Here is a 122,821-nt window from a genome sequence, read left to right as displayed (position 1 = left end):
GAGTGTACCAACAAAGGGCCTTAAACGATGAACACCCTAAACGTATGGGACATGCATTGATTTTTGCTTTTACTATCAAGACACTTTAGCTATTTCTTCCTCTAGTACTGCTGCTTAAAATGTGGCTTTTTTACATCAAGGGAACATTTAAAACAGCAGAAAATTTAAAGGAATTAATATGGCACAGACAGCATTTGAATGGTCTCTTGGGAACTGGGCCAGGGGTGGCCAAGTTTGGTTCCTTCCAGGAGCCACAAACAGGCCAGGTTTTCAGGATCTGCAGGAGATAGATTTGCATGCAAGGACTGTCGTTGGCCACCCCTAACACTAGGCACTAAGTGACCACTAGTCACATGTGGACAAACCTGGTAGCAAATGTATTGTAATTCAACAAGGAGCCTGACTGTTGATAGTTTGGTCATTTCAGAGGAGACAATAACTTTTAAAGACCAATGGTTTGGCATTTGACCCTCTAGAGTTGGATATTCAAAAAGCCACTGAGCAGCAAACCTAACCGGCTGGATATTCAGCCACAGTTAACGTAACCTCACAAACCTTATATGTTAGATTTCATATAAGCCGCACTTAGGAGATCAAAATTAGCCGGTAAGAGCTGAACGTTGCACTGAACGGATACATGTGAAAGCGCTGACCCCGGTGACCTTTTTGTCCAGCCAAATCTGTGCGCGCACAGCGAGTTTTTTACAGGAAAATTTTAGCCAGAGCAGGAGGGGGGTGGAGGAAGGACATTTAACCTGTTAAAGGTTGCTTTTAAGCTTATAAATCATTTGATCGTAGCATCCAGTTGCATGCCGCAGTATATCCGCATTTCCGTACAGTGCCAGAACGGCGCGGCATCCGGACGTTCGCCAGAGAAAATTAGACTTTGTAACTAGAGGCGGATGTTGGCGATGAGCTCCGCCTGAGCCGGTGGCAGACAGTAAAGCTGGGGGGAGGGTCCTCTGAACTGTTGTTTCTTAAACCTGCTTTGGGGTTTGTAGTTGTGACGCCTAAGTACTACGATCGGACAGTGTTCTTTATCCCCCCCCCCAACTAAAAGGCCGTTTGCTTCCTCAGAGTGTTCACACATTTCAGCGTGAGGGTATTTCTGAATGAAAGAATAGTCTTCTTTCCTCCCCCGCCCCCCCAAAGACCTATAGTTAAGGTCTGGCATAAGTGCCAGCAGAGCACAAGTTGGGAATTTTCAGTCTACAGCATTCAGGACTGGGGGGGGGGGGGAGGAGGAGCGGAGGTCAAGTCAGGGGTGAGATGGGGAGGGCTGGAGGAACGCATGGGTGTCTATAGCTAGCCACGGTTCTTTAATACGGACCTTTTCATCCCAAGCTAGTTTCCCCTCTATTTAATTACAAAAAATGTCAAAGAAAATATGATTTTTTTCAAAGTTTATTTTTTGTAATTTGTGTGTGGAGGGGGGGGGGGGGGGTGGGTGGCCGAGGACAAAGAATATGCTCTTAAAAGCCCCATACTCCGTCATCTGGTTGTGGAATAGGAGTAGTAGGGCTGAAAATGGACAAGTGTTCTCCATCAACAGTAAAGCAGATATTCATAGAAATACTTTCTACTCATCTTTCACTTCCAGGAATACTGGCATCATCTATCACATCAGCCTAAATAAACCCCGATCTGTACCAAAAAACAGCTCTGGTAGGCATCCTTAAACTTAAAACTACAAAAGGGGCAGTGGTAAATGGAGATTTCTCTGAGGAGGGGGGTGTTACTATTATTTATTTATTTATTTAAAGCTTTTCTATACCGACTTTCATGATACAGATCAAATCAAATCGGTTTACAGGGAACAGAAGCATTATAACGTTAACCATAACCAGAAGTTACTATCGCTGTGCCTCAGGGATCGGTCCTTTTCAACATGTTTGTGAGCGACATAACTGAAGGGTTGTTGGGAAACGTTTGTCTTTTTGCAGATGACACCAAAATCTGTAACAGGGTGGACATCCAAGAATGTGTGGAAAACATGAGGAGGGATCTAGCGAAGCTCAAGGAATGGTCTAAGTTCTGGCAGTTAAGATGTAATGTTAAAAAATGTAGAGTAATGCATTTAGGATGCAAATACCCAAGGGAAAAGCACAATATTGGAGGTGAAATTTGTCTAAGCACAAAGGAAGTGCAGGATCTGGGGGATAATTGTATCTGATGATTTTAAGGTGGCCAAACAGGTGGATAAAGCAAAAGTAAACACCAGAAACTGCTTGGCTGCATAGGAAAAGGAATGGCGATATTGCCCCTGTATAGGTTCGTGGTGAGACCTCACTTGGAATACTGAGTACAGTTCCAGAGGCCGCACCTTCAAAAGGATAGAAACAGGATGGGGTCAGTCAAAAGGGAGGCTACTAAAATGGTCAGTGGTCTTCGTTCTAAAGCATATGGGGATAGACTTAAAGATCTAAACATGGATACCCTAGAGGAAAGGCAAGATAGGGGAGATATGATAGAGATATTCAAATATCTCAAAGGTTTCCATGCACAGGAGGCGAGCTTCTTTCAATGGAAAGGAGGCTCTAGAACGAGGAGACATGAGATGAGAGTGAAAGGGGTGGACTCAGGAGTAATCTTAGGAAATATTTCTTTAGAGAGAGGGTGGTGGATATGTGAAACAGCCTTCCAGTAGAGGTGGTGGAGACAAAAACAGTATCTGAATTCAAGAAAGCATGGGATAAATACAGGGGATCTCTAAGGAAGTGATGAGAATTATAATGTTAAATTAATTGGATGGTTGGACAGACTGGATGAGCCATACAGTCTTTTTCTGCCATTATGTTTCTCTGTTTCTTATTCAGGCTAGTAAATTCTTCTCTACTCGCGTCATTTGTAACTATATCAAAGTCTCCGTGTATGAGTGGATCAGAATGGATCTTATCATCATCATTTATTTATTACACACTCTTCCAGCAAGTGAGCTCAAAATAAGTTCACCTCCTTGTTCTGTAACTTATCAGTTTAGATAGAACCAAATTAGGAATATAAGAGCAATAGGGAGCCTTTTGCTCTTATATTTCTACTTTGGTTCTATATCGTTTAGGCCACTATAAAAATTATAAAATTGAGCTTGATTCTATAGTAAAGACTCCCAGACATAAACTTGGGGCGTCAAACTTACAGGGAAGTTCTCATCTAATGGAAATGAATTTTATTTGAAGCTATCTACTCACATGGCTTTGCGACTCAAATCTATTTCAAACTCTTATTGGGGACAGTTACCGTAATTGAGGACTTAAGTGTATATTTGTTTGTTACAGCCTAAGTGCCAAACTAAACTCTGTTTTCTTTTCCTGCGTTGCCCAGACCTGTCTTATCTAATAAAGGGCTTTGGTCGGGTGAAGTTAAGCTGTAATAAAAAGCCCTACTTTCCATATCACACTCTTTGGGAGCCTACATAGTGAGAACAGGTAGGCCGGATGACCACATAGCTTCATGTCCAGAGGGACAACCTCAGCCAATCCCAGATTTACCCCCATTGCATGCAGGGAGATAAATAGTCTTGATTTCCATATTGAGAGCCCCAAGAAAAGGAGGACTACATTTCCCTGTATGCAATGGGGGCGGGGTTTTAAACCTAGGAATGGCTCTAGCCCACATTAACTGGAACAGTTATCGTGGGCTAGAGCCAGATAGTGTTGAGACCCCTGAGACAGCCTTGCCCCCAACTAGGTAGACAGTCAGTTGTTTCCAAACGTGTTGATGTTCGGATTTAAACAAACACTTACTAAGAGACTTACTTTCTCTTAACTGTCATCAAATTTGAACCTAGGTGAAGACTTGAAGTTAGAGGCTAAGGAGTCTGTTTTCAAAGGCCTGTTTGAAAGATGATAGGTTGAATGTCTACATTTAGGGACTTATTTTCCCAAGGCACCTAATTTTAGCAGGCTAAAAAGTGAGTGGCTATTGAGGCAGAGTTAGGGCAGGGGAAACGTTTCTTAGTGCTGATGTTCAGCACTAGGCACCTATCGTAACATAGGTGCCTAAATATCAGCCAATAAAATTGCAGGCCTAAATTTAGGCTCCAAAGTTTAGGTGAATTTTCAGATGAAAACCTAGGACGCTAAGTTCCTCTGAAAATTCTTCTAAAATTAGGTGCCTTAAAAAATTTCCTTAGCCACCTAAGTTTTGAAATTTGACAGTTAAATTACCCCTGGTTGGATGGTGCAAAAACTCTTTATTCCTGGATTTTGTGTTTTGTTATGTTAAGACCCCCCCCTCAAAGTAGGGATTTCAAACACGAGTTTATTTCAGAGATTATAAAATATGACTTAGGATGAATTAAGATATTTGCTTATGAGCTGTAGGAGTAAGGGAGAACTGCTATCCAAAAGGTAAGAAATAGCAAGGAGACCTACCTTTGAGCCTGCACAGAGGTCATCCCATGAGAACTGAGGGGCGGACACTCATGCCCCCTTTCTCCTTCCAATTACACTTTAGAGGATGGCACCTAGGGCTGGCAGTTAGGCTTCTGGCAGCTATTGGGGCAGGTAACATCTGCGCCAGCGAACCAACTGCAAGCTTCTTCAGCAGGTTTATCCACCCAGAGAATCCCACTGCAGCTCTCATCAGAAGGGGCTGCTTGCAAAGAAGAGCGACAAGTTATTATAAAATAGTTGTAATTCTTTTATATTCCATTTTTCATACTTAGAAGGAGCAGAGGAGTGCAAAAGGAGAAAATTAAGGAGGCAGACACAAAAGAGAACTTTGCCAGTCCATTCAGGGATCAGATAAACAGATTTCTCTCCTGGATTTTGTCAGAACCTCAGGGAGAACACATGAGAAGAATGCACCAACCCAAACCTTCACATATAAAATCTGCAATTGGTCATTGCTAAATCTCCTGCAGTAATAACTTTCTTAGTAACCCGTGAGTCCATTCCAGATTGACATGGCTAATGCTTGAAATTGATCAATACTAGGTGCACAGATATCCATTGGCTATCTGCCTTGTAATTCACCTCTCCCAGTAATCACCCTCCATATTCTTTGCAACCTGTGATTGCAACTTATTTCCTTGTTTAACCATGTAGTTTGTAGACTCCTCGTCTCTCGATTTGTAGCTTCTACTGGCTCTATTGCCTACACAGTGTCATTACTGGACCTCCTCTTTGTTGGATAGTGGCAGCTGTGATCCAGCCTGGAACAGAAAAAAACTCAGCAATTTATTTATTTTTGTGGCTTTTATATACCGAACTTCGTAGAGAAACATCAGATCGGTTTACAATAGAACTTCAAAAATCAGCAACAAGAGCTTTACATGGAACTTATAAGAGAACAGTGAATAAAACTACAAAAATTAGAAATGAGGCTTAATATAGAAACTTAGCTAGTAGTTATTGATAAATATGGATAACATTGGGAGAAATGTTTGGATGCGGAAGCAGGAGGGAACGATTGCGGGGAGGGGGGAAAGAAGAATTGCACAGATGGAAAGCAATGAATCGTTATTGGAAGAAACACCCCCAGCATTGTGTTGGCCAAACAGGGCTGCATCGCACTGTTACATTTCCAGACGCCTAGCCCAAGTGACAACAGTGCACTGTCGTTTCTTCATTGTCGCCTTCAGAAATTAAAATTAAATTAAAAGCAAGAGAGGAAAACAAGAGACCATGAAGCCACTTGGTAGTTTCTCAAAGGGTTTATTTTGATAGATGTTCAAGAAAAATACATCTTTAGAAAAACACAAAAATCTTGACAACACAATCCACCAGGAGTATTATAATTCATACACATTCAAAAAAGAAAGAATATTTACATATAAAATATGATAGCACCATTTGTTTTCCTCAAACCTAAAAAAAAATAAAAAATTAAAAATCACCACAATCCAAAAAATATGTAAGAAAAAAACAAAAGAAAGTTTGTCAAAATCCTGCCATAAGTTAGAGAGAAAAGGAGGTGGAAGGAAGTGGGCACCCATGAAATCTATGCTGTCAAAGCTGGGAATAGGGCATTTAGAGCCACGTGTAGAACACACTTCTGTGGCCTACAGAGGGTCTTTGTTTCTATGAAAGGACTTTTGTAAGCCATTCTGTTTACTCATATATTGGCTTACCACCTGGACATATTAGGTAGTTCATAACCAAAATGAAGGCCCTATTCAGATTCTAAGGCTGTAACCTGGCCACTGCCAAACACTAGAGAATTTTTCCTCAGTGAATAGGCGCCTTAACTCCAAATGCCACGTTGAAATAGCAAGAGGGTAGTGTACGGCATGTGATCCTAGCTTCAATGCCTGGAAAACCCATTGGGACTACATTCTCACAAGTCATTTAACTGATCATTGGCAGTCACTGTCACATAACATAAATTCAGGTAAAGTGACAAAGGTACTTATATGGTTGCAGATAGGGGAGAAGTTACAGAAAGATGTTTAGAAAGGGTTGTTTCTAAAACCCGCCTTCTCATCTTTAAGGATCCTCAAAATTAAAAAATAAAGCATAGTATGAAGAGTTTCACATCTATGTTCCAAACTAGACTCCTATATGAATTGATTCACCAATGTCATATTACACGTCAACACAGCTATAGTAGATTCTGCTAAAAGTAGGACCACAGACATGTTTTGTGTATTGTGGTGATTAAAGAGTTTCATTTATCATGATCTATAATGTCAAAGACTCTAGGCTTACCAACCAGTGGAAGAGTTTGGTTTTCTTTGCATAAGCTTAGGTATGTTCCAGAGCATGACCAATCACTAGTGTAGTTTCCTCTAACGTGACACAGACACTATGAAGCTTAGCTCGCACTGCTTCTGGTTTTCTTTACATCTGGTACTGGGTTTTGTTTTGTTTTTTTTGGGGGGGGGAGGGGTTGTAGTTTTTAAGAATGGATTGCAGACAACTTTTGAACACAATTTCAGAAACTTTACATCGCTAACGCTGGGAACAGCTATGGCCATTCAGAAGGTCTTGCACTCTTACTGCTGTACTACTTTTATTACACTAACACACATCCATTATTATCTAACCCCGTCAGCTCCAACTGAAAGAAGATTTAAAATAAGTTTAGGAAAGCATTTTTTCAGGCAACACACAAAACTAAGCTGCGAAATGTGTTGCCGGAGGATAAGGTCAAGATTCATTGTATATAGCTGGGCTTACAAACAATTTGGAGAAGTTTCTGAAGGACAGGTCTACTAAAAATGGTTAGCCAGGCAGACATGGAGATTGCCACGTCTTATTTCTGGGAGTGAGGAATAAGGAAGGAACCTCCCTGTTAGCATCTGTTGAATACTCCAAGTGATCTGGAGACAGGGTGCTAGGCTCAATGGACCGTGGCCTGACCCAGCGTGGCCCTTCTTACGTATGCCGTGACAGAACTCATTCCGCTGGTAGTCGCTCAGTAAAAGATCCTAAGACTTTCACGTGATCTTTTCCCTTACTTCCTCTCTCCATCATACTATCCCTTCCTGTGCTGGATTGCTTTATAGAGTCAGCTCTGGGCTGTCAGGATATGCTGTCCTAGGAGTGAGCAATGGAGACTGAAATTTCAGGGCAGAAAAGAGGCAACATTCATTGGCTATGAAGGTTTGCTCGCTCCTGACATCTACCGCTGGTTGCTAAGACGAGGATGGAAAGGCAAAGTGTATAAAGGGAATGAGGTGTTTTGATATTTTGGATTTCTGCCTCTATGCGAGCCTTCCTTGACCCCAGTACAGAATAATGTCTCTCTAACTATGACAGCGTTTTCTTTCATCAGAAATGAGAGAGTTTTCTGTTTTTCCTTACCATGTTCTCTCCTTCACCCCCTCGCCTGACCATTCCTGTGGAGGTGGACCTGGTAGTGGTTTTTGGCGGGCGCTTGAACGAGGCAGTCTGACGACTGGCAGCAACGTGAACGCTCTTAATCTGAGCCGACATTATTACAATCAAGCGCACGCTCACTGCATTTTCCCCCAACCAGTCCCCCGACACCTGTGACACTGCAAGAGCCGCTCCGCTCGTCTGAGAAGAGAGAGGAGGTTTCTGTATCTTATAATGAAGATGTCCAAACAGACATCAGTATAAAAATCTACATAACGGAGGTTCACTTGGTTTTCCTGGGCTTCACAGGGCCCGAGTCAAGTTTATTTAAGCATAGGTTGGGGATATGGGGTTTTAGTTATTTGCTGAAGTCAAAACAGTAACTCTTTGCCGGAATGTTTCCTAAATTCGGGTGAACTGATCCCACTATGAACATCAAGCTGACAACCGAGAATTAAGGCAGCGAGTTAGGCAAATGTACCCTTTTCCCTGAGATACCTTCACAGATTCTGCAGAAGCACACGGTGGGCGCCCACAGACCAAACCACACACGAGACGCCACCTGCTTCAGGCTTTGCGGGAAACCTGTTTAGTAACATAACAGCGTTTTATTGTGCTTTACGGCAGCTTCCCCATTGCATCCTGCTTCATTTGTGCAAGACTGGGTTCGGGTCCAGGCATTTATTTTTCCCCTTTTCCTTATTGTGACAAACAAAATAAAAAAAAGAGAAACAGGCCCTAAATATCCAGCAAAAAAACTGTAGCACATTTCCTTATTTAAAATAAATATCAAATACAGGTGTGCAAAATAATTTGTATCGCATGTCACTTTAAATTGAACATCTGCAGCTACAAAATCACTTATTGCAGTACATGGGTGACTTCACAGCACCTCTGGGTCCTACCCATACCTTTCTTCTCACATCTATGTCCATCCAGAGCAACAAGCAACATAAATGTATTTTTGTATGTGCCAAATATTGAGGGCTCGGGAAGGGGTGAGGGATCCATTAACTCAGAGAAAGCTTAACTCATCGTGTAGCAAAAGACACCAAATGTGCTGCGAGCTTTGTCTGGGAAACCAAAGCTCCTGACGCCAGGCTCAGGGGGGCCACAGTTGGGACGAGGGAAGGAGACTGGGTATCGGACACTGGCATCCGCCAACCAGCCCGCGTCGCATCGATCTAGATCCAGGAACTTCCAGGCAGCAAAGAGCTGGCCCACCTTGGCGATTACACTTCCGTTCTCTTGACAGGCTGCCTTGGCCTCCTCGAAGTTTAACTTCTCAGGATGGTTCAGGTAGTACACCTTTCCTTCAGAAAAAGAGAGGAGATGGCAGGAGAAGGATTACCCTAATGAGCTGAATGCAAACCAACGTTTTCATTACAGAACAGTGCGTCTCCAGCTGTATAAAACCTACTTAGGATACAAGCAGCAATGGGCATAGGGATGCAAAATGAGACATTATTATTTACCTAATAATTTCCTTTTCTTTAGGACAGTCAGATGAATCCAGAACAAGTGGGTTATGCACCTCTACCAGCAGATGGAGACAGAGCAAACTGACGTCACAGTACACAAACCCCTGCATCAGCCTGCCAGTATTTTCTTCAAAAGCAAACTGTGGACAGACTAGCAAAAAACTTGATTAAAACAGATAAACATGTCAGTACTCAGCTAACAAGAAATGTATTAACACCAGTCTAGGGACTGGACCAACATTTCCAGTAATTGCTGTAACACATAGTCACACAAGAGAATCATAGTACAATCATTCGGCAGCCAAGGGAGGGAAGCTGTATTCATCCGACTGTCCTAAAGAAAAGGAAATTATCAGGTAAGTAGTAATTTCTCATTTCTTAGAGTCCAGTCAGATGAATCCAGAACCAGTGGGAAGTACCCAAGCTACTCCCGAATAGGGCGAGAGGCTGCCCGCAGTCCGTCAAAACCACATGTACAAAGGCTGCATCCTCCTGGGCCTGCACATCCAGATGATAGTACCTGGAAAAGGTGTGTAAAGAGGACCACGTCGCCCCTCAGCAAATGTCAGTGGGAGACAGCAACCTAACTTTCGCCCATGACACTGCCTAAACCCTAATCTGACTAGATAACGGCTTGCCAGCATCAACGTATGCTGCCATGACTACCTCCTTAATCTACCAGGCTATTGTAGCCTGTGAAGCCAGCTCTCCTTGTTTAGTATCGCCGTGAAGGACAAACAGGTGATCTGTTTTCCGAAAAAGCTCAGTAACCTCCAGATACCGGATAAATGTCTCTTGACATCCAAGGGTCACAACAGATGATACTCCCCTACGTCTCTCTCTCTCTCTCTGTCCAGAGATGGCAGGGAGATGGACTGATTCAAGTGAAATTTAGTGACCACCTACAGTAAAAAAGAAGGAACAATATGCAGCTGTATCGCCCTTGGAACCACCCAGAGGAAGGGCTCCCAACAAGACAAGGCCTGCAGCTTGGAAATTCTCCACACAGAACAAACTGCCACAAGAAACACTGAATCCGCACCCCTTCTTGGCTGTCGGGGATGAAAGGATTGAGACCAACCAAAAGGTTGAGTTCTTTGAAGAGTCAGGCCTCTATAGGGATAAAAATGCCTGGATTCTGTAATACGACCTCTCATGTTAAAGGAGAGTGGCGTCTGCATCTTATCCTCTGGCAAACAAGGGACCGGAGATTTGCTTCACTTACTGGCCAATTTTTCCAACTCCCAAATAATAGCGAGGAAGGCAATTTGGTAAGGTTAGTCTTGGAGGTCACATCGGCCGACCAATTTCTCAGCCATATCTGAACCCTGGCCGCTACTATGGAAGACACTCCTCTTGCTGAAGAGCAGACCAAATTACAGCCTACATCTGCCAAAAAGGCAGCAGCTGGCTCCATAACTGCCTGGAGTTCACCCCAGAGTCATTGGCCTCCTGGGAGAGAAGCAAACAAGAGTGAGCCACCAGAGAACAACAAGAAGCTATCTGCAAGGTCATTGCCACTGCTTCAAATGCTTGCTTGAAGACAGTCTCAATCCTTCTATCGTGAGCATCCTTCAAGACCGCTCCTCCTTCCAAGGGAATAGTCGCCCACTTGGATACTGCACTCACAAGTGCATCTACCTTCGGAAAACGTAAACACTCTCTTGCCACTAGATCCAGAGAGTACAAGCCTTCCAAAGCCTGACCCCCTTTGAAATTAGCCTCTGGAGCACCCTACTCAAGATCAATTAATTCTTGAATGGCTTCCATCACGGGGGGAGAGGGCATATGCTGTCACCGCCACGCTTGGCTTCCTGCACCTGCTACCTTTCAGCCACTTAAGCAGCTAAGTCTACACCGGCTGAGAAGACCAGCTACTGGACCAAGGCACTCATCTGAGGGACCACGGAAATCACCTCAGGAATTCTCAACTGTGAGAGGGACCTTTTGGCATCACTGCAGGAGAGCGGGGCGAATGTAATATCCTTAATTCTCCTTTTTCAAAATGAAGCAATCCCCAATAGGGAGATGCACGTCCACCATCTGCCGGAGATGGAGAATACTGGCAGGCTGATGTCACTGCAGAGGTATATGTACTGTGACGTCAGTGTGCTCAGTCTCCATCTGCTGGTAGAGGTGCATAACCGACTTGTTCTGGATTCATCTGACTGGACACTAAGAAACGAGAATTTGCTGCAAGTGGGATTCAGCTAAACATGGATTCCAGGTGTCTATACAGTCTAACTACTATGTGGCTCTGCATGATTAGGGTGAGAAAGAATGAGGTCCTCCATGTGATGCTGTCATTAGTGTCCCAAACCAAGTGTTACAAAGAGAAGGAATCTCAAATAGAACACAATTATCTTTCCTTCATTAAACAGGTGGCACCTTTCAGTAGGCTTAGAGTGAAAAGGACTAAGGCTTGCTCTTATACAGGGATTCCTCAGATCTTGGTAAACCATTAGGAGAACAGAGGTATCGCTTTGGCCTGGATTTCCTGAGAACAAACAAAAAAAATGAGCTTGGTCTGTTGACAAGAGGCAATGCAGAGCACTGGCTAAATCAATGGCAGTCACTACCAACCCTCGAGGGCCTCACAGGTTGGGTTTTCAGGATATGCCTGGAACGGAATTTACTGAGCCTAGCCTGAAGGCCGCAGGCCAACCTCTCTGTGAACTCATATTGACTGTTTTGCACTGTGAAATGCTAAAACATGCTTATGAACAGGCAAGAATCCGAGAACTTTAGTTGTGCCAGTAGTTCCACGGTGAGAAAGTAAACAATTAAGGGATACCAAAAGTCTGAGAGAGGGAGGATCTACAGAGCACTCACACAGCTGTGTTTGGAACAGATAAGAACATTGCTCCTCTCCAAGCATCTCCCAGTTTTTAGTACTCCAGTGTTAGCCCCCTGGGCAGAATGCCAGAGTGTACAATCTGAACCCAGAACAATCCCTAATGAATATGCATTCGGCTGTATGCAAATTCATCTCATGCATATTCATTAGGAATAGCCTGACCTGTGTGCCAGGATCTCCCTGCCGTGTAACTTTACTACTGCAATGGATGGCTTGTAAGTAATAAAATTTAAAAAATCTAGAATAGTGAGCGTGGTTTTAAGGGTAAAAGGGCAGCTTATTTAACTAGGGGGGTATAGGAAGTCCTGGGCAAACTGGGATCAAACTGATAATTGTGTCGGCGCGTGCCTCTACTAAAATCCCCCCACTCACATGGTTGAGGCAGCATTTGTGCCCACATGCGTGCATCTGTATAAAATTGTGCGCACATGTACACGCATACAGCCTCTCTTATACCATGCGTAGGTTATAAAATGCCACACCCGCGTGCCGGTATCAAAGTTAACGTTCCTGATTGCAAACATTCAAAGATTTGCACTGTCCATTCATTTTGATGGTAATTTTGAAAGGCATTAACTACTATTGCAGCAATTTTTAAAAGCCATTTCCGTGCATAGTGCACTTACACATGAATATCCTAGGGACAATTCAATGGCATACATTATAGCAATTTTCAAAAGCCCACTTATACGGGTAAAGTGCATTTATACATGTAAAACCCAATTTCAAGCGTGGAAATGCTTTTTAAAATCAGGACCTTTATGAAAAGCTGAAATCTGTGACTACTGATAATTTCCTAAATCAATCCAACTTATTAAGACTCGCCTCCCATTCTGTGACTATGAGAAAAGCCCTTAGTGAATCAGGTCCTAAATCTGGATTGTTAATACAACACAGTGTCAGGTCTGAACCTTGTCAAGACCGATGCCGACTGCCCAATATTTAGAGATCTGAGCCTGGGTCTGAACCAGGCTGAACAGGAGTTCACCGCTCCATTCATATCAAGGATATGCCCTGCATACACAGATTATTCAATCTGTACAAAAAAAAAAAAAAAGAGAGAAAAAGGTGCAGGAGAAATCCTGGAATCAAGTGGGAACTCATTCATTTAAGGTCCTATTCCCAGCTACTGATATCGTGACCTATGAAATGCAAGGCATTGGCCAGGATTTCCGAAACCCGTTTGTATCTAAATTCTCCGAATATGACAGTACATTGTTACCCTCTGCTCACAAGGCCGGCGTACACAGTAAGCAGTTTTGCATTGGCTAACATTTTACAGGCCTGTGACGCCAGTGCTTTAGGGACTGTAGTGCATTCCTGCAGATCGTTGCCGTCAGGCAGGGCTTAGGACCCGGGGATTAACATGAAACGCTTCCACTGGGTTCAAAGGTTAAGTTTTTAAACTAACTGGGCAGACCGGCTGTGCCAAATTATTTTAATCTACCGCCATGTGCTATGTTGCCATATCACATTCATTACAACCCAGCCACGCTCTGGTGACCTGCAGGCTTGGGACGAAAAAAGAAAAAAAATGATGAACCGCCAAGATGCATGTGGTCCCATTACACCCCCGGCCGGTCTTGGCTTGTGACAGTGGACATCAGCTCCCCAGCCCTTACCTTTCAGAGAGGAGGAGAAGCAGAAGGCATCAAAGCGATGGAGGTACTTGTGACGCTCCCCGTAGCTCCTCAGGCCCGGCGCGAGGTCCCTCCCGCCGCAGGGGCCGCGAGGCAGCGCGATGGGATACTGCACGGTGCCGTCCAGCAGCCAGCCCGCGTTGCACCAGTCCAGTCCCTCCTCCCAGGCTTTGAAGAGCTGATCGAAGGAGGCCAGCACCGCGTCCTGCTCCTCGCAGGCCTTTCTGGCATCGTGGAAGTTCAGCCGGTAGCGACCGCCGTGCGGCTGGTACGGAAACACCACACCTGGGGGGGAGCGAACGAGAAGGAGATGCAGTCACCCGTCCAGGAACCGGCGCTCTGCAGCGCAGCCACACGCGGCGCCGAAATATCGCCAAGCGTGGCACGGCTTGAACACCTTCAGCGAAGGAAATAGTCGCGTGTGGCAACGTGAGCATGCTGTGATTTTGCTGAGAGAAGAGAGGGGCTAGATGGGTAATCTCGTGCCTCCCTCCCTTGCAGGTAATCCCTAACCCCCCCCCGGCTCTCATTCCTAATCCTAGGGGTGCTCTAAAGCAGAAATGTGAAAGCACCGGCCGAATGCCAGCGTAACCTTTTTTTTCTTTAACTGTTTTAGTCAAAAATGCTTGCAAGGAGTGACATCCTGTGGCCAGAGAAAAAAACACCCTAAAGGAACAGATTTAAGCTTCAGGCAAAAACAGGGCCATAGAGTCCACGGTTCGGTCAGTTCGCTTGCAAATCTTTTGTCAATGGACTGAAGTTCCTGCAACTTCTGGAAGGGGGTGGAAAACAACCACAGAGTAAAAAAAAAACAAAAACAAAAAAAAACCCCCAACTCTATGCAAGCTTCTTCCGTGAAGCAGTTCTGGGCACAACATTTTCTGTTCAGTTCCCAGGTTCATCTTCCTGAAGACGCGGTGAATTAAAACCCGAGCTTTGCTTCAGCTCTAGGGCTCACCCTGCACTATAACGCAGGTTAGGTAAATATGTCTGTCTTTGTACTTTTTAAACTTAAAATTCAAGAAGATATACATTCAGATCTAAAGCCAGGTTGAAATTCGCCCCTGGAGAAAAGAACACTTATTTAATAAAAAGATGCACATTCTTAGGAAAAAAATCCTACAATTCTGCACTTTACCATTGCTTCCCCTTAGGGATACGGGGTCAATTTAACCAGCTTTTGAGTTCTGACAGCTGAAGAAAAGCTTTAAAAATACAACATGGAAAGGCCTGAATAATCTTAAACAAATTCCATCCAAATTCATAACAAACACCCCCCACCCCCAATGAGTTAGTTGTACATATCTTCAGTAGAATGTCCTTAACATGCATTTTCTACAAACTCAGCAAAGCGACTAATTAAAAATGTTCCCGTTAAGCTTGAAGGATGATAAATTAAAAAAAAAAAAATTGTTAAGTAGCCTTGGCAGCTGTAAGACTCAACCTGGCGATTTCTTGTAGGGTCACCTGCTAGCTCCGAGTCATCAGGCCAGAACCGAATTTGCCCACACAGATGTCCACTTTCCTTAGAGAACCTGTAACAAGAACGTTTACAAAGCCCAAGCAATGGAGCAAAACCGGGACCGGTTCAGCCTGGTTCTGTTGCCAGGCTGTCACCGCGTCACGCTGGCGCTAGTAGTGCAACGCTCACCTCTCAGTTCCAATTCCACTATCCCACTTTCATCTTCCAGTCCATCAATCACTTCACACTTGTACTTCCCGTAGTCCTCCAGTCGCAGGTCGCCGATTACCAGGGAAGCCTCGCGCGCCACGCTTTGCCGCAGCTGCACACGGCCCCGGAACTCGCCGAAGCTGCGATGCCTCGGACCAATGGCCACCAGTACATCCCTCTCCTTTGTGTTGTCCTTGTGCAGCTTGGACCACTTGATCCGGATCCTGCGGAGGGAATTCAGCTCCGGCTCATAGCGATAGCGGCAGGGAAGGGTAACATTGCCCCCACGGTAGGCAAAGAGAGCATCCTCTGGCGTGCTAACCACAAGTTTAACACCATTGAAATGAACAACTGCAAGAGAAAGGAGGAGAACAATTGGGGAAAATGGGCCAAGGATCGAGACAAGCACCCGAAGGTCGCAGCATTAGATTTGTATATTGCAATGAAATGCCAACTAACCAATCAAAAGCCATGGATGTGCAAAACGGCCATCTTGTCCGAGAACAATGAGATTGACTTTACGGAACTTCCGAATAGCGAGAGGTTCTTTGTCTGACCCTTTGTGCCACCCTGTCAGCTTTGCTTGGCGCTCTCTCCATGAACACTGCCCCCATTGGGAAAGCCCGACTGAGATGGGGCAATTCAAAAAAACAATTGCACCTACCGTCTCCATTGCCGTTTCCATTCCCAGTGCCGTTGCCATTCTGGACATGGTCGTAGTAGAAGCCATTGAAGAAGGGGAGGCTGTGGACGCCGCTGGCCAGCAGCTGCAGGACCACCACCACAACCAGCAGAGAATCCATGGAGTCACCAGTGTCTAAGGCAAGACAAAAATCGGGAGAGTTAGCAACAGATGACCGGCAATACTCACAGCACCGATGGCTGGGGATTTCCTGAGCTGCAGGAATACAAACTCAGAGCGATCCCTCTGCACAGCTGCTCGCTTCCTGGCACTTCTTTGTGGAGCTGAGTGCACTCAGCTCGGTTTTATGGTGGCCAAAGGATGCTGCATGAAACTATCCACAGGGTGGTGCCAGATCACAAATTAACAGCACGAGGCAGCGAGGGAGGCTTAGCTCTGTCCTAGGAGGCGTCCCAGGGTGACTTCATTTCTTTCCTAATTTTCAGTTGCCTCCCCCAAACTGGGACATTAAAAAAAAGCAAAGCCCATCACATCAGGATTACAGCAGGGCTGCTGAGCCGGCTGAATGCTATTGTTTCAGCCTTTAGGTAAAGCCATCCAACTCTTTCTAGTTCCGCAAAGACCGGTGAGTGTCGCTGACAGTGGCTGAGGAACAGTCCAATACTATTACCGACTGCACAGTATTTTTAAAAGAGTTTTAGGGCGGGACCTGACAACGAGCTGCCCTGAGCAGAGTTCCTGCGGTCAGCGTCTTTATAAAACTATGCAAGTTTGTAGAAATAAAAATCCACATTAGACAGGCCCTTAGGTAAGGCAGCAATGCTTGTGGATGTTTGCTTGGCTGCTTCTGTAGCCCTTTGCTTCCCCTTATCCTAAAGGACAATTAGGCCACGCCTTCTGCCTTGAAGAACATTAATAGTTAAAGCAATGGGCTGAGGACCAGGGTTCAAATCTCACCTCCCCCACCTCCCTGTGACCTTGGGCAGGTCACTCTTATCTCCTGCTGCCTCAGGTACCCACACTTTGACTGTGAGCTCTTTGGGGTAGGGACTTGTATCGTATTTGAATTCCAATAATGCTGTAAGCCACCTCGAACAATTGGAAAGCTCAAAATCCCAAAATTATAAGGGTTAATCTAAAGATTAGAACACAGCTGCCTTAAATGGGGGAGGGGGCAGTGGGTGAGAGAGTGTCAGTGTGGGGGGGGGGGGGGGAAGAGAGGAATGCAGACAACAAACAGAAGAGAGAGAGAAAGTGGCAGAGTAAGACAGGGAGACAGCATGACAGAGAGAGAGAGAGAAAGGAAAGAGGGAGGGAATAACAAGGAATGGAGGGAGAGGGAGATGGTCCAATGGCAATTGAAGCACAAACCCTATTAAGGGAATCAGACACCCCTAGCTGCCCAGTAGCAGTAATTATCTCAGTGCAAAGAAAATCAAAGGAACCAGTTGCATATACCAAGAGGAAAACTGATTCTGATAATAAAACTGCTTATTTAACTCGGGTACTCTTCCCTGGGCAGGCTTTTATCAGATCAGGACTGTTGATTGTGATAATACACAAAACCTGTACCAAAACGACTGGATACTTTATCCCAATTTATGAGGGGGGGCTCATATTAGCACAGTTGGTAACTGCCAACCCTACCCAGGTCCCACCCTGAGGTGTATGCCTGGATTAGAGATGGGGCGCACAACAACGTTCAGCTTCGTATCGCTCATCTTTACAACCAGTAGCGAGAGCAGGATGTCTGCTATTACCCCAGACAGCCTTACAAGTCATTCTGAGCAATTCCATCCCCTCATCCCCACTGGGTCAAGCTGAAGCAAAATGCTCCCAACCTGCCACATGAAACAGATATGTAATGGAAACTAGAAATCCAGGACGGGTAAGAGTTAACTTATAGCATGAAAGGCCTTGGTAGGGATGCATCAGAGTGAGCTGATAAATGAGGGTGAGATTATGTTTTTAATTACCAGCATAACTCTCTGCTTCAACGGTAGGGGAGAAGAAAAACTGATACTTCACGCATATCCAGCATAGCTCTCTGCTTCAACGGCAGGGGAGAAGAAAAACAACCAATAAGGGCTGAATAACAGTCTGGGTAAAACAAATAAGCATGGGTGTAGCTTGCTTATTGCGGCGGTTACTACCCCTAACTAATCAAGCTAGATATTTCACTTGGATGCAGCTCCATCACTGCTCTCTACATTAACGGTGGGGGTGAAAGGGAAATAGAACCAAAGAGCTAAGAGAAACAGATAAGTATGAGAAAAAAAATGTGTGAAGCTTGCTGGGCAGACTGGATGGGCCGTTTGGTCTTCTTCTGCCGTCATTTCTATGTTTATGTAGATGGATATGCAACTGATCAATAACCACGTAAACCTGGCTCCTCCTCCTCTCAGTCCTTTGGGAATTTTCACTGATTTTGAGTGTCAGACTTGTACTGACAGACCACTCCAGAGGTGGCTGCACGTATGCTTCTGATGTAAAACCTGTTGGAATGAAAGGTACTAGACACTACTATTGTACTAATATTTATTTCTACTAGACATGCACCCATAGGAGACTGTTCCTGCTCCTTAGAGCTTACAATCTAGTCAAGACAAACAAGAGCCTATGGGAAGCGTATTTATTGTAGAGAAGTGATTAAGATTTAAAAGCAGCCTCAAAAAAGGTGAATTTTGAAACTGGATTTGAATACTGCCGGGGAGGGAGCATGATGCACCAACTCAAGAAATCTAGAGAAATTGAAAAGAGTTATTAATACAATTAAAAGGTGAATTTTCAAAAGATGCGCACATAAAAAGAAAAATAGCATGTGCCCAGTATATGCTATTTTAAAAACCGCAACATGCGCACGAAAATCAGGGACTGCGAGTAAATCTTTGTGTGTAAAAAAAAAAAAAAGGAGGTGGGATGGGGCATTCTGGGGAGGGGGCCAGCATTTACAGGTGCAAGTTGCATTTTTACAACCTGCCAGACTGATGTACATAAGTCTTTTACTTGTGTATATTTACTCCTGCTCCATATCAGATGTAAGGGATCATAAACATCTTAAAAGTGAAAACATTGGGGGGGGGGGGGGGTATTCAGACTGAAGAGCCAGGAGAGTCTTCACGAGCTGCAGGTGGACAGGGTGAACTGGTAGACTAATTAGTAAAACTGGTAATCTCATTGCCATGCGCATGTTATAAAATCCCCTGACTTAACGCGTGTAAAAGCAGACTTGCACGTGCGTGAGTGGATAAAAGCATCTAAATAACGCAAATAAAATCTATTCGCATATCCCTGTAACGTTTTAAGTACAAATACGCGGTTATATCATTTGCACACACTTATCTGGCTAAATTCTGACTTATTCAGATAAGTACAAGTAGCGCCTTTGCCGCTCCTTAGACGGACATATTTGAACTTATTCAGATAAGTAGTGCTTTTTTTTTTTTAGACTTCTCTGGGTATCTTTCATATATGGATAAAATTTGAAAAGTGTTAATTAGAAGGATAAGTAGCAGTTTTCAGACTTACCCGGCTAAGTGCCACTACTTAGCTGTATAAATCAGAACTTATCCGAACAAGTACCACAATGTTTTCATATAAGTCCGAACTTATGCGGCTCGCGGTTTTTACACGTGCAAGCATTTGTGCACAGATATGTGCTTGTATTTTATAACCTGCGCACATCACTTCCATGCAGGTTATAAAATATAGTAGCAACTTTGTGTGAGCTCATATACACGTGTAAATGGGCGCACGCGAGCAGTTTTAAAAATTATCCTCCCTGTCAAAAGGAAAAAAAGTTAATTTCCCAGAATAAAATGTGCTACATTGTTAAGCATCGCTGCTGAATAATACTCATTACTAACAATTGTACTTTAAAGTCAGTTCCTAGTGCTTGTTTTAAGCACTGCGGACTTATTTCAATTTAAACTTGAATTTAATTTATTATTTAGAATTCTTTCATTTTCTGTTATATTATTCTACATTTTTTATTATTATTTTACCAAAGAATGTTTATTATTTTTGTATTTATAGTGTCTGTTTTATTTGTGTACTGAGCCAGTAGAATTATACACTATTAGTTCATATTTCAATTTGAATTGTACATTGCATTGAATTACAAGCATAAGAAATGGTGATAGATCAAGTGAATAAACTAAAAACTAATCTCAGTTCTTACCAATGTAAGACTACGCTCATACACTTCTTAATATGAGAGACCACGGAAGCATTTTGGACATTTATTAACGACTCTTTGTGAAGGTTTATTTTATTATTGTGCTATCGGACTCGCACTTGCATTCTTAAAGATCCCTTGCAGGCCACAGAGAAGCTGAAGGCCTGAAGCCCGGAAGTCTGCTCCATCTCCCCCATGCCCCGTGGCTGACATTTGGTTATCGCATGAAGTAGACATGCAAGAGCTCTTCACACACAATGCAAATCACTCCCCAGGGGCAATGCTGGTGTGGGGAACGGTGGGAAGACGAGGCAAGCGGGACAGGTCCCTCATTGGAGCTTCTAACAAACATGACATTAAAAATGCTGTGCTCTATTTCAGAGCTGACCACTGAAGTCTTCAGAGGGAGACCTTAGGTCAGTCCTAGATCAAAGAGCCCCTACCGATGCATTTTGATGCCTTCAGCGAGGATTTAATTTCCTGTTTTTTGTATTCATTTTCTCTTTATCAATTTCAATAATATTAAAAGACAAACTTGGGCAAGAAAGTAGGGTAAAACATACAAATACCAGTATTACATAGCGATATACCACTTCACCCTTTCTATTAAGTCCCCAAAAGAAAGAAAAGAGGGAGAAATCCTCAGATATAATGGGAAAACATTATCCTAAAATGTAAGGCGAAAAAGGGTAAACATTTTTTTTAAAAAAAGAGCATGACTGATGGGGAAAATACTAAATTATAGCTGCAAATCAGGAATCAAATATTATTGGTCAAAAGATTACAACACCGTCACTCAATGTCCAGCAAAATTTCTTAAGTACACCGGGTAAAATAATATGCATTCAAAAACACACCGAAGGATACCAGGAAAAAAACAAACAAACAAACATTCACCGCCTAGGAAAATTATTTCCTGGTGCATCTGCAAGAACAATTTGATGTTGAAGAGGTCCATACTCGGACACCAGTCCAGACAGCAGCTATCCAGCTAACTTTGGAGGTACCTTAATGTTGTAAAATACCACCCTGCTTCCAACATTCCCTACCTAGCTACGTAACCTACTTAGAACAATGCTACTTCAGAGTCGGGAGCAGTTACGGAGGATTGGAAATGGGTGGATGTGGCACCCCTTCATAGACGTCTCCGTGGTGAGAAATTTAGTGGAATCGCTGCTAAACAGAGGATATGCAGCATGAGCTATTGAAGCAATTTGAGACTCCAAACAAAGAGCCAAGTCCAATTTAACGCCTAATGTTTTTGCTTCAGATACTGGGTGAATCAGTGGGTCATCAAGTACAGGGGACACTGCAGTCTCTAGCTTGACTATCTCTGTCTTCTGAGTATTTAAAATTAAACTTAACTCTCCTGTAGTCAAGATGCAATGGCAGCAAAACAATTATTCAACAGGTTGATCGCTAAAAAGAGTTCGACCCTAAAAGATACAAGCAGCTGGATATTGTCTGAGTCAATATGACTGATAATACCAAACAACCTATTAAGCCTACCTCATGGTTGCATAAATATGTAAAAAAAAAATCAGTGGCGACAGAAGAACCCTGTGGCACACCACAACCAACTTTCCTAGCCAATGACATGGAATCATTTAATGTGAACCAACTGAACTCTCCTAGGCAAAATTAAAGAGGCAACTCAACTCAAGACCCTCCGCTCTCCTCCTCATGCCCCCACCCCTCACCCCCAAGAGACCTACTGGTTTGCATCTTTGTAATGGTATGGTATGGTCCACCAGATCAAAGGCACCTGATAAATCAAGAAGTATCAGAAGAACCGATTCGCCTCTATCCACAAGAGAAAGTGTGACATCCAAAACAGCGATCAGTACCGACTCCGTACTACAGCCTGCATGAAATCCTGACGGACTACAATCCAACACATCTACTCCATCTGAAAACGGTGAGATTTGCAATGTTACTCCTTTCTCAAGACCCTTAGCTATTTATTTATTTAAAAGCCCGCACTGTACAATAAAGCTTAGAAACATAGAAATGTGATGGCAGAAAAAAAAAAAGAATGGCCTATCCACTCAAATAATTTATCCTTACAATTCCCATTCTGCCTTTAGAGACCTCCTGTGTTTATCCCAGGCTTTCTTGAGTTCAGATACTATTTTTCTCTCCCTTGTCTCTACTGGTTGGCCATTCCATGCATCCACTGCCCTCTCTGTAAAATTTCCTACGATTTCTCCGGAGTCTAGCCCCTTTCATCCTCATCCCATGACCCCTCATTCTAAAGCCTCCATCCTCCTGTGCATGGAAACCTTAGAGGTATTTATATGTCTCTATCTTATCTCCCCTATCTCATCTTTCCTCTCTCACCTTAGACCTTTACATCTGTCTCCATATGTTTCAGAATGAAGACCACTGACCATTTTAGTAGCCACTCTCTGCACCAGCCCCATCCTGTTTATGTCCTTTTGAAGGTGCGGCCTCCAGAACTGTACACAGTATTCCAAGTGAGGTCTCACCAGGGACCTATACAGGGGCAATATCACCACCACAGGACGGGAGAGGAAGGGCTGGAATAGGGAGAAGCGCACTTTTCCTTTGCTCTGTCCCTTCCAGCCTCATCTCTTCCTTCTTGTTCTCTGCACTGGAAGGGGGAGGGTTTGGAGCAGGAAGCAGGCCATTCTCTGCTGAGTGAGATTCTGCAGAACTGGGAGGCAACACATTTTTAGTTGACTGCTGCTCTCCCCCCAACCCAGAATTTTGCCACCCTAGGACAGGTCTCGTATGCCTATTGGCAAATCCAGGCCTGCTCCTCCTGGGCCTTGCCTGAGGTGTGGTGCTACGTTCCTGTTCCTGCTCCAGTCTTGCCTTGCCTTCTTACAGTCCTGTTTCTTGCCTTTCCCTGCCTGTCTGTGCTTTGTCTCTTCCAGCCCTTGCTCCTGCCTCTTGGACGATACTCTGGTTACCTGACCCTGGCCTGGATTCTGACTTTGCCTGCTCTCTGCCTGCCCTGACTTTGGCCTGGTTATTGATGCTGCCTGACAGTGCTCTATGGGACCCTTGCCTAATTCCTGCTGACCTCAGAACCCAAGGACTCAACCTGTAGGGGAAGCGTCTGGTAGAAGCGAAGCCTGGTCCTTGTCCCTGCGTGAGCGTGACCGCCTGCTGTTGGCGGAGGCCTAGCTCGTTTGCCAGTAACTATCTTGCCACAGCCCAGAGGACTCATATTCCGTGTCATTGGCAACAACTTTCTGGATAATCCTCCCGCAATGTCACTCACAAAAATGTCCAAGGACCAATCCTTGAGGCATAACATTAGTAACCGCCCCCTCCTTGGGGTGATCTCCCATTTACCATTACCCCTTGTTGCCTTCCATTCACCCAGTTTCTAACCCAGTCAACCACTCCTGGGCCCATACCAAGGGCATTCAATTTATTTTAAGTCACCTCTGCGGAACTGTATCAAAGGTCTTACTGAAATCCAAGTACACTACATCTAGCGCTCTCCCTTGAACCAAGTCTCTGGTCACCCAATCAAAGAAATTGATCAGATTTGTCTGACAAGATCTACCTCTAGCAAAAACCATGTTTCCTCGGATCTCGCAATCCATTGTTTTGCAGAAACCGCACTATCTAAGCTTGGTGAAGTAATTGTGCCCGTTTTCAGAGACAAATGCATTTAAATCTATGATGTACTCACAGCCTGATTTGTTGCAAGTTACTATACTTGGCTCTGCCCACAAAGGCTGTACATAGGCTCCAGATAATTCAAGATGGGGCAGCTCTAATTCTTTTGAGTCAACCTAGGAGAGCCAAGTGCCTCTGCTGCACTCTGCAGACTATGCCGGCTACCAGCTGAAGTACGGATTAAATTTAAGCTCCTCACCCTGACATTTTGAACCCTTAGGGTTAAAAGCCCTGCACTACATAGCTTTAGGGCAGCTTACAAGGGTACCAGCTTGGAAGGCAGCTTACATCTAGCCAGGGTGGCTTACTTTGTATTACAGCAGTGCATCAAGTAGGATGTTACCATCTGAGCTCTGGGATGCTCTCTGCTGCATCCCCAGTATTGTAGAAAATCCTTCCGACATAAATGTTAACATTTAGGGGGAAAAAAAAGATCAAATCTGGGCTTCTCATGTCCGATTCTTAATCTTGCTGGTGGCTATGGTATGTTGATAACTGTGGCTGTATTATAATGAGAGGACGGGAGAGCTTGTCTGACATTACGCTGATGGCAGTGGATTATGGGGTTTTTATGTTGAAGTTTATGATTGCTATGTAAGGCTGTAAAATGCTTTGGGCGATTTCTGAAGCAGGAAGTTGTTCTAGAAATGTTCTAGAAATAAATAATACTGGACAGCGTACCGTGATACCATAAACTATTGAATCGCCTGTGTTGCTGCTGTGTACGTGAATCTTACCTTGAAAAACAATGGCTCTGGGAGAGAAGCAGTACTTAGAAATCAGAAGTCAACGAGCTTTTCTTTTGAATGCCTTCCAAATGACTCCTCTACACTGGGAAGCTGGGTCGACTATCAAATAATAGAAAAACATATTGTATAGTAACTGATAGTCCCTACAGACAGCAGGCTCCTCCACTCTATTTGCGTTTTGTCCTAGCTGAAAACTGATGCACCTGCCTCCAGCTTGGCACATCTAGACAGCCAGACCACACCTGTGTTTCGCTGACAAAGGAATATGGAAATCATGAGAGGTCTAGATAAAATCATGAGAGGTCTAGAACGGGTAGATGTGAATCGGTTATTTACTCTTTCAGATAGTAGAAGGACTAGGGGACACTCCATGAAGTTAGCATGGGGCACATTTAAAACTAATCGGAGAAAGTTCTTTTTTACTCAACGCACAATTAAACTCTGGAATTTGTTGCCGGAGAATGTGGTTCGTGCAGTTAGTATAGCTGTGTTTAAAAAAGGATTGGATAAGTTCTTGGAGGAGAAGTCCATTACCTGCTATTAAGTTCACTTAGAGAATAGCCACTGCCATTAGCAATGGTTACATGGAATAGTCTTAGTTTTTGGGTACTTGCCAGGTTCTTATGGCCTGGATTGGCCACTGTTGGAAACAGGATGCTGGGCTTGATGGACCCTTGGTCTGACCCAGTATGGCATTTTCTTATGTTCTTATGGAATTCTTATGGAATTCTTATGGAATTTAAAAATAAATTTCTTTTGAATGCTTTTTCAATTTTTGGTTGTTAACAACAAATGGAGATCTTCAGGGATCATGTCTGCTGGATCTCACTGCAAACACTGAGCGTGGTCTATTATTATGTGTTTTCTTCAATGGTATTTTTTTTTATTGTATAAGCAACAGTTTATAACCACAACTTGGAAACAAGAAGTTAGTTATCCAAATGGGGCCCCGAGTAAGATAATTAGGTCTAGGTGATCAAAAATAAATGTGCGAAGTTTTGTTTGTAGATGGCAGAGCAGCCCAGTGATTAAGTTTCTGCAGGGAGCCCCTAGACCACACCTGGTTTTTGGCTATCCCCCTGCTAATGAATTTTTGGTACCAGCAATGCCAATGTGAAATGGTAGAATCCAGACTATAAAGATTGCCATCTCAATCAGATCAAGACAAACAGGCGCATTCAGTTTTGGTTCTGCCCCATTGCATGCAGAGAAATGCAACCCTGCTTTTCTTTGCAAAAAATCCCCCGAATAACAATGCCACAGAAGCATTGGGGGGCAAACCAAACCGGGATCAGCCTGTGCATGTTGACCGGGGTGAGGTGGCAACCCTAACCACAATGTCAGTTCCAAAACCTAGGAATGGTACTGAAGAGAAAAAAAACCCTCTCTCGCCACAGAAATCCAGTCACTTGGCAGCACCCAGCTGTATCTAAACAAAAGGAATTAACCAGGATTTGCAGGACTGGCAATTTTAGTATTCATCTTGGCACTGGGAACAAAAGGCAGGCTTCCCAGGCACAGGGCCTAGTCCTTCCGCTGCTCTCCAGCAGAGGGCGATGTGTACCAAGGTGTGCGCTCCTCTGACCCCCTCAGCTGGAAAAGGAATTTGACATCTGTGCCCTTGTTTATACAAGGTTGGCAATCTTCTTTCAAATTATCAGTCCGGGGAATGTTGATGCTGGAGGCATATGGGGGAGACAAAAAAAAAAAAAACACTCCCAGGACAGCAAGCCAGTTGCATTCTGCCCTCCAGACTGAGCTTTTCTGGACACAAGCAATATATCTTTACAAGAAAAATTCCTACTCTGGCTCCTTCCCCCGTCCTAGCTGGCAGCCCGGACCACCAAAAGGGAAATCTGAGGAATGGCTTCGCTTCCTGTATCATCAGTCAAAAAAAAAAGATTCACTTATAACTTTTTGTTAATGACTTTTACTTGAACATTTGAATATTGTCTCTTTCATCTCCTCCCCCTCCACAGGAAATTCTTCCTAATAAGTGCCTATGATAAATCATCAGCCAAATTATTTAACCCTTGTTAACCTTTATCTACCTCGCTACTTAACTGTGTTTGTTGATGACTACTTTCAGTAATCTCCAGTTATAATATCTTAAAATCTTTCCTGTCTTCCAAGCCCATGGTTTTTTGCTCCCTGTTGTAATGTAACTTTATCTTTGTTCCATTGTAAACCGGTTCGATAAGACTTGGTCTTGAGCAGCGGTATAAATCAAGAGACCCTAAATAAATAAATATCTAAGTGGCCTAACACGGCAGCCTCCCTACTGAGTTTTCTATTGGAATTTATTGAATTAAGAGAACTCTCAGGGGGGAGAATGGGAACATCTACAGCCAAAACCGAAAAAAAAACCCCAAACCCCAGGAAAGCTCTGGCGAATTGCATGGAGAGGGGACCGCGTGAAACTGCTCTGCGCCTCTGCCGTGCATTTTCAGTGATGTGTATTGATCAGGGCAGACAGACAGCCTTATCTTTCAAACCAACCTCCGCAGACAGACAGACAGGCAGGCAGTCATGAAAAGAAAAAAAAATCAATCTCATCAACCGGCAGAGAGGGAGCGCCTGCCCCGCTATCGAAGCCCAATCAGCCCGGGGAGCAGAGAAACCTGCACAGGCAGGAGAGAAAGTAGCGAGAGGCGAAAAGTCACGCACGGGCTCCGCGCGCGTCCAACTCTTCCAGCTCTGTCTGGTGCCAGCTGCGTCTCCCTAGGCTGAAAGCACCGGGACCCGAAGTGGTGACGGGCACCCCCCCCCCCCGCGTGTCCGTGGGGCCAGGCCCGGGAGGGAGGCGATGCATGCATTGCACCTTAGCAATCACCTTGCCTCCTCCCGCAAGCTCTCAGCCCTGCCCGGCTCCTCTCCTGCTTGGTTTTTTTTACAGCTTTATTACTATTTTTATTATTTCTGAGTCATTTATTGCGCTTTCTGAGGTGTTTGAGTTTAATTCACGCTGCATAATCGATGGAAGGGATCTAAAAACAAAGAATTCAAGCATGTACAAAAAATAAATAACAAAACCCTTTTATTTGCTGAAGCTGTAAGTAGCTCGCTCGCTTGCCATGCGGGTGCAGACTCTGGCATTAGGTTGCGTTTCTCTTACCTGGGAAAGGTTTCCCTCTGGCCCCGGAGCTCTCCCGCACTCTTCCAGCACAGGGCGTCGGAGGCTCCTGCCCCAATTACTCCTCGGGAAACTTTTCTTTTTTTTTCCCAGCCCCCGAAAGCTGAGCCCAGATCCAGCCTCTTAAAGGGGCCCCACCCCCCCTCTTTGGAGAGGAAGGGCGCGGGCTCCTCCTCCTCGTGGTTGAATGAATGGAGAGGGGGAAGAGCACCGTCCCCAGCCGCTCGCCCCTTCCCTCCTGCGGGGCACCGGCAGAGCCTCACGGAGGGGGGAGGGGGCGATTCCCCCCTCCCTTCCGGGCATTGCTTGAGGCTGCGGAGGTTTTTTCCCCCCCGTGCGAGTGGGAACCGAATGGGAACGAATGGCCCCGGGCAGCTGGAGTTTCAGGCGGAAATGAGGGAGAAAGAGAAGGCACAAAAGGGGCCGAGTCAGCCCAAAAAGACCGACCCCGGCCCCCAAAAGGAGTAAACTGGGATGCACCCAAAGTCTTCGAGTCCAGCTTTGTGGGTCTGGCAGCTGCCCTGTGCTTATGGAGATTATTGGCAGCCAGGGCAGATGGGGCCATTCAGGGCGGCTGCTGGTTTTCTGCTGCCCTGGGTGAATTTGGGTGCTCCCCCTGCTCTTTCTGTTTTTAATGCTTAATATGTATTGGGGGTTTTTTCCAGTCAGGGCCAGTGCAAGGGTATTGGGTGCCCTAAGTGAAGCTTTCAGCTTTCTGCTCCCACCCTCTCCACATACCATTAAAATTATGCACTAATAATAAAGACATCCAAAGAACAGATATCACCACAGCATTTGCCAACCAGAAAAGCCTGCAAAAGAGACACAGACCCCCCTATGGTATTAGGACTGCTGTAATGAGTGCTGGGAATGGGTTTGGACCTCAAAAAGCCAGGAGTAAACTGAATTACAATACAATGACCATCCAAAAACAGCGCTAACTGCCCGCGCTCAAACAGGAATAGCCCTACCTATAAAAAGGCAGCACTGCAAATATTACACCAGGACCTAAAACACCAATACACCTCCTATTAGCAAAACAGAACGAGCCAGGCTGCTGCGGATCCCTCCACAGAAACTACTTGCTAGCAGAATCCCTCACCTCAGTATTGCCGCCAAGTACAGAATAAAGAGATCTTAAAGTATAAATAGAAACATGCAGACAAAAAATTAACTGGAAATCACAAGAAGCCAGGCTCTATAAGCAGTGCAACAATGGAAAAACAGAACCATCACCATTCCTCATAAAATATCAAACAATAAAATCAAGAAATATAAAACATCAATCATTATAGTAAAACCATACTAACAAAAAGAATAAACATTTCAAAACAACTGACAGAAAAAAGTCCAATAATTGCAAATTAAAAAACAATTCCCAAACATCAATAAAATATTTCAGAACAGCCGATACATCAAATTGTACCCAAGAATGAAAACTAATAAAGATACATAAACATTCCTTGCTTTCCATACCTAGGAAATTTTGATTTCCAATCAGCCTGAGATTGTTATGGATTAGTTGGGGGTGAGGAAGAGCACACAAACTTTCTCCTTTCTTATATAATACACACATTCTTTGTTTCAAATATGAACACTCCTACTGTCTCTTACACATTCATGATCACATACACACACATATTCTCTCTCATACATGCTTTCCATCACACACACACACACACACACTCTACCTCTTTCTCACTCACACCTGCTCTCACACACACCCTCTCAGTCACACCTGCTCTCACACACACATTCCCTCTCTCATTCACACCTGCTCTCCCTCACATATATTCTAACAGACACACTGCCTCTTTCACTCACACATGCTCTCACACATACAATTCCTTCTCTCTCACACACACATACTTTTACACACACTCTCATCCACTTTTACTCACCCTCCTTCTCCCTTTCACAAATTCTCTCATATACACATACATCCTCTCTCTCACACTCACACATGTTTTTTGTCACACACACACCTTCTCTGTCACACCTGCTCTCATACACACACATTCTCTCTCACACACACACTCCCTCTCGCACATACTCTTACTTTCTCCCTCTCACAAACACCCCTCTCACTCATGCCAAGGCCTCTCTCTTTTTTCTTCCATCGCCGAAAGCTCTGGGGCCTCTCTCACACTTTTCTTTCTTCTGCTGGGGCCTCTCACACTTTTCTTTCTTCTGCTAGGGCCTCTTCCTCTCTCCTCTAATTCTGTCACCAGTGGGATAGGCCCCATGCCAGCCTTGCTCCCTCTTCTGCTGCCAGCAGAATTAATTCCACAGACAGCCAGTGTCAGGTCTCTCCCACTTCTTTTCTTCCACTGCTGGCAGAATGGGATCTATTAATACCCCTGGCCAGACCTCTCTCTCTTGTCTGTTTTTCTGTGGCCAGTGGTATAGGCTCCATCAATGGCCCACCAGGCCTCTCATCCTCTTCACGTCTGTTGCCAACAGCCCCATATAGGGCCTCTCCCTCTCTGTTGCTGCCACTCTCCTGGATGTGCCACTCTGTGCAGTTGTACAGTTTGCACATCTGGTAGCACCAGGTTGAGTCCATTAAGGCAAAGGAAGACTAAGGTGACACCCTCATAGCCACAAAGATTGTCTGTGGCAGAGCTGGGATTTGAACCCAGAAGTTCTTGGCTCCAACAACAAAAATAATTCAAATTTCCCTTTTTGTTCCCTGATTTTTATTTCATTCTTGAGGAGTTATTAGAGTTTCAAGTTTCCAAAAGCTCGTTCTCCTTTTTAGCTGTTTATGAACTGTTATGGAACTCCTGTGAATTGTTATGACTAGATGCCAGTTGTTTTGTGATTGTCTTTATTTGTATTATTTTGTGACTGTTTTATTTGTACATCGCCTAAAGTACTGACATAGGCGATTCAAAAATCCTGATAAAGATAAAGATAGTTGTTCTGAATTGAAACAAATTAGGGCAATTCTTTACTTTACCTTCATCAAAAACCTTTGCAATGTCACAATGATAAAATGTGAAGCATGAGTACAGCACGGACAGCAGATGAGTGAAATTTGTGGGCCAGTGTTTTAGGAACAGGACTTTGGTTATGTAAGGTGCGTCGTGTATTTTATTCCCGAAAAGCATGGAAATATTAAAAAAGTAATTGAACAAAGTAAAGGAAACCTAGGAATAAGATCAAAAATGGCAAGCAAAAGATATTCTGAGAAATTTAGATAGTAGTGCAGCTTTAAAATCATGAACTGCAGCAAGTCAGAAAGTGTAAAATATTATTTTTTTCCTAACGATAGGTGTCAGAGCACTTTGCAGAGGTGTTAGCTAATTACTATTGCAGCGTGGACTGTTTGCCAGGTCATTTATGAATGGAACACAGATGCTAATGCATGCCCTCCCTCCCTCTCGCTCTGCCTGTCTTTGTGTTCTGTGGGCAAAAGGGAGGGTAGCTGCCCCCAGCCCTGCATAGACGGGGTCCCTGCTGCAGGAGCATACAGGGCCCTGCCCCAATGACTCTACTGGCCAGAGGCCTGAATCTCAGGTAACAAAAAACAGCCCGCTGTTAAATCTGAGGGTAAGCTCTCTGGGGCAGGTACCTGCAGCAGAAGAGCATGCACTTCTCTGCACATCCCGACTTCAGGCCAGTCCTTGGCTTCTGCCCCAGGTTGTGGTGTGGCTAAGGTCAACCCAGGAAACAGTGACCAGCAGGAAGGAGGGGGTGGGGGTGATGCAAGGGCAAGACATGGAGGCCAAGGATCGCAGTAACAAAATTAATTTTAGCATCCCAGTATCGAAGGACGACAGGGTTTTAAAGCACTCCAGCAAGTGATTGGTGTTTCATGCGGGCAAAGCAGCGCAGTCCGAGGACGCCTGTAAAAACTACCATACTTGAAATGGGAATTAACGTTTATTCCACCTCTGACCCAAGAGCCAAATTCCCCATATCAGCAGGCCGACCTTTAATGAGGCTTCCTAAATTCCTGGGAAATAGCTATTATTGCCTGCTCATGCAGGGTGGAATAGGGTGACTACCTGTTGTAAATACGAAAGGGTTGCTGCTGAATGCAATAATTGTACACGTTCTTCTTTGAACATATGTGCTGCTTTGTTACACTACGTTAATAACAATTCTTGAAAATTGTCGGCTGTTTTACAACTGCCTCGTTCTGTGTCATTGCTCTTCTGTGTTTGACTTTTATTGCTGGCTTTTTGTTTGTTTGTTTTTTACTATCAATAAAATATGGTTTGAACAAGGAGCAGCAGTGGGATTAGAACTGTGATTTCTCATCTGCCTCTCTAACCAGTGATAAAGTATTTGGCACCTGGGGCGAAGATTTCCTTTGGCAACTCCCCTCCCAAGGTGCATTCCTCCCCCCCCCCCACCCCAAGTAATCTCCAGTTCCCCTCTGCCTCACACAAGCTCCCTCTCTCTCTCGCACACCCATGCCCCTTCACACAGACTACCCCTCTCTCTTGCAAAAACACACACCCTCACACAGGCTCTCTCTCTCGCACACACACACACACAGGCTCTCTCTCTCGCATACACACACACACTACACACACAAAACCCATCATACAGACTCTCTATCACACACACACATATCCCTGCACACAGACTCCTTCCATTTCTCTCTCTCTCGCACACACACACACACACACAGGCTCTCTCTCTCGCATACACACACACACTACACACACAAAACCCATCATACAGACTCTCTTTCACACACACACATATCCCTGCACACAGACTCCTTCCATTTCTCTCTCTCTCGCACACACACACACACACACAGGCTCTCTCTCTCGCATACACACACACACTACACACACAAAACCCATCATACAGACTCTCTATCACACACACACATATCCCTGCACACAGACTCCTTCCATTTCTCTCTCTCACACATACATACCGCTTCACCCAGGCTCCCTCTCTCTCACACACACACACACACTACACACACAAAACCCATCATACAGACTCTCTTTCACACACACACATATCCCTGCACACAGACTCCTTCCATTTCTCTCTCTCTCACACATACATACCGCTTCACACAGGCTCCCTCTCTCACACCCATACACGCACCCTCACACCCATACACACACACAAACGTTCCCAGCCTCGTACTCACATACATACACACACACACCCATACACACATGCAAGCTCCCAATCTCTTACATACACCGCATATTACATACACCTTCACTCCCATATACACACACACACAAGTTCCTCAATCACAGATGCTCGTGTGTGGTCATTCTGGGCCTTCTCCATTTTCAGCTACAAGTGGGATGGACTCTGCCTGCAGCTATCTGGGCTCTCTCTTCCTTGTCTTCCATCGTGAGTAGGATGGGCTCTGCTCACAGTTCGCTCAACCTCCTTCATCTTCAGGATAGGCTCCACTCGCAGCCTGCCAGATGTCTCCGCTCCTAGGCCTCAAGTGAGATGGGCTCCACTTGCAGTCTGCTGGGCCTCCTTCATCTTCTGCCGTGAACGGGATGCGTTCCGCTCATGGTCTGCTGGGCCTGCGGGATGGGCTCCGCTCGCGACCTGCCAGAAGTTGCCGCTTTGCCAGTGGCCTCAGGTCGGAGTCTCTTGATGGCACACTCTCCCCGGCTGTCACCCAGGGCAGACCACCCCCTTGCTCACCCCCCTTCGTATGCCACTGGCTCTAACCACTAGGCTACTCCTCCTTTCCACATCAAATACCTGTGCCAAGAGCATCACACTTTATTATATCAGGGCCTTATATTGTAAGCCATCTGGCGTCAGGGAAAATGTTCTGTACTAGAATTTGCAATTCAACTTAAACTAAACTTAAAAAACCCAAGGTAAGTTATTTTGCTAGCATGTGGTTTCTGCACAGGGATCTGAACGGTAGCAGTCTGGCTTGTTCTGTTTTCCCAACAGGAAGTATATTGGTGTTCTAGGTCGTTTGCAGTGTTGTCTTTTCTTAGAGCTGTTGCTGTTTTGAGTTCTGGGAGTTAATGCTGTTTTGGTATGGCAGGTTTGCTGTGTATGTTCTGAGTGACTTTTTGGCAAGGTTTCGTGTTACTTCACAAAGTCTCTCAGAACTGAGTAAGTCTGCGTCACTGTTACTAAGATGACAACAGAATCTGAATGTTTTTTCTATGGTGCGTATAGTAAGGGGAAACATCCTAATTCAGCCCAGTCACCCATTTGAAAGACTTATCTTCATCCAGTGCAGCATGGATTTCTTTTAATTTATAAATATTTGGTGTTCGTTTTTATTGTAGCCTTCTAGCCCCCAAATTCACAGCTGACACATGCATTGGACACCGACATGATTTGTATTATGCAGATATGATCTTCTCGGAGAGGCCCGATTGATGTTCCTTCTTTGATCTGTGCTCGGCTCTTTCTGACTGGGGAGTCTGCTTTTTCAACAGCAGCTCCAACTTTAGGGAATTCCTTTCCTCTGGAATTAGGACCCAGGGACTGTACAAAAACATTCAGAGGCCTTCTGGAACCTTCTTGTTTAAAAAGCCTTCTTATTATTGGCAGGTTAAACATCACTGTTTTGAAGGTCCCCCTTTCAGCTCAGGACCTACGACAAGCTAATATATGTTTTGTTTATAGAGTTTTATATGTTTTGCTATGTACAACATTTTGAAATTATGAATGTTTCATTATGTATGTCGCTTAAGTGACTGATAACTTTTAGTAAATGTACATATAGATAGACAGCAAGATATAGATATGAAACAAAGTTTAAAAATATGACGCCCAATTGTATATTTTTAGAAGATTTTTTTCTGGGAGGGATGGTGATGAGATCATAACGATGGTTGAGTTTAATTATCAAAATCTCAGAGGGCGGGCCTATGGGCATGGAATCTCTTTTAGTGGGAGGGGATGCAAGGCTGGAAGTTGATTTGGGGTGCTTACTATTCCCTTCCAGTAGCACGGGGTGTTTGACCGCACGCTTGTGCCAGCCCACGTGGGTCGGAAGGTGGAACCCGCTTCATGCTGCCCTCGCAGGGGCCTCTGTGTGTAGGCCAGAAGGAGAAGGCAGCGAGCAGCCGGCCCTCCCAGAAGAGGAAAGCTGCAGCATTGGGCCATCAGCATCAGATTAATGGGGTGAGAGAGATGGAGGAGGATGCTGGGGGTAGGGAGGAGAGAGAGAGAGAGAGCGAGAGGGTGGTGGTCGATATGGAAACAAATCAAATAAAAGGAGACCCTTCCAGAAAAGTGTTCCCAGGGCTCCTTAAGTGGTTAAAGTGGCCCTATTTTTATCACCCAAATCAGCTAGTGACACGGTGGCCAGGAATTACTTGACTCTAAACTACTCTCATTGTCCTTTCCTGCTGCCTGTTTCCATCCTCACACGCAGGCTTCCTGCCACCCTGCTCTTTCTGCCTGCCTCTTATCTCTATGCTCTGCTGCATTTACACAAAGCTGCCTGCTCTCCCCTCCCTTTCTTTTGCTGGTATCTCCACACCCTGCCTCTCCCCCCCCCCCCCCCCCCCACTCCCACCCCTCCTGGCTCTGTCTCCTTCCATCTAGGACTGCAGCTGGTTAAAACCAGGGCTGAACCAGTCTGCCCAGAAAAAGGCAGAGCCAGCTGGCCAAAGCTGCACCTCAACAAGTTTAGAATTTCGAGGTCTTCCAGTGGTCACGGGCATCAGCTACCGAGAAGGTGCAGTGACCCAGGTGAGCCACGGCCTAACACAAACTCTGAAAGAGCCCCCTGGAGTCAGACAGAATTTCCCTTAAATGTCCTTCCCGAAAGCTGGCGCTTTCTTTCAAGCTTGTGTTAGTCCCAGCATCTCTCTCGTAGTCACTGCATGGATTTTATTAGGAAAATAAGATCATTCCTCTCCACCCTCATCCCTTGCCATAAATAGTTTGTTTTGGAGGTAGAGTTGTCATGCTAGGGAGAGCTAGAGGAGAAACGGGGGCTACCGACCCGACGCCCCTGGGGTTTTCGGTGGAGGGGGGCCTGCAGGACTGGATATTGGAGGAGATCTCTTCATGCCTTCCCCTCGCATCAACCTCTGGACGAGTTCCATCTTTCACCGATTAAGCCGGCTACGGTGATCCTAGAGGCATTGTGGGAATTAATGGCTGGGCTTGGGCCTGCAATAAGAAAATTGATTTGTTAACCAACAGTCCGGACCCGATGGTTAAGAAACATGAAGACGTTTTACAGGGTGCACAATCTTCTATCCAAACTATGGGATCTGATATCAAGAAAACCCAAGACTTTAATGTGGCTACGATTAAAGATAGGAATTTACTATCCAGAAGAATTGAACTGTTAGAAAATTGGAATCGACCCTTTGAATCTCGGGCTGGTGAATTTTCCTAAAATAATGGGGAGACCTGCCTTATATTACCTTCAAAAGATACTTTCGTGAAGGTCTGCTTATTCCAGCGGGTCGGGTTCCCTCAATTATCAGTCTTTTTCCTGGCAATGCCGGTTCGTAAGGCCTCTTGTTCATCAGGCCGACCTGAGGGCTCTGCAGAATTATTTCATCTTTACCAATTTTCTAGAGCAGCCTGGGACTGCAGTGAGACAACGTGGGACATTGTTGGCATCTTTTGTAACAGAGCAGGATATCAGTAAGGCCAGGCATGTGAATTCTCAATTTCGCGGTCAACCAGTCGGAATGGTTCCTGATATTTCAGAGATAACACAGGAGAGAAAAAGAGGTTTTCTTGCATTGAGACAGGAAACGGTTTCTACAGCTGCCTCGTTTGTTTTTTTTATGGCATCCCTGTAAATGCATCATTTAATATTTTATTTCTCCGGGTTGTAATGTTCAATACTTTTGGCACCTGAGTGGTTCCTGAACAAGGTTGTTTTTGCTTTGTATGACTGAAACTTATAAACAGTTAGAAAAAACTACTACAATATAAATTCTAACCATTATTATACCAGTAATTTTATAAAACCACTAAGAATATGCCTGAGCAAACAATATAGACTTAACCTTCTTCCTAAGGCTCTCATTTACTAAGTATTTTTCTCATAGGCACAAAATGGGGAAAAAAAAACCAAACCCTTGCCCTCATTCTGAGAAAATCTCGCTCTTCTTGAATTTCTGCTGGCAGACTGCTCCATAATAAAGACCAGGCAATAAAAGAAAATCTGCGTTCTAGTTATATTCATAAAGTATTGGTGAAATGAAGGAACATTAATACAATTCTGATTTGAGAAGCGCAAAGTTCGAACCGGTTTACAGAAAAATTAACTTTTTTGGCCAGACAATTTTCTAAACAAATTAAACAGCCCTATGCATTAGTGCTAGAATTGTAAACCATGTCCTCTCCCGGACAAGTAGCCGGTGAAGCATGTTCATCCGTGTTATAATATGTCCATTCCTCTCTAACCCTCCCCCCGTCAGTCAGAGACATACCAGACATACACACAGAGGGTTTCAGATCTTTGAACACTGAGTCAAGTCCTCAGTGTACAAAAGTGCATTTATCCAATTGGATTAAAGATGAAGATATAAGGCTGTAGCTACTAGTGCAAGAGAGACGTTGTGTGTTTTACCTGTTTGTTTTTATTTGATACAGATTATTACCTGGGCAGGCCTCGGAATGCTCCAAATCCCCCTCCCCCCTCCAGCTGTTCCAGCTGTGCGTGAACGCTTTTGCTGGGACCTGCCTCCTGCGCAGCTGCCATCGGCTCTGAAGCAGCCCGGATAATGTCGGCACCCCCCATGTTACCCAGCTCGGCCCCTGTTTCCCATTTGCCTGGTCCCCAGACACCCCCTGCAAACTTTCAAGGGCTTCTTGCCCTGCCATGCTGGGTGGCTGTGGATACTGCACAGCCTGCTTGCTGCTCAGTTTTGCGCTGTCGCCCTCCGCTCCGGTCATTCAGATTTGCACTCAGGTTCGGGGTTTCCTTTCTTTTTAATGTGTCGCATGACAGCGAGGGAGACAATCTTAAGCGTGGAAGGAGGGAATGAATTAGAAGCAAGCAATCCCATCGACTCCCCCTCCATCCCTGCCCCGTTTTACACAGAGACCCAGGGCAGGGTGGAGATGGCCGCCAGTTCCCAACAAGTTTCAGTTCTGGGATCTGTTTTTAGAAATAAGTGAGCAGGGGACCTGCAACTTTAACCCAATGGTGAGAAAGCGCCAAGCCATCGCCAAGCCTGCAATGTAATGAGAGAGGAAGAAGGGCTGGGCAACTCTTCAAGAATGACTTCGGTTACAGAAAAATTATTTAAAAAAAAGTCCCTTCTGGGAAGTCAAAATAGCAATGATAATCTTTACAGTAATAATATTAATGCTCTTTTTTCTTCAGCCTGTTTAGAAATGAATTGTGGGGACCCAGTTATTGTCAGCTGCTTCTCGTTCACAGACTTTGCAAATGAAAGAAAAACTATCTGCAGAAGCAGACTTACAAGTACCCTTTGTAAGTGGATCCCTGTCTGTTTATAGAGTTGGCTTCTGCCTTCTTCCCACATAGGGTTCTGTTCCAAAAGAGACATTTTGTCATTCTGCGACTCTGGAAAAAATCTTGACTGAATAAGCTTTCAACTAGCTTTCAAAATCCCATTCACAGAACATAAGAACATAAGAACATGCTATACTGGGTCAGACCAAGGGTCCATCAAGCCCAGCATCCTGTTTCCAACAGTGGCCAATCCAGGCCATAAGAACCTGGCAATTACCCAAAAACTAAGTCTATTCCATGTTACCATTGCTAATGGCAGTGGCTATTCTCTAGGTGAACTTAATAGCAGGTAATGGACTTCTCCTCCAAGAACTTATCCAATCCTTTTTTAAACACAGCTATACTAACTGCACTAACCACATCCTCTGGCAACAAATTCCAGAGTTTAATTGTGCGTTGAGTGAAAAAGAACTTTCTCCGATTAGTTTTAAATGTGCCACATGCTAACTTCATGGAGTGCCCCCTAGACTTTCTATTATCCGAAAGAGTAAATAACCGATTCACATCTACCCGTTCTAGACCTCTCATGATTTTAAACACCTCTATCATATCCCCCCTCAGTCGTCTCTTCTCCAAGCTGAAAAGTCCTAACCTTTTTAGTCTTTCCTCATAGGGGAGCTGTTCCATTCCCACATTCTCACGCTCATTCATTTAGGTTCCCCGCCGATTTCTCTCCCCTTCCCTCCATACCCTCCCTTCCCCATTCCCTGTCCCGGTCCCCCTCCCCCCCCTCCAAATTAGGAACTTCATTGCGGTTCTACGGAACTTAAGTTAATTTCAATTTTTACTTAATGTATGAATGTTTTATTTTAGTCTACTCTCCTTTATGTTGGCTTTATCTTTCTTTTAAACTTATTTTAATCTATGTGCATTATGTTTGGTTTTTGTAAACCGTTTTGATTACATTTATATTTGTAAAAGTGGTATATAAACACTAGGGATGTGAATCGTTTTTATAACTAATTGAAATATCGTACGATAGTTCTTAATTCGTTATATATCGGGTAAATCGTGAAGCGAACACTTTTTCCCCCGAATTTTCGTGAAAATCGTTTTTCAGGTTAGTGTCGTTAGCGCGCACTAACAAAAAAACGTTTATTTTTGTTATTTTTTGATACTTTTTGTTATTTTTTGTTAGTGCGCGCTAACTCCCATTAGTGCGCACTAAGATGAAAAATGATTTTTTACTACCAAAAAAAAAAAAAATGCGGATTCGCGGGAAAACAAGATTTTCCCACTGCCACACAAACCCGAAAGCGCAAACAATCGGGCACCCAATGCACATCCCTAATAAACACATATAAATAAATAAATAAATAAATCCCCAACATTTCTCTTTTGGCCTGGGACGTTGCACTATTAGGAGCAGGGTGCAATGTTTCGAGTCCCTCAGAGTCTTTACTGAGGTATTTTTGGCTCTTACTCCTCGGATCCTTTCTAGACGCTCCATACAGCAACCACATGACGAGGCAGAGGAGACCACTGATGCTCACATTTGATCTTTAACCTTTCAGGAACAACAGTAACTGTAAAATGGAAAGCGATGAGGAGAGGCATCGGGTCTAAATCACAGAGGCTTAGTCAGGCTGAGTCCAAGTGTCAGCGAAGCAGGTAGATTGTGAACTTCTCCCGCACAAGTGTTGAGGATCTATTTTGTTTTCAAAAACTTTTGAAAACAAAGTTATTTTCCCAGCCTTTTGGGTAATATGATCTATGGATGAAGCAAACCGTTGAGTTACCATTAAAAGTACGAAATCTGGAAGTAATAACTGACCCTGAGCTAAACATGAAACAACACATCTCACCGAAAATAAAAGAAGGATACGCGAAACTAATGATCCTGAGAAGACTAAAACCTCTACTAACGCTAAACAATTTTCGCACAGTCCTACAGGCAATGATATTCGCAAGCACAGATTATTGTAACTCCCTGCTTTTAGGACTACCACAATCTACGATTCGGCCTCTGCAAATATTACAAAATTCAGCTGCTAGAATTTTGTCTGGCAAAAAAAAGAACGATCACATTACAGGAACACTCGTCGATTTACACTGGCTCCCAATTGAACAAGGAATACAATATAAGAAACTATGTATAATTCATAAACTAATCCACAATGAAAAAGCTGACTGGCTTAACACCGCACTGCGCATACATGTCCCGCAAAGAAACCTGAGATCTGCTAATAAGGCTCTACTAACTGTTCCCTCTGTCAAAACAGCCTGCCTCACGCAAGTTAGGGAGAGAGCATCATCACGGGCTGGCTGGCCCCATGCTATGGAACTCCATGCCACTCGAAATAAGACTGCAGAGAAATTTGAAAATATTCAAAACCAATCTGAAAACCTGGCTATTTAAACAAGCTTTTTACAGAGATAAAGATAAGGAGAAAAACAGTTGAAGGATAAGGACGCACCAAACTAGAAGTTATTACTTGTAACCTGCAAATGCATTTTAATGTTAAATTAAAACCACCTAATATGTTCCTAACAAACAAGCTTAACTTACACACATAGTTTTTTATACTAAATTGTTACTGTTCTATGATGGCACATGGTTAATCTGTAATCTATACCACTCATATTTTTTCATTATCGTGCCTTTTTGCAAACTGTTGTGATGGTTATCCAACTCAATGACGGTATAGAAGAGTTTAAAATAAAATAAATAAATAAACATGATGGGGACCCTAAGGAGGATCTCGGTTAAGTGAATGTTGCTGTCATAATCTAATAATAATAATCTCACAGAAAATAAATGTCCACCCCCTGATGACCGAGGCTAGATACAAGACAGGACATGACGGCCATCCTGATCAGCTGCCAGAGGGTAGGATAACACCTGTGGGGCACTTTTTAAACAGCCCGGGTAGTTTGTAGGGATGGTGCATTCGTTTCTAATGCATTAAAAAAAATGCAACAAGTGAGGTGAAAATAGCGGAATACAAAAATGCTCCTAAATTTTGGGGTATTTCCATATTTGCGGCTGTTTTCAACAAGAAGAAGAACAAAAAAAAAATGCAGGTGTCTGGCAACCCTTCCTGGACCTCCAAGGGCCAATAAACTAATCTGGTCTGCTCAGGCCCTCCACATTTAAACGCATCAGAGCCGGGTTGCTCTCACCTCAGCCTCCGCTTACCTCTTCTAGGATCCTGGTTCCAAAAGGGCAGGAGAGCTACCTGCCCCCCCCTCCCCCCCCGGTCCTGGTGATTTAAAAATTGCGCCATCCACCTCAAGGGTGCTGCCGAAGCGCAATGCTGGGTCAATCACAGGACGATGCTGTGACCGGCCTCACTCGCCCAACGCACCGTGGGGTTCCTTTGTGGCTGAGACGCCGCCATTGTGTTCCAGAGAGCGTCACGCCGCGCCCAGGCCTGGATTTGTTGATAGTCACACTAGGCCTGTGCCTAGGGCAGCAGAAACCTGGGAAGGCAGCAGGCAGGGAACAGGAGAGCCTGCAGCAGACACATCAAGGGGGGATCATTTTCGGGAGACTAGGAGGGGCTGAATATAGATCTTTGGAGGGTGGAAAAAGAGGCTGGGGGATTGGCTAGGGGGCATAGATCTGTGTGAGGGAGAAGGGATTGTATATATACACACACACACAAAATCCCTATATTATATATATTGAGGGGGATGCAAGGAGGAACAGGACTGGACCATGGTAGGGGCATTTCCTTCCTCTCCTCCCCATCCCCAGCAATTGAAATCCTCCCTCCCTCCCTCCCTCTTGGTTTCCATCCCCCAGATCCTGGAACCTCCCTTTCTTCCTTCCTTCCTCTCCCTTCTCTCCAGATCCTGAAACCCACTCCCCAACCCTTCCTCCTCCCCTTCCTCAATCCAGGATCCTTCCTCTTTCCATCCTCTCACCCATCACAGACTCCTAATCTTCCCCATCTCCCATCTTCCCTATTCCAAGTCCTCTTTCCTTTTCACGCTCCTTCCCTTTTCTCCTCACCCCATTCCTGATCCCCTCCCTGCTCCTCCCCATCCCTTTCTCTCCCTGTACTGATATGAGATCACTTTTCTTCACCCGATAACAATAATATAAAATTATACTAATCATAGCCTAAGACTCCTTTATTTTTATAATGTAATATAAAAGATGGAAATGTTTGCCAATTTGCTTCTGAATTTTTAAATTGTAGCCATGGGAAACTAGGGGGACTCGGCGTTAGACCTTCTGCTCCCTGTTGACCAATCTTAGGGAGGGGAGGGGGTTGATAAAGGGCGACAGCACCCCGGGGCCTAGGGGCGCCAAAACCCTAAATCTGTCACTGGCCGCGCCTCTCCTTAGGCAACGTGTTTGCGCAACTGAGACGCAACTCTACGCCCTGCAGCGGGAAGGCAGGAGTGGCGTGCCCCGATGATGTCAGCGCCGGCCAGGGATTTAAACCCAGCTTGTGCCCCAGCATCGAGCTCCCTGCCGGGTGCTTGTCGCTTCTCCTGCCTTTGCCTCAGTCCTGATCCTGTCTCCCCTTCCCGTTTGCTCTCTAGTGCCCGACCACTGCCTGGACACTGATGCCGCCCGACCAGCGCCTGCCCTGACCACTGCCTGGACCACATCTCTGATGTCTGCCGCCTGCCCTGACCTCGGCCTGGTTACAGACCCTGCCTATACGCTCTTCTCTGGACTCTCGCCGAAGTCCAGCCGTCCTCAGAAGCCAAGGGCTCAATCTCCGGCTAACCCCACCTACTCTCTTTGCTTCTCCCACGCTGTTCTTTGGTTTTTCCCTTTCACCTATTCCAAACTTCAGGTGCAAGGGTGCAGAAAAGGTTATTTTCTTCCCTACTCACATCGCTGTGCTTTGTTTTCTAGGAAACAGGATCTATGGCAGGACCCGATTTGCAGTTGTTTGTGCTCTTTTCCTTCATCTGATGAGTCCTCCATTGTTCTAAGGAGAAGGAAAAAGCTGCATGGACAGAGGCACTTCCTTCCTGGTGGAGCTGGGGCCCAGGTTTTGGGATGGTCACTTTCCTTCCTGTTCCTGACCTTCTTCCCGGGAATCGATGGACTCCATTAGAGTACAAGAGTGAGGGGGAGCAAGGTCGGCCTTTAAACTCTTAACGAGGGGAGAATTCACAACCTTGATTTCCTGACTTTGAGCAGGTGGTAAAATTATATTCAGCTCCAGGCTCCCAAGAGAGCTTTAAGAAAATAAAGTCCATTCCTGTGAGCTCGACCAGAACCTATGCGGGGCTTTCTAATAGAAAGTGGAAAAAACCAAAACAAAACAGAATTAGGAAGAAGAATCCTACTGCGCGTGTGAAAGGGAGACAAGGCGACCCCCGCACTCTTATGTCATGCCAATGGCACAAGCCTTTTCACAACTGCAGACTTTACTTGGGTGAAAGGAGTTTTTATCCTGGGTTACAATTAACAGAATTTAATCTATTACAATTAAGATAATATGTACAAGGGGGCTCTTATTACACCAAGCCAGTGTCCCTGAGTCCTCTCTATTTTCTCAGGACAGCAGAGAGAAAAATGACCAGACCTGGACTGGAATCAAGATGCTGGGCCTCACCCTACTTCTACTTATTATATAGCAAGGCGATTCACCCTACTTCTACTTATTATATAGCAAGGCGATTCACCCTACTTCTATTTATTATATAGCAAGGCGATTCACTCTACTTCTATTTATTATATAGCAAGGCGATTCACCCTACTTCTACTTATTATATAGCAAGGCGATTCACTCTACTTCTATTTATTATATAGCAAGGCGATTCACCCTACTTCTATTTATTATATAGCAAGGCGATTCACCCTACTTCTACTTATTATATAGCAAGGCGATTCACCCTACTTCTATTTATTATATAGCAAGGCGATTCACTCTACTTCTATTTATTATATAGCAAGGTGATTCACCCTACTTCTACTTATTATATAGCAAGGCGATTCACTCTACTTCTATTTATTATATAGCAAGGCGATTCACCCTACTTCTACTTATTATATAGCAAGGCGATTCACTCTACTTCTACTTATTATATAGCAAGGCGATTCACCCTACTTCTACTTATTATATAGCAAGGCGATTCACTCTACTTCTATTTATTATATAGCAAGGCGATTCACCCTACTTCTACTTATTATATAGCAAGGTGATTCACGTGGAACCCCTAATTCAGGCTTATGAAATCACAGCCTTCAAGCTTTCCAGTCTGTCTGCTTGCGGCCTTTATGAAGATTTTATTGAATGCCAGGTGATAGGTTCTCATCCCAATGATCTTTACAAACCCCTCTCTGCTCTTTGTTTATAGTTAGCATGAAACATATCACAAATCTCGTTCTAGATCAGCTTCTCTGAGGATGGACAAGGGATATGGAAGGTATCAAAACTTTCATGCTCTTTTCCCCTAATTATTTTGGTTCCCAAATAGGAGGCTAGCACTGAAAAATTGTACGTGGTAATGAGGTTGGATGTTGAGCTGTTTATTTAATAACATTGGCTTTGCTGGTCCTCCTCTAGAATATGTTAGGACGAGCAACATGGATTTTAGGAAGAAAATCGGAAGTGACGTCAGCCCTCTGAATTTTAACTTGTTCCAGCGAAAAGAAGCGCAGAGAAGATGGATACTGTAGAGGGGTGTCCGCCTTACAAAGAACACGGCCAGGGTTGGTGGCTGTTGAATTGACTTGCTCGCTGAGGCTATAGCTTCATCAAACTGTGTTACGGACGTCACATTCGAGAAAATATTGCTGAGCAATTGTTACAGAGACATTTAGACACATAGAAACCATTGAGATTCAAACTGAAATGAGATAAGTGGGTTACAATGATGAGGGTGAGCGCAGGCCGTTGACAGACTGTCATGATTTATGAGTATTTTCCCTTTTCTCTCACAATATTATTGATAAAATTTATTTCTGCTATGGTATAATTTACATAATTAAGGATTTGCCCGTTAGCTCACGCTTTCCTTTTTGTTCCCTAAAAGGTGAATTTTAAAAGCTGGACGGGTGCCAGAATCAGAAGGCTGGCAGGCACGTAGGACATGCGGGCGTCCCACCCGATTTTAAAAGCCGTCCTGATGCGCGAGTTATCTCGCATTGGAGAAGAAAGGGGTTGCAGCCTGGGCAGGGCCGAGAGACGTGCGCCCAAGTTGCTACCCATCTGGCAGCGCGCCCGGATCCGGTGCTGCGTAACTTTACTTCTGCTACGGAGGAGGCGCAGGTCTCAATAAAAATATTTCCAGGCATCTAGGAAGTGTTTGAGGGGCCTGGGTTAACTGGGGGGGGTGCAGGCTAACGAACCAGGGGAAGGTTTGAAGGCCCCACCTGAACACTGGGCTAACTGGTGAACGAACTGGTGAAACTGGTCTTCCGTTATAAAACACCCTCACTTGCGCATTCGTAAGCCAACTTACGCTGCTGGGTGCGCACAGGCTTAACATTAGGCACACGTATACGCGCGCCTACACCATTTTATAATGCGCGCAGTTATAACATTGCTGCGTTATCTGGACACGCGCCGACACACACACATGTATAGGTGTGCCCACTTGAAAGTTACCGTCCCTGTGATCATATTCACACATCATCTTTTTCATTTAGTTTAGTGGCTTTTGCTGTGGAGTTTTTAGGAAGAAAAAAAATAAAGCTAAATTAAAAATTCCTATTCCACCGAATGTTCTCAAAATGGATCTTTTTCATAGGATTAACAGTGGTAAAAGCAACAACTGGCAACACACCTACATGTGCTGAGGCCATTACCTGGCGTAAGTGGTTTTAAATGGAAGGAACTGGATGAACAAGTAAAGACGAAAATCTAACAAAGCCACATACTGCAAATGGGGAGGAAGTTAAAAATAAGGATGATCTCACCTCTCCCCGATGACCTGGAGCCAGCTGGTAAGCTTACGTAGCGAAAACGTGTAATTTCTCATTCTACCGTCCCGATGTTCTGAAGTGCCATGGGTTTAATTAATTCACAGGTGATCAGCTGGTGCGCCTACGCAAGGCAACCCAAAGGAGTACAGCCCATTGAACAGCCGGCCTGCTAATCAAGCAGACGTTAGCTCTGTGCACCATACAAGCCCATACGTCCTCCAGAGTAACAACCAGTGAAAGCCAGTTACCTCTACAAGTCATTATCAGCTGGGATTAATGGAAAAAAAAAAAGTTAATATGTGCGCGCGTTTGTACGCCGTCTATAAAATATGGGCAGCTGGTGGTCATCCAGAAGTGCTCCCACTTCCCCTGAGTGAGGAGATCTTGAGAACTCTCGGTCAGCCTAGTTGTGAAGCCGAAAAATGATATCTCTTGTACATATTCTAGTCTATGTCATCTCAGTACTGATCTGCAACACCTGCTATCACAGCCACAACTTCTATATTAATGCACTCGAGGTCCCCACTTCCCACACTGAATCGCCCTTTTCTTGAGCTCTATACCACTTTGCCGTTACACTTCAGTTTTGCCACCAGCACTGCCTGCATTAGAACATAAGAAATTGCCCTGCTGGATCAAACTAAGGGTCCATCCAGCCCAGCATCCTGCGTCCAACAGTGGCCAATGCATGTCACAAATACCTGGTAAGTACCCAAACATTAAACAGATCCCAAGCTACTAATGCTGGTAACAAGCAGTGGCTATTCCTTATTGATAAATAGTAGTTAATGGACTTCTCCTCTAGGAACTTATCCAAACCCAGTTACACTAACTGCCGTAACCACATCCTCTGGCAATGAATTCCAGAGCTTAATTATGCGTTGAGTGAAAAATAATTTTCTCTGATTTGTTTTAAATGTGCTACTTGTTAACTTCATGGACTGTCCCCTAGTCTTTCTACTATACTCAACAACCTATTCACATTTACCCCTTCAAGTCCTTTCAGACTTGTTTTGTAGACCTCTATCACATCCCCCCTCAGCTGTCTCTTCTTTGAAACTGGATATCTGCAGATCACTCTTAACTACCTCAGTCCTGACCTGCCACTCATACCCTTACTGGACATTCATACTCCTATGCCAATGCCCCTCAATTCTGGCCCACTGTACCTTCTGCTAATCTAGTGCTAAAGTTTAAATCCTAACCCATAGGTCTGAAGACTTTAACCCAGTGCACCATACACAGGGCCAGTGCATGAATAGTTGGCACCCTAGGGGATCCCTTGGTCGTTCACCCCCCAGCTTAACTACTGGCGGCAGCTCCAGTATAGTGCTCCCTCCAACTGGCAGCAATGACTCCAGCTTAAGGATCCCGTCTTTGGTGCTCTGGTAGAGCACATGGATCCCATGCTGGCAGGATGTTGCCACCATCGAAATCTTGGCCTTCTAGGCAACTGCCTAGTTTGCCTAATGGAAGCAGTGGCCCTAGCCTTGCACCCTTCTAAATGTAATAATCAGCAGTGATGGTGATTTCCGGCTGGGAAACCTCTACCTTCACTTTTATATTACTTCGCTATAAGAATTGATGCAAAACGTATGCCATGAAAAGTTTGGGTGGTTAGGCCGAAAGGTACACGATAGTCATTGCTTTCCTGTGAACGTTTCTCAGTGTAATTGCCATAAATCTAGAAGGAAAATGATATTTAAAAAACAAAAAACGTATTTTGGTGCTCACCACAAGAGGAATGGGGAAAGTCGGAATCAGTATCTGGGTGATGAGAAAGTGGCCAGCGGCAATGGAAATCCTAAAGGGAGCACATTCTTAGGCCCTGAAGTAATCCTGGCTTGGAATTTCCTGGCGATGAAAAGGGGGATGAAGGGGGGGAACGACATCCTCCTGACCTTCCATGTGCAAACTCCTGATCACAGTGGCAACCGCTCGCTCCCTGGCGCTGACAGGATCTGATTAGCAGGAGCCTCCGTCAGGGGACCAGTTGTGTTATGTGACCCCGGGGGTACAGGATGCTCGCTGCACGTTTCCTGACTCTTCGGCAAAAAACATTTTAAGCTTTCTGTGTTTTTTTTTTTTTTTTACCAGCTTGATCTCTCCCCCACTTCTAGGCCCGCAGAAAAAAAAGCACAATACGCGCCATTAGAAGGTCTGTAATCATGAATCCGATGAGGCCATTTTCCAAAATAAAGGCTCCGTTAGCAATACTACGTACTTGTAATACACAGCCGTACAGGTAATTACGCGCTTGAGAGAAAATGAGGGATGCCGGAGGATTACACACACACATGGGAATATGGAGGCGTAAGATAAAGCTGAGAAGTGCGATTCCCCTCGCTCCAGCAGTATAATTTCGGTACTAAAGTATGCCAAGTGTACGAAACAGGATTTTTCTTCTTAATGCAAGCAAGGGTATTATCAGCCTGGTTAACTTAGAAAGCGCAGGATCCCTCGGGTTAGGAGACCACCCGTGACCACGCTGGAATTAAAACAAACCCTTTCAGAGCAAGAAACACGAACCCGGCCACTCGGATACTGCAGGAGAGCTTTCTTTGATATTGTTGCTTCAACTAGGGGTTTTTGTGCAGGCTCATTTCCCACAGGATTGTTCTGGAATGTCCTTACTTTAAGGATGGAATTGCTCCAACCTACCTCCTCTCTTAAAAGAAAGAAAGAAAGTGCCTTTTGTGAAAAAGTGGATTAAGTAGCTAAGAAAAATCACCGCCTTGGGAAGTCCAGTCTAGAAGGAGAGACAGAAAGAGTGCCAGCATTAGCTGATACGGGACTCCGCAGGAATGAAAGAGGCAGATATATCAACAGGAGCGATAATGCCAATGTTAATTACTTTTATATTTTTAGGGCTCGAAGTTTCAGTAATCGGAAATATAAATGTTGTGAGGTTGGAAGCTCACGCTCAAACATGGACGCAGAATCATGATTGTTACGATGTATTGATCCCACCGACTTGGGACAGGCGAAGTGTTGGCTGCCGAAGGCGGTCGAGGAAATGGGGAGGGAAGCTATGACCTTTACTCTAAGAGGAGGGAATTTTCAAAGAAGTACACGGGTGTTGCACGCCTAAGAACAGCGTCTGCACGCGTAACAGGTCTGCGTGCGCGGCATTTTATAAACCTCAAGCGTACGCGCGTACTTGCAGTGCTGTGCGTAAATCTTAACAGGGGGTGGGTCTAGGGATGTCCCAGGGCAGGGTTCAGGAGTATGGGCCCAGGTTGTTGTTCTGTAAGTAGCAAAGGCGCATACATTACCAACATTTCCCTACGCTTTGACCCCTTGCTGATGGACTCACGCAATTGAAATTGCATGTTTGCTTGTCTGTAGTTTTTGGTTGGAGGTTCAGGGTGAAATGCTGGAGGGTCCGGGTGAAATGATTCCATGTACGCGCGCAAATATTTTCAGAAGCGGAGTGCATGCGTGCTTTACAAAACACAGGCCTCTGTGTTTATTTCTGGGTTATTACTTCGATTGTGGGCCCTCTGGGGATAGGGAAATACCTACAGTACCTGAATGTAATCCACTTTGAAGCGCTGAAAAGAGTGCCAAAAGCGGAATATAAATAAATAAAATAAAAATAAATATTATCTGCAAACTGTTACAATTATTATGCTCATAAAATATGCATGCATATTTTTATAAAATGTTTAGCAAAAGTGTGCGCGTTCCTGCCTTAGAAATACTCTCGTACTGAAATAGATGCGGGTACTTTCAGGGCAGAAATATGCGGCACAGCTTCCAGCACACACTTTATAAAACGCTAGCACAAATCTCCAGGTGGTTACGAACGTGTGCAAAAGGCGTTCTGTGGAGAGCTTTGAACGTTGGGCTGATGAGCGTAACGCCAGTGGTTTAAGCGTTACGTAAGAATGCAATGCCGCAGTTTTGAACTGGGAGAGAATTTCTCTATTTGGTTTGTAACCTGACTTCTTTCAGCTGACGTTCTCACGCTCCCAAACTGGGTGGCAAGGTTCTGAGAATAAAGAGGAGACGAGATCTGATCCAGTACACAGAGGGTTAAATTATCCCAGAAAAATGAGCAAGCTCAGGTGTGATTCTTTTTAAGATTCAGTGCCAAAAAAAAACCTCCCAACCCAGATATATTTTGGAACAATATTAGAGACTCAATTCATCCAAACTTTAGGCTTGAAAATTACTGACAGAAAGATATTCATCCACTTTAGCAAATAAAAAATATTCAAACCTTATGTTAAACATAAGTTAGGGGTCCTGCATATATTGGGGGGTAAAGTCAACCATTGCAAGGGTTTTTAGATTAGCCTCTACTCAGAACTGCAGGATATGTTATCAGCCTCATTATAATATGCATGAGCTTCATTCTCCTCTCTTTTTGGATATGCAAAGCTGCTCTCATGCTGCCGCCAGCATCTGGAACTGGGCGGAGGAAATGGTCTGAGCATCTCCAACTCTGCCGTCTGCGCCCACTGAGGGTGAGAAGCTGAAAAGCCTTGCCTGCATTTTAAATCACCAGCCTGCCTCACTGAAATGCTCTCACCCTATGCCACAAGGTGGAAGTTTCCAGAGATGGGTGTGTGCAGGGCTCGGTATAGTCTCTGAGGGATTGTTAATGGCTCCTCTCTACAAGGGTGGGCGCCTCTGGTCAAAATCTATATAGTGGACTCCATCGGGCACTACAGGGAAACCTTGTGCAGAAGTGCAAGGGAGAGGCAGCGGGGGCTGGGGGGCTCCTGGAGGTGGAAGGGCAGTTTGCTTTCCTTCTCCCCTGAGAGGGGGTTTTCTCACAACTCAATTGGAGGAATCCAGTTGCAGTCAACGGTCCTGGAAGGTTTCTGCAGGAGAGCGGCCGGTAATCTGCTCCAGCCAGCCGAGTATCCACACACGAGGTGGGAAAGACGATCTCCGTGCCCCGTTGGTGTCTCTGGAAGGGGATTCTGAAAATTCCCGTGGCGCCCCTCTCGGGTCTGGCCACTACATGCCCCTCCCCCCGTCCTTAGAACACACTTGGTACGGTCCCTCCCACCCGGAGGTTCTGATTGGATGCCTCAGTGCTATTTAGCCCGGCCATTTTAAAACTCAGGGGCTTCAGTTTGAAGAGGCAGGCAGAGAGCAAAGATGTATTTTTCCCACACTCGGGTAGGGCCTCCTTGCCTTGCCTTGCCTTAAGGAGTTTTCTTTCAGAGGGGATACCTCATCATCGCGCACTCCCTGCCAGAGGATCCTTCTTACTGAAAGATAGATTTGTTCAGCCTGATTACCTATAGGGGCAAAACAGCTCTCACCAGGGGGCCAAGGACCTGTGAGCCTTCCCTAAACCCTAGGGAGGAAGCACCAGTGAGGGGTCCTGCTGCGAGAGACGGTGAAGGCTAGAGGAGTCCTGTTTTTGGAAGGGACTGAGGCTCATCCTGCTTCTTTGGGGAAAGCCATCCTCGCTGGCCATACTCAAGGGACAGGGGCTGAAGACCCTGAATGTGGCAAGCACCTGTGACAGCTTGAACACCAGTTCAGGAAGATGTATGAAGCCTTTTTGGACATTGAGTTAGGGGAGAGGGTTTTTGGATCTCCCTTCCCCACTGGGATTGCGGTGCAGGAGGAATAGCCTGATCCCCTGGTTTTCCCACAAGAGACATCGCCGAAGTAACAGCTGAGGATAAAGGAAGTAAAAATCAGAGAAGGAGACCCCATCCGGATCTCTGCACAACAGGGAACCAGGACAGGCTGGGTGTCCAAGAGAGACATAACGAGTTTTGCAGTTAAAAGGGAAACCTCTCAGAAGGATTTCACAGCGCAGCCGCTGGGAAAGTTTGTACACATAAAATCACCATGGGCTCTGCCCAGAGCTCTGTAATAAGGACACCCACCTACCCGTAAGATGGTACCAACCATCAGTTTTTACAGTCAGTTTTTGGACAAATGGACTTTATTTAATCTTATGACTCAGTAAAGTATTATTTTACACCCAGTCCTGGTCTTAGCGACCTTCTTTCATCGTCTGGGCCATAAGCGAGACCCTCCCCTCAGGGATTAGGGGTCAGCGTGGGAGTGAACGGTTAGCCGGGGCAGCCCCAGGAGATATAAATAAGATTGTGGGCCCTCGGGACTTAACGCACCCCCAGTAAGGGTTCCATATTTATCTTAAGGAAGTGTGATTTGTGACGTTTGGATTGTCGCTCACCACAACTCTTTTACGTATGTAACCCCCCCGTCCGGGGGTCTCCTGCAATGCAGGGGGCACACTGCTGTCCCCGGGGCCGCTTTTCCCTTCCCTCTGTCTTCCTCCTTTCTCGCACCCCGGTCCGCTGAAGGCCCCAGGCTCGCTGTGGGGCTTTTCTTTCCCCACAGTCCTTGCTTCCGGACGCCTCTGATCCTTAAGGAAGACGCTGGACTCGCAGTTGGCGGGTTCCCCAAAACCTCTCTGCAGCCAGAAGCGCTGGAAGTCCAGTTCACAACGGCATTCTCCCATTCACCTTCTCACCCAAATAAAAAAACAGTCCCGAGGTGCCCGGCTCCTCCCTTGTAACAGGTGCGTCAGGGTCCCTAAGGTGGCAAACACTACAGGTAAGACCCAACCCTCCAGGTGTTAGAGGTTCAGCTCCCAGCGGGGACCTCAGTGCTCAAAATCCTCCCTTCTCAAAGGGGGGGGCAGGAACTGAGGGCAACCAAATTCCTCCCCGAAACTACACCCCCACCACTGTCTCAGGGCGCCCCTCCCCCCCCCCCCTTAACTACCGGCAGCAGCCCCCAGCACAACGCTTCCTCCCAGGGCACAGGACGCCTCTGGGCCTCGTGCTGGCAGGATTTCACTGCCCCCAAAATGTTGGCACTCAAGGCGCCCGCTTGGAAGCGCCATCCCTGCAAAAATACCTCTCTCTTCTTCTCTGTCAGGTCACGGCTGTCCCACCCCCTTAGCTGAGCGGCAGGGGAAATCACAGCTCCTTATCCTGACCTCTCAGGGCAGAGGTGAAAAATGCTCCAAAAATAGCAAAACCCTCCAAAAAAACAAAAACAAAACAAACCCCAACTCCTCCAGCAACTCATCTTCCACTCCCATCCAGACCTGGGGGTTACTGGGCCAGGGCAGAGTCTCTTCCCCTGGATCAGGCTGGTGGGGGCACAAAAGGGGAAAAAGAACCCCCACATAACTGCAACTCAGAAAGTCAAACCAAACCCCCCCTGCTTTTATGGGAGCTGACTGACCAGTCCAGGCAAAGCCTCTGCGGACGTGCCTGCCGGGACGATCTGCAAAATACTGCATCCCAGCCAGGGCCGGTGGAAGCACCAGGCGAGCCAGGCCTGGGGCCGACCACTAGGGGGCGCGAGAGGTAGGAGTCGGGGCTGCGAAGGGGGGGGGGGAGGGGCAGAAGGTGCCTAGGGAGCCTAATCCCCTTCCATCAGCCTTGATCCTACCTAGGGCCAATTTAACTAGTGAGGGACCTGGGTGATCCCTCGCATCTATTACTGATAACTTTTTACTTTTGAACTCATTAAAAGTTATTTTTCTTCCGGAACACCCGTTGTGTTTTCAGTGGGAGACCACGTGACCGATGACAGCTTTGCAGTTTTTCTTTTTTATGTTCAAGTTTAACTGCTTATGAACGCCCCCTAGAACAATGATTTGAATGAGGCGGAATAAACATTTTTAAAGAGGCAAAATAGAAGCCATGCCTCACTCTACAGCCGCCAGCTGCATTTCATACCTCATTTGCAATTGAGGTTCGGCCTGCCTGAATGTGGCGTGCCAGCGTTCACCGGAGCTGCCAAGTGACAGCAATTATAAAGAGGGGGGTTTTCAGGGTGTGCCATGGTGCGGCACAGCCCCCGCTCCTTGCAGACGGATACACACGCACCCTGAAGCAATGGCACCCTCTTCCACCGCAACTCACACCTCCTTCACCACTGCCCTGCAGCTGCCGGCAATTCATCTCTTGCCCCACCAGCCCCCACCTGAGAGCGAGTCATGCCTCACCTCCCCATTGCCAAAGCAACTCATCTCTCCTCCTCTGAAGCAACGCATCCCTCCACCTGGAGCATCCGATCTGCCATTCCTCCTCTTGCTTGCCTCATCTTACTCTGTTGGGCTTTTAGTTCCCAACCCACTCTTCCTTCTCCCAACAGGTCCCATCTGCGTCCGCCCTGTCGAAGGCGCAAGGGCTTATGGACCAGCAGTAGTTTTGAATGCTGCCAGCTTTTAAGGGGCAAACTCAGATGGGAATCACTGCTATTGCTGAATTGAATTGCCTTATCTCTCGCACCATAGCGGCCCTCGCTAAGCTGATGACCCTGCAATACAGCACTGGATGAGCGTCATGGCCGTCCCAGCGGGAGATGACTTGGCAGGTCTGGCAAGTGCTACAAAGGGAACTCCTGCCTTAATCATGGGCCCAAGGTGCTCTGCATGGACGGGAGAAAGCGACATGGACAGCAGATAACCAGGACCCCTGGGTCAACAGAGTGCGTATCAGGGATATAAGCCAGGTTCCCCTCCCAAAATCCTGTGGTCATCCAAGGGACAGAGGAGAACAAGCCTGAATAAAGAAGTGGACGGCTGGGCTCCCATTAGTTCCCATCCTAAGGGGGTGCAGCCAGAGCCCGATTCAACGGTGCCATGAAGAGGTTGCCCCTCCAGGCCCATGACCTCCCTCAATCACATCCACTTGAGCCAAAGGCCTGGATGCCTGGGAGGCCAGCATGGATCCTTGGGGTGAGACTGCATCCACACCCAGCGGTTATCACCTACACGGGCAAAGATAGAACCTCCATACGGTTATAGCTACAATGGAAATGCTTCAGCATTATATCTCTGGCCATGCAGTTCCCAGCCTTTGCACTAACCCCCCCGTCCTGCATCTACTCTTGACATCTTCATTCAGCCACTACCGGAGCATAAACATCATTGGATTACCCGGGTTCCCGAAGGGGTTCGAGAGTCGGACATGGATTGGCCATGCAGAGCTCCTGCTGATGAGCTGAGGAATGCACCATGGATCGAGTCTGGAGATCCTGGACAAATCTGCTCTCTAGAGGAGCAGGCAGTAAGGTGTGAGATATGGGGGATACTCCTTAGCGTACTGTAGGTGCTCTCCCTGTTATGAGGGTCATTTTCAAAGAGCTCATGGAAGACTGGATATTTTGGAGCTGCAGACTTTACCCTGAATTTTCCCAGAGGGCTGCTGGGCATGAATCTGCTTTGAAAATTTGCAGGTTTTTCTGCTACACGCGTGTAACTGTGGGAGTAGCGTTTCGTGCAGACTTTTGAAAATCGAGAGCATGCGCTTAAATCCTTTCCCCACCCCCAGCTCCATCCCCTGCAGTGCCTCATATGTGTGTGAACTCGGGTTTTGTGCGTGTGTTTTGCATGAGGGCTCCCCTCCCCCAGTGATTTTCAAAATAGCCCTTGCTTGTGGCCCACACCCAGGATAAGTGGTGGCTTTAGCCGGATAAGCTTGGGGGAAAGCCACGGGGCTCATCCCTGCGAGTGGGCAACAAGAACTGGAGGGAGCTGTGACCCAGTCTGTGGCGCCAGGATGCCGGGCCCGGTGGCCCTTGGACTGGCCCCCGTGGCCCTTCTCATGTTTTCATTCCTGCAACGGGTGCTCTGTGTCTATCCTAAGGCCAGATACTGCTTGCTGGCCCTGGCACTACTCACGTCACTCGGTCCTTGGAAGCAGAGGAGAGGAAAAGAGGTAAAGGTTTTGCATGCAATCCTAGCACTGCCTGTGATGGTGCTTAACAGCATCTCAGCATCTCGCATGACCCTCAAAAGCACGGGAGACCATTCCTGGACTTCAGGAGTTTATGTTTCTGCTATAAGCAGGAAAAAGGGCCATGCAGAAATCAGTACTAAGATGAACTGCTCCCAACAGATAAGGATTCCATCCCCACCAAATTTACAATCCAAGTGCTGTCCTAAGAACATAAGAACATGCCATACTGGGTCAGACCAAGGGTCCATCAAGCCCAGCATCCTGTTTCCAACAGTGGCCAATCCAGGCCATAAGAACCTGGCAAGTACCCAAAAACTAAGTCTATTCCATGTAACCATTGCTAATGGCAGTGGCTATTCTCTAGGTGAACTTAATAGCAGGTAATGGACTTCTCCTCCAAGAACTTATCCAATCCTTTTTTAAACACAGCTATACTAACTGCACTAACCACATTCTCTGGCAACAAATTCCAGAGTTTAATTGTGCGTTGAGTAAAAAAAGAACTTTCTCCGATTAGTTTTAAATGTGCCCCATGCTAACTTCATGGAGTGCCCCCTAGTCTTTCTACTATCCGAAAGAGTAAATAACCGATTCACATCTACCCGTTCTAGACCTCTCATGATTTTAAACACCTCTATCATATCCCCCCTCAGTCGTCTCTTCTCCAAGCTGTCATATGGGGATGGAAGCAGTTGAAGGAAGGATGGGGTAGATCCCAGGAAAGCTGCTCGGTTTAATACAAATAATACGTCTGTCTAAAGAAGAGTTTGGCCAATAGTCTTCTATCTTCTACTCCTAAACTCTATCTCATGCATCTGATTTTTTCAACACATTCCTGCCAGTTCCGCAGTAGAGCTCCCCAAAGTTTGCAGCACTGCTCCAAACATGGCTACTCCCAGGCTACGCAAGCCAATTCAGTCCCAGGGGCCCCACTGCATGCAGGGCTTTATAGCTCCGATTCTTTTGTTCAGGTCCCTCAGAAAATTAGAACTACAACTCCATGCATGCAATGGGGCAAAACCAGGTCTGGATGAGCCTGCTGGGCTGACCTGGGGGTGAGATGGCAACCCCTATCCTTGGATGGCCAGGCAGAAATCCTAGGAGAGCATCTAAAAAGCAATTAAAACAAATCTTAGTAATGACTGAAATACTATCTTAGTGCTGCACCAAAGGTGACAGGTGAAAGCATAAATGCATACTCAAGGCCAGTGCTTCAGTTAGGCAAATTAGACAGTCGCCTAGAGCAGTGGTCCCCAACCCTGTCCTGGGGGCCCACCAGCCAGTCAGGTTTTCAGGATATCCACAATGAATATGCATGAGAGAAAATTTGCATGTTATGGAGGCAGTACATGCAAATTTTCTCTCATGCATATTCATTGTGGATATCCTGAAAACCCGACTGGCTGGTGGGCCCCCAGGACAGGGTTGGGGACCTCTGGCCTACAGCGCCAAGGTTTTTTTTTTTGGGGGGGGGGGAGGGGGAATGGAAAACTCCTGCCGGTGTGTTCAGAGGGGTGCTGTACCACAGCCAGGGACACGGTGCTGGAGCCATTGGTGCCAGTAGTTGTTGGGGAAGGAGGGGGTGAATGAGCAAAGGTTCACCTTGCACCGGCCCTGAGCATAGGTACCACTGTATTATCCTGAACACAAGAACGTGAAAACTGCATCCAATGGAAGCTCAGAGTTTATCTGTCCTCGCAAAAAAAAAACCAACAAAAAAAAAAAACTGGCTTCTTCTCACAGCTGGAATAAACCATCAAAGTTTGTCTCTGGCTGAAGGAAAAACAAACTGTCTAAGTTTCTCCAAGCTGGATTTTCTTACACCTACTAGAAAACAGCAAGAGCCACCGTGATCTCTAAAAAAAACCAAACAAACACAAAAACCCCCCCCCACGCTTGTATGCATGCAGGATTAGGATACAATGAAGCAGCAAACACAGCACAACTGGATTTTGTTTTTAATACGGTCTGGAAGTGCATTGCAAGGAGCAATGCCCTTTGTTCTCTTACCAGACCATTGCAAGCTATTTCTATTTCTTAAGTACTGCAGAATCTATAAAAACAAAACCACCGTAAAAGTTTTGTTAAACTTAGGAACAAGCTACTGCCCTTTCTCAAATTACAGGGAAGACTTGTGGGTCTTATGTATGGCGGTCCCCGTTGTCAGGGACATCGCAAAGCCAGGAGACCGGCAAGCAGCCTGGCAGCCGGCCTTCTGGGGGCAGAGCCTCGACTTGTTTTCTCCTAAAATTCAGAAGGTTTTCTGCCCGTCTAATAAACCGCGTCTTTCTCCTGCCAGTACAATTGCCCCGGATATCATCTGTGATGGCTCTTAAATAACCCCCCCCCCCCCCGACATTGCTATTTCAAAAGCTGCAGCCCACCGGAGTGGGGAAACCACCCAGCAACAGAGGGAGGAGGAGGTCTCCGTCCCCAGCAAGCACAGAGTCCAAACGCGGCCTGCGGAAGCGAGGAATTGCGTAATAAGGTGAAAGCACTTTGCTGGGGTACAGCCCCGGGGGCCACCTGGGAACACCGCACGGGTCATGCTCGGGCAACGTCAGGAAGGGTAGCACAGGATGGAAAAGCTCCACGCCCCGGCTATTCTGCCAGAGCCCACGGGCTTCAAACCTGGGCTGACCCGTAAGGAGAACCAGGGGCCGCGCCGACAGCACCGCGCACGGACATTCGTTTCAGAAAACGAGGTCCTAGCCCTCGCCCAAGACCGGAGAAACGTAACGTCCGTGGCAGGAGCTGGAGTCGTAGGCCCTCCTTTATAATCAGCTTTATTGCCTTTTCAAGGCTCGGGACACCCCTTCTTTGGGAGGGGAGCAGTGGGGTGGAGGCAGGAAGCCGGCTCGGTCATCCTGTTCCTTTCCACTCAGTCGGACTCGGCCTCTTTTGCTCCACCGTCTCCCAAGCTTTTATGTTCAACTACCTGAGATTTTTCTCTTTCTAGAACTGCCCCCCCCCTCTCCCCATCAAACCCACCTATTGCAAATGCACTCCTGGGGCAGGAGCCAGAGGCGGCAGCTTCTCCCAGAAAATGGTCAAGCTTTGCTTATTGATATTTAACTCGTGAAACGTCATGGGTAGCTGAACAGAAGGTCAAGTCCCCTTTCCCCAGCACAGGGCTTACAATCTGAGGGGGCCTGGTTTACCGAACATTTTCCTCACAGACACAGAACTGGAAAAATAAACACCCCCCCCCCCCCCCAAAAAAAAAACACCCTTTAGTAAAGGAGCCCCTGTGTTTGTACTCGAGGCAGTGGAAGGTGCAGTGACTTGTCCAGGGTCACAAGGAGCAGCGGTGGGATTTGAACCCCCGGCTTCCCAGGCCACTACTCCTGAATGCGGCCACTAGGTGTCCCCGTGGCGCAGTGCCTGGGCCTTTCTCCCCAGGGGCCGTGGTAAAACGTGAAAACGGCTCCGTTCACAACAGCCCTCAGTGATGCTATCAGAAGATAAATGTGTAAGCACCGGAGATAACATTTTAGTTGTAATCGCGCACTACAGGAGCCCGGGAGGAATAGGGGTCGGGATAGGACCTGCACCGGCTCCCATCGCTGGGCTATCGAGAGCTTTTCCTTTTTTTTTTACCTCGGAATCCGGGGCAATCCCCTGTCGAGCATCGAGGACTTGCCCGCTCGTGTTCCTGCCAAAAGGGAGACCTGGTGTGGGCGAAGGGTCCGGGGTCTCCATTGACCTCAAATATCAACCTCGTTCCGTCTCTTGCTCTTTCCTCCCCTCTTCTCAAACCTTAACTTTAAGCAACGGGGCCCCCTCCCCCCGGTACAGAGTCCCAACCTACGGCAAATCCTGAGGGCACTCGGTTAACAACAGGAAGCGCGAGGGGACTGTCTGAAAGAGGCCCCTGAGGATGCAAGAGGCAACTCCTGCGGTGCACAGCTGTGCGACACCGCGCAGTGCAAACCGCCTCGGGGAGAAGCTTAATGTGAACATCGTTGAAAAATAAAAAGAAAGCACAAAGGTGGACAGTGCAGGCCCTGGAAGAAATACTTTTGCACTCAAAAGGGATAATGGACAAACAGAATACTTTCTGGAGCTTTACTGTCCACAAGTTACTCCTCGGGGAATTCTGTACATTTTTTACATTTTGTATACATTTGTCACCATATGAATGTAATTACTGAGTAATCATGCGTAATACAAGTCAGAAAAAGGTGATCAAAGATCCATAATTTTAAAATTTTATTTTATGCAGCTTGCTCCTTGAGTTCTGTAAATGTACAATCGTAACGCTCAGCCCCTCCCTGCCAGGCTTCAGCCTCATCAGATCTCTCCCACACAATCCCAGCTCTCACCCCCACCTTTCTTCTTGACCAAGCTCAAAACCCTCCCAGCTTAGGCTAAACCCCCACCTTGTTCCTGCCCCATCGCCCTAGCTCTCTACCTCCCTTCCTTACGGGCTCCAATCCCCAGCTCTCCCTTCTTCCCCCACGTTCCCTCCTCTGCCAGATTCAACTGCAGCTCCACCAGCCTATCCCTCCCCCCCCCCCCCCCCCCACCAGATTTTAATTTTCAGTTCCAGCCCTCTGCCCCCACCCATGCCAGGCGATACTCCCAGCGCTCTCTCTCTCTCTTAGGCCGTTAATGTTGTGGGAGCCATCGGGAAGGCCACTCTCTTGCCAGCTCTGAGATGTTTCATGAAAAAGAGAGAGCAGCTCCAGGACAGTAAATCAAACAAAGCCCACCTCACAGGAGCAGGGCCAGCCTTCCAACCCTGGGAGCAGGGAACAGCTGCTTGCAGCTGCCAGCATCAGGGCCCACAGCCCCGAGCGTTGGGCCATGGCCCAGAGGCGTGCCAGGACAGCGGGGGCAGCACAGGATGAAGCGGGAGGGCCTGCTGCAGCTGGAGCAGCTGTTGTAGCTGCACCTGCACCAGGGAGGATGGGAGGGCACCGCCAGCGGAGAGGGAAAACAAACAAAAAAAAGAACAAAATTAGCAGCAGCAGCTTGAAGGATGCCATCTCCTTCCTCTTCTGGCCCACACGGGCCAAACGTCTTATCTGCTGCCTCCTGGTCTCCCGCCAAATTCTGTGCACAAAAACAGAAACGTCACTGAAAATGCTGCATGGCAGGGAATTCCGCCCCGGTCCTCCGGGCTCTGCCGGCGGGCAAAACGTTGTCAAGGAGGAGCATAAGATGTTGTCTCTTTGCTTTGCCGAACCTTGTGCGTCTATTAAAATAAAGTGTTAAAAAAAAAAAGACAAACCATAAAATAGCCCGCTCGTGTTTGCAGCTTTCCTAAATCTGTCCCATTGCAGAGGAATGCATTTCCAGGGCAGGGTGATGGCCACGGATTTGGGGCCTACGTGTCCCAAAATGACTTCCCGTGGGATGTCCAGCGCTTTGCTCTAGAAGGGGAAACTGACTGGACGTGACCCAGCTTTGACCTTGAACGGCCTCTCTTCTGCAGACCAAGATGGGGTGGGCGGCCAGCTCGAGTTAGAATCGCCGAGACGCTGATCGGAGGCAGGAGTAAAGATGTAAGTGGTTGGGTTTCTTTTAAAACCACTCCCACATGAATAAAGAAACTGGGCGTTCGTTAATTTCTTCCCCATCAAGCTTCTATTACCGTAGGGTGGAAGGAAACTCTAGGATACCATCACAACATAAAACAGATTTATTCCGCACAATAAATACGCTTTCACCATTCCAATACTTTCACCCCCCCTCAATGCCTAGGAATCTCATTTCCACGCTGGGAGAAGATTTGATTTTCATCTTTCTTACGCAGGCTCGGCATTGATTTCTTGGAGCTCCCGGAAACCGTGCAGCCCAAATGCAGTGCCTCATCCTGTGCCGTATTTCAATGGAAGTCCACCCCCCCCCCTCGCTGCTCCCTTATCCAAACCCACCTGGGCACAGCTTGGACCCTCCTAACGGTATCGGTCTGACCCGAAAGCCGGGCCACTCGCCCGAGGAACACATCGGGATGTGCCGGACAGACAGAAACGGAAGATGCGCGCACCCAGGGGCGCACGATGAGTTCGTCTAGTGTAAATGACTTTTAGCACAAGGGCCTAGGGGATTTCAGTGTGCGTGGGCTTTCACCGGACCGCCTTCCTGACCTGCTTGACCTTGAGGGATGCAGGAGGCTGCTGTCTGGCTTTTCATGAATTCTAGGCGACCGGAAACGCTTCAAGACCGATACCAGAGTCAAAAACATGCTGATGAATTAGGAAAAGGAAAGGAGCTCTACGCAGTACACGGCTTGTAGGCCCTTCCATCCCATGACCACCTTCAGGCTCGTGCTGGAGTAACAGGCCCGTTACTCAGTCTGACTGGGATGACACTGGCGCCGGTTTCCCCAAATTAAATGCCACGATCCATCGATTCATTAATCTTCAGGCTCTGCCTATCATTAAAATGAAAGCGCTATTTTGTTAATGGATTTAAAGAGCTGATTGAACGTGCTGAACATGTTCTAACTCTAACAGATGCCCTCTTGGTGTGCAATAATTTATCAGTCCGACTCTGCCTCCCAGTAACGTACTCAGACCGTCCCATCTCTACCTAATTCTAATCTGCCCGGAGACTTCCGTTCCTCGGGTCCTTGCTCCTGCCTCTCCCCTCTGCTGCCAGTTTACTAAAATTGACCCCCCCCCATGCTGGACTGACCCGGGACGGGAAGTACTATCAGAGCAGGTACGTAGGGCTGACTTTTCGATCCAGGCATATTCTGGGCTCGCAGTTGGCTGCTAGCAAGTTTGCAGCCATGACGTTGCCAAGGCAACGGAGGCTTCACCCGGGCCCACATGGCTCTCACCCTGAAGCCGTCCCCTGCTTCCTCCTCGGCAGAGAATTCCAACTACAGTGATGGCTGCGGCCTACAGCAAGAGAACGGGGGGCAGGATCCAAGAACTGCAGGCTCCCGGGAAATCCCGGGCAATGAATTTCTACAGCGGGTGGTGGCAATGAATTTCTACAGCAAGCAAGGGAAACGGGCGAGCGGGTTGGGTCTTTCTCAACGCCATACTCGGTTTCGGTTAGGGAAACAAGTTTCAGTGCTTTGGTTTTTCTTGCTTTGTAAATTTTATTTTGTTTCGTTTTGTTACTTTCATGCATAAAATGTGGGTTCTTTTTTAATGTGTGTCTGTGATCGCACGTGCGCAGAAGGTGTAACGCAACAAAGCGTATGCATGGCCCTAGCCTCTGTTTTTATAAATGTACACTTTATATACGTGGACTGCGTTCCCTTTTAACAAGCAGAGATGAACAGGTACCAATAATCTGAGCAGGCACAAGAGGTGGGTGGGAGCAGCTTCCACAGCCCTGCACGTTCCCACCCCTAACTGCGAAAAGCAATCCCTCACAGCAGCACGGGGCACCTCCCCCATCCCGGCAGGGCATGACCAGATGATCTGCACAGAGCAGCACTTTCCTCCTTGACCACTTAAAAAAAAAATCATTTAAAACCACCATCGCCTGGGTTGGACTACGAAAGGCAAACTCGCCCCCACCCATGTCCAAGACGGGGAGTAAAGGCAGGATTTCACCTTCTCCCGAGGGCGCGCAAGAGCTGCCCGGTAATAACCCGAGTGAAAGGCATCTGAGCTCCTGAAGATAAATCAGTAGCACGTCCCAACGCAGGGCTCATCCGCAGGACATTCCCACCCACGCCCGTCCCCCAAGATTAAAAAAAAAAAAAAGGAATAAAGAACCATTGAGTGGCTACGGAATTCACTTAAGATCAAGCAGTGCTCCCCCCCCCCCCCCCCCCCCTCACCTAATCCCAGGATAAAGAGGATCAGGCAGGGTTACAGAACCGCAGGCTTCCCACCGTATCAACAGCAGTTGAATGGCACCGCGCGGACGGTGTTACGCAGCAGCTGGATCTGCGGCCGGAGGGGAAAGGCGGAGAGGCTTGAGTGCAGGGAGGCTGGTGCAGTCCTCTTTCCCTCCTCCCCCCCTCCCCCCCCCCCCCCCCCCCCCACCCACCACCGGAGTCTACTCCTCGCAGCCCAGGAGCTCGACCCGCAGCGTGATGCGCTCGTGCCAGGAATAGGGCAGGACACGCACAAAGCGGGCGGAGAACGGCAGCTCAAAAATATTCTTCTTGTGCGAGCTGTTGTCGTTGTTCCCTGGAAAGATCTGTAGAAGGGAAACAAAAAGCAAATAATCATGAGCCCAGCGGACATCTCGCCCATCGGCTGACGGTATCACTGAAGGCACTGGACACATCGACATTGATCTTACTGGTCGGGGCGATTCCTCTTTAACAATGCAATCTAAATATATTCTCTCATAGGAAGACAGCTGTGGAGATCAATCAGCAAGAGTGGTGTTGTGTCACATTACGATATTTGACAACTCATAGCTAGGAACCACTGCTAGCAAAAATCGATGGTATCAAACTTTTGGATAAGAATATTGACATTGGTCCTCCTGAGAAAAGCATCTAGGTGGCGACTTATGATTTTGTCTATGATTTAAATACGTCTGTGATAAGCTTTGTATTACCTACATGTTATTAGCTGTGAATGTTTTATTTTGTACATCGCTTAGGCCGTCAGTGTTAATGAATAAAATGAAAATGAAACGGACAACCAGACGAATAGGGAGAAGTGTATTTATAGGAGCAGCCTTCTCTGGAAGAAGGGAAGGCCACGAATTCTCTCTTTTCTGGATGCAACGCAGCGATGCTGCCATTAACAGCCTCCAAATGACCGCGTGCAGCTGTAAAAAGTCAGAAGGGAGATGTCTACCCGTGGTCAGACACAACAGGGCTCTTTAACACCAGGAGCCTAGAGCACAGACTGCAGTGCTTACGTGGACTTGATGGGACTAATCTAGTATCTCTGAGATTAGTGAAACTACAGGAGCACGGAAGTTAAAAGCAGACACGCGATATCATCCAAAAACAGTTCACTTTTATAGTAAAAAGATGTGCAAACTTCTCTGAAAGAGCCTTGATGAACCTTCAGAAACGAAGGCTTGTCAAATTAGTTCAGTGGAGAAAATCCAAAGCAAATCCATTTTGAATTTTTTTTTTCAAGAAAGTCAAAGTAAATTTCTCCATTCTACTTTGAAATTTTCAAATTGCTTTTGAATTTTCTCAAAATCTGCTGGCAAAAAACCCCCCCCATGGATTTTGCTAGGGGATCTGGGAAATAGCCATAAATTCTAATGCCAACAAAGGTGAAATTTGCCTCTTTCACGTTACACTTTCAATTGTTTGTACATCTCAAAATCCTAGTCACAAAATATAAGGCGGCATTACCAGCACCTGAATTGTTTCTCTGTATTCATTGCTTGTACCTTGTCATTTTTGGTCCTGCTGTCCTTGTATATGGTCCAGACTGTTCCATTGTCACTGTAAGCCACTTTGAAGGCGGCAACATACTGAATAGCCCCAAAATCCTTTGCGCCTTGCGTGATGATCCCACTGATCTTCTTAGGAGTTAAGAGGTCAATCTGCAGATGGATAGAAGTAAAGAAGGTGTGGGATAGATGAATACCGTGTTTCAGAGTTTGTCCTCTTCAGAATTCAAATGTTGTACGGACCTCAAGAAGGTGAGGATGAAACACAAACGCATCCTGCACAGCTCAAACACTGATACCCATGGCCAGCAGGGCTCACTTATGGAGAGAAGACACTGCAGCATGCCTGAACCTCTGTAATCCTGGGTCAGATCAAAGGTCCATCAGGCCCAATATCCTGTCTCCAACAGTGGCCAATCCAAGTCACAAGTATCTGGAACGCACCCAAACATTAAACAGATCCCATGCTACTGATGCCAGCTGCAAACAGTGCCTATTCCCTATTGATTAATAGCAGTTTATGGACTTCTCTCCTCCAGGAACTTATCCAAACCTTTTTTTAAACCAGGCTACACTGGCTGCCTTAATCACATCCTCTGGCAGGAATTCTTAGTTGTGCGAGGAATGAAAAAGAATTTTCTCCGATTTATTTTAAACGCGCCACTTGCTAAACTTCGTGGAGTGCGCCCACTCGTGATTAGATCCCAGGGGATATCAAAATTCCATTTCCCCACTTCATTCAAAATAAAGGAACATTACAGAAATAAAGAAGAACGGTCCATTTTGAGATTTCCTTTAAATAAAAAAAAAGCAACTGGTTCATAGTGCAGAGATGGGCCAAACACAAGGTTTCTGTCAATCTCCTACTTAATCATTTAACAAAAAAAACAGAAAAGTAGGCATAAAGGAGATGAGGGGGAACACATTTCCTGCTGACCTATAAATGAAATACAAAGAAAGACAAGAGCAGTAATAATTAAAACATAGAAGAGTCACAAAGGGCAATAAGGACACTACTGGACACTGGGCAAGTCTATCTTCAAAATCAGAAACCAGTAGGTCATTCAGTGCAGATAATGAACTATTTGCCTATTCATACGCCGGAAGTCAATTGTGCTGGCGACTCATCTATGCATTCCACCGAGTCCAGGCGGCAGGTTCTGCGGCTGTTCGGGCTGGTAGGCCGCACTGCCAGGAGGCCTTCCTGCTGCTTGGATGGCGTACAGGAATGCTTTGCCAGAATACATTTTTTGTATTTTCTGGGATATGTCACAACTCATTTTTCTTTTTAAAACTTCTCCTTATTAGACAAACACATCCTTCCCCTACTGGGATCTCCCTTCCTCGGCCAGACACTCTGGATAGCAAGTTTTGGCGTGCAAGCTCACGCCGTCTGCCTACCTCAAAGAAAAATCTGGTGAGAGGAAGTTAACAAAAACAAAAATCTGTTACTGGCAGACAAAGAATCATGTTTGTAAATCCATGCCTAAAATTCCCTCAGAATGTTTTTCCCTTGATCCCGCATTCTCCCCCCGCCAGAGTCACCTCTTCACTATAAACTCCAGATACTATAGTGACCTCTAGTGGCTGAATGTGGAAACTGTTTCAGAACAATCCCAATGTAATGAGGTGCACTGGGCTGGGTGTAGTTCTACCTATGAACTGTGCACATTTTCCGTACACAGACTTTACTCTCGATGCAGGAAAGAGTTCTGCCTTCAGAAAACGTGTGCACACAGCAGCACATAACTGTGCGCACAAATTAGTGCTCATCCATTTCAATGCCATGCTAATGAAGACACTGGTTATTGAGAGGTGTGCAGGCTTAACTCAAGGCTTCTAAACGCTGGAAACTTAACGCCTGGCCAGAGGTGAAGCAAAGTATCTGGGGCTGAACCCGGACTTCGTGGTGCAGGAGTCCTGTACTCAGAATTTAGGGGTGTGAAGCATGTTTTCTGTGCACAGAACAAGCTTTGTATACAAACTTTTTTATGCACAAAAGGTCGGTAACTTTTAAACCGGTACACGGGTGCACATGTTCGTCAGCCTGCACCCAGGGAAACGGCTATTTTTTTTTTTTTTAACAAACACGCATTTATGCGTGCATGTTATAAAACAGCCTAGCCGTGCGCACGTGTGCTGAATTTTAAGTGCGCGCGTGCCTGTGAGTGCAAATCCCACTTCTACCACACAAGTGGAGGGATTTTAAAAGGGAGGTGCGCTGACACATTTGCTACTTTTACCAGTTCCTTCCCAGTTCACCCAGTTAACAGATAAGTCCTCCAACCCCCCCCCCTGGTTTGCTAGCCCCGAATACCCCCCCATTACCCCAGCCCCTTTAAAATGGCCCTCTCTTTCCACAGCAGAAGTAAAGTTACGGGGACAGGGGCTCAGCACGCGTCAGATCAGGTTAAGTATCCACTCGCAAGTTTCTGGTTACAATCCCGAAATGCCCATGCCCCGCCCATATCCCTGCCCCGTCCCTTTGTGTGAAATTCCGAGATGTGCGCACAGCATCATTTACGGGCGAATCCGGGCGGCTTTTAAAATCCGCTCGGCACGTGCGAGCCCAACACGTTTGCACATCCCCTAATTAATGCACTCATTGGGCTTTTAGAATTCACTTTAAATTGTGTTTTGTACACACACATTTTGTTTGCTAAGTAAAAGACCCTATTTGCACGCACAAATTGTGTTTTATGCACTGTGCATATTTTCGTGTTAGTTCACCATTTTCTCTTTTTAACTCCCAATGCATTGGCATGCCATTAATTTATTGCATCAGATGTTAACTCCATTTTAACCACCTGAGGAAAGAAAATGCAAGCTAAAACATAGCTAACGTTTCGCCTCACATTTGATTACACCAGGCCCAGGTGTCAGTCCACCCGGGTACACAGAAAGAAAGATTATGTTTTTGCCGTTAACCTAAGTTGAAACCTTTTTATTGGATGAACAATCTTTTCCTTGGCCAGCTCTCAGAAGCTGATTCAGGCTGATCTGTAACAATATACACCACAAGAGTTCTCCTTTAAATATTTACAGCCCCCTTCGCATTTCACGATACTCTCAACATCCTTAACTTAATCTCACCTATCACCACCTGTAATTCTTCTCAGTGATGACCTTGCTATTTGAGCTCAAAGGCTCTTATTTATTTTTGCTGTGCATCTTAACTAGATTGTATGCTTCAAAGAGCAGGGACTGTGCATGTAATGCCCCTGTATAGTGCTGCATGCATCTGGTATGCACTAGACAAATGCTTAATAATAATAATTATTATTATTATTATTATAAGGCAGAATGAGTCAGCGATGTTATCTTTGGCTTATTCCATTTTTTTTTCAGACCAGATGACGGGAGTGTCAACTTCCGAAAGTTATTCAGGAAATGTTATCAATTTAATTCAATAAAAAAAAAGGTCCTTCAGATTCAGAAAACTTTATCGGCACCACATGTACGCGTGTTGCCAAAGGAATACACGGAAGGGGCAGGGGGACAATTCTGAAAGCCTGCTCACCTCCAAGGTAATTTGCAGAGGGGGAAACTTTGCACCTACTCTATAGCAGGTAAGGGGAGGGAGGGAAATATCCCCAGGTAACTTGCGCAGTGCAGGAGGAAATGCATTCCCTGCGTCTCTTGCTCCCCTGATCACCAGGACATCTCTCCAGGGGCCTGATGTAATAAGGTGCGGAGAGCAGTCTTACCCGTAGTTCTGCGCGTGCTTAACACAAAATCCCACGCTAGTATAGGCATTAGTCTCTGGTCCCCAGTACAGAGATATGGGTAGGCTCGGCCCTCAAAATGTAACTCCTGGTCAGAGACGGAGTAAAGTTCCTCTGGCCAATGTTAGTCTATGGGGCTGAACATGCAGGGATTTATATGCAGAAAATATTTTTTGGGCACAAACCAGAACTTCTGCGCATAAATCACTCTTCTTTCACGAGTTAAAATGTGTGTTCGCCCTATTCAAAAGGCCGCGCGCACATTTGAGCTCGGGCTGGTGCGCGTATTTTCCAGTCCGTGCACTGCTTAAACTCCCAGTGCCTTAGCTTCCCGCTGGCTCACTGCTGCGGGAGTTAAGCTGTTTGTGCCCGCGTGCATTAAGCGGTCTTTCAGCGCACGGTTTTACCTCGAGGCTTATTACCATGACCCCCAACTTAGCTAACGAGGAGGTTCCCAAGCAGGGGGGGGAGGGGGCAGGGCACAGTAAAATCTGCAGATAAGCAGACATGAAATAATGCCCTGTCAGGATCGCAGATCTAGGAAAGCGCAAAGTCCAATAAGGCAGTCTGTAAATTAAGAGAACCAGAAACATCCTTTAATCCTCTGGCACTAAAGCTAGAAGGGAATGCCATCAGAATCCAAGAGGGAACAGGGAGCTTATTTTGTGTACCATCCCGGGGCTTTGATAACAGCGCAAATAGAAAATGTAGGATTTACTCAGCTAACACGTTTCCTCTTTGCTGGGCTGAATCCTTCTGCATTTACAATTATATTTTAGCAAGCTATGGACCCCCCAAGGAGAAAATATGATGCTGCAAAGTAATTTCTCTCTTCACGCAGGGTTTCTTGCAAGGGCTTCGCTGCCGATTGCTCTCTCTCTCATGCCCTACAGAGCCTTCCTGAGAGTAGTTCTGGCACCGAAAGACTACAGACAGAGGATAACTTTCAAACTCCACGTGGCCGCATGGAGATCCACTACAGTATTTTATGCCCTGTGCGTACCAGATACACGCAGATTATAAAATACCGTATGTCTACCCACCAACATGCAATGCATGGAAAGCATGCACCTTTCCTGCTTATTTTATAAACGTACACGCGTGCTCACGTAAACCCTGGATTTGCAGGCGGAAGTCGCCATGCATAGCTGAAATCGCCGGTTTTCCAATTTCTCCACCAGTTCACCCAATCCTTCTCCAGGTCACCGAGTCCCTCCTAATTCTTCACTCTGAACTCCCCCCCAGTTGACCCAGATCTCCCAACCAGTGGCAGACCACAGACGAATCCGATATCAACTGTGGGAGATAATTAGCCGGTGTAAAACTGCGCGAATAAGCTGCCGAATGTACTCACGTAAATCTATCATATAAATGGGCTCTGACCGACAGCCCGCAAATGCGCAGTAGAGAGCAGCTCTACCGCGCGCCTGCGAGAGCACGGCGGTCAGAGGGGAGCAACATGGCGCTGGGAGGAAATGGAGCGGCGGGGAGGAGCAGCGGCGGCACAGACTCAGAGATGGGAGGTCTCCGGGGGGGTCTCTCTCTCTTGCGCGCCTCACCACCGAGCGTCGGGCGGGCCAGCAACGAGCCCGGTGGTGAGGCGCGCGCGAGAGGGAGACCTCCCATCTCCGTGTCTGTGCCCTCCAGCGGCCGTGCTTAACGGGACTCTGGGGTGGTGGGCGGGCGAGCGGCCGACGTCTTGCAGCAACAATAAGGGACCAGAGCTGCTGCGAAAACATCGGGAGAGGGAAGGGGTTCTGGATGAGGTGAGAGAGGAAGGAAAGAGAAGATGAGAGGGGATGGAAGGAAAACGGAAGAGGATATGAGTGATGTTCTGGAGAACAGAAAAAGAGGGAGTGGAGGAGGGCTGAGGGAGAGGGAAGGGGTTGTGGATGAGGTGAGAGGGGAAGGAAAAGGGAGATGAGAGGGGATGGCAGGAAAAGGGAAGAGGATAGTATGGGGGGAGGAGGGAGTTGGGACAGGAGGAACGTCGAGAGCTCTATCAAACGTAGTCTCATGCAGGATGTTTATCCTGTTGGACTCTATGTCATCCCGGACATAAAGCGCCACACCTCCTCCCGGGTGCTCCTCTCTGCTCCTCTCTGTCATTGCGATATAATTTGTACCCCGGTATAGCACTGTCCCATTGGTTATCCTCTTTCCACCATGTCTCTGAGATGCCAATTAAGTCTATGTCATCTTTCACTCCTATACATTCTAATTCTCCCATCTTACTTCTTAGACTTCTGGCATTAGCATACAAACATTTCAAAGTTTGTTTTTTTTGTTTGTATTTTTATTCTGCTTTTTAATTGATAGGGATAAGTTAGAATTTTTTAGCTCTGGTGAATTTTTAGTTACAGGCACTTGGACTACTTTTCTTATTATTGGAACCTCACTGTCAGGATGCCCTAATTCTAATGCATCATTAGTATCCTTTGAAGATACCTCTCTCTGAACCATGCGCTGCTTTCCCCTTTGTTCTAGTTTAAAAGCTGCTCTATCTCCTTTTTAAAGGTTAGCGCCAGCAGTCTGGTTCCACCCTGGTTAAGGTGGAGCCCATCCCTTCGGAAGAGACTCCCCCTTCCCCAAAAGGTTCCCCAGTTCCTAACAAAACTGAATCCCTCTTCCTTATGAACTTATATGCAAATCTGACATGCATTTATCAGGAGGTTCTGGCACCACCAGGGTAGAAGTTCCCTTTCTTGGGGTGGAGATTAGGTGGCCTGTGCTACACCAGGGGCCAAAAACTGGAATCTCCTGATGCACATCCAGGTAGGACTGGTTGATCTAGGATTAATTCCACGGGGGGGTCTGCCTGTAGAGCTGGGGTTCTCTAATAATAGGACCCTGATTGTGGTCCTCAAAAATGGAAGTGGGAATGCCTGAGGCAGAAGACCCCAGAGTACAATTATTCAAGTCATGGGCCCACTCACACATCAGATATTAAGAACGGGGGCGCGTCAGAGCTTCACACAAATGCAGGCAGAAGCAGGCAGGAGGGCATCACTTCTGTTCTGAAATGCTTGCAAATAATCCAGGCACAGACTGAATGCGGAGGCATTTTTTTTTTTTATGGGTCAGAAGTGCGCGAGGTGTGGCTGGGCCCTGTGGTTTTTTACCTGCTGCCATGTTCTCCGTTTCTATATCCGAGTCGGAAGCCAGAGAGGTTCCAGCGACCTTCTGCTAAGTTCTGAGCGTAATGGAAGCCCCTGGGACTCCCGATCGTTAATTACCGTGCACCAAAAGCAAAAAACGCATGCTCGCAGGAAGGCAGAGCACAAAGGCAGAAGGCAAACATAGGGGACGGGGGGTGGGATCTGGGGATCGACACTGCACCCCTAGTGTTTAAACCCCTCTCTCCTTGCTGTAGTCTGCGATCACTAAAACCTCCTCACACAGAAACAAGGGACAGGAACGAGAAGCCACAAGCCAAGCCGCACGCGCCTGGAATAAGAGGCTGCAAGAAGCGACAGAGGAAGACAGGAAGCCTGGGACATTTATCCCAGGAAAAACGACTGTAACTTGCAGGGAGAGGAAGAGCCTCCTGCGGGGCATGGACCAGGACAAGGCTTCCCAAAGCTGTGCCGGCAGGAAACCCACGAGGCCCAATGCAAGAGACACAGACAGTTTATCTGCATAGGCATGTGGGGTCCTCAGGATTACGGCTCCCAGAGGCAGAAGGCCGGGGATGCGGTGGGGGGGGGGGGGCGGGATCCTCCTCTTTGCAAAACACCCCTCAGAGACCAGAGAGCAGTAGGGGAGATCCCAGTTTTTTTTGGGGGGGCCCCTTCAGAATTTTCCACCTGAGACGAGTGCCTGTGTCGCCTCAAATCAGGCCCTGGTCCCCAGCACAGGAGCTCGGGAAGCCCCCGAGAACCTGACAGCAGGGGGGGGCATCGCAGGAGTGGGACCGGCAACACGAAGCCCACGCTGGTAACCGAGGCAGGTCCCAGGCAGGGACGAGAACTAGGGAGAGAGAAAAAAAAACTGCAGAAAACGAGTGGGAGGAGAGAAAAGGAGAAGCAAACATTGTACTTGAAGAGCCCTCTGGTCCGAAGCATTGCACAGAGGCAAAGCGCACTTCTTATCCAGAGAAGATGGAAGAGCAGGATGCAAACTGAGCCCTCCCAAGTCCTGACTTGTAGCTAATGAGTTACTAATTCCCATTCCGAGTGCTTAATTTTCAGTCTGTTCTTCTAACAAAGACGACCAGTGTTCCCAGTTTGCGGTGAGGAGATCTTGCCGCCGTGCTATACAGCTCGGGCTCCCGCGGAAGGCCGTACAGTTTTATCTCCCTTAGTAACACAGCATAGCAGGAAAGGCTTCCCTCACCTCCCAAACCCGTGCCAGGACAGACACCAGGCAACGTTTCCTGAGCTGCCTGGCCGCGGCCAGCACTGCGGGTCCCGCCGCAGCCGTGTTACGCTTCGGGAGGGGAGAGCCGAAGAGCGCGCGCTAGCCCACCACGGCCGCGATGCCTCGGCTCGCCCATGACGTCAGCATGGTTCGCTTAAAAAAAAAAAAAAAGTGAACAAGGAAATCCTGCAGACAAGCACAAATGCATCCGAGCAGGGGTGGGGTCCAGGTAGTGAAGGGAGAGAGCCCGGGGAGAAAAGCAGGGAGTGGACCATTAACAAGGAAGCTGCCAGCCCAGATTCCATCATCATCTTGCAAAGATCTAACAACTAAGGGCCTGCGTGCGGTGCGGGAAGGAAGGTTCTGCACACGGAGAGAGATTTCTGCAAAAAGAAAGACCCGTTGGGAGGCTCAGTTCAAACCACTCCAGTTACTCCTCTTCTGCCAGACTCCCGTGCAGGTCAGACAGCGGGGGGTCAGGAGGCTGAAGGGCAGGGAATGCCTTATGGAGCGGCAGAGCGATGCCCTCTGCTTCTACCCCACCCAGTTTAATTCACACCGTGCGCCCGCCTTCGGATGCCTCCGCACGCTCCTTCCCAGTTTTATCAACCAGGTGGCTCCACGTTCAAAGGGGTCTGACCAGCTAAATTCGGACTAAGCCGGACAAACCCCGAGATGTGAATTTCCCTCCCCAAAGAGGTAAAGTTTAGCCAGGTAAAACCTGTACGGATTTAAAAAAAAAAAAACAGGAAGAGGTGGTGAGGTGGCATTCCAGGGGGTGGGGCCTAACTTAGCCAAATAAAGCCGATATTAGTTCAGAGTACAGAGCACGTCTACGGCTACCTAGGAAGCCTTACCCGCATAACTTTCAACGAATCCCACCGAATCTCTCAGCTAACGTTACCGCCGCCCTGTTCAATATTGACCTTAGGTACCCTGGTTACCGCACTGACGCTGCAATTTTCAGCAGCTGCCTAGTTGTAAAGAAAGTGGGCACTTAACGCGTGGTCTTTGAAGGCTAATTTTCAAAGAGAGGCTACCTGGGCAGTTTCCCAGTGAGCATTAACCAGTGTAGTGTAAAGAAGGACGTATGCATTTCGCACCTATCTGTGCAGGTGGCCGAACAGGGATATACCTTGCATTATTATTAAAATCTAATGAGGTCAATATTCAGATATCCTGTTATATTCAGCGGCTGCTAGATAACTGCATAAGTCACTTATGCAACTATCTGGTTAGCCAGATAAGTAGTGCTACTTAGCTGGATAGGTCTAGCTGCCTAACTTAGAAAACCGGCTAGCGGAAATATTGATCCCCGGGTACTCACGCTGTTTACCGTCTCCTAAACACAATCCCGTGATGGCCCTTTCTTTTTTTTTTTTAAACCCTGCTAAAAGCGCACGAGCTACGGAAGCCTGCGCCTCCCCGTTGCGGGGGAAAAAAAAAGACGGCAATATCCATCCTCTGAAAGGTTGATACGTTTGCCTTGTCTCTTGCCGCAAATGCATTACCCTACACCAGGAGTGGCCAACTCCGGTCCTGGAGAGCCACAAACAGGCCAGGCTTTCGGGATATCCACAATGAATATGCATGAGATGGATTTGCATGCACTGCCAGCGTTACATGCAAATCTCTCTCATGCATATTCACTGCGGGTGTTCTGAAAACCCGGTCTGTTTGTGGCCCTCGAGAACCGTAGTTGGCCACCCCTGCCCTACACTTATCTGTTGGCTATGTTCCTAAAGCGTCCAAATTCTTCTTTAAAATCCCTGAGTCGTGCAGTCAGTCTCTAAAGGAAGATGAATTTAAAAAAAACCCAACATTTTGTTTGCATACGTAAACATTTTCTGCTGGCCAGAGCAAAGGTGTGCAGCGCTATTCCCCTTCCCCAGCCCACGCTGGCGGCCGTCACTTGCGGTTAATAGAGAGACAGACCTGAAGCCATTCCGAGGGGTCGTTGCTCAGGGCAGCCCACGCGTTGCTCTTGCCGTGCTTGTCCAGGCGGGCGTAGTGCGGGTACCAGGTGAAGGCATCGATCCCCCAGGTCTTGTAGGTGCTGGATGCCGTGATCTGTGGGTCGGCAATCAGGTGGGACTTCATTCCCAGCGGGTCAGAGCAACCTGCCGTGTTGAAATACACTGTAACACAACGGTTCACAAGAGTAGTGAAAGGGGAAGGGTTCACAAACGGCCCGCAAGCAGGAGAGCAGAACAGCGGCCGGCATCGGGCCAAGAAAGAACAAAAAAAAACAGGCAAACCATGGAGCTAATCTGCTAAACAAAACGAAAAAACCCAAAACGTGCTTAAAACCGCTTCAGTCTAGAAACTGATAAAGATCTAGCTTTACTGCAGTGCGCCGCTTCCCAGGACACAGATCGGATTTACGGTGGGAAAGTTATACAAAAAAAAAAAAACCAACCCACAGCAGACGGAAGGAATCTTCCTCCAGCTGTTACTCAGTTATCTCGTGATGGGGTTAGGAAGGAGGAGATTGAGTTTGGTTAAATAATTTTCTAGATTGCCTTTCATATTAAAATCAAGGCGACAGAGACAGCAAACACTAGTCCTCGAGCACCATAAGTTGGCCATTTGAAAACCAGAACTAAATTTACAAATCAAATGTATTCAGACCAGCCCTATATGCCCTGGAATTGTGACTTGCTTCTCCTTGTAAATTTTCAGACTGCATATGGCATTGAAATGGATTATTGCCTCTTCCTTTGCAATGTTTAGTTATATTGCATTTCACTGCTGATTTCCTACAAGATGCACTTTCTTGGATTTCCTGTTGAAACTTTATAAATAATAATAAAATTAAAAAAAAATAAATTCAAATCTGTCTAATCAACACTCAGCGAGGGAATCCTGAAAGCCAGACTCATTTGACGCACTCAAAGACAGGAGTGGAGTTTGCCATCCTTGTCCTGAATTATAGCATTGTTTTTACTGAATAAGAGACAACTACCTAACAAGTCACTAGGGACATTCGGCTCCAATCACGTCGAAAAAAAGTCACTTATCTAAAAGGGTTTTATGGGAACACATTACTTTAAGGACCAACTCTGGGCTGGCAGTCATCTTCCTTCCCTTCCCCCTTCCTCAGTTTGAGCATGGCACACCCCATTCGTAATAAAATAATAGCCCCAGAGGAAAGACTCTCACACAAGCCTCCTGGCTGAAGAACAAAGGTTTAAAAAGGGAGCAATTTTTAAAATCCCTTCCGCGCTCCATTACTCTGTACCCTCAGGCCTGCAAGTGAATTTTCAAAACGAAACTCCCAGATGAATCAGCGCCATTCGTTTTAAAAAGAATTTCCTGCCTGCTGCTTGCCAGATCTGTCCTCTCCCCTCCCGCCTCCCCTCCGTGGCACAGGTGGAAAGCGCTGCGCAGGGAGAGGATGGTGGCAATATTCAGCTGCTGATTTCATCTGGTCATTTGCTCGGCTGCATGGGCGAAAACATTTGAAATTTGTCTTCAAAACGAATTATGCCAGCTGGCTGGGCTGCCACCCCAAGTGAGGAGAGGCAGAAGGTATAACACGGATTTATTCAGGAGCTAAGGCCAGCACGTTTTCCATCCCAAAGGCAGAATGTGACTGAATGCTTTGCAGCAAATGTGAAGCCAGGTACAGCAAGTCCATGTGATTTAAACATTGCTGGCCACTCGGCCAATGAATGTATTTGGAGGCACCATCAATGAGCAAGAACTGAGGGCACAGTTTTGAAACCCTTAGCAAAGATATAATTGTGATGGAGAAGGTACAGAGAAGGGCGACCAAAATGATAAAGGGGAATGGAACAGCTCCCCTATGAGGAAAGGCTAAAGAGGTTAGGACTTTTCAGCTTGGAGAAGAGACGGCTGAGGGGGGATATGATAGAGGTGTTTAAAATCATGAGAGGTCTAGAACGGATTAATGTGAATCAGTTATTTATCTTTCGGATAGTAGAAGGACTAGGGGACACTCCATGAAGTTAGCATGTGGCACACTTAAAACTAATCGGAGAAAGTTCTTTTTTACTCAACGCACAATTAAGCTCTGTTGCCAGAGGATGTGGTTAGTGCAGTTAGTATAGCTGTGTTTAAAAAAGGATTGGATAAGTTCTTGGAGGAGAAGTCCATTACCTGCTATTAAGTTCACTTAGAGAATAGCCACTGCCATTAGCAATGGTTACATGGAATAGACTTAGTTTTTGGGTACTTGCCAGGTTCTTATGGCCTGGATTGGCCACTGTTGGAAACGGGATGCTGGGCTTGATGGACCCTTGGTCTGACCCAGTATGGCGTGTTCTTATGTAAATACAGATTTGGATGCCGTTCTCCCTGTCACCAGCAGATGTCATTCGGGACACTCAAGCAGAGAGGACGTAAAGAGAGAAACGAGAAGGAAAAATGCAAAACAGCAGAAAGATGACCTCAGAGATAGAATTAGGTGCTTAAAGCGTCAAAACTCCCAGAGGCTCTCTGTAGGCCAGGGTGGTGCTAATGCACACGTTACAGAAAGACCAGACCATGGCGAAATGCAGACTTCCAAAATTCTCATGCGTAAAGCTTCCTGTAAGGGCCCAGCCCTGAACGCCTCACATTTCTGGTTCAGAGCTGGGAGGATCTGAAATGCATTCATGAAAGTCTGTTTGTACAGAGAGCTGGAAAGCGCCGGCATTACAAAGCCGTCACAGCATCAACGGGGGTTGGGGGCGTCTTGCGGTGAAACTTTACAGAAGGCGGGGATGGGGGGACGCATGGAGCGGTAGTTCCCGTCCTAAACAACTTGCTGGAGGGACCACTTGGGTCTTTACCTGCCGTCGCTCACTATGTTTCCTTTTGCTTGTTTGCCTGTTGCTTTTCCTTTCTTTAGGCTGTGTCAGGTTTATCTCGAGATTCTCCCTCTTCCACAATGGCAGTAACAGAGGAGAGGCTGCAAGGAGAAAGTACCTCCCTTACAATATCCGGGTGCGGTCACCAGGCCCTCCCTATTGGTGATTTTCTCTGTGGTGGGAAGGGAGGAAGCCTTACACCGCAACACCCCAAGAGATGAGCAAGAATTAAATGAAATTTGCACATCAAAGAAAGTGGTTCCCAGACTTGACCTCTGGGACCCCCCAGCCAGTTGGGTTTTCTGGACATCTGAAATGAACGTGCACGAGTCACATTTGCATACACTGCCTCTCTCTCATGAATATTCACCGTGAAGAGCTTGAAAACCTGGCCAGCTGGGAGGTCCCCAAAAGCACTGCCTAGAAAGACCGAGAGATCTGGGGTTTTCATCTCCCCTCCTCAGGGGTTTTCAGAGTAACCAAAACATGCAAACCTATTCATTGTAGAAAACCGGTAGCCGGTAGCCCTCAAGGACCACCGGTAGCCCTCAAGGTAGCCCTCAAGGACCACCGGTAGGGACTCCTGAAACCGCTGATCGCACTTCCCTGAAATGAACTGGTTCGTGTTACTGCTGTACAACTAAGGACCGGGACAGAGGTGGCCGGCTGGTTGGGGGAGGGGGGAGATCAGTGGTTTCCAAACCTGTCCTATTCACCCCACATCCAGTCAGATTTTCAGGATATCCCTCATGAATATGCATGAGATAAATCTGTGTACACTGGATCTCCAATATAAGCAAATATCTCCTGCATATTCACTGTGGATATTCTGAAAGCTCGGCTGGCTGTGGGGTTATGGGGCCAGGGTAGCGGATCATAAAAACATATCTTAATAATCACTACTTAGATTGCATGTACGACACAGACGTTACCACGGTCGGTGCAAGTGACGTGAGCACAAGCTTTTCTATACCAATGGGATTTATGCTGTAAGTCCAAAATATTAAAAAAAAAAAAATCACAACAAGTGAAATTGTTCACAGAAATTCTGGGCAAAGTCACTGCACAGTGCCAGACAGACAGTTGCACCACAAAGCCAGCTTGGACTTTTCATAAATATCTAAAATACAGATGTTCTGCCATCTTTTACAAGCCCAATAAAACTGATGCCAATGACGTGTTTGGGATTAAGGCAATCAGGACAGCAGCCCTACCGCTGGCAAAGGGATGGACTGGGCGAAAGATTTAACAAAACCCGAAAACCGATGCTAAGAAAAAGCATTAAGCGTGACCTCGGACAAATGAAGTAGCTGTGCTACTCTTTGCAAGTTAGGGAGGTGCCGCGGGCATAAACTGGTTTTGCCCCATTTGAACTCAGGGTATGCGTGGTAACCTGGAGCTGCCTCTCTCAGTCGTTTTACTATGGAAGAGCCCTTGAAATAACTTCCGGGTCTCAGGGAAGCCCTGTATAAAAATGATTACATCTGCAGCTCGTGATCAGTAAGTTGTAGATAAAATAGGCCAATCAATAATAATTGTCAATGCTCTTTAGAGCCGAGAATGAGATTTTTCTGTGGACCTGTTTACACTGGCATCTTATTGGCCAATTCTTTTGGTTTAGTTCTCTCTCCATAAACTCTTTTATAGGCCTATCCTTGCATACAAAGAATTACATTTACTTCTCTAATGCGAAACCTGTGCTTGTTTATTGCCACACAAATACCTAATTCTTTGTCGAACTTGAGATAAGCGCACACGGATTTCATCTTCAGCTGGAACTAGATGATTTCTCTTCTTGCTCTTGTTCAAGAAGAAAAAGCTTTGCCCACACATGTAAGAAGTTGAAAACCGCGGCAAAATGTTCAATGCTTTCCTGTGAATGGCGCGCAAAGTTCAAAAGATCTATGTTTATTTTTTTTTTTTTTTCAGTCGTGATCTCTCGTGGAAGCCCTAGAGGCCTCTCAAGGAGCCCTGGGTGAGAAAGGCTGGGCTAGAGAATAACTTGATGTAGTGAAAGAGGGATGGGAAAGGGTGGACACCGAGAAGGAAAGTATAACGAGCTACGTGAGAGATGGACTGAGCACCTCCACCCAGTTTGCAAGAGGGAATTTGTTAAAAGCACGAGACAGGCAAACAGTAAGTTCCAAACAGGGAGAGCGGACGAGGGAGTACAAGGGTGGCGAGGAGGTACTGGTACTATTACCCACAATTACCTACTGGTACTATTACCCACAATTACTACTGGTACTATTACCCACAATTACTGTTGGTACTATTACCCACAATTACTATTGGTACTATTACCCACAATTACTACTGGTACTATTACCCACAATTACCTACTGGTACTATTACCCACAATTACCTACTGGCACTATTACCCACAATTACTACTGGCACTATTACCCAAAATTAACTACTGGCGGAATGACGAGTACAAAATTTGCCATAGGGTGGGTCTCGTAGACTATGAGATGCAACGGGGAGACAGAGGAAACAAGCCCATCATGTTAACTTATTAAACACTTACTGGACTCCCTTGATTGTGGAAGACTACCATGGCCTCAGGAAGATGAGACAGAGAATGAGGGGCAGGTGAAAACAGGAGCAGGCCTTCCCACAGAGCAGGAGGCACAAGTGAAGGATTTTAGGTTACGGTTCTGAAAGGTTTTTAGCACCCATCTAATGAAATACCAAATAATCAGACATGGCAGAAGCCTTGCAGGCTGCCTGAGGTTAAACGGAGAGAGGTAGAACCACAGAATGCTTGAGCTTGGGGTCATCAAAGAGTCTCACAGTGCTAGGGCCAGCACGAAGGCATGGGTCCCGATATCTGGTGAGTCCGAGCAGTTCCGTACAGACTTTAGATAGGTTACGACAATATCTAAGTTTGATGTCTACCCAAAACCACAAATGGATGGACTATTGGACCAGCTGGGATGGAATCAGCATATTACGACCCTCGATTTGACCAAGGGATATTGGCATATTCTGCTAACCAAGGATTCTGGGCGTTGCCTTCTGGCCACATGGAGCTCCCCCATCATTCCAACACTTGATGGACACAATACGAAGACCCCCATCAAGCTTATGTAGTGGCCAACTGAAAGTAATAGTGGTTTTTACCCCAGACTGGGATTCACATTTGACAAAAGCAGCAACAATATTAACATCAATGGCTATAGCAAGATTAACAGCAAATCCCCCAAAAATATGTTATCATGGCAAATGAGACCCAGCATCTGGTGCACAGCATAGGAGGTGGGTGAACACAGCCTGTTAATAGCAAAAGGTATAGACTATAGAGAGGTGTCCTCCCTAAAAATAGGTGCATTCTTTTTTGGATATTACTGGGCATTACAAAAGGTCATATCCTATTTTGTGGAGTTTGCAGTCTCCTTGACAGAATTAACCAAGAAAGCAGCCTCAAACGACGTTCACTGGAATAACGTCCATGAATTTAGTGCTGAACTGGGCTTGGTCTCGTCACCATCAACTGCCTGAGTGCAGTGAATAAATTCCCAGCAGCCGTCAGAGCGACGGACACAATATTACGTGGCGCTGGAGTAGCTATGAGCCCCTCCTCCACCTGCTCTGAATTGGGGGGACAATTTTAGGGGTTTTGGGGTGTGGATGGGGGATGTAGGGGGCTTGATTTTGGCAAGCAATTAAAGATAAAAGAATTGGGGGGGGGGGATTGAAACGTCGCTTGGCCACAATGCAATTATTTTATATATGGGAGGGGGGGAAGGTTGGGGGCATGCTGGGCCAAGCTATAATACATTTTTAGGGGGTAGGAGAGGGGCCGCTGGGTCACGGCTACATTTTTAAGCTTTGGGGAGGGGGTAGGGGGAGGGGGGTGCTGGCCCAGGCTACAATTATTTTAATATAATAGGGGTGAGGGGGATGAAAATGGCTACTGCTAATTTATCTTTTTTTTTTTTTTGGGTTATCCAGCTAAATTTAGCACAGCAAATTCCTCTGACCAGGCAGGCTCCTGGAATGCAGAGGCCTCTCCTCTTGTTTTAGGCCTTTAAACTTTAACTGGGTAACCTAATTCAGATTCAGCTTCTCTGCGGGGTGGAGTGTGGAGAAGGCCTTGGTGCTGATCCTGCCAGCTTCAAACATTTAGCCAGACACACCCGTTTAAATACCAACCCAAATATTTTTAGAAATAGCTCTGAGTCAGTAAAAATGGCAGGAGCAACAGGCCTGTGAGGCTTCAGTACTCAGGAGTGCGGGACAGCGTCTCGGGGGAAGGGAGTCGCGGCAGAATAAAAAAGTCCAGCTGCGTACAAAACGGTGTCAGTAAAAAAAAATAAAAAATTAAGGTTGTTGTGCAGTAAAAACCCGTTAAGACTGCCAGTAAAAATCTGTCAGGGGGCAAACTCAGATTGTGAGCCCTCTGGGGGACTGGGAAATTACCAACAGCACCTGAATGTAATCGGCTTTGGAAATAAATAAATACAGGTATTTTCACGAGTCGGCCACGCCGCCTAGGAGGAAAAGTTCATCTAACTCCGAGTCCCCCCCACCCAGTCTAACCTAACAGGTCCGGCTTTCAGGAGAGCCGCACTGATGTGGCCATGCAACACAGGGGAAACACGTTAGCACGCGAGGAGGACGCCATCGTCCACGAGGCTAAGCTGAATACACATGAAGGAAGAATAAATTTGCATTGTCATCTTGGCAGCTCTAGCTGGTTAGAAAGCATCGTGTTTGGGAAGCGCCGCGCTCGCGTACGGGTTACTGAAGGCTCATGCGCTTGTTAACGGATCCGACCTGCCGTCACGGCGACGGGCGGGGGGGTTTGCAAGCTCGCGGCGTTTTGTTTATATAGAAATTTTACCGTTCATCTCACAGCCGAAGACCTCGAAGCGCAGGGTGCAGGCCCTGTGGCAGGACACCGGGTAGACGCGGACGTACTGCGCCGTGATCGGAGGGTCAAACATGTTGGCCTTCATGCTGTCGTTGTCCACGTTTCCGGAGAAAACCTGCAGAGGGAGAAATTAAGAAAGAAAAAAAGAAGCCTGAGCGAGAGGTGGGGGGATACGGCTGGGGCGGCCGGGAGCAAACGGCGTGGGGGCCGAGGTCAGCCGCGGCGAGCCTGGCCGCGAGGAAACAGATCAGGGCGCTCGGAGGCAGAGCGCGAGAAATGCGCTAGGAATCTGGTGCCCCAGCCAATGAGCGAGCAGAGGGAGAAGCCCCTTTCCCTCCCCTCTGCCTGCACACATTCTCGTCATGCAAGGTCGCACGGCAGCGGCAGCCAAGCTCTGTCCTCTGGTCACCTCCACCTCTCATTTACTTCTGCTGCTGCTCCTTAGCATTTCTATAGCGCTACACGACCTACGCAGCGCTGTACAAACACCCACACAATAAAAAAAAACCAAAACGACAGTTCCTGCTCAGAAGAGCTTACAATCTAATAAGACGAACACGGACAAGAGACTCGGGGGCATTTCATAAAGCAAGACAATGGTTAAAAAAAAGAAGAGGAAAAAAAGTTAGTTAACGAGGTTAAAAGCAGACAAGCAGGGGTAAGATTTAAAAGCAGCTTCAAAAAGGTGGGTCTTTAGGTGGGATTTAAACATCTCCCTCTCCCCCTTGTGCTGCTATCTTTATTGTGCTAGCAGTCAGCCTGTCATCTGATATCCCTTGCCCAGCAGTGCAATGAATTCTTCATACAGGGAATCAGTATAGATCTAGCGCACTGGTTCCCAAACCTGTCCTGATGATCCCCCCAGTCAGTCAGGTTTTCTGCAATGAAGATGCAAGAGATCTCTGCATGCATTAGCGAGCCAGTGGATCTAATGGGAAACAGACGGGCTGCGGGGTCGCCAGGACAGGTTTGGGAACTGCTGGGCTAGTTCCTACATGAGGAACCATTTCCGTGTAGGGCGGGTGCCCTTCTGCCAGTTTGTTCTCCCAGTATGCCTGTGTTGTGTTCAATCAGTTTCTCTTCATTCAACGAATCGGCCTACAGATTCTTTTTTTTTTTATTTCCAAGACACTACAAATCCTGCAATTACAAGTCAGAACTGCTGACCCCACCGGCATGCAGGAGCTCAAGCGACACCTCTAGTGTGACTAATCAGGCATTGCCTGCTAAGCAGGACCCGTGCACTAACCGGGATTTGCGCAAGAGCGAGGAAAGCTGCAGAGACAAGAGGGAAATCCTCTTTTGCCATTCCCAGGCTGTAGAAGTTCCGGGGAGAGAGAAAAAAATCCCGCCGTCGAGGCGGAGAAAAACAGAGGGAAAGCTTTCCCCCCCCCCCTTCTATGGTTTTGGGGGTTCAGCCACCTGAACAGTAAAGTGCTGAAGGCCAGGAGATTCACAGGCAGAACCTCAGTGCTGGGATGAGTGCATTCTGGGTCTTGTAGTCATACAAATTTACCTGGGGTGAGCCCCAGAGAGTAAGCCAGGCCTGCTTAATGCCTCCAATTAGTGTTATAAAAGCAGGAGACTGCCACCAAATAAATAACAGTTTAATGCAGACAAAAAGTTCCAGAAATATACCCTGTGCAGAGGAAAGAGATATTGCTTCAAGCAAAAGAAAGGCGGATGTATAGCTAAGTCAGTCAGGAAAATAATGCTCGGCACGTGCTCTGCGTACCTGAAGTGTTTTAAAAAGGAACAGGCATTTCAACCTCATCGGTGCATCTTCCCAGTTTTTACAGAATTGGCCTTGGAACGTCCATTCTATTTCTGATTTCGTATAATTATTTACCACTCCTATGCCCCAAAAGGGGACTGAAAGCAGCTTGCATCATAAAAACCAATACAGCCCATCGGCAATTTTTAAAGGGGGGGGGAACAGTTATCGATGAGCGGAAAGTGGGGGTGTGAAACTTGCACACCCCCTCTACCCGTAAAAGCATGAGCGCACTTTTACGCACGGAGAGACGAGGCGTTCCTGGGGGCGGAGCAAGGGAGCGCACGTGATTTTGCTGGACAAAGTGCTGGCACAAATAGCAAGCGCAGGTCTGCGCGCGGACTTTATCCAACCCGATTCTCAAAGGGGAAGGTTTTTCCCCTCTGAAACCCAACGTAAGGTCTGCAGGTAAAAAGTACTCGCAGACCCAACAGTTCTTCTGCGCACAAAATCCTCTCTACATTATAAGAAAATAATAATAATTAAAAATCATTAACGCAGGCCTATCACACCCCCTACCCTGTCTAGGGAACGCGGCAGGCTGTAGGACACAGCTGAAAAAATAAGTCTCCCTCCGAATCAATGCAATCAATTCCTTACTACAGCAATAATGCAATCACTCCCAGCCTCTGAAAGGAACCGTCCGCAGAACTGAACGTATGCATTTAATTTACGCGCTCCATTCCTTACTGTATGGTTTCCTTCCCCCCATGTGATTATACGTCTGTTCAGTAAACTGCAGAGTGTGGGTATTTTGTTGGCCAAGCTACAGGAGGGGTCCAGAGAGGATCAGGGCGGACCCTGCTGGAAATTATACTGCAAAAGAAGAATCTGCATTGCTTGTCAGAGAGAGGGACCAGAGGGCTCCGGGTTCATGTTCCTCCACCCTTAACAGCAAGAAGCCGCTTCTAGATACCCTTCAGTCGGGGGTGATGCATTTCTTATTTATGGGGATCCTCTCCTCACTGCCTAAAGCACCCAGATGGGGGTTGCACTGGCATTTAGCGAACTACAAGAAGAATCCCATAACCTCCCATTAACTTATAGCCAAGTTTCAAAATACAGCACCGAATAGGTATGCAGAGCCTCGAAGAGATCCCAGACCTGCCACCAGTGCTAGCAAAAATGTATAAAAACAGCAAAATTAGCATTCTGCAGAGGTTTTTTTAAACTCAGTCTACCCAGCAACTTTTCCACAATACTATGCAAAGTAAATGAGCTGCCATCAAAGAAGGAAACCCACGCGGTCTCGGAAGGTCACGTAAATCATCAATTCTGAATACGTGTTATGTTGGCACAGAAAAAAAAGGCACCACAACCTGGTCCACAGCTTTGAGGCTAACAAAAAACATCTGCTGCATTAAAATGCTGGTGGGGCTTTGTACCCTTCAATGTGAAAAATAACTTGACACACAGGATTTATTTTCCCCTTCATCTGTCAGGATGCACACAGAAAGCTTGGAGGTCCATACTGAAAGGCATTTAGCCAGATAACTCAGACGTTAGTCAGCTAAATAAATATTTGGGCACATATCTGGCTGAATCCTAGCCAGCTAAGAAGTTAGACGGCTGGAATTGAGCTGGATACATTAGGGGCGTTCCGGGGGCGTAACTGGAAGGAGTTGATCTGGCCGAGTGAATTAAGTGGCTAACTCACAGGTCGATCCAGTAAAGTGTGCTCCGTCGGAGCGCACTGTCACCCTGCTCTGGACGTGTGTTTTCCCTTACCCCTTATTCAGTAAGGGGAGGAAAACACGCGGCCCAACCGCGGCACCTAATAGCGCCCTCAACATGCAAATGCATGTTGATGGCCCTATTAGGTATTCCCGAGCGATCCAGTAAGTAAAATGTGCAGCCAAGCCGCACATTTTACTCTAAGAAATTAGCGCCGCCCAAAGGTCGGCGCTAATTTCTTCCGGCGCCAGGGAAGTGCACAGAAAAGCAGTAAAAACTGCTTTTCTGTGCACCCTCCGACTTAATATCATAGTGATATTAAGTCGGAGGTCCCCAAAAGTATAAAAAAGTAAAAAAAAAAAAAAAAAAAAATTTTGAATTCGGCCCGCGGCTGTCGGACCGAAAACCGGACGCTCAATTTTGCCGGCGTCCGGTTTCCGAGCCCGTGGCTGTCAGCGGGCTCGAGAACCGACGCCGGCAAAATTGAGCGTCGGCTGTCAAACCCGCTGACAGCCGCCGCTCCAGGCCAAAAGGAGGCGCTAGGGACGCGCTAGTGTCCCTAGCGCCTCCTTTTCCTCGTTTGCACCGCGTCGCCTAATTTAAATACTGGATCGCGCGCACCGGCGAGGGGCCGGTGCGCGCGCCGGGAGAGCGGGCGTTAGTCCACTCTCCCACGGACTTTACTGGATCGGGCTGTATGGTGGGTACATAGAGCTGTCCTAAAGTTAGCTGGCTACATTCAATAGTGCAGCTGTACTAGTGACTACACCTCCAAAGTTATCCAAATAAGTTTATCCGGCTAACTTAGCTATCCAGACTGTGTCTGAATATGGAACTCGTGCTGTCTCCTTCTCTTCAGTGGTTATTGGACTTTTCTCCTACCTGAAACCCAAAAACACCTTTATGAGCTGCTCCACAGTAGGGGCTCAGAGATGCCACAGAAAAACTGTGACGCAGCTGAAGTGAAGTGGGACAGCGTAGAGTGATAAGAGAAGAGATATGTGCAAGCAGGAGAAGGTTGAGAGGTTTCACCTACCAGCTCTGCTTGGTGGTAGAAGCCAGGAGCTTGCAAGGTCAAACCCCTAAATGCTTGGTTGGAGAATAGGCTGTGCACTGGGGAGTACCAGTGCTAAGCAACTTTGAAACCCTTATGCTGAAGAGCCTCACAGAACATGGAACCTCTGTATTACCTACGCGAGGCTCTTCTGAACCTCAGCTCAAGAGTTAGAAATATTTTTATCATGCAGTACGTAAGCGGGCAATATTCAGAAGTTTTTAAAATTGCCTGTCACAGGCATGTAGGTAAGAGTACGCACGCCGTGCACATAAAAGTGGGCAGAATTAGGAACAGAAAGTGGGTGCAGTGATTGCACTTTCATTTCACCGTATCTTCTCTCCAGCGCATGCTCCCATGCAGGAGCAAGGGATTTGGATACAAAAGTGCATCGTGCGCACTGACCGAATTTTAAAAGGGAAACTGCAGGGAGCTTCCCTTTGAAAATTTGATTGCACGCTGCCTGCATGATTTCAAAATCCCTCTCAGGAATCTGCTTACAGTGCTTTACCTGCAGAAATGGCTTTGTACAATATTCCCCGCCTGATACGCAAGCAAACGTAAGTGCGAATTTTGCTGTTCGTGCGTAAGTTTACCTGGACTGAGTGCAGGCATTACGGGGGGAGGGGTCTGGATTTGCACACAGATCAGCTCTCTCAAAAGTATACCTATAAAATTTCCTCAAAAAATTACATTTCCCCGTGCGATAACAGCAGAGTCAGTGATGTGCGGAGGATAAATTTGTCAGGATAATCTTCAAATCGAACTTACGCGCATAAGTCTGCTTTGAAAATCGGTGTAACTTGGGCAGGTTTTTGACGCCTAATTTAGATGCGGGGGCTCTTACAAAATTACCTCCTCAATGTGGAAAAGTCAAATAAGGCCCTGAAATGATTAAACTGTGCCTGATTGGACTCTTTTCACACTGGGAAATTTGCCTCTCTCTTCTGTTCCCTTCTTGACCCCGCACCAGTGGACCAGCAAGTGGCCTCCAATACCACGACCTTCATCCACTCGTGGTCGGAGACTTCTACAAAACTAACTTTTGGTTGAGTCCAGTGGGCTCGGTTTTCAAAGGGTTTAGTTGCCTAAATCTGAGTTAGGAGTGTAAATCATCCCTTTGAAAACTGACAAGGGCTGAGCTTCGAAATGTAAAAAAGCGACCGGCTAGGAAAAGAAAGTTCCAGCACTTGGCACCAAACGTATAAATCTACGAAAGTTAATTGCAGGTCTGAAATTTATTTTTCTAAGTTTTAGGAACCTACATTTAGGAGAATTTTCAGTCAAAAACTTGGGCATTGAAGTCTGGCTGGAAACCGCACCCCTAAATGAAGCGGCAAGTACTTTTCGAAAATTGACCCTAGAATGCTGCAATGCCCCTTTAAAAAGGGAAACAACAAGAGCCAGAGTTCCCAATATAAAAATAAACACTAATTAATCTCCACCCCCACCCTGCCGACTCAGTCGCTCACCATGCTTAGTCACTGCAATTCCGCTACAGAAATATCTCAGGACACACCTAGGACTGGGAAGAGCCCACATGCTGCAGGGGGCGGAGCTTCAAGAGCGAGCCAGAAGCACCACTGGCTTCTCCAAGCTGCCTCAGCTGCAAGGCGGCTTGAATATGCCCCTCACTTACCCCAGGGCCCAGCTTGTCTTTGGAGTGCCCTTCCTCTCTGTAGAAGGTGAACTCGTGCCCGTCAAGACTGTAGGCCACCTTGAAGGATCGGACATACTCTGCCTTGCCCACCCGGCTTGCTCCCTGCGTGATGATACCAGTCAGCCTCATCCTCCTCTGCAGGTTGACCTGTGGGTTTAAAAGAGAAGCAAAGCAGTTTGCCAAAGTCAACACTGCCAACGAGGAAGCAGAGAACCATGATCAGAAAGCAAGAATTTCAGTTTGTTGATGGAGAGAAAACCAGATTAAGAGAAACAATCTGTTTTCCGTTGGGTCTTTGAAGCGAAGAGATAAACATACCTTCCGCAAAGGTCATATGAAGAATTAGCCACAAAGATTAGTTCAGGCTTATCATTTATGGCGTCTTCTATACCACAGTCCACATCTAGAACCTGCTATTATACAAATGCTTTTTAACACTAGGACCGATTTAAATTATATTTTCTACTGCAGATTAAGATTAGAGTTCTGAGATTTCATTCTTTCCACTTTGGCTAGACGAAAAGCCTTTTTTCTCTAATTTCACTAGAGACACCAATTCATCTTGATCAGCAATCTTGATCCTCAACCCCATCTCCAATTCTGCTCTTCACCCACAGGTTGGATCACAATCATTGATCAAAAGAAGAGGAACCCAGAACATTGAGGGAGACAACCCAGAATTGTACCTTTGCTTTATGCTCAGTTCACCGAGATCACAAAAATGAAAAAAAATCAACCAGCAGCCAAATATTCTGATTAGAATCAGGAGTTAGCGTTGCAAAATATTTGACTCGCCTCTAAAACAGACAGTTCCCTACGTCCCAGAAGGGTGCAGTCTGGGGAGGAGGAATAGCCTAGTGGTTAGAGCAGTGGACTATGAACCAGGGTTCGAGTCCCGCTGTCGCTCCTTGTGACCTTGGGCAAGTCACTTTACCCCCCATTGCCTCAGGTACAAAAACTTAGATTGTAAGCCCTCCGGGGATAGGGAAATACCTACAGTACCTGAATGTAAACCGGTGTGATATTTCGATTGAGATCAAATGTCGGTATATAAAAATAATAAATAGAGAACAGGTATTTCCACTTTGTAGAAACCTCTGGAAAGTGGAGTGCGATAATTTCCCAGTATAATGGGACAGATAAGAAATGGAGAATCACCACCAGAGGAAATCCCTGCAGGAAAGTGGAAAACGGGGAGGGAGTATATGACATCGCTCTCAAACGTTAGGGGAACCGATGCAATACCTGGATCCAAGGGCTTTTGTCGTAGTAGCTCGAAGTCCAGGCGTTTACAATTCCTTTGTTGTTCAGTCGAGCGAGCTCAGGCCCCCAGCGCTGGAGGCCCAGAAACGCGTAGTGCACGGACGTTGCCGAGAGCTGGGAATCGGCAATGGCTCCGCCCTCCATGCCCAGAGCAACAGCACAACCTGGGGGGAGGGGGGGTAACACGGAGGAAAATACAAGGAGAGAATATGGCAAGGTGAGAGAAAACATTTTCAAAGTTCCTGGACCAAGTGAAATCTTTAAAAAAAAAAAATCTTTTGCAGTAATATTACCCTTTCATTAAAAATAAAAAAAAAAAGCCACATCTCCCTCCGAATTTGTTCTGGACTCCTCAAGGCCAGACTCCCTTAGAAGAAAGATCTTCTGCATAACCACCCGAGCCTGAAAAAGCCGCCCATTCGCTGCTTCTGCTGACCGATGAGACCCCCCCATATACCACGCAGGCACCATGGGGGAAGAGTCAGGACTGACGGGTGATGTGCCCGGCCGCTCCCAGGTCCCATTGAGTACTTACGCAGGTGACAATTCTTCCCAATGAAAGGGGACGCACACTTGCAGGCGTAGTCGGCATTAAGATCCTGGCAGGTGCCTCCGTTCTGGCAGGGAAGCTTGGAGCATTCATTCATATCTGGACAAAAAAAAAGAGGCAGGGAATGAAAGATACAAGTTAATTCTCGAGAAGCGCTATATGTGCGTGGATATAATTTTACACTGGTCCCGGATGGACAGAAAATGTTACCACTTTTGCTGTACTCGCTGGCAGAAATGCTACCAAGGAACCAGCTAGAGGTGCAAACAGAGACGTCTCCCAGCATTCATACTCAGCTCATTGAAAAAAAATAAAATAAATAATCCTTAGGAACGAAGAGTTATGAAGTGAGAAGACCAAATGCAAGTAAGATTTAAATTAAATCAATGCACATGGGGCGGAACGCGTAAAACGATGAAAGTTCTCCGCAGCACGGCGCTTCTGGCAGGGCCGGCGTTTCAGGCAGTGCGCCTGTCTGCGTTTCAGCCCACGGGCCGTGGCACAGGACCCCTCCGGAGGCTCGCCCGTGAGCTTAGCTATCTCTCTCTCTGCACAGGCGTACGAAGACCTGGTCGTATGCACAGGCGAATGGAGTAGGACTGGAGATGAGCACCTGGTGACGCTCTCGCTTTGGTTGATTCACCTCAGAATAGAGCTGGGAGAGGGCTTTTACGCATTGCTGGTTTTAGGGGTGGCGTTGGGTGGATATATGTCTGGGGTATAATGTATATATTGTGCATGGCAGGGGGCACAGCGTGCATAATATGCTGTTTGGGGAACTATGTTTCTGGAACATCGCATACGTTGATTCATTGTGATCCACTCTGGCATCTTTGATGGAAGGGAAAAAAAAAAAAAGAGACAGCAAATGGCATGTAAGAAGTTAATTAATCAATTAACACTGAAGATGGACAGTAAATGGGGGATCCTTGGTCAGGAGTGTTATCTGTACACGGGGAAAGCGATTTCCAAAAGTCTACCCGTGTAAAATCACCTTTGAAAACGGCGCCTGCAGTACCGGCAGCGCGTGCCCTTTTAGAAAGGAACCGAGGGCACGGGGGGGGGGGGGGGGGGGGGCGGGGAGGGGAGTTTCGTTTTGAAATCCCCAGGGAGCCCTTCACCACGCGTGCTTTATACTTGCGAGGCAACCAGAAGGCCCATGTTCAGTCTCTGTCCAGATAGCAAAGGCAGCCAGCTTACATTAAAGGCTTATTCAATGGCGCGGCCGCACTACTGAATACAGCCGGCTAACTTTACCCAAACGGCTCCTCGGCCCGATCAGACCTAGCCAGCCAGTTACGCCCCTAACTTAACCGGCTAAATTCTAGCCAGCTGAGTGCCCAAATATTCATTCGGCTGGCTAACGTCTGAGTTATGCCACTCTCACCCCCCCCCCCCCCCCCCACTGCTTCAAACACGAGTCCAGGGCCAGAGGTCACGACCTCTGTCAGGAGCCCTGCAATCATGGGTCCTGAATCCAGCCATCGGGTGTAACCTTTAGGCAATGACCATGACTCCTTCCCCCCAAACCCCCACCCCCGGGAGCTGTGAGCGCTGCCTCCGCAGCATCCTCAACCCCAGCCGGCCTGGGAAGCGGAAGGACCCACCTCGGAAACCAAACCGGGGAGATTCCTCGTGGCAATGGGCGGCAATTAGCGCCCGAGCCACTGGGGGGGCCGGGCGTCCCCCGAATCTGCAATAGGGAAACACCGCGAGGAGTTCCCTTTGAAAATTCGCTTGTAGGTCTGTGGGTGTACTCAGGAGCCTGCAAGCAAATTACCCCCCCCCCCCCCCCCTCCAATCAGAAATATCTGTGCCCGCAAAAAAAAAAGAAATGCATCATTGCTACATGGACATAGCGAGTACCGAGAGTTGATGTTAAGTCCCAGGGCTTCCCGAAATCCTGCTGCACTAAACAACTTTCCCCTGGACACAAAATGGGAGACGAGCGAGAGAGAGAGAGAGAGCTCTGCTAGCGAAGAGGAAGCAGCAAAATACCAAATCATTTCTACAAGGTGTCAAAATCTGGATCCCCGGAGAACGTCACACTTTGCGCTCCCAGCTTCAGGGTTTGGTCCTGGGTTCTGCGCCAAGAAGCCGCAGGAGAAGCAGAAGATCAAGAGGGAGGGGCTCGCGCACCAGATTTAATCGAGCGCACAACACGGCCCCCGAGACGACCCAACCGATAAGGGGCAGAGTCTCAGTTACATAGGGCAAAGCACGGGTCTCGCTGCCGCCTGGTCAATTTCAGCCCCTTACCTGCACCCGCTCGTTAGGGCTGCCAAATGTGCCCGCTCCTTATAAACAAATTCCTTTTCTCTTAACGCAAACGAAAAACAAAGTCTTTCCTTCTGATCTCTGAGGCTCAGCATTTTCCATTACTCTTGCTCAAGGCCATTTCCTTGTGTTTGGGCAGCATGGATGAGCTCCTCTCAGAAACGACCTCTGAACTCTGGCGGGGAACCTGGGCCCTACTTACGCTAAGAAGCCTTGGCGCGCTATCGGTGGGACACTGACAGGCGGCTGCGTCTGATCTCTTACCACGCCCAAGCGTGATGGCAAATTGCCGTGGTGCGTTTCTCGCTCCGCCCTATTCTACCGACGCAGGTCTGGCAGATCAAAAAAAAAAAAAAAAGGGTCAAGGAAATCCACACCACCCTTATTAAAAAGAAAAACTTATCTAGAAGTTTTAAAAAATGTATTTGACATTGGTTAAAATGCCCTAAATATTCCTCCGATCTGTCAGGTGGAGCAGGCACCGATTTCTCTTGCATTGTTTCTTGCTCTGTAATCTTTGCTGGAATGCCTTAGGGAGTGGGTAATCATCCTATCCCCTCCCTCTAAACGCCCCCCCCAGATGCTTTCTATAAATAAGTCTCCTGTACATAATGCCCTCCTTGTATATATACATCCCTACTATATCTCTTGTTAATTTGTACAGCTTACCCTTGTTCTCTTCCCCCCACCTTCCCTGATACCCAGTTCTCCTATCAGTTCATTGTAAAGCCCAGTTGGCTACTTTTATGTTATATGGAAACCGATATGATGTTCCCCGAACGAATGTCGGTATATAAAAATTGCAAATAAATAAAATAAAATAAATAAAATTCTGTTCCAACTAAAGCCAGATTGGCATTTATCAGGAATATAAAAAGCAAAGAGACTTAAGGACTTCTGTTTGAAGAAATACAGTAGAAAGAAAAAGGGCACTTTCTAGTCTATTTTAGAACATTTACTGGTTAAAAGTAACCAAACAAAACTCAGCCTGTACCGTATTTTTAAGATCTGCAGTTTCCCCGACTGCTTTGTGTTCTTAACATTGCATGGGCAGGGCAGAAGCGAGTACGTAAAGCAGCCACGTTACCTTCTCTCGGCAGGGTGTCAGGGGGCATCACTTGGGGGCTGATCTACTAGGTTACGAATGTTTTTGCAAGAAAAAGATTGAGAGTGCTGCAAGAAAAAGAAATATGACCCCACTGTGTTACCTGCTTGTCTCCTGGACAGCGATCTAGCGTTACATTAACACCTCCAGGGTGAGCTGAAACACGGCACTGACTGCATTCATTTCAGATGTGTTAGATGTGCTCAGAGCCAATTTCCAGCACTAAGCACCAACTGAAAGCACCTAGTGTAGTCAAATAAATAGCAGTCCTAAATGTAGGTGGTTAAGTTAGATGCATGTTCAGTCTAAAACTCAGCTGGCCTAAGTTCAGCTGAAATTTCATTTTATTTTAGGCGCTAGATCAGGCACCCAGACATCTGTGAAAATTGACCCCAAAGCCATTTGCTAGGGTAAGATTGCTGGACTGAAAATTGCCATCCTGAACTGCAGCTACAAGTAGTATTTGTAAGTTTCAGAGCATGTACTTTTAGCCACAGGAAAACGAAGAGGCACAAGTTTCAAATCACGAAGTGGAAATATCGTACTAAGCAAGCCGACACCAGTCCGCCTCTAAATTCCACTCCCTAACCCCCAACTCTAAAATGTTGGTTCCACCAATTTAGAAGTTCCCGTGTGTTCAATCCCAGCATATTGTGTGCCTGGTGCAGCCGACGCTGCAAGGCAGGCTTCTCTTGGATCTTGAATGACTGAGGCTTCTGCCGTTTGGGTGTGTCTGATTTGCTGGAGCGCTGCTGATCCCCCCCCAGACGCAGGCTGAACATCTGCAGAGAGAGTGAATCAGCTCCCAGGTATTTGCTATGACTGAGCTTCTGTGAGTCACGCTGGCAGAGCATCAGCTCCAGATCTGGGACTCTGCCCAAAATGTCTGTGTTAGGGTCGCTCTGGATGTTAAAAATACGTTCTTGGCACAGCTGCAAAACGTCTCCTAGCTAAAGGACTGCTCCTAGAATATACAATTTGTTCTTCTGACTAATAATTTCCGGGTTTTTTTTTTTTTTTTTTTTTTTTATAATTCAAATGTGGTCAATTTTAGTTTTCAAGAATTTTGGATCCTGGAACCAGCAGGAGCAGTTGTAAATGCCAAAAAAGAGTACCCGTAGAAAAACAGAGGTTGTGAGACAAAAACCCAATCACCTAGATCATAGAAACCAGAAGCTGGACTTCCCGTGCAGTCAGTCCAACGTCAGTTGTAATTTATTATCCCATCATGGCATAAGTGATTAGAATTGATCTGTACCCGACTGTTCTTTTCTCCTTCAGAACAAGGCACGTTTCTGATGGCCTCCCACAAAGAGTATTATCAATGCACCTCGGTTCCTAAACCGCTCCGCGGGCCCACAGAGCGCTTCATCCTGATCGCGGTCCCGACCCGGCCCAGTCTGGCAGGTCACCACGCTGCTAAATGATGCGACGGCTTTGCGATGTACGCACGGCTCATCCCAGCATCATCCATGCAGGAAATCGTTCTTCCTCCTTGTTGGTTAGAACATTTTTTTTCCCTACAATTTATTTACTGTGAGGCCGATATTCAGCCGGCAGATAAGATTAAAAATCGGACAAGTCTGCCTGCTTAACTTTGCCCAGACAAACACTCTGGCCGGTCAGTGATGGGGAAGGTAATTTCAAAACGAGTCGGTCTGTCTGGCTAAACTCCCAAGGTTATCCAGGCAAACCCTCTGAATATGGACCCCTTTTGAAAGTAAAAACCCATCAGGCTTAACCCCACTCGACACCAAGTAAAGGGAGTACTTAACTGTTTTGACAGTGCATCCCCTCGTATCCTGGGGGGCATTTGCACACATATTCAGTAAACGCATCCCCCCGGCGGGAGGTGGTCACCGGCTGGCACTCCCCGTTGTGATGGCACGGATTCGGATAGCAGGGACCTGGAAGACAAAACAGGAGGCAGGGGAAAAAAAACAAAACCCCGCAAGGAACAAGTTAAATATCTTTTGCCAAACATTGTTTGACTGTTTTATTTCACAGCTATCTTTCCAAGGTCATAGTAAGAGCCTAGCATGCATTATCCCAAGGCAGAGCACTGGAATTTCAGCGGGGGCTACCCTGTTATTGTCCTGTTACGTCTATTCCCTGCTTTATCAGCCCACAAGATTCTCCACATTCACGGTTAAAAGTAACTAACAATTAAACAGCACAAAGTATAAAACAGTGTACAATATAATCCAACAGACTGCCTGGGACAGTGTGTGAGGGGGGGGAGAGAGGAGAGGAGGGCCGTCGGCTTGTGGGCGTGGGTGCTGGGGAGGGAAATGGCTGAAGGTTGCTGAAGCCCAAGGTCTCTGGCACAATACCCCCCTCCTCCCCCTCCTCTCATATTTTCACACCTCGCAGTTTAGCAACTCTTACAAGGCCGCAAACCTTGCTCAGTCCAGCCGTTTGTCTGCGTGCCGCCGTGTGGAAGGGAAGGTTTCACAAAACGTATTTATCCAGGCAGAAACGGGCTGAATAAAAACCGCCCTGTTCGAACGGCCAAACGTATCTGCGGCTGCCGTGGTGTGCGTGCTTGTAGGCGTTCCTGCGGACGCGTTCAAGCCAGGGGATGGAAACAGCGTGGCGCGACTTAGATTTCCGAAAGCGATGGGCAACGACGCCCCTCCCACACACACACAAACAGCAGGTGCAAAATACGCCGCTGCCTTCAGAAAATCTACCTCGCGCTTGCTACATTTCAAAAAGAAAGAAATAAAGGCGGGTGCTTTCTGTTTGAAAATGCAAGGGAACTCCTGGTGCTGCCAGCACCCGCGCAGTTTGTGGGAACGCGCCCTGTATAATTTGGGTTCGGCACGTTCTGCGTGGTTACCGAGATTCTGCCACCGCCTTTTAAACATTTCTTTTCAGGCTCTCTCTCCACATCCCCGACTTTCCTGCCCATGCCAAGAACACTGCAAACCCAGTCCAGCTTCCTCCCCCCTCCATCGGCCAAAATGCAACAGCGCCCTAGAGACCAAAATACCTGAAGTCCAGTCTCCTTCTTACCTCCTGCGTTTGTGAAACTGCTCTTTCTCCGTGAATGGACATCAAAGGAACAGCCGAAGCCTTGATGGTGCTAAAGATGCGACTCCAGTCTCAAACCTTTGGTAACCTGACCCACTCTTCTGTCTCTCTTCAGTCTCTCCTCCTTCCTCACTGTCCTGTTGCCAAGTCCTTTCGCCCCTATACCCCCAAATCCATTCTCCTCCTCCTCCTCTGTCATCGCTTCCTACACCTCCGCTCTCTTGCCTTTATTTTATTTATTTATTTATTTATTTAGGATTCTTATATACCGATATTCTTGCATGATATACAAATCATGTCGGTTTACAATACAACAGAACAATCGCAGCATAGGCGTTACATTGAAACATAAAATATAAAATACAACAGAACAATCGCAGCATAGGCGTTACATTGAAACATAAAATATAAAATACAACAGAACAATCGCAGCATAGGCGTTACATTGAAACATAAAATATAAAATACAACAGAACAATCGCAGCATAGGCGTTACATTGAAACATAAAAACATAGGGGTAGATTTTCAAATAGCGCGCATAGGCGTACTTTTGTTGGCGCTCCAGGCGCCAACAAAAGTACACGGGATTTTAGTAGATACGCGCGGAGCCGCGCGTATCCGCTAAAATCCGGGATCGGCGCGCGCAAGGCTATCGATTTTGTATAGCCGGCGCGCGCCGAGCCCGCTGCCTACCCCCGTTCCCTCGGAAGCCGCTCCGAAATCGGAGCGGCTTCCGAGGGAATCCTCTAACGCCCTCCCCTCACCTTCCCCTCCCTTCCTCTACCTAACCCACCCGCCCGGCCCTGTCTAAACCCCATCCTTACCGTTGTCGGGGGATTTACGCCTCCCGGAGGGAGAAGTAAATCCCCGCGCGCCAGCGGGCCTCCTGCGCGCCGGGACGCAACCTGGGGGCGGGTACGGAGGGCGTGGCCACGCCCCCGGACCGCCCCGGGCCGTAGCCACGCCCCCGGACCGCCCTGGGCCGTAGCCACGCCCCCCATACCCGCCCCCAAAACACTGCCGACACGCCCCCTAAACGCCGCGACGACCGGGCCCGCCCCCGACACGCCCCCCTCGGAGAACCCCGGGACTTACGCGAGTCCCGGGGCTCTGCGCGCGCCGGTAGGCCTATGTAAAATAGGCCTACCGGCGCGCAGGGCCCTGCTCGCCTAAATCCGCCCGGTTTTGGGCGGATTTAGGCGAGCAGGGCTCTGAAAATCCGCCCCATAGCGTCTAATAACATATAATATAATACAACCGAACAATCGCTGCTAAGGCATAACATGAACCTTAGTGTCTGAAAGAATATAAATATGCAAACATATGTACAAATGCTAATATAGCATAAGGGGGGTCCTAAAGAGTAATGGCACTTTAAAACTTGATGCAAAATAATCAACATTCACATGATCCAAGGGAGGTTAGGGAGGAGAGGGGGTGAGAATAGGAAGGTGTTGTTGGGAGGGCGAAAGATAAACAATGAAATTACAGGCCTCTCTTCCTTGTATGGTAGCGTTTTGTTTTTTTTTCTTCTCTCTGGGATTCAATAGTTCCTAACATACCTTTCTCTGTCTCGTTACAGTCTATGCCGGTGAAGCCATCTGGGCAGACGCAGTAAAACGTGGAGCCTCTCGCACCGCTCACGCAGGTGCCGCCGTTCTGACACTTGTTCACGCTGCAGAGCTCGCCTGAAGGAAAAAGAGAATCACAAGCATACCAATGTAAAACAATCAAGCGAGCTGGAAGATAACCCCCTCTAACCGGCCCTATTATTGCACCAGAAATAGGGCCATACCAAGTCATAACCAACAGATCAAAATACGAGATCAACGTGCAGAAAGCTGGGTTATCATTCAGGGTGATCCAGAGAGGTATCATGCTCCAGAAATGAACTGGAATACCTCCCCAAATTGAGAAAATAAGTGCAATGCTTGTGGTTTTTGATTAATCTGTATCAAGGGCAAAAATAATAAGTCATAAAACCCAAAAATCATAAATGCTTTACACTAGCACAACAAGAGCACCTGTCAGCCCCAGAGAATTCTGAAAGGATAATTATACCCATAAGAGGTAACTATTCAGCCGCAGACAACAGTGGAAAATCATCAGCCGTGCAAAAGCCGTTATTTTTCTGAAGATACAACACAAACCTTCTAGGGGCTACCACTCCAAGGGAAGAGAAAGATGTATCCTGGTAGAAGGTACAATGATGAACAGTGCACAGCAGGATATTTAAAGACATAGAGAGCACCTAGAATATTTTATTGAACTAATTTAAGTGGCCAAAACCTGATACAACATCCACGATTTCTCTAGTATTTTTTGGGACCATTGTGGTATATCCGATTGTACTCAGCTAGATGCATACCATGAAATGCTGCCTTCTTGTATTTAAATAATAGAAGTACTAGGGGGCATTTCATGAAGTTAGCAAGTAGCACATTTAAGACTAATCGGAGAAAATTCTTTTTCACTCAACGCACAATAAAGCTCTGGAATTTGTTGCCAGAGGATGTGGTTAGTGCAGTTAGTGTAGCTGGGTTCAAAAAAGGTTTGGATAAGTTCTTGGATGAGAAGTCCATTAATGGCTATTAATCAAGTTGTCTTAGGGAATAGCCACTGCTATTAATTACATCAGTAACATGGGATCTTCTTAGTGTTTGGGTAATTGCCAGGTTCTTGTGGCCTGGTTTGGCCTCTGTTGGAAACAGGATGCTGGGCTTGATGGACCCTTGGTCTGACCCAGCATGGCAACTTCTTATGTTCTTATTTGTAACACGGATTTCTTTTCATAAATTAAAACCTTTGTTATGGTGCTGTCAAGTCATTCTGTGGTCATGTAACAATTCTGATGACTTTATTACGTGGGAGCTAGCATTTCAGGTACTGGCAGAATCAAAAGTAAACAAGGCAACGGGACCTGCCGGGCTCCATCCCAGGCTACCGAAGGAGCTCGAGGTGGTGCTGACCATACCCCTCACAGGTCTGTTCCACTTATCGCCGGAAACAGGAGAGGGTCAAAGAGCCTGGGGAAGAACAGGAAGCAGAAAAACAACCGACCCGTGAGCCTGATATAAACAGCAGGCAAAGTAACAGAAAGAGCACCGGCGAGAACCGAGCATTACCCGAAGCTGGAGGATAACGGGATCCCAGGCAAACAATTTCACAGAAGGCAAAAGATGAGATAACCAGTCTAGCAGATCTGGGGAGTGCGGCCTGACACGGTTCCACAAGCCAACGGGCTGAACAAGATGGGAGCGGGTGCAAGAATTATAAAAGCTGGGTTAGAAACTGGGCAGTCAATAGGTTATAAACAGGTTTCCTTCAGAAGGGAAGGTGACCACTGACCAGCAGGGCGCTACAAAGGAATCGAAGAGAAAAAAAGACGTGCCTGTAAGCACAGAGGTCAACGTTAACGCATCTATCCAAGCCCTCAGTCAGGCCAACCAATCGGTGCAGTCGAGGTCCTACACAATATCACACATCTTAAGAAGTTTCTGTTCTTCTGAGGTCTCAGTGATTGCTATAGGTGGATTCTCCTTTGTTTTGTTAATAAAAAAAAAAATTGAGCTGGCAATAAAAATCTGGAACACTGTTGGTAAAAAATAATTTCACGAGATAACAGCTGTGCACATGGAGGTCTGAAGGAACTAAAGACACATTTTGTAGAATAAAGGAAGGGAAGATGAACAATACTTAAAGTATTCAAATATCTTGCAGGCTTTAAGGTGGCAGCTTTTTTTTTTTTTTTTTTTAAATCTATATATATATCTATATATATATATATATATATATATCACAAATGTCAGTCTGTCTGTCTGCCCATCAGGCTTTTTGGGGAAATTTAGGTAGGATTAAGGCCTGAAATTCGGCACACCTATAAGATCATTAGCTATGGCCTACAAAAATCTATAATTTCAAAGCGGCATAAGCTTGGGGTCCATGGGTGAATTTTCCACTAATATTTTCCCATCGAAGCGTAAAACTGCTCTCTCCCGATAGGATTAGAGGTTCACACTGCACCCGCAACAGCACACTTTCAGCCGCATTCACGTGAGGCGTTCCTGCGAGGGAGTTTTGGGTGGGATCGGAGAATAACACACATACATTGTATTTTCAAGCCTACAGGCATTATTTTCAGATGAAAATCTACCTGCAAAAGAAATACCCACGGTGGGCTTCAAAATGAAAAGCAAGCACAGATATTTTTTGAAACTAGGGGCAAAGTCCATGGGTAAAACAAGTAACCGCTGTGATCTTCTTTTGGAACGACGGTATATAAAACACTTAAATAAATAAATGCATACATACATACATACATACATACATACATGCATACTCTTGGGCTATGTTCAGGCACAGATTTAGGCATAAGCAACACAGCAACTGCCTAGGGTGACAAATTTGGAAGGCACCAACTATACAGGCCAAAGAGAAGCCAGCTTCGGCTCACTATAGTGCCATGAGTCAGAATGGTTTCAAAGGGGCACCCATCGTCATAGCTCTGCCTACGGCTGCCAAGTATCTTTTCTAGACCAAGGAGAATCCAGCTTCTGCTTCCTATAGCACCATGTGCCAACATGGCTTCAAAGGGGCACCCATCATCCTGGCACTGCCTAGGAGCGCCAAATATCCAGGCCAAAGCCAGCTTCTTCTCACTATAGTGCCATGTGCCAACACGGCTTCAAAGGACACCCATCACCTTAGCACTGCCTATGAGTGCCAAATATCCAGGCCAAACCCAGCTTCTTCTCGCTATAGTGCCATGTGCCAACATGGCTTCAAAGGAAACCCATCACCCCAGCACTGCCTATGGGTGCCAAATATCCAGGCCAAAGCCAGCTTCTTCTCACTATAGTGCCATGTGCCAACACGGCTTCAAAGGACACCCATCACCTTAGCACTGCCTATGAGTGCCAAATATCCAGGCCAAACCCAGCTTCTTCTCGCTATAGTGCCATGTGCCAACATGGCTTCAAAGGGCACCCATTGCCCCAGCACTGCCTATGGGTGCCAAATATCCAGGCCAAAGCCAGCTTCTTCTCAATATAGTGCCATGTGCCAACATGGCTTCAAAGGACACCTATCGCCTTGGCACTCCCTATGGCGCCAAATATCCAGCCAAACCCAGCTTCTTCTCACTATAGCGCCATGTGCCAACATGGCTTCAAAGGACACCCATCATCCTGGCACTGCCCATGGACACTACAATCTTAAATCTAGCCCTGGCTTTGTTCCAATGTGGACAATCTTGAAATTTTCCAGTTCTTACCACACACCAAGCAAACTTTCCAATATTTACCAGAACTCCACTGAACCTGTGTTTTTTATTTTCTGAGTTAGGAAGAATTTGTGTTTAGCACAAACATGCTAGTACTTAGCTTTCTTGACATCATCAATTACATTGTATCTTCGTTGCAAAGTGGTGGAAATACATAAAATGAAAATACAGAGGATGACGTTTAACATACAGAAGCGCGCATACCTAGTTAGTTGGATTTCTCGCTCTTTTTCTTATAAACTTCCTCCTGCAGCTTTATCTGCTCTGCGGGATTACAATTCAGCAGGCCTGAATATCATCACTGATGTCGTAAACGACCACTCCCTCTCCCCAGCCTTTCCAGGCACATAAAACACTACTGATGCTAGTTTAGGAGCAAGATGGTGTACTGGACATGGCCCAGAAGCAAGGGGTAACAGAATGGATTAGACGCCAAAAGGTAGTCCAATTTTGAGCTGTATTTGAATGGAGATGCGATCTTATATATGTGCCCGACTTGGGCTGAGTTTCGCCCCACATAGGGGCTGCCTGAGTCGGGCACATATATAAGATCGCATCTCCATTCAAATAAAGCTCAAAATTGGACTACCTTTTGGCGTCTAATCCATTCTGTTACCCTAACGGCTTTCTTAGACAGCCTACCCTCCTGTTTTGTCGGTCCAGAAGCAAGGGGGGGGGGGGGGGGGGGTACAGTCTTAGTGCATAGGGGAAAAAACTTCTTATACTCCCTTCCCATCTGTGAAATTATCCGACAGTACCCAATGGTCAACAAGTCCTTCAATCTTCTCTTCCTTTGACTGAGTCATACCTACGAGTCCATGCCCTGGTATTAAGAAAGCAGTGTCCCTCGAAAAGGTATCTTTAAAACAAAAGAAGCTTATTTTCCTTTCTAGGGTTACCAGCAGTCAATGGAACTTAAGAAAAGAAAACACACAAAAATGAATGAATTCACAGGAATCTCACAGCAAAATAAGCAAATATGCTTTGCAGTTTCTCTTCCTCTCTTAGAACTCCAGGATGCTAACCTGCCTGGTATAAGTTGCAGAAGCTTAGGTCACGTCCTCAAATGATGATATTCAGTATTTACAGAGTTCTCGGGAAGCGCTCTGGACCAGGTAGCGGGATGGGTCAAGATGCACTTGGTGTGCAAGGTTCCCCCCTACGTGGCCAGGCGGCACTGCCCAAGAGTCTAGTAGGGGACAGAGAGCCGCAGGCATGGCCTTGCAGGAAACTAGGTATTCGTGCAGGCCCCACCAGAAAGGGCTCCTCCAAACTGGGGTGCAGACAAGGAGAACGATTCCCCACCCCTGGCTCTACTCCCGCCAGAACATCACTCACAACCCACGCGCACAGGCTTACACTGAACCAAGCTACACTCACCCGAGAGGCCCCAAGAGCTGAATTTGTCTGCCTTCCTGCCGTACTCTTAGACAGCGCAGCATTGTAGCACCAGTGCGCGATGCGAGACAAACATTAGCAGGAGAAAGGAAACTAAACTGACGTGGTTCTGGTGAATAAAGATTGGTATTTCCGAGTCAATGATCCAGGGTTGCACTACAAGCCACTGGAAAACTAGGAATCAGAGGAGGTGGTCTTAACCCCTGACTTGCTGCTCCGCTGCAGATTCAGAAATCAGCAGCTGGATCCCATGCAAGTTGGGATAACAGAGGTTCATCTGCAGCCCAAGCCAATCTCAGAGCATGCTGCTAGCATGCTTCGGCTGAACAGTAACTAAACTGCTTGCTTCTGGTGGCATTCGAGCTTTCAAAAGCAGAACTGGTCATCTCGAGAGTTGGTTCAAAGGTTTCTGGTCTGGAAAGAGGAAGTCAAGAGAGTTCCCCAGCCAGAAGGGATCCTGATTGAATGGGCCTGCAGAAGAGCAGATTTCAGAGAGATTGATTTTGCTCCCAACGCCTGGTGCAGGCATACGTGCGGTAAATTGCACTTAAACACCACGTGGGGTTAGAGAGTGGAGAGGGAAAGGGGGTGGGGGAGGCAGAGTGCCACTGTGGCACCTCCTCAAAGCTGGCCTGGCGCCCCTAAAGCAAGACGTAGCAAGTGCCCCTTGTGATGGATGCTTGGTTCTCCCTGGCAGTGGCCTTTGCTGCTGCTGCTACTTAAATACGGGCGGGGCCTGATGGAAATGACTCGAGAACCCAAGGTCGAAGAATCTCAGCTGGGCAGACCGGACGGGCTAATTTACTCTTTTGCTGTCATTTACTATGATACAGCCAGGAGAAGGCCAAAGGCCTAAGGATACACATTTTATTAATTTAAATTTCTGAAATGCCTATCAAAAAAAAAAACTCTAGGTGATGTGCATTTAATCAATAAATGCAATGCCTCATACAAGGGAGAAAGGAGAAAAAAAAAAAGGCTCAAATTAGAGCTCAGGTAAAGCATGCTAATTCCTTTTTTTGTTGTTTATATTCTGCTTTTTGACACTTTAAGTCACCTTTCTGTAACCCAACAGTGTTTGGTAGGGCGTTCCATGCAATAGAAGCTGCACGTGAAAAATCGCAGGTCCTCATTCTGTCTCCAGCAGGGAGAGATCGGCTTACCCCTTCCGCCAAACAACCGTAGCCCAGGCCATTCACAGCCTCAGAGGGGCAACTGAGAAAACTTTAAGCATGGCCGTGGCCGACCTCAGCGGGAACTGCACTGCAGTTAAAAACGAAAAACTGCAGAAGGAATGCAGAAAAGCTCGGGCTGTGAGAAGGGGGGAACGAGGAGCCTTCGCTGCCTCTTCAGTCATGTGGTCCCTAGGCAGCCTGTTGTGCATCCAGGTCTGACGTGAATACTGCATGACGCATTTCAGGGAAATGCTTGGCACAATTTTCCCTTTGGGGATTATGGTATTTCTGTCATTCAAAGCATGGGATTCCATTTCTTCATCGGCCATTTTCCTCTCGGTGACATCTGTAAAGCGAGGAGGAGCCTCACATAGATGGACTGAGGGGACAGTGGAGTTGTCATGCACAATTAATGCAGCTGTTGTGTTGATTGTTTACACAGACTGGCAAGGATCAATTCTCCCCACCTCCTTCTCTATCTAAACTTTCACCCAAGCACAGTAGGCAGGATAACTCTTACTCATGTCCTGTCTTGTCTTATGTCTGTAATAGCAAAATAATTATAAGGTGTTTTTGTTTTTTCCAAGATGCTTCTTCAAGTTGGGTGTATTCTATCTCGAGTATTCACTGTGAATATCCTGAAAACCCGAGTGGCAGTGGGGATCACCTGATTTAATGCCAAGTAATTTTCCTCTTTTTTGATTTGTTTATAGCCATAGAGACTAAAAGCAGTGACCATTTTAAAATCCTATCGCAGTGATGGCGAACTCCACAGACAGGCCAGGTTTTCAGGATATCCACAATGAATATGCATGAGTTGAGATTTGCATACAACGGAGGCAGTGCATGCAAATCTCTCTCATGCATATTCATTGTAGATCTCCTGAAAACCTGCCCTGTTTGCGGCACTCGAGCACTGAAGTTCGCCATCACTGTCCTGTCGCCAATTAGTCACTGGCTAACCGCACACGTCCAGTTAAACCGATGGGCCTGATTTTTTTTTTTTTTGAAGGTCCGAACCAATGTAAATCTGCCCATTCCTTTTTAGTAAAATATGGGAGTGTCGGATACGCAAGCTGCTGCACTTCAGAGCAGAAACGCTGCCTGAAAGCATGTGCTAACCGTCTGTCCTTCCTCCTCTCAGCTGCTCTGCCGGCCATCTGCTTGCACTCCCTCCCCCTCCACCTTGCCATCTCAAAGCAGGTGAGCTTTCTCGGACAGGGGTGCTCACACCGGTCCTACCCCCCAACCAGTTGGGTTTTCAGGCTATCCAGGAGGTAGTGCATGCAAATAAACCTCATGCATATTCATTAGGGGAGAGCCTGAAAACCCGCCTGGCTCTAGGGGACAGCAGTGACCCCTGCAGAGGCGGCGGGCGCATGCTGGCTCCCAATCCCCCGACGTGGGAAAGAGGAGGAGCCACTGAGAAAAAGGGTGGCGCCGTTTCACACGCGCCTAGGTCAGCAAGAAGTCACTTGCCCCAGCCCTGACCCCATTTTCACTCACACACACACAGAGCGCTGTGAAACCTCTGACCTCCCATACCGGCTACCTCGAGTATCTTCCTGTACTGTATGAACTTGCACAAGTAAAACAACCACCTCCGGGAGACTAGCCCTTCCCGTCCTTTAATCGTTCTTCGCTCTTCTATTGGAATAAAAAAAACCAAACCATGAACCTTGCGATTACAGAGCAGCATCCGCGTGCAGCTCAGAGAGTTTCCAAGGACGGAGAAACCAAGGCACCACCTCCATCAACCAATCTGCTATTAGCCAGATCTTTGGCATCTCTACAGAGGGTAATTGGTTTCTCTTATGAGGTCCGTCTGGGGCTGCCCAGCGACACGGCCTGCTACGAGGAGCTTGAGAAGCAGCAGGGTGGTTAAACCTCCCAGAGCATCCTCGACAAGCATACAGACTAGTGCTTTTGCAATCTCTCTGCTGGTGCTGAGGAGGAGGAGGAGGAGGAGGAGGCGGCAGCTGCAGACGGTTAACAAGCCATGCTTTGAATGAGGCACCCTGTAACCACACAGTAACGGAAGAGTAAGCTCTCTCGGGAGAAGCAACGCTGAGCGTTCACATCCTTCTAAGCTGCCCGCGCAGAAGCTTGAGGCTCCGGCAGCCCCTGCACTCTCTGGGAGACCCAGGAGGCTCGGCCTTCACCAGGTCTCTGTCAGCAGCCTTTAAACAGCACAGTGACTCACAGCTAGGCCCATGGGACCTACTCGCTGAAGCCTCTGGAGCTCTTCATTGACTCCAGCTATTAAAACGGGAGCGTCCCCAACCTCTACGAGGCAGCCAGATTATCAGCAAGCTAGGCCTAAGGATCACATTCAAACGTCATCTTCCTGCTCTTCCATTTCATTCTGCGCGCCTCAGATCCTGCGGCCTAAGACAGACAGACAGACAGGGCCTGAGGAGCCACATTAGGCTTCCAGGTCTTGGGTGTCGTCACGTCACCGGCGACAGCGGCACAGGCCATCATGTCCTCCGTCTGATGAACGCATCGGTAAATGAGAAATAAAGGCTAGCGACTGCATGCTGATGGGCAGAGGGGTCAGAGTTTGATCCCCGGACCAGCGCCTCTCCCCGGGGCCAACTGGGGATGCAGAGGGGGCCCCCAGGGGCGGAAAGCCCCCCATCATCGCTCAACGGCGACCCTCCGGTGGCCACACCCAGGAACCACAATGGGACGACCCGAAGGAAGTAGGGTTGTGTTACCTCCCTAGCTGAAGACGGCTGCTGCGACTGCCAGCTTAAAGCGAGGGAAGAACACAGAAAGAGGGGGTTAAAATGACCCTGGGTTAACTGTGAATAAAGGCTCACGGCACTGGTTCCCAGCCCCACCCCCCCCCCCCCCGATTAAGCTGGAAAAGTATGAGAAGAAAACTAGAAGGTCAAAAACAAAAAGGTGGCTGATTGCAGCTCAGTGCTGGCACGGGTTCAAATCCCTGCTTGTTAACCGCTCCCCCATGTCCTCAGACGTAATCCAGCACAACCCCCCCCCCCTCCCCCGCATTAGCCCTGCACTTCAGGCCCCCACAGCACAGGGAAACGAGTTCGGGATCCGCTCCCTTCCACGTTCACTCCAGAGTCCAGGAAGCAGGTTTCGATGCTGTACCCAGAGTATGTGGGAAGCTCACAGCTTGCGTGTTTAATACACAAACAAAACCGGCAGCATGTCCCCTGGCTACAGCAGGTACCACAGGCAGGAACTCCGGAAATGAAAGTTACATTTACAGCCTTTCCGTATCACTTCCATTCAAATGATCTGAATTACACTCAAAATTGGAGTAGCCAAAGGACCCTATTTACCTATAGCGCTCTGACCTAGGAATATATATATATTTCTGAAACAGGCAGTATTTAATGTTTCAGAGCACCGCTTTATGGAGGAGCCCTGCCAGTCCTGGGCACTGCAGCATCTCTCTCTCTGCATCTGCACTGACAAAATTGAGTCTTGGTTCCTCTCCAAGAAACAAGATTTTCTCCAGCAGCTTAGTATTTGAGTCACCCCTGAAAGTTTTTAAACAAATGTAAATGCACCAAAGAGTATCTTTTTAACTCTTGGAAATCCGACAAAAAAAAAAAAGGCTTCATACCCCACCCCCCCCCCAAAAAAAGAAAAAAAAATACACTGATTTAGAAAGACTTTTGGCCCACTGTGGACCAAAAGGAAAAATCTTCTAGTAGAAAAACAACTCACAAAGCTAGGTTTATCTGTTATATTCACAGAACCGTTTAAAGCTTGCACTTAAAAAAAAGATATAAAATGCTTACAGCTATAACTTTATCTATAACCCAGCTACGATTCTGGCAACTAAGACCCAGATGTTATGCTGGGGGTTCTTAACATGGAATTTACAGTTGTGCAAGAAGCCAAATTCCTCGCTAGGGCAGCGTTAAGCCACGAAAAACGTCGTTCCGAGGTCGTGCTGTGCGGCTCCTGGTTTCGAGCCAAACCTGAGATAAAAACCTGACAGCAGGGCGCTAAGTAATTGCTCCAGATCCGAAGGAAGCGCCGTTAAGGGGCTCTCGGCGCTCCTCCCGAGGCTTTAGAGCAGCGATCTGAGCACTGCAGGTAAGAAAATCCGCCGATCAGCAGACTCGGGCGAGCAAAACAAGCCCAGCGGCCGCCCCCCCCGCACTCACCCTCCGCCGCCAGGATGACGAGGAAAGTGGTGAAAGTGACGCAAAGTGCCCGGAAGATTCCGAACTCCGTCATCCTCGCGACACAGGGCTGCGCTCCGTCCCTGGGATCGCTTCGCGCGCGCGCTCGGGCTGCTCCTCCGCAGGGACTGAAGCGCCTCGCTCGCTCGCTCTCCCGAAAGGCTGAGGCTGCAGATTCCCGGGCGCACGTGCCTCCGCCCCGCGTCCAATGACGGCTCCCGGTCGGGGGGGTGGGCAGAGCCGGCGCGTTATGCGCTCCGCTCGGCTCTACCCTGCGCTGCGGCGCTCCTTCAATGGAATAATTAAAAAAAAAAAGGGGTAGCTTGTTTGGGTTTTGTTTTGTTTTTTAGTTCATGCCTCGAAACATCAGCTGACCTGATTCTTGGGCTCTGTTCAGGCCTCTTATGGTCTTATTACTCTGTTTCCTTTTTGATTCTTTTTTTTTTTTTGCTTGTAATAATCATCAATATTTTTTATCTTAGTTTTTAAAAAGACAAAAAAATATATCTCCGTTCCGGAGTCTGGCGATAATCAAAACCATTTCTGCACGTAAAATGCAGTTTTACCAGCATAAATGGGCTTTTTCATTATTGCCCATCGTGTTGTGTATGCAGGCATAGTAACTTGTATGTTAGCAACGCGGGTACTTTTACCCGTGTACGTCTGGAGGCGTTCCCAGGGTGGGGATTATTGCAGGAGGCACCTGCACAGGTAGTGTTCAGTATTCAAAACTTCCCTTGTATTTTTGCCTGAAAAAAATACCCACACACAAAAAAAGCAGGGACAAAACTGTGCCTGCATCCTTTTGCCTTGATTATTCCGGCAAACCCCATTAGTAAAAATCCACCAGAGGTTTTGCAGAAATCTGGGCAGTTTGATTGCTGCCTCCTACATTTGCTATACGTTTTCCGGGTATTTTTGCCGGAGTTTTATTTGTCCAGCCTTAATATTGGTTGCCACGGGATCAGTTACCCGCTGGGCAGGGCCGGATTTACTGTCATCACCCCCCTGAATGGCTGGGGGTGGTGCCAGCGCACATCTCTTTCAGTCAGTCCACCTGAGGCTGCCCTTCTGTACCGCACACTTCCTCCTTCCAGGTGGACCACGCAAACCGGCACAGATAGGCAGCCCTGCCAGGTGGACGCCCCTAGGCTCGTGCCTGCTTCACCTACTTAGAAGTCCAGGCCTGCCAGTGAGGTTGGGTGGAAGGGTTTTAACCACTCCTCCCCTCCCTCCCTCTCAATATGGGACATGTAACCCCTACTCCAGACCTTAACCGGTGCAGCGGTTTAACTAGTGGGCACACAGAGCGCCAGGGCTCGGTCCTGACCCAGTCCTGGGAGAATTCTTCACAAGTGAGGGAGGATTTATCAGCAGCGCCCAAGGCGTTTAGATGAGACACCAAGTCTTTCCTGACAAAAAAAAAAAGTGTAAATTAACGAGGCAATACAGTCTTTGGCATGAGAAATCCAAATCCCGATATTAGTTTTTGTGCGGTGTGTTTTTAATTTGTGCATGTTTTTTCATGTGACCGCTGCGAAAAGGGGATACAGGCAGAATATTAATTTCGTACATAAATAAAAGTGTCAAGGGCATTACTGATTCTTGCAGCCACTCTCTCCCAGGATCTTCCCCATTCCTTTCATTCTGGGCTTAAGGACGCCCTTGGGCAGATGCTGTGCTTCCTGACTCCCACACTACCCTGATGCACCTGAAATATCCAAGGCCTGAGTCGCTCCCGCACACACACCTTTCCCCCTCCTCTCCTGCCGGCATCCTTTGGGATCAGTGTAACAGAGCACGGAGCCGGCAGCTCCCTCCGTACCTATGGATAGGCACCTGACGCTCACTGCTCACTGGGCCTGCGTAGATCCCCATTCCCCTATAGAAAGGCAGGCTCAGGGTGACAGGCTTATTCCCCCACCCTGCTGTTTCCCATGCATACGTCCCACAGGAGCAGTTTACTTATAGCAGGGATGCTCAAACCGGTCCAGCCAGTCAAATTTTCAGGAGATCCCTAATGAATGTGCATGAGAAATATCTGCATATATAGGTAGTGCATGCAAATGCGTCTCATGCATATTCATTAGAGATCTGAAAATCTGACTGGGAGGGTGTGGCCTCAAAGACTGGGTTGAGCACCCCTGAGTTATAGCACAGTATCAGAAGCACCACCTCAAGGAACTGTCTGCGTGGCCCTCTATACTCACTGTAATCTCTGGAGCAACAAGGACAAAGGCAGGTTTTTGCCCTTCCTCAACTCCACTCTCCAACAGAGAGGGGAGAGACTGGATTTCTCTTACTCACAGCTTCTAACCCAACCCAGCCAGGACTGCACCACTGTGGCCACTCCTAAAGGAGAGTGCCTTAGCATATGGTTTAGTCCAAGACACTACACTGCCACTCTCAATATGTCCTCTGCTGGGAGGAGCATAGACCTAGTGAAGGGACCACAGGGCTTCTTGCACTAAGAGTTTTCAATCTTAAGTTAATAGGTCAAGAAAAGACCACGCTCAGTTCATGGATCAGACCCCAGCTCGTAATGGGGCTGATTGCACCACTGTGGTTTACTCATGTAGCATCATTCCTTGCCTTGACCCCCTCATTTTGTTGTGACCCGATGAAGGAAGTGTAACTCCCAGAAGCTGGTCAAGAAATGTATTAGGTTCATCCAGTAAAAAGATATGAGCTTATATTTTTTTGGTTGACTTTTATTTCTACACATTCAAGTGAACTGATATGGCAACCACATGTTTATCCTTCGAGTTGAAGAGAAACCCAGAGTATGTTGCAGTCTGCTAGAAGTGTCTCCCTGTGACGCATGCCTGGGATCTAGGGGGCACTCCATGAAGTTAGCAAGTAGCACATTTAAAACTAATTGGAGAAAATTCTTTTTCACTCAACGCACAAATAAGCTCTGGAATTTGATGCCACAGGATGAGGTTAGTGTAGCTAGGTTTAAAAAAGATTTTGATAAGTTTTTGGAGGAGAAGTCCATTAACTGCCATTACTTAAGGAATAACCACTGCTAATACTGGCATCAGTAGCAAGGGATCTACTTAGTGTTTGGGTAATTGCCAGGTTCTTGTAGCCTGGATTGGCCACTGTTGGAAACAGGATACTGGACTTGATGGATCCATGGTCTGACCCAGCATGGCAATGGAGAGTGAAGTGACTCGCTCAAGGTCACTAGGAGTGGCAGTGGGATTTGAATCCTAGCTTGTAGCCTGCCTCACTAACCACTGGGCTGCTCCTCCATTCCATTTCCTAGAAAGGAAGCCCAGCTTTCAAACCACTATTCACACGTGTCTTGAATTAGAAAGGTATCAACTATAGCGTGTTTGTTAACCCTTAATCAAGTGGACTAACTCAACAGTCACTCTACTGTCTCTTTGTAACAAAACACACACATATATATACTGTATATTATTGGCCTCTTGGTGGCACATACAGAAAAATGGCTAAATTGATCAGTAATTCTGTTATTGGAAAGTCGGTATAGAAAAATGCTAAATAAATAAATAAATAAATTGGGAGAAGTCTGAAACTGAGGAGCAGCAGCATCAATCGTCAAAGCTTTAACTTTTGCCACTGAACATATACACAGTTTTCATAAATAGTTTTCATTCAATAATTTTTTTAAAATTACCGCTCTCACTCACCTCATGCTTATCATACAGGTTTGGGCTGGTAAAAAAAAAAAAGCGAGAGGATGCTAGCTGTGGGGTTTTTAAGACTACAAAAAGAAATTTAAATATCGGTAGGGGAGGTAATAATCCAGAGGAGGATAAATGGGAAGGAGGAATAGATATGCGGATAAATCCATGCTTCCAGCAACTATTTCTATTTTCGAATTATACCCCTGCCTTTTCAATCCAAAAAGCACTGCCCAAAATGGCTTACAACAAGCCACACAGATATCTCAGGTCAGTTGCAGTACACAAATTTAAGCATCAGAATACATCGGTACAGTTTCCACTGATCCTGCTACAACCCCTGTGCTCTCCCTCTGTAACATTCGAATTTTGGTTAGGCTTCCAGACAGTCCAATTTAGTTAAGGAACATTTCAGAAAAACTCTTCTTCTAAAAGGGGACCCACTTCCTTTGATCTTCAAAGAGTATCTCTGGCATGTATGCAGAATATACCTAACTGTATAATTACACAGAAAAGTACACACACACATATATTGGATGCATAACCTTTAGAAAAATGGTTGGATTAGCACGACTGAAAAAGGTGAGCAGTAGCTCCAATCGTCAAGGTTTCAGCTTTTTGCATGATGATTCCACCACTTGCAACTCACATCTAAATGAAATTCTGCCTTACCTGACCCACAAAATGAAAACCAGATGAAATCAGAACGTATGATTATAATCTAGCTTTCTCTTTCGAAAGGCCTATGACAGCCATAATATAAAAGTTACCCAAATTATGTGGTATTTGCTGGAGATTAAGTGCTGCAGTACGACACAACATAATTTATTTATCATTTGGTCTGGTCTGGTTTAGGAAGCAACCAAGATTTTTTTCAATCAAACGTATCATTGTAGAAAAAGACTAGCTATGATTTAACCTTCATATGTTATACCATGCAATTAACTCAGTTAGAAACTTGGTCCAGTGAAACTAAGCATTCTCTGCTTCATAGTCTTTGACAGCCTAGTATTTCCCTAAACAGACCTGGTGACCCGGAAAATATTCTTTCGCATCTGGTCAAATCAAAAGCATTGATTTTATCATTTAAAAAACTTAAAGAGCCATTCGTTTCTGATAGGGCGCTCATCCCTTTTCTGGTTTGAAATTTGGAGACATCCTCCTGTTTCTGAAAAATGTGGTATCTCGACAGAGGGGGAAAAAAACCTAAAATGCTAACTTTCTCCAAATTTGCTTGTAGGACATATTCTGCCTTTTCTATACAAATCAAGGGGAAGTGGCAGTAGCTGTCACTTATGTAAGTCAATGGAGCAGGCACTGTCTGCTGCCTATCCAGGACAGGGGAAGCAAAGCCAAGTTTGCCCTGCATACAGATCAACCATGACCATGCCCAGGCCAACTTCCAAGTCAGTGGTAGCCCTTATAGAAATATATAGGAGGAAAGAATCAGACAGTGTCTTACCCTTATATCCATCAACAGATAATGATTTCTGTAAGGGTTGGAGAATACGAGTCAGTGAGTAGAAAGCAGCCAGAGCTGACAGTGTCAACCACAGGATGAGCCATGGGGAGTTTTGACAATTTTGGAAGGGGTCCAACAATTTTCTTTTTTTTTTGTTTTTTGTTAGAAACTTCTTTCTATATAATTTTAAGGGGCTGGAGACTGGATGGCTCAAGTGATTGGCACAGAACCTTTCACTAGTTCAGATCCAGCTCAGGTTGATCAAATTAAAAACTGTTTGGTGGTCAAAAAATTAGTTGGTTTCAAATATTCAAGTCTCAGTGTCCACATCACTAACAAACAAAATTGCAATTTGGCACTTTTGTTGGCACTCTTAGCATTGGAGCCAAGGATGGAATAGACACGGATGTTCATCTCGCCACAAATATTTGGCAGGTTTCAGCTAGTGTATATATATTAGAAGACAACATACATCACATTATTGATGATTCAAAGGATTCTCTCATCCCCTGGACCAAAAAGGTATAGATTTGGGGTGTAGTTCCAGTCACTCCCCTTTCTTTGTCTCTTCCAACACCACCACCACACTACATACGCTCAACAGTTGCTCAAACTTCGTAAACACCAGCATTTCCAAAAGAACATAAGAACATAAGAAATTGCCATTCTGGGTCAAACCAAAGGTCCATCAAGCCCAGCATCCTGTTTCCAACAGAGGCCAAACCAGGCCACAAGTATCTGGCAAGTACCCAAAAACTAAGTATATCCCATGCTACTGATGCCAGTAATAGCAGTGGCTATTCCCTAAGTGAACTTGATTAATAGCAGGTAATGGACTTCTCCTCCAAGAACTTATCAAAACCTTTTGTAAACAAGGCTACACTAACTGCACTAACCACATCCTCTGGCAACAAATTCCAGAGTTTAATTGTGCGTTGAGTGAAAAAGAACTTTCTCCAATTAGTTTTAAATGTGCCCCATGCTAACTTCATGGAGTGCCCCCTAGTCTTTCTATTATCCAAAAGAGTAAATAACCGATTCACATCTACCTGTTCTAGACCTCTCATGATTTGAAAGACCTCTATCATATAGGAATCTATTAAAAAGATGTCTTTTTACATTTTACATTTTCTTTTTCTGGTGATGTGGTATCCTAACAGCTTTATCTTGGAAAGGGTTTTAGGTAGCTGGCACAACCCTTCTCCTCCTGTTCCCTGTACACTTCCCGGGAATGGAAGGGCTGAAGCGAGAAGCAGAGAGCTGTTCTCCGCTGCCTAACAGCCATTCTGCTGCACAGGAAAGCTCTGCTGCTGCATCCCAAATTGCGGTGCTTTCGGCAGTCACCTCAGCCTGCCGAATGGAAGAGCTGGCTCCAGACGGCAAAAAAAAAAAAACTTTACATGTACTCTGCGGCTGAGAGAGAGTTAAGCAATCACGGCCGAGGTTACAATGGTTGTTTCCAAAGCAGCCATTAAAAAGCAACTTCAGAAGCATCCCCGCAACTTCAAAAACAGCATTGCTACCATGATTAAAAGAGCAGACGTTATTAAACCTGAAGCAGCTCCTGCCTAGCTTTTGGCACGCGGTGCTTCCCATCGTTCAGAAAGAGAAGTAACTGAAGTGCGGCTGGGCTCTTTCCTCGTTGAGCTGACGAAGGGGGCAGAGCTCTCCAAAGGCAGGCACAGAGCAGGGCATCACCTACCTGCTGGCCCTTACTTCTACGGATGAATAAATCTCTCCGTGCAGCTACAAGAACCAATCAAGGAGCGAAGGAAAGCCGGAGCGCAGCGTTACTGCAGCTTCAAACATAAAGGAGTTCAGGACGACGTACGGGCAATCCTCAACCAACGTGCCAAGTCATCAGTGCACGAGGTGGAGAGGGCACGGGAAGGGTCGTCATGTAGCGCACGCCATGACCGAATCTGACTTTTTATCTTGGTCGTTTTCAAATGCAAAGAAAGCAGTGACCAAGAAACCCAAATACACTGGGGCCATTTATCTCGAGCTTGTCTTGAGCAAAGCGCCGCCATCGTGTTCGAAAAAGTCAAAAGATCTTCATCACCGATGCACGTCCAAGGCCTGTCTGACACCGCTGGTGTTTCGGGCACGTCCGATGCCTTCCTCGGGGGCCGTTACGTCGGAGCGAGTCTCAGAACTCCAATTCACTTCTCGATTGGGCTGTAGGGCTTTTTTCAGTGGGGGGAGGGCCTGTCCTTTTTTTTTTCTTTTTTTTTTTTGTCTCTTTTTATTGTGGTGTTTATTTTGTTTCTAATCAACAAAGCAAAACAAACATCAAATCAAAGCAAAACAATATAATTGGAAAAAAAAAATTAAAAACACATTTTTTTTTCCACGTACACCCCTATTCAGCACTTGATAGTAGGGTTCAGCTCCAAGAGAGCTCCAGGTTTCGTCTTTGAGGAAAGGATCCCTGCCCATTGCTTTCTCTGCCGACTCAAGTGTGCTGCACCCGAGCGGGGAGTGCCCACCGGTGCTTTCAGAAGGAGATCTAAGATACTGAAGAAGACTGCAGGAGAGGTATGAGACCTGGGATTACCTTCTAAGCATTCTGCAGTGGGGAGAACAAGGCCGGAAGCAGAATAACACTAGGACCAGCACTGGTACTGAGAAGTTTATAGCGAGCACAGCCGGGATCCAGAACCTGCCTGGGCTCTCTCCTTGTGTCTTGCTAGCCAGTTAGGCAGAAGGAATATTTTTTCATTACTTGGCTCAGAGTCTGTTTAGCAATTATCAGCAGCTGCTTTCCATCTTTCCTTAGCGCAGCCAGCAAGGCCTACCTATTTTTTCTGGGCCTGAAATTTATGTTAATTTTACCAATAAATAAATAAATAAATAAAATTGTGTTCAAATCTTTGCAAGTCGTCACATTTTCTGCTTCCATTGCCTAAGGCCGGCTCATTGGACCTTGAAGAGCAAGAACGAAGGGACCTCTGAACCATTGTTCAGGCTTGGATGCCGCCAGGGCTAACATAGGCCCTGCTTAGGCTAAGGGCTTGCTAAGGCTGCACAGAGCTTAGGAGTTTTAAATCTGAAGTACTTAAGCATTTTTTCTCTTTTACAATTACAAAGGGTAAAAGAGCAGACTCAGAACAAGTTATTTCATAAAGAGGAACTCAACCTCGCTGACTGGAAATTTTCCTCAGGATGTGGAAATGTCTCCTCAAGTAGTTGAGTATCCTTGATCTATGAATGTATGTATATTGTGAACCATTGTGATCTTTACTGGAATGACGGTATATAAAATTCCTAAAAGAATAAATACGTCTTCCCTTGTGTGTGTGTGGAGTTTGGGGAAGCCCGTATGTTTGTGTGGGTGCCTATACCTGTGTGAGTGTCTGCCTGCACCTGTATTTGTATTTGTGCGTGTGCATGCAAGTATGTACCTGTTTGTGTGAGTGTCAATGTCCGTGTTTGCATGAGTGCTTTGCACAGCGCACCTTCCACTGTTTAGAGCACCACCTGGTAGCACAGATAGACACAACAGTGTGACCAAATGACCTACAGAAAAGGCCTTTTATATATATAGATAGATAGATAATGGAAGGTAATAGATCAAGGTGATGAACTAAAGAGTAACATCACCAAGACCATATGGTATCAACTCGACAGTCCTAAAAGAACTCGAATATGAAATAGCAAACTTGTTATGAGTAATCTTAAACCTATCATTTAAAACAACCACAAATACCTGAAAATTGGAAGGTGGTCAATGTAACACCAATTTTTTAAAAGGGCTCTAGGGGTGATCCAGGAAAATATAAACTAATCATGAAATTAACTAAAGATAGAAAAAAAAAATCTCACAACAGCAAAGTAGCCTTTTCTCTTCTAAAATGTCTTTGTACACTAAGCAGCAATAGCTACCTAGCAAGCAAAAAAGCAATGTAAAAAAGTCTCTTTTCAAACAATAAAAAATCCTTTTTTCAAAATTAAGCCACAGCATTTGAATCAAGTCAGAAAAATATACCTGTTTGAAAATGAGCTCTCAACAATCAACCCCAATATTAATAGTTGATTTATGCGAGTCCTTTATAAAATTAGTAAAGCACATACTATTTTCTTTTCTTTGTGTAGCAATTAGCTGAAAAACAACAATGAATGAAAACCAAAATGTCTTTTAAAATGGCACAATCAGAAAGTAGAGGCAAGCAAGAATCTTACTGTTTGAAAGGGACCTTTATCGCCCACGAAATAAAGCAAGTAGTCTTCTCCTTCGCTGAAGGGTGTTTCTTAAATCTGGTGTCTTCATAGAAAAAAAAATACAGACATGATAACAGGAAATGCAAACCACATTGAACTCTGCGGAAGCAGAGCATGACCGTAGGCCCGCACACCGCATGGAAGCATTGAATTCACATGATCATTTTCAACTGCTTGTTTTACTGCCGCTGGGCTTCCTCCTTTCCTCACCAGGGACAAAAGTGGCTGGGCCACAAATGAATTCCATGTGCATGTGATTATGAGCTGGAGAAACTCCCCAGTGGGCTTGGATCCTCCCAACTGCCCGTTATGGTGGAGCAGTAGTCACAGCTCTGTACCATCCTATAATAAACTTAATTTTAGTGCCAGGTTCCAGATGCACATGTGCAGCAGCTGTAAACTGTAACCGTCTTAAAATCTGTACCGGATAACTACGGAGAAAATGAAATCACAGGGAGCAGAAGGTTAGTGCGGATGGGAATACTTGGATGACCACGGGCTGAGGTATCAGGGCCGCCAGCTGACCGTTACTGCACACTGAACTGCTGGGTATGCATCTTCATGGAACATGGAGGCGTGGAGATGTAAATGTCTTAGACGACCATGTGCAATGCAAGCCAATTAAAAACTAATTAAAACGAATCAGCATATCAATTGCAGTTTGACTTTTGTAGTTGATTGTGAGCATATGAGGGGTGAAATATGTATAATTAGAAATTATTATACAGTCTTTGATGCTTTGTGAGATAAAATAAACTCAGCATTCATATCAGGTGTATTAGTGTAGGCTTCCAATGTTTTGTATCCAACACAGGCCTTATTTCATAATATTCTTTTCCATAAGCACAGAATGGGAAAAAGTCCTTTTAGATTTAAGCCCATAGATCTTTTTTTTTTTCTAACATTTTCTTATACCTATCGTCTCCGGTATCAAGTGAAAAATTCCAGTATCTCATGAAATCTAAAAGATCACCTCAGGGATGAGCGGAAAAGTGATTAGCAACGTGATTTAGCCTCCCCTCTATGAAGAGCAGACAGATGTGGCAAAATCTGAATTTTTAAATTATCCTCTATAACGTCTTCTCTGCCTCTTAATGAGTGGTTTTACAATTCCTGCCCAGTACACCTGAGAACACTGTCTCGGTTTTTCATCTTTGTTAATAAAGTGAATTTGCTTTTTATGCTCATGGATGTATGAGGCACGCTTAAGCAGGTGAACTTTATCCTCTGGAGAGGTTTGCGTGTGATCAGGGGCTTTTTTTTTGCCTGCTACTGCCCCTCCTGGGCAGTGTGTTTGTCACTATTTACTCTGCTATTAAAGCTCCTTGTGCCCAAAATAGCTTCCCAATCCGGTTTGTGCCATGCCTGAGTGCTAATAGCTGTCCTACGGCAGTTCCAGCTGACTCTGATCAGGAAACCAAGGCAAACCTTTTAAGTAACAACAAACAAACAAAAAAAACCCCCAATTATTTTCCTCTCTAAGTGGTCAACAGATTAACAGTCTAATGCATCGTAGCACGGAGTAAAGCAGCAGTTTCTGGTACTTTGAGCTCTAAATTGCTACTAACACTCCTACTTTTCCTATTTTTCTTTTCAGTGTGTATGCCTATATTCTAATTTGTATTTAATTTTCATGTTGTAATGTATTCTTCTCTATATGTGGTTTTTAATATTTTAATTATTTCTTTGAGTTTTTATCTTTGTAGACCTATTTTTGCACAGGCGGTATAAAAATAATTTTAAATAAAGTGGAACTCGACAGTGAATACGACAGCTGGGAAGATGAGAGAGGAAGCAGAACTATTTTAAAGCAGATTTTCATAAATGTTTGGATTTTTTCCTACTGTCTTATGTAGATCACTGGAGCTGCCTGAAAAAGGGTGGGAAATAAAACAGAGAAAACGACTGGTTTCTTGGAGCAGACGGACTATGGTGATGTATGCTGCCCGCGGACATTTCTGCAGAAGACCTGAATGTGTCCCATTAGTGCAGTCTTATTTACTCTTCTGTCTTGCAAACAGCTATGAAAACTGAAAAGAGAGGGAATGATGTTCCAGTCTTAAAACTGGAGGGAGAAAGGGAAGTCTGAGGTTTTTGTTGATTAAAAACACAAAACATGATGGCAGATAAAGACCATGTGGGTCTCTTCCTATCCCTTAGAGGTCCTCTGTGCTTTTACCATGTTTTTGTGATACAGTCCTTATCTCCACCACCATCACAGGGGGGAGGTTACTGCATGCTGTCAGGGTTGATGGCATTTGAACCCATGACCCTAGCACCTCTAGTCTACAAGACTGTTGGCTCTTCTGGGTGCTGTGGTAAATTTATCTCATTTCCCCTGCAGTCTTCCAATTGGACCAGTATTAGGTGTGGCCTTTATAGAAGGAAGTTCTATCTGCCACAACTTTGCTGGTGTTGCGTCCGTCGCTGCTCGACGCCCTCACTCCGCCCTCTTTACCTCTGTGGCGACTCCCTCCAGGTCTGATGGACGGCTGGCTGCCACGGCGTCTCCATGCCGTCTCCTTCCGGCGTCCCCGGACCTGCTCGACGTTGCAGATCTGCCATGTTGCTTGATGACCTAGGGCGTGCGCGCTCTGAAGTACCAGCATGGGTGCGAACCTCAGGGGCGTCCCCCTGAGATGATGTCACCCGCTTCCAATATTTAAAGGTCTCTAATTCACTATCTGAGTTAGCAAGGGGATTTGCTTTGGCTTTTCTCCCAGGCTATTCTGCCTCCTCGGACTTACCAGAGGTACCCGCTCCTCGGGGGCCTCGCTCTTTTCTTTACTTTCAGATTACAGATAGGAACCGGTACTCGCTCCTCGAGGGCCCATGTTCCTGGACATTCTGAAGATTCTCTATTGCCTGGAAGCATCACTGCTACCAACAATTGTGAGTTACCATCGCTCTCTCAAAGCTTTCCCTGGAACCAGGCCCTCGCTCCTCGAGGGCCTAAACCTTTCCAGCTCCTGAGCTTCTTTGAGACCTTATGTGAGTTTTGTCATCTAGTTCTGTTCATGAACTCTGCCTACTCACTTTCTACAGTTTCTCAACAGCTCAGCCATCCTGGATCGCAGTTCCAGTACCTGAGGGACTACAGCCCTGCCGGGCACATCAGCTCACTACTGCCACCTCTGGTGGTTTCCAAAACCTGTTTCATAAAAGAACTAATGTGTGTCTGTCTCCATACTCAAGCCGAGCCAGTGGTCCCTCTTGGGATGTCCTTCCGGGGGCGTGGTCATCTGCCACCGGCCCAGGGATTCACCACTACTATCTCAGATTCATAACAGATTGCTAACTACCAGCATAGCGGAATATAACTGAATCTGAAACTCTACAAGATAGCTGACTCCTCCTTCTTAGGAGCCATTCATTCAGATTGCTCCTCCCATCTACGCCCAGCTTTCTTAAACAGATTATTACAGATTGCTAACTCCTCCCTCTTCAGGAGCTCGCAGTCTAACTAACATCAGATTTATTACAGCTGGTCCAAGCAGCCCATTCAGTGCTTGCCCTGTGGAAGTGCTGCCTGTTTCAGCCCTGATTTCCTAGCCTTGTTCTTGTCTAGGTTTGTGACCCTGTGTTCCTGCCATTGTGTCCTTTTCCTACATTCCTTCAGGTGTATTCCTGTTCCAAGGTTCTGAACCTTCCTGCATTACAATTCAGTCTCTGGTCTCCTGCTTCCTGGTTTCCTGCTCCATCCCTGGGTTTCACCTGCTCTCCTGTTTCCTGTATCAACCCTGGGTCCTCTTAGATCCTGCTCTGATTCTAGTCCTGGTCTTCGGGTCCTGCCTCCCGGGTACTCCTCTGCCAAGAAATCATAATTTCCCTTGTCTCCAGTGGAGTCATCCATGTCACATGCGCCCACCAGCCTCTCTGAAAAGAAATATTTCCTTAATCCTGCGTCTTCCTCCTTTCACCCTCATCCCATGACTCCTCATTCCAGAGCCTCCTTTCCACTGAAAGAGACCCTGCCTCCTGCGCATTTATTCCTTGGAGATATTTACATGCCGCTATCATGTCTACCTTCTCCCTCCTTTCCTCCAGGGTAATTAGGAGAGCTCTGAGACATTGCTGGGCAGGCTGCCACGGCATCTCCTGTCTCTAAGCTTCTTCTCCTCGACTGGAATTCAGAGACATTCATTGAAAACTTCTGAAGTAGCTCCTCATTTGTTGCTCTGTTTTGAAATAAAAAAGGTATCTGGGATATGCTACCATTCTGTCACTTCTCCTCAGCTTCCTA

At 46.6% G+C, this 122,821-nt stretch overlaps 2 protein-coding genes across 4 annotated transcripts; both read right to left on the bottom strand.

Moving 5' to 3' along the window:
• Window positions 1-6,822: 6,822 nt before the first annotated feature.
• Window positions 6,823-27,885, bottom strand: HAPLN3 (hyaluronan and proteoglycan link protein 3). Of its 2 annotated transcripts, XM_029575656.1 has the most exons (6): window positions 27,755-27,885; window positions 24,628-24,738; window positions 16,078-16,230; window positions 15,393-15,764; window positions 13,724-14,026; window positions 6,823-9,076 (listed from the first exon to the last, which is right to left on the bottom strand). In XM_029575656.1, exons 3-6 carry the CDS (start codon window positions 16,214-16,216, stop codon window positions 8,790-8,792), a joined length of 1,101 nt encoding a protein of 366 aa, XP_029431516.1. In that variant the 5' UTR covers window positions 16,217-16,230; window positions 24,628-24,738; window positions 27,755-27,885; the 3' UTR covers window positions 6,823-8,789. The 2 variants fall into 2 exon arrangements, with proteins under 2 accessions (XP_029431516.1, XP_029431517.1); XM_029575657.1 differs by lacking the exon at window positions 24,628-24,738 and having other exon boundaries at window positions 27,755-27,859.
• A 32,067-nt stretch (window positions 27,886-59,952) lies between these two features.
• On the bottom strand, window positions 59,953-109,508 carry MFGE8 (milk fat globule-EGF factor 8 protein). 2 transcript variants are annotated; one of them, XM_029574769.1, is made up of 10 exons: window positions 109,222-109,508; window positions 98,779-98,904; window positions 95,955-96,086; window positions 90,783-90,896; window positions 90,230-90,411; window positions 88,964-89,131; window positions 82,793-82,937; window positions 75,065-75,267; window positions 65,043-65,198; window positions 59,953-63,875 (listed from the first exon to the last, which is right to left on the bottom strand). In XM_029574769.1, exons 1-10 carry the CDS (start codon window positions 109,292-109,294, stop codon window positions 63,732-63,734), a joined length of 1,443 nt encoding a protein of 480 aa, XP_029430629.1. In that variant the 5' UTR covers window positions 109,295-109,508; the 3' UTR covers window positions 59,953-63,731. The 2 variants fall into 2 exon arrangements, with proteins under 2 accessions (XP_029430629.1, XP_029430630.1); XM_029574770.1 differs by having other exon boundaries at window positions 75,065-75,249; window positions 109,222-109,504.
• Window positions 109,509-122,821: the final 13,313 nt, after the last annotated feature.

This window comes from Rhinatrema bivittatum, chromosome 13 (assembly GCF_901001135.1).
Source record: "Rhinatrema bivittatum chromosome 13, aRhiBiv1.1, whole genome shotgun sequence".
NCBI lineage: Eukaryota > Metazoa > Chordata > Amphibia > Gymnophiona > Rhinatrematidae > Rhinatrema > Rhinatrema bivittatum.
Note: the sequence above shows the minus strand (reverse complement) of the source record. Positions and strands in the feature narration are given on the sequence as shown.

Excerpts from the sequence above, each read along its gene's own strand:
- HAPLN3 (XM_029575656.1), bottom strand. The coding sequence starts at position 16,216 with ATGGATTCTCTGCTGGTTGTGGTGGTGGTCCTGCAGCTGCTGGCCAGC. Across the intron at positions 15,765-16,077 it reads TGGAAACGGCAATGGAGACG|TTGTTCATTTCAATGGTGTT; the intron begins GTAGGTGCAATT and ends TTTCTCTTGCAG. Across the intron at positions 14,027-15,392 it reads AGTGGAATTGGAACTGAGAG|GTGTGGTGTTTCCGTACCAG; the intron begins GTGAGCGTTGCA and ends GCTCCCCCCCAG.
- MFGE8 (XM_029574769.1), bottom strand. The coding sequence starts at position 109,294 with ATGACGGAGTTCGGAATCTTCCGGGCACTTTGCGTCACTTTCACCACT. Across the intron at positions 90,897-95,954 it reads GGGGATGCACTGTCAAAACA|ATATGAATGAATGCTCCAAG; the intron begins GTTAAGTACTCC and ends TTTTTTGTCCAG. Across the intron at positions 90,412-90,782 it reads TGGGAAGAATTGTCACCTGC|GTTGTGCTGTTGCTCTGGGC; the intron begins GTAAGTACTCAA and ends CCCTCCCCCCAG.